Source organism: Corapipo altera, unplaced genomic scaffold (assembly GCF_003945725.1).
Source record: "Corapipo altera isolate COAL_440 unplaced genomic scaffold, ASM394572v1 22, whole genome shotgun sequence".
NCBI classification, from domain to species: domain Eukaryota; kingdom Metazoa; phylum Chordata; class Aves; order Passeriformes; family Pipridae; genus Corapipo; species Corapipo altera.
In genome coordinates, this window is record NW_020884886.1 from 1,622,692 (window position 1) to 1,766,756 (window position 144,065).

Consider the following 144,065-nt stretch of genomic DNA (forward strand, 5'->3'; position numbering starts at 1 on the left):
TCCACTTTAGAGTTTATATGCAATTCTGCATGTCCTCTAATTTAGCTAATCACTTCAAGCAGTCTAAATGCTTTACGAACTCCTCAAAAGCACAGATTTACAATATACTTAGTATACGTACACCTTAACCACTAGTTTAGAAAATGAAGACACTTAACTAGCCTAGCATAGACAAAGCTGGGCACAGCCAATCATCATTCTGTCCCATCATTCTGTTTGCCAAAGAGTTTTGCAGTTTGCCTTGTCACACACCCTCACGTCAGTAGATGTGTAGAGAGACAGCAAATGGTTGGATTTTTATTCTTTTGCTCCTGACTTTGCACTATGGCTTCTCAATCTCAGCACAGAGAATTTAAGGAGCATGTTGTGCTTTAATGATCTGTTCCTCTACAGGTGCAAATTACGGCCCTCTGAAGAGGTGATTTCTTTTGCATCCAGCTGTTCTCATGCCCACCTCAGGCACATCCAGGTTCCCACGCACCCTTCAACTACCTCTCACACTGTGTTGTCTTGCTAGGTAATGGGGTTCAAGCATGACTCACACCCTAATGGAGTAATTCTAACTTCAAGAAAACCCTGAGGTGTTTGGGGGTGTAGTGAATTTATCACTAGGCAAACCAAAGTAGCACTCCAGCTGCCAAGTCCACCTCTTCAACTGCTGACAATCACACAAACATACACTTTTTGGTGCCTTCTGAAGTCTTAGTACATGCACCAGGGTGTACAAGATGTTATTCAACACCTCGTGAAAAACTCAAGATCTGTTTTAAAATAAACTTTTCCCTAAAGACGCAAAAAGAGAACAGTTAATTAGTAGACAATTTTTCTTTTATGTTGTTAACCATAGTAGCCTGAAAGAATGTTTTATAGACATATAAGGCTTATAGTGCAATTAATTAAGTATTTTCCAAACAATAGATAACATCAATCACGTCCTAAGCACTGTTTGAACTTGAGCATAGGACTCAGAGTTTATTTCTCCAAATGACTTAGGACTTTTATTCAATTATTGCACTTTTTCTACTCAGAAATAGAGCAGCTTTGTAAATTGTTTAGGCTAATAGAGCCAGTATTCTTTTGTTACTTGTTAAACTGTTAAAAAAAAGGATCTGCTCCAGATGCTGCGCATTCAATATTAGCTCCAAGTATAGCTGGAACATTAGCTGCATAAATAATTATATTATTTATTGCTCAAAAGGATATACAGAATTGATTCACGATTCAAAATTTTGTAGACAGTACAAAGTCTGCTAAATTAGAGTCACAACAATTATCTTATATCTTTATTTGTGACTTGAAGAGTATAATATTGCTATTCCCAGACAATGCAAAAAAACCAGTCATGCTCTATGGACATATGGATTAAAGCCTTCGTCAGTCAAAGCCATTATCATGTCATTAAATGTGTTGTTAAATAAGAGATGAAAGTTACTTTCCAGCTGGAACTGGTACAAACAAAATACCTGCATGTCTTTCTCAGACTTTATCACTGCTTTCAGGAGTGATTTTTGCATGGTTTGTCAGCTTCTATATGCGGAGGTTTTGGAGACTGCTTTAAGTTTAAAGTTCCCGTTAATGGAAATGAGCATACAAGTACTGATTTAATAAAGTGGTGGAAATTATGTTAGTTAATTTTCAGCAAAATAGATTAAGGCACAAAAGTGTAGCAATTCAGTACTTAAAATAGAAAGAAAGAATTGAATCCTATAGCAAAGAAAAAACTTATGTGTCACGTCATCCTTCTTCTTGAAGGCTCTTTCCTGACTCCTTGACTTTCTTCTAAAATAGTAGCTGTCAGGACATCATCACTTGAAGAGGATTCTTGTTAATCAGACAGCCACTGTAACCTACTCACATTCTAGAGCTGTTCAGTTTACTGTGCCAGGTTATATTTCATTGAATTCCTATATGCTAGATCATAACAACAAGTTCCTCCAAATGGCTTTGTATGCTTCTAATTTTTCACAGTGTTGGTAGTCTTTTGGCACAGGCTAATTAAAAACAATAAATACAACCTAAAAATTCATATGACCCTATTACTGACCCAAGGCAGAAAAATCTTGAAGCCGACAAGTCAACCTGATCAGAAAACTGACAACCATATAGACCAACCCATGTAGTTTTGTGGTAATTAAAGAAATAAGTAATTCCTAGGGCTAAACATTAATTGCTTTTAAAGTGTTTTAGAAGCCAATAACACATTCATCAACTCATTAAATATGGGATTTTCTAACTGTTCTTTCAGAACTGTCTTATAATAGGACACTACAAATCTTGTAACTAAGCCTGAGCACTTTGATATTGCTAGATCAATATCAAAGCCTCTGTCAGTCTGAGTCCAAAAAATAAAGAAATTATTTTGTTCTAGCGATATGAAACAGTCAAGGGATTTTATAATGGATTTCACTACAAGCAATTGAAATGTGATTTAATACTGGACTTACATGTAAATTCAGTTTTTAGCAACTGCAAAAACTCATTTCTGCTATTTGGTTGTAACCCATTAACTCAGTCAATTATCTGACTTCCCACAGTTTTTCTGGGCCATCACTGCTGAGACAGAAGTGCAACCAGAAGGGATTTTCTCCAGACCATTTGGCATATTTGGGAGCGGCAGAAGATGGGGCTGGAGACAAGGCTACAACATAAGTCTACATCCTTCCTGGAGATAGGACCAGAAGGACTAAAAAACAGGAGGACTAAAGGACTAAAGACAGATACACCTACAGCACAACTCAGGTCAGGGCCGAGTCTAAGCCTAAATGAGGTTCTTGGACCCATGGTCAGGGGGTGAGGAGAGGTCCTAGGTGAGGCTGGTCAGGGCTATTAAGACCCATTCATGCTCTTGGGCTATTAGCAGTGAAAAACCAAAGAATGAGGATGCAAACTGACTGCAGAGCTCAGGGGTTTATGAAGAATTTTTTGTCTGGATTGTAAACCTAGGGACAAAAGATCAGTCATGCCACATGATCCCAAATGAGAAAGTAGGACTAGAATCAGATAGTAGGGATGTCAAAATCCATCAAAGAAATAAGAGATTTTGCAATGTAATTCAAAAGTGGGGTTTAAAAAGAAAAAAAAAAAAACACAAACAACAGTACACATAAAAAATAAATGGAGTGTGATATGCAAACTGTCCCCAAGGAGGGAAGTAGGACTAATGGTGCAATGCAGAGGTAAGACTGAAACACTCAACAGAAGCTCAGACTTGAGTAAGTCTGGGCTGTGAAGCCATGTTCTCTCTCAAAGTCTGCAGGCTTCTTATCTCTTTTCACTTCATTATTGGGATTCTAGTAGTGTGTTGTATTCTCTCGCCAGAGATGGTCCCAAATAAACTACCAAATCACCACTCTGAAGTGACAGAGAACAAAATAATAATTTTATAGACTGCAATTTGTGATGACTGAGATGAAGGTCAACTTAACTTTGTATTTTTAAATGTTCACATGTTAATTTTTTTTTTTTTTTAAGAACAAAAAACAGCCCCCGTCAAAATAGAATGATGCAAAGTATTCAAAGACTATGAAATTCCAACACTTAATTTGCTGTGGCACTTATTCTGGTTATCTTCATCCCATGAGTTCATTCCTTATGATATATAGATAATTAACATGAGGATACAAATCTTCTTTTTACCCACATCATGCTCCGCTACGCACATAGATGGGCAGTTTCTGCTGACTCCTCTGTATTACTCTGCCAATTTGTTAGATGAGAGGTGTATGGTGAAAAACAAGAGAGGGAAGTTATTCTTTTGACCAAAATGCAACTAAGGTTAAGCCAGGAAAGCAAACTCGTCCACTGAAGTTTTTTTTATATATGCTGAGGAAGTCAATTACACCTTTATTTGCCTTAGGTTTGCCTTTATATTTTGGGCCTAAGCTCTCTATCAGTAAAATGGGAAATAAGAGGATGATGTTACTGCAGGAGATGTACAAGTAAATAATGAGGGGGGTTTTTTTGTTTTCAAAATGCTTCTTTTACTTCCCAATGCAATTTAGTCACTAATAATGAGGAAAAGTTGAAGCTTACTGACTGAGTACTGTCTTCTGTCCAGACTGAAGCAGGAATCTGGGGGGAAAACATCTTTATATATTATACCTGACTAAAGCTCATAAAAGAAAACCTATTCACCAAGAATGCACAGACAATTTTGTTCTAAGCATTTTCTACTGCTGAGTGTTTGACTCCACTACTTACATAATGTTCCTTTGACCATTTCTTAGAGCATATGATGTACCAAATGTGCTCTCTTGAAGCTTGTAACAGGATTAATGTAACTTCAGCTGTGGCTGGTGACTCGTTCTAGTATACTTATTAAGGTTAACAAGATGGCTTATTTGAATTAAAGTTTTATGAACAAGGGAATGCTGTTTAGACCTCACATTACATAATAGTTACTTTCTTGGAAATACTTTTAGAAATTTATCTAACTGTGGAACATTTTTAGAGTATCTTGCTGCTTCTAAGAACATTAAGAAGTTTCTAAGGTTTATAAATGTAGTTTGAGTTCAACAAACCTTTTAAAAACATCTTAAAACATTCAGTAAGAAATATAAGTCTACACGATTGAGAACTAGATTTTTGTCTAGCAAAGGCTTCCCATTGACTTCTGATGAGTCTGAGTAATCTGTCAAATTAATATACACATCCCATGTGGACTTCATCAATCTGCATAGAATATGTCATCCATCAATATTAAAAGGACCTTTACAAGGAGAGGGGGCAGAAACCAAGGGGTTGTGTCTCATCAATTACTGTGCAGCAGGTCAATATCAATAAATGATCGTGGCAAGGAACAGACCATTTGTGCTGTGAGGCTGTTCCTAAACCCGTCAGTTTAGGGGCTAAGAGTAAAATGCAATTTTTATATTACTTATCCTTATCTTTACTTGGTTTAATTTTACCTTCCTCTCTCCATCTATTTTCCTCTGCTCTCCTCAGCAGTTGTCATTTCTGTCTGGGAAATCATATCTGCAGGTGATTCAGCTTTTGTCATTCTCCTCTCTCTTTCTTTCCTCCCTTTTCTTTTTCCTTCACAATACCTTTTAGCTTCCCTTTGTAATACATTTCAGCTTTCCTTTTTCTTTGATTTTTAACTCTCCTTTCCAGCTTCCTCCCTCCCTTATGTATTTTTGTCCTCTCAGGCTCAATTTCTGATGAAATAACCACTTTAATAAAATACAGATTATTTTATTATTTTTTGAAAGACCTAACTGATGTATAATTTTGATTTAGTTTTTAGGTTGTAGTAAATCAACAAAATTTTTGATCAGGTTAGAACTCTTTACTTTTTTTGCTGGATTTATCTAGATCTGTCCATAAAAAAATAAACTAGATTTTAGTACAAATTTTACGTTCTTTGGCCAATGTCACTCTTGGCTTAACATTTGCAGAAGGATAAAGATTTTTCTCATTGCATAGTGAGTAACAGCAGAGATGACATTGTCCCAGCCCCTGGTATCCTGGAATGGAAATGGAACATGATAAACTTTGCATCAAAAGCAGTTTGTAAAAAGAATTTTTGTGAAGTCACAAAGACTTAGAAAGGGGAGGGAAAAGTGACAGCATGTTACAGTCACCTGAATACTAATTCATCAGATTTAATTAAAAGTAACTTCTTTAGTCCTGAGAGCTGTCATCAGAAGGGAAAGAAAAAAGGAACCCCATAGGTATTCTCACTTTTTCTGTTTAGTAATTGCCCTGAAACTTTCTCAGGGCAAAACTGAGCTTCCTGAAACCAAATAATAAAGGCACCCACCCAGTTAGTGAATATGGCAGGGGAGGAGCGTGATTGATGCCTGGCTGGATTAAAAATGTTTGAGATAAAAAAAGAGGAGGGGAAGTGGGAAGGAAAGTAAGGTTTCTAAGGACAGGCTGCTAATAATAATTCAAATTTTTTATTCTTTTTACAATGAGGTTTTCTTCCTGCTATCCAAATGGGGAAGGTAAGGGCTGGCTCTCCTAGCAAACCAGCAACCAAGTTGTCCAACAGGCGATACTTTTGAAAAACAAGCATTTTCACTGTGTTTATTTCACTTTATTTCTGGCACAAAAGAGAATCTATTGGGGGGGTGGGAGGGGGGTTGAGTCCACAGGTTGTACATATATATTTGCAGTGCATCTATACCTGAAAAATACACTCCAAAGAGCTTCAGCTCTAAGCAAACTGCAGCAGCAAACTATAGCATTACTGCATATCCATATATGTGGGAGGCGACGTGGTGGTAGCTGTGGTTTACTAGAAGATATGGGGTGTGTTCTTCAACTCAATACAAAAATCCTCCCAAGATACGTATCATTACTTAGAACTAGCAATTTTTCATTTTTAGTTGACGTTACCAAAGTTAGACTCTACTGATGCTGCTGCATGAGATCCATGAAGCTTTTTGTGTATCCCATTACATCAGGGTCACAAAAATGCCGTGAAGACCCTACATGTATGGTGATTTCTCCAAGAAAGTGAAGGTAACACACTTGACTCAATCTCAGACAAGTCTGTGATACACATAGACACCCACTGAAGTAACTTGCACCAGCCCAACCCCTGAGGCTCAGATAAGCCAGGCTTTTGGCAGCCAGTTCGCAGTTCATACTGCAGGTGAGCTGCACTGGCTTCTAGGTGGTTATTGCATCTGCATCAGACATTTCCATTTGTGCAATGGCTGTGTTTCAGGCTTTCCCCAAACGCTGTGGAAACACACCAGCTGATCCCAGAAAAAGTCTTCTGTGTGTGAAGTTTTGAAAAAAGATTGTCAGAAATCTAAAAGGAAAAAAAAAGAAAAGTAAGGCTGAGGAATCTGGGAGGTGGGAGATCTCTCTCTAACTGGTCTTTATTAATGAGAGTTTCATGCTTGGTTAGTTGTATACATTTATTGAGCACAGCAGTGCTATTTTCCTTGTTCTGGTTTAGTCTTAGAAAACCATTAAACACTGGTGTGAAGCAATTGACCTAAAGGCAAGGTGGCTTAATAATGCTTATGGTTTATCTTTAACAGAGAGGTTTAGAATAAGCATTTTTGTTTTGTAGCAACTTTCAGTTTTCCTTTTACACCTTTCCTTTGCCACTGTAGCAGTATTAATTGCTCATGTACTCTGTACCTGTCATATGAACATACAGCTCCACAGAGGGATAAGGAATTCTGCTCAAAAAAAGTCAATGTATTTGAGAAACTCAGCAAAATACCTGTGAGCCTGTTTTTTAAGGCTGATTTATGCCAACAGGGAGATCCTCATACAGTGTGGAGCAGCACTGTGCTGATTTCAACATAGCTGCTTTGTTGTGTGGGGGCTAAAAATCTGCTCCCAAGTGTGTCATTCTCTCCTCATGCTGATGCATTATCAGCACTGTGTCTGAGGAAGGTTTTGCCTCTGTCTCCTACTGTCCTCTCTGTACAGCCCAACAACCCTGCAACACGCTGTTTGTCTCTTTGCTTGCACTGAAAGTTGTCCATGCTGATATGCAAGCTGGATTTATGGCTGGATGTCCCTAGTCTTGTGAGCTCTGATGCCACAGGCTTGGTGGCAGCGAGAGCCCTGAAGTTGCTGCAGGCTTATCACCTGCACCAGAGCCCCTGGCCTCACCTGCTTTGTCCAGCTCAGCCCACGCTGCCATTTCAGGTACTGCTGGCACCTAGGCTGGGTTTGTCTCTGTATACCAAGAGTTTGCTTTCCTCACTGCAGCACGGCACGCTGAGGAGGTGGGAGTTGCTCTGAGCTGTGTTTCCCTGCCAGCAGTGGCTCATCATACTCTATTGGTCTGACTTGCTTCTTCCACAGGGCAGTGGGAAACTCATCCCTGTGGTGCTGCTGCTCAGTTTATCATTTTAAATGCATGGTCCATTTGACTAGCATTCCATCTGTGTTTGTAGGTTAGACACAGCTCCCTCTGGGTCAGCTTTACATCTTCAGCTCTAAATGTAGGTCAGCTGGCTGCCACGCAGTGTGTTTCTTATCCTTTAGAGCATGGGGCTTCATGTGCAACATCACAGTGCACTGAATTTGCCCATCTTTCTAGAAAGCTCATTTTGCTCGAGTAGCAAGTGGTTCAGCTGTTTGTGATATTAACAGTCCTACCAGCGCTATAGCAAAAAATTCTTCACTCTAAGTATTGCACACTCATAATGAGGGTGTTTTCAACTGTTTCACTTGAGGGTTTTCCTGACAATGTTTTGTTAAGGAGATTCTTATCTCAGCCCTATCAGTGAAATTCATTATCAGGGGTGACAGCTGATGTCCATAAGCCAAAACAAGGCCCTCAGCTTTTCTGCTGTGCTCAGAGACTGTCTTTTCTGATGCTAAACCTAAGATTTGTTCATTCTTTCATCCTCAAGAGCCCACCATCAGAGGTTTGAAGTCTACTTATGAAAGGAATTCAGACAAACTTGCACAAGCCAGTTTGGTTCAGCTGAAGGACCTGCTCTTTCCTTTATCATATAAGTTTGCTACATTGCTCAAATAAGGTAGAGAGCGGTTTACATATACATACTTGCATAATATAATCTTAGACACGATGTTTAATATGCAGTGAATTTTTTTTCACCAAGTCTTAAGAAATTGAAGCTTATGCAATCCTAATGTAAAAGTCCCAAAAGATTTTCCAAAAAGGACAACATGAATCAGCCAATGGGATCACAAATCAGAAAATTTATTTTAAGAAAAATTTTGCACAGAGAAGATGAGTCGTGTGGGGTGCACTTTGTACAAGGCTGCAGGGATCCTCCAGCTGCCTGTAGGATCATGGCATGGCAGAGAGAAGGCAGATGCTGCAGAGCTCTTTTTCACCAAGTCTGTGTGTTTTTCTGTAGTCCTTAGGTAAAGGTCCATGTAGGAAGTCATGACACTGACCTAGTGGAAGGAAACAGGACTGCATTGGGATCTCCTTTTATTCTGGTCAAGAGCTGAGGGGGAAATAAACAGAAGAATCAACTAAAGCAGCATCCAACCTCATGAAGCCACAGGCAGCCCCTGCCTCCCTGCACAGAGCTCCTTCAGAATCACACCAAGGCTGCCTGTCCCTCATATTCCTGACAACCAGTCTCCTGGAACAACCATGTCAACAACCCAGCTGTGGTTTGGGAACCAACAGTGCTCTGCCTGCTATGACATGGCCTGTTCATTGCCAAGGTTGTTGACAGGATCTTGTGTGGCATCCAGGGAAACAGGGTGTAGAGCTCCCTTCTTCCAGTGTTCTCAAAGGACCATCCATCTACAAGTTAGAAATGATAGCATAGGCTGAATCTCTTATCTGCCCTACAGTGCATTGGCAGCTGTCCATTTGAGTGGTCAAGGAGGGAGGGGACAGGTGTGTGCCATAATTTGGTAACGTCCCTGTCAGTATCCAGCTGTAACAGGAGAATTAACAAAAAAAGTAGCCTTCCCTCTCATCCATGAGTTGTCCCTGCCTCTCTGCATGGATTGTGAGTCTCCAGGCTCACCCTAGGGCTGTCCATGTCTCATCTCCCTCGTATCCAGGAGACACTCACCCTGGGCTAACCTTGTCACCAGCCCCACTGTGGCTTGGGCCATCCCCAGAAAGATTTGAAATATCACTCTGCAATATTCCTTCAGGATGGTAGAAAATGAAAACCATTAGACTGACTGGAGTATTGGTCTGGTCTAACGTCAGGATTTACTCATCATAAGGAATAAGTTGTACCTTTTTTGGTTACTCTTTATTTTTCTCTTCTTTCTTCCTATAGACTTTAATCCATTAGGAACTATTTGAACTGGAGAAGAAAGCAGTCCGATGACTTATACTGAGTGATAACTTTGTGAAATCCATACTTGATCTAGAAGCTGGAGAATAGGTTTTAGAAAAAGACAATTATTAAGTTATAGAAAGAGACAAATCCTTAGGCAATTTTCTTCAAAGTTTAAATGTTATCCTGATTAAAGACGAATACATTATTTCTAGTCTGAAAGTATTTCTCTTCAGCTAGATTTCGCTGTCAGATATTCTTATAACTTCTCTTCAAAAATAGAAAGTCTTATTGTATCAGGAATATTTCTTTCTCTCTGGAAAGTTCTAGGCTGTGATCCTATTACTTTCCCCTTGCTAAACTGTTGCCTAAGCTCTTGTAGTCTCTCATTGAAGGTAAATGAGACTAACTCCTCAAACACTTGTACAGAGCTACCCTGGAATATTTACAACAGCTTTACAGATGAAAAAGTATTTATAAAGAGCATTTTGGATTTTTTTTTTTCTTCCTTTTAGAGGTTTTTTTTCTCCCTCTCACTATCCACAGGTCCAACTACTGTATCTTGGTTGCCCAGGCAACCTCTGCTGGCTGAGCCCTGGGTGCAGTGCTGGGTTTTCAGTTCTCCACTATAGAAGGAGGAGGAAAGATGGAGGAACAGTTTAAGAGGGTTAGGAAAGCCCAATAGGTGACTGATGGCAGTAATGGGAGCTTTATTTAAAGTACTATTGAATGCATTTATGCAGACAATTAAAAAAATCCAATTACTTGCAGGAAATAGTAGGGGGAGATTTTACATCAGTGCATTTCTAATATCAGCTGAAGTGTAATAGCTAAAAGTAACACAAAGACATGACTGACATTTGATAAGCATGTTACTGAGTCTGAAACTGATACAGCTCATGCTTTCCTTACATTTGGAAAGTATGAGCAGAAAATATCACCTAAGCAAAATAAGAGCATTAAAAATGTTCAGAAAGTGCCTCATATAGAGACTTGACTTTTAAATGTAAGCATCACTAGCAATATCTACCAAATCACTTATAATAGAGGTTCATTTGCTACACTGAACTTGTGTTTCTCATTAACAATCAGTAGATGTGTTGCTTTACAGCTACAGACACATTTGCTTGCTTTTAAAAAGATAGCTGGCCAGGCCAGACTACTCACTCACTCCAACACAGGGAAAGTTCAAACATCTCAAAAGCCCTAAAAAGATGTTTTCACACTAAAACTTTCTTCTAATGTGGATTTAAGTGTTTTTTTAAGCAGGCAGCTTTCTTGTGGCCTAACAGAGTTGAATTACATGTAAACAGCTCATTTCCAAGTAGTTAGACTTGGCTCTGGATCCAAATGAGGATTTCTATCACTGTGTCACAGTCTTGAGGCTGGTGGCAATGTCTGTGAGCTTCTAGGTGTTCTAGGTCTTGGTATGTTGGTAGAGTGTAGTGTTTGAATTTTAAGGTTCAGAAGCTTTTACACTTTCAAAAGCTTTTGACATTTTGCACCTCCCACTGACAGAGGTGGGCATGGTACTTCAAAGATCACTTGGCTCATCATTTGCTAGTAGAACAGGGGACTTACTCTTACATGGCAGAAAAAAAATTTCAAAGTTAAAATAATTTTAAAATCATAAAAAAAATAATAGAATAGAAAAAAATCAAATTCTGAAAGAAAAATATACTGGAGATCGTTGTATAATGTTAAAAAAATACTACCATAGCTCAAAGCAGAGAAAAAGGGAATCTGCACAAGACCTTATTACAACTTGAATTAAAATATTCCTCCTACAAATAGTTCTCTTTTCTTAGTAGTTAATAATCAAGGCTGCTTCCAGTTGTTTTGAAGGCGCTCACAGACTCAGGAGGTTTTCAGGGATAGAGCATTAGCAAGATTCTAGCTAATATTCAGGAAAGTAAGTCTTCAGGCAGCTGGGTTTTTGTTTAGAGCTGAATCTCTGAAGTCTCTGACCACTGAAATGGTGCTATGGAAATGTTACTCTACTGCTACAGGTACCCCTGCCAAATCATACAGCACTAAGGATTTCTGCCATAATGAATGATACAGACCGAGAGCTATAAGCAGGAATTATCAGAGGAAATGTTGAAGAGGAAAATAAGATGCTCACAGAGCAAGTGAAAAAGGCAGATGCTTTTGAAATAAGACCAACATTGTCAGCCTTAAGGGTATGTGCACTAGGAGAGATTCAGATCAAAAATAGTCTCTCCTCTCAGCCAAATAATGAGTAGATGCTAAGCCCACGACAAAGACAAAGCAGCTGTGGCAACAAAAAGGCAACAAAAAGGCAGCAAAAGAGAGTTTTCAGTGAATACTTTTATTTCAGCCATCCCAGGCTTAAAGCACAGACAGCTTCAGCCTTTCTTCAAAAAGAGAGAGGGGAAGGTGCTGTTGTGACCAAGGCTGAATTAGGGACCACTCTTGGGAGACCCCACCCCACTTCCTACTCCCCCAGATTCTCTCCCAGTTGTCCTGCCCCAGCCTCAGTGCTCAGCAAACCTCCCAGAGTGACATGTCTCCAAAGGACAGATCTGAGAGTCACTGAAGACACTCTCAAAGTTTAACCTCTGCCAGGAAAGGCTGTTCAGGCTCCTGAGGCTCCCACTGTATAGGGAATTGTTTGCTGTTCCCAGGACCACAGAGATACCCTCTTCTGCCCACAGATATTGAGTCCTGGCTCTGTTCGTATTTGTCCACCCCTTTGCCTTGCACCCTGCACTCAGGGTGATGCAGCCAACCCAGGGCAGACTGTCTCTCCTATTTCCACAGCATTTGTGTTTGATACCACATCTGGAAGAATTATGATGGTGCATCTTTTGAGAACCTTTTCCTAAAGACTTTTATCCCATAGGATTGCTCTTTAGGAAAACAAGGAGCGATTCAACATGATGAGGGAACTGGTGGAAGAGTCTATCAAGCTGCTCTCCATCATTTATCACCAGTCCTGGCTAATGGGGGAGGTTCCAGATGACTGGAAGTTAGACAATGTGACACCCATCTATAAGAATGGCTGGTAGCAGGATCCAGGAAACTACAGGCCTATCAGCCTGTCCTTGGTGCTGGGCAAAGTTCTGGAACAGATCTTCTTGAGTGGCATCACATGGCACCTACAGGACAGCCAGGGGATCGGACACAGCCAGCATGGATTGAGGAGGGGCAGGTCATGTCTGACCAACCTGATCTCCTTTCATGACGAGTTGACCCAACTGGTGGATGAGGGGAAGGCTGTGGATGTAGTCTACCTGGACTTCAGGTAGTGGATGTAGTCTACCCGGACTACCAGGATTTTGACACCATATTCCATAGTATTCTCCTGGAAAAGGTGGCAACCCACGGCTTGGACAGGGGCACTCTGTGCTGGGTTAAGAACTGGCTGGAGGGCCGAGCCCAGAGAGTGGTGGTGAACAGGGCTGCATCCCGTTGGCAGCCAGGCCAAGTGGTGTCCCCCATGGATCAGTGTTGGGCCCAGTCCTGTTTATATCTTTATTGATGATCTGGATGAGAAGATTAAGTGTACCATTAGCAAATTTGCAGATGACACCAAGCTGGGGAGCAGTGTTGATCTGCTGGAGGGCAGGAGGACTCTGCAGAGGGACCTGGACAGGTTGGATAGATGGGCCAAAACCAATGGTATGAGGTTCAACAAGGCCAAGTGCCGGGTCCTGCACTTTGGCCACAACAACCCCATTCAGCACCACAGTCTGAAGACAGAGTGACTGGAGAGCAGCCAGGCAGAAAGGGACCTGTGGTTATTGATTGACAGGAATCTGAACATGAGCCAGCAGTGTGCCCAGGTAGCCAAGAAGGCCAATGGCATCCTGGCCTGGATCAGGAATAGCGTAGCCAGCAGGCCCAAGGAAGTGATTCCTTCCCTTGTACTTGGCACTGGTGAGGCCACACCTCAAATACTGTGTCCAGTTCTGGGCCCCTCAGTTCAGGAAGGATATTGAGGTGCTGGAGCAGGTCCAGAGAAGAGCAACGAGGCTGGTGAAGAGACTCGAGCACAAGTCCTACGAGGAGAGGCTGAGGGAGCTGGGACTGTTCAGCCTGGAGAAGAGGAGGCTCAGGGGAGACCTCATCACTCTCTACAACTCCCTGACAGGAGGTTGGAGCCAGGTGGGCATCAATCTCTTCTCTCAGGCAACCAGCAGTAGGACAAGATGGCAGAGGAGGTTTAGGTTGGACATTAGGAAGAAGCTCTTTACAGAGAGTGTGACTGGGCATTGGAATGGGCTGCCCAGGGTGGCAGTGGAGGTGTTTAAGAAGAGACTGGATGTGGCACTTAGTGCCATGGTCTAGTTGACAAGGTGGTATTGGGTCATGGGTTGGACTCAGTGATCTCAGAGGTCTTTTCCAACCTAATTGATTCTGTGATTCTGTGAAGATCAGTCTTTCACTGCTAGATTTGGTTAAAATTTCTTTGTGATAAAAATGCTTTTACTGTAGCTCCCAGAAGAGAGAAAAATTTCATACTGTCCTGGCTTCCATGAGGAAATGAAAGACTGAGCATCTGGAAGTTTCAATGAAAACTAATTAAAAAAAAAAATGAAGCCAAAATTAAATTAGAAATGGTCATTAATGTGTGACTTCTGAAGTTGATCTGTTATATGGATTCCTGTGTTACTTAAACATGCTGAAAAAAAAAAAGTTCATTGAATTGTTTACACCTTTGTGCTAAAACTGTTTAGCATAATAACTGTAGAGAAGTCACAAGTTTAAATGAAGTTAATGAATGAATAAAAAAAGCCCCATATTTTTCATAGTTTCTGATCAATAACATTTTAGTCCTGAATTTGGAGGCTGCAGAGATGAAAACTTTTTCTTTCCACTCTGCTGTTTCTCTTTCAACTATCTTCATAGGGAAATTTAAAAGGTTAGTCAGAGAAGGAACAGGGAAAAACAAAATGTAAAACAAAATCTGAAAACTTAATTATTCTGCAATTTGGTCTTAATTTTACTTTTCAGTGAAAACTCATTTTCACTGAAAAGAGTTGCATCATTCCTAAAGCATTTTAAACATTCTGAATAAAATTTTAATCCATTTCTCTCCAATTAACAAGTGTTAAACATATGGTTTGGATGTGTTATTTACTTAATCTTTAGTTGCCAATTGCCCCTTTCTAAATTTTCAATGCTTGTTTGATGATGACAGTTTCCTAAGACTTCAGAATGTTGATTACTTTATTGATTGATTGGTTGATTAAAAGGGAATTCTACAATATTTCCTTTAAAAATTCTTTAATTACACTGTGAAATTACTCAGACCATAAGCAAGGCATGCATTTTCCAAAACCTGTTCTTATTAACGAGGTTTCCAAACTTTCTGATCTGCTACTCCTCTATACTTTCAGTATAGATTAAAGGGGGTCCCTCTGTGTTTGAGTTCTTTGGTATTTAAGCACTTTCCAACAAGTTTTGAACTAGTTTTTCTTTCAATGAATACATTTATACCATAAAGAGTCAAATAATCAAGACTACCATTCAACACAGTTTTTACGAGTGTGACTGTTGTTTCTCTGCTAACTTGGACTAGTGCGAAAATAGGCTACTAAAAAGTTCAGGAATAGAGAGAGCCAGTCACATGAAATGAGACCACAGAGATGTGTTTGTTCACTCTCTGAAACACGAAAGGTGAAAAGGGGATGTGACCATCCTTTAATAGAAATAGCTCTTCTCCTCCTATATTTCTAAAGGCTAATACTTACAGAAGAATAAACATAAATAGATACTATAAATAGATTTTGAACACCTTTGCACAGGAAATAAGAGGAAATTTCTTAAGTGTTAGAGCACATAGTGTCTGGTCTGATCCATGCAAAATAAAAAAGATCCAAATTAATTTTAGGACAGAATAGAAGCAGAATAATCTCTTGATATATCAGAATTATGTAACTGTAGCACAATATACACAAAAATGGTGAAGAGTGATTATATGATATGACTGTGGGAATGGAGTCGGTGATTTGACTCCCTGGTTCTGTTGCAATTTCAGAGCCATAAGAACAGGCAACTTCAGAAGCACCTTACCCACATATCTGACTTAGGGACTGCTTTAAAGTATTATCCACACCAACAAGAAAAATTTTTCTTTTAGAAATGGTGGGACCTTATGACGCTTCCCTCATCATAAGCAAGTACTTCTCCTGTTACTCCCTAATTGCTGAACTTTATTTTTGGGGGTTACAGAAGTTCTCTCTACAAGGCAACCAATCCCTCGGTTTCCCACATAGGTTCTACTCTCTACTTCCAAGCTTTGTCTAGTAAGAAAAGGAAGATGTCAGCAGGCCTCTCAGGTATCTGGAGGTCCAGTGGGAGAAGTCCCTCTGCTGCTGCAGGATAGTGCATGCCTGGAGATCCTCAAGGAATGGCCTAGGTCATGGGGCTCGTGTTCACTGCATGTTGTTAGCCCAGAAAGAAGTGTTCCTAAAAAGCCAGTCAGAAATGTGAGCCTGAAAGCTCTGAAATTGCTCAAGTGGGAGGAGAGGAAACCAGTTATGCAGTGGGGAAAGGATAGGAAAAAAAAAAAAACAACAAAATATAAAGACAACTTCTATTTATGTTTCCACTTTAGGGCTTCTGGAAAGTTTTTGAAGTGATTTAAAATCCTAGAAGAAATTTTAATTCATATGCAGAGTGTGGGGGATGGGGTCAAGCTTCAAGACAGAACTATTACACAGCTGCCTGGAGCACATGGTAAATATTTATGGATGTGCCAGTCTAGAAGCAGTGGCGTTTCCAGGTAAAAAAATGCAATGAGCATATTCTTATCGAACAGCTCCAGTAATAACCTTTCCCAGCCACTATTATGCTCATGACTGTTTTTTCTTTCATGAATTTTTATATGACTTTCAATGTTTTGTCCTGTGGTTCGTAAAGGAAAATTGACAGCTATACAATTATAAAATAGGGAAAGTAGCTCTAAATTTTCAACTTAAAAAGATAAAGGATAATCTAGAAACACCTCAAGGCATGTTCCCATGGGAATGTTACTTAAACACACATTTTTCTTGTCCTCTTGTCTCAAGATAGAACATCTCCTATACAGAGTTAAAACATACCAGATACATTTACAATAACTCTTGATCGGGATTAACGAAAATAGTGAAACCCTGTGTTAATTTGGAATCTTTCCCTTCCCCTTTATAATAGCATATTTTTTCTTCTATTTTCAATAAATATTCTCTTTTCCCTTCCGGCAGCCAAAACAGTAGCACATTCCCCAGACAAAGTGTGTAGGTGTGTTGCCAAGGACAACAGCTTCAGACATAAATTACTTTTGAACCACAAACCCTTCTACTGCTCTTTATTGAAGGCCATCTGTATGTTGTTATGTTAATTAAAGGTTTTCTACTAACCCTTCTGAATACAGAGGTTGGTTGTGTTAGCAACTGCCCATCTTACAGCTGCTTTCAGGAGGTAGTGACATTAAGTTCCAGACTGCAAACAGGTATGTCCCAGCACAAGTTAAGGTTTAAAACAAATTTTATAAAGTAGAGGAAAACCATTCTTGAAATAATAGCTCCTTAAATGCAACTAAAAGGTAATTTAAAGCAAGCTGGCAAAAAAATTCACAACTAATGATTTCACTTTATTGATTAAATATATACAAGAGTAATAAAGCACAGTGCATTACCCAAGATTGCCCAATTTCCAAATTGCAATTTCTCAGTGATTGCCTAGACTCAGTCTTTCATCACTATCAGTTTGAGCTTTACTTTTTCCTAATGAAGGTGGTGGAGCTTAACCGAGTTTCATATTTGCTGAAATGCAGACTAATATTTTACCAAAAAAAATTTACCTAACAGCATGAAAATTTTAGTCAATTAGAATTAAAAGTTTTCAAGACATAAAGTTATTTTTGCTTTGCTATCAGCTTTGTTCCTTGACATTGACTGAAGGTAAAAGTGAGTCAGGTTCTCAGGGAAAGAGTGTAATTGATGATTTTATGAAATTGCACTGACTTATGCCAGCCGAAGACCTGGCTGTTACTCTTTGTTTTGTTTTTTTAATAGTCCACAGGTGTACTCTGTGTCTGGCTGGATCCAATTATATACTTTCAGGTACATAAACCCCTTGGCTTTTGCTCCCCCTATGTTGCCAAAGACACTGTCGATGCTCAATCAATTATAAACATTATAACATTAGTGGTTTAATTGCAGGATGCTGCAGAGTTTCAAACACCAACTTCTGAAAGAGGTTAATTAAATCATTTCATTCCCTCCATCTATTCAGTCCTCAGACCTTCTGAGATACTATTTTTTCAGGGAAAAAAAGGCTGAATGGCTGATAGCAACACTATACATATAGAAATATTTAATATCCATATGAGAACAGCCCTCTAAAAGAAACAGAGAAGGGATGGTGAAATGCACAATTTTTGCATCAGACACATCATTTTATGTTTTATGTGAACTTAATGTAGTTGATTTGGACCTTTGATATCCCTGTTCGCTTAAACACCTGTGGAAATTCACACCAAGATCCAGGCTGGTCTACCATCAGCTGATAGCCCATAACAAAGAGATACTGCAGTTCTCACTGGCTATGTGGATCAGAGCAGTGCCTGAACACAGATATGCCACATATTGCTGATGGCAGCCCATTTCACAAAGAACCCAACTCCCTGGAAGTGAGAACTAGCCCAGAGAAGCAGACTCTCTCTGAAAGTGACCCCATCTGTTTTTTTCCTTATATTTTCCATGATCCTGAGAAAGCTATAAGGTTGGCCTTCCAGTCTCTTTTTGAGGTGAGACTTGAGTACAAGCTCTGCTAAAGAACATTGCTGGGTTTCTGTTGTGACACTTAGAGACAGCTTGTTCTCAACAAATATTTTACAATATTCCTCTTTTGTTGTTGTCAAAACTGAGCAATGGAACCAGGTAAAATATATCCTAAAGGTATCTAAATATTTCTAGAGAAGTGTTGCATGTCTGAGAGCAATAAATAACAGGACAAGGGCTCTTTGCTCACCTTGCAGAACTGTTCCAGATCAGGGTGTATATATGCCCCTGCTGATCTCTCTCCTTCCCACAGCCTTTGGATGTTGAGCCCCAGAGCTCCTGAACCCGTAAGTGTAATGGGCGGTGTTACGAGAGCCCCATGCTTTCCCTCACTCTTCATGAAGTTAGTTACCTGTTACTACAGGGCCGTGTGCTCTGCCATGTGGGGCACTGAGGCTCCCAAAACCTTCATTTTTCAGCCTGAGCGATAACTATGTCCCTGGTGGGTTGAGTTTCTGGCCAGAATTTAGGTCTGCTTTAACAAAAATTCGAACCCATCTGTCTAAAGATCTCATTTAGGGCTCTGGTTCTGGGTTCTTTATTGATGTCTCTGTCTCTCCACTTTCTTAGAGCAAAAGTCAGGGAATCTCAGTGATCAAATATCCAATCCCCACCTTCCCACCAGGATACAGACTACCACAGGTAATAGAAGTTAATAAAAGATAAGCTAAATAGAAATACCTCATACTTAGTAGATAAGGGAAAATGACTGCAACAAATAGGATGGAAAATAAGGAAAGGAAAATATCACACCATAACAATAGTATTTCTAGTATCAGCAATAAAAAGAGATGCTGATAGGTTGTCAGGAGTGTGTGTTCATCCAAGTGTCTGTGGAAGTCAGTTTATATACCAAAAGCTGGATGAGAACATAAGGGAGAGAAAAGGCAATGTCTGAAAGTGTTAGAAAGATAAAATATGTGTATTGATATAGAGTTCAAAATTGCAGAACATATCTCTGCTTGATAACATGATTATTAGGGAAAGACTTGTAGAATTATCATTTGGAAAGTGCTTATAAGGAGTAAAAAAGTACAAAAAAAGATATGCAAAGTTACTTTGTGTTTCAGGAGTATCTTGGCTAAGCTCTTAGAAAAAATGCAATTACAGGAAAAATGCCTTGTGTAACTTTTCATGTGGGTACTGTCTGGACAGATTATACCTTTCATATGCACACAGAGAAATACTGTATTTCAAATTATTTTTCAAATGAGCTGTTTGAAAAGGAATTTTGAAATATTAAGAAAGAAAAATGTTAGCATTTAACTTGGCAGAGACAAAACCTGAGGGATTTGAGGGATTTCCCTAATTCACACCACTGAAAAGGATCACCTGCCGACCCATGCTTAACTCCATCTGATAAAGCAGAACTCTCCAAATAAATGGCTCTGCAAAGCTGGATAGACTTAAACTATTTAAACAAAGGAGATGAATCATGGATGATACAACGATAAGTAACAGAAGAAAGGCAACACAGAGATTACTTTTGAGAAAAAAGTCATGGCGACATGGGGATTAGTCAGTCTGTCAGTCTCCCAAAGGAAGCAAAAGAATATTCAGTAAAAATTAGACTGTAAAATACAATAAATATTCTGAAAGTGAAATAGAGCATTTCAGCATTGGCAAGGAGCACAGCAGAGAAGCAATCTCTTTTCCAGCTCTGGTGCTGTTGTTCTTATGCTTCACTTGCCAGTTTTCTTCAGCAAACTGATCACACTCAACAGCTAACACACATCTTGCATGTCCTCTTCAGTTGTACTAGAAACATGTCTTTTTTTTTTCTGTGAAAATCCATATTTTCTTTTGTCCTCCCAAGTCTTGTATTTCCATAGTGCTTATTACAATAAAATTTAAACCCTCCTAAAGTGAATTAGATCTGTATCACATGAACTTTTTTAATATTTCCAAGTAAAACAAAATAAATCACTTTTCTTAAATATCCGATTCTCTTTTTCAGCCATCCCCAGGTTTTGAATAAAAGTGAGAAGCTTAGAAATAATTGATTTCTGGGATTGTTACCTAAACAAAAACAAACTAAAAAAAACCTTAAAATAAGTGATTTTTTTTTTTCAGTAAAACAACTATAAATACTTTGCCCATCGATTAAAATATCTAATGGAAAATAAAACAATATTTTCCTCTTGTTTACTTGGGGCTTACTTTTAATTTATTTAGGAAAATACAAAACCAAATGTCATTTGGAAATATATGGACTTACTCTAAGTTTCAATTTAATTTTTTCCTTCACCCTACCTCTGCCTAGTCAAAGGAATGGGAATTTTAACTAAGCCTATTTTCCTATTTTATGACTCCACTTTTACAACATAGAGCAAATAACCCAAATTTTCCTCCAGGAAAGGAAGCACAGACTCCCACATAAAATTTTCCCCAGTTTCTTATCCTGGCCCAATGTCAGACTTCACCTCATGAGTCAGAATTTCTTCATACATTGGAAAAGAGACCATATAACCCAGTCAGAACTGTAGAAGAAGCCCCAGTGACAGCAGGAACAAAAGTCCTTTCTTGAACCCTCTGCCAGGAGAGTTGTGATTGATATCCCTTGTAGCTGCTATGTTGCATTTTGGGAATTTCTAACTAGTGCTGAACCTAAACTTTTTACATGACAAAAACTTTGTCTATCTAAAAGAACGGCTGGCAGCTGGCCCTCATTTTGGACAATTTAGGGTCCCACGGGGTACAGACTTGGAGGGAAGATGGGTCCAAGTGTTTTGGTTTGTGCTGCCATTCAAAGGGACCTCAACGGGCTAAAAAATGTGCCAAAAGGAATCTCATTAAATTTAATAAAGAGAAATAAAAAAATCTTCTACCTGGGGAGAAATAAGCCCATGCACCAATGTGAGCTTGAAGCCAGCCAGCAGGAAAAGCTGTGCAGAAAAGGACCTGAGCAGGGGGGGCTGGTGGGCACCAAGTTGACCGCAAGCCAGCAATGCCTCCAGCCTCAGACATTCTGTAATTTATTTATGTTGACATGTTTGCACTTCTTCATGAAACTTTTCATAACATATTTTCCTCTGATTTAGCAAAAATTTATCAAGTGCCACTCCTCTCGGCTGGCTGAGGCCACAGCCTAAGCACCAGGGGGGACTTTACCTATCCTCTTTCACTTGTTTGTAACTTGAGTTGAATCTCTGATGCTTCCACGCTGGTTAGTCCGTAATGCAGATCCTAAGCACCATGGGCACAGGAATTAGAACATTTGTAAGTACAATAAGCTTGGTAGAGAAGTTATAATGATGTGGACTGATCAAAAGATGCCTTTCATTGTGCAGCTGAGAATGCTGCAATTCAAGAGAAATTAAAGTCTTCAAAGTTGTGGCTGTGCAACTTAACAGATGGGCTTCCTCAGAGATTCATTATTAACCTAACAGAAACTATAAATACCAGAGTGTGAAATGAACAACCAAAACACACACCTGCCAGTTTAAATCTATCAGGAATATGGTCAGATCTTTGCAGCAAGGGCAATGGGAAAAAAAAAAATCAAACTCCCCGTTGGCTAAAGAAAGTAATATTAAGCACCTTGTCTTGATAGGTGAGACACAAGGGTTGTTTTCAACATATAAATGATTAGAGCAAACGGGGTGTAATTCAAATTCATGACATTTTTAGAAAAAGAAAACCACCACTGAAAACATATTTTTATACAGAGGTTGTCATTGTGGGGAACAAGGAATCTTTAAAACCCATGGTTATCCTATAGGAGAAAATTTCAGACACTTTTCAATACTGTTCTTCATCATCCCTTCCCTACATAACTCCTGTCTCTGCTTCTGGTGCTCAGATTACTTTTAAGATGAGACCCACCAGAAAATAGCTGGTGGTTTTAGGACTGAAAAATGCAAAGCAGCAAAGAGAAACATACAGAAAAACTGTGTAACGACACAACAACTCCAGATATACCAAGGGTAGACAGATGTCAGCTGAAAGGAAACATGAATATAATAGGCTTCTTCAAAATCACTTCCTACATTGGGTGTAGAAGAGCCCATGCTGACAGCCATGCTGCTGTGGTTGCACAGCTGTCAATACCCTCACCACCTAAATTAGCACTAGCTGCAGCCTTTACATGTGTTGAAATCTCACCATCAATTATTGTTAACCCCCAAAATAAACTCTTACTTAGGAGGACGAGGAGTAAAAGCAGAAGAACAGCCATGTAGAATATTTATATTGCACCTTCCTGTGGATGAGCATGGCATAGATGGGACTGCTCTGACAGCAGGGAACAGCGACATTAACTCCCTGTTGGGCTCTTTGCCACTTCTCTGGACAACTAAGTGAAGTCTATTCTTCATCCTGAAGAACAATGTACCTTTGGCAGACACGGCTGCTGACTGAGAAAGCTGGTTTTTAAAATTACTCCACTTCATGTCTCTTGCAGTCTGCAGTTACTTCCACAAAAGATGTGGCCCTTTTTGCTTGGTTGCCTACATGCAGCAATAATCTCCATCATGTGCAGCAAATTCAGAGGAAAATCACTTTTACTTCTGCTCAGCTCTTACCCCACATCTGGTTTTGACTGCTGCACTAAATCCTTTCATTTCGTAGAGTTCTGTGCAGTGATCTGTTGCGCTTCATCCCTTGGTAGCATGTTGGAGCTTATACTTAAATACTTTAGCTGAGGTTTGGTTCGTTTGTTTTCTCCTCACTACTGTTTATCTTCTTCAGTTCTTCCTTTCCTTACTAAGACATTGCTGTATTATTGAGTGTTAAGCCTCACTCTCCTTTGAAACCAAAAGGGAATTTGCCTAGAAAAAATGATGGCTGTCCTTGCTCAGCATGGGTCATTTCTTACTCCTAAAAAAATAATCTGCAAAATATAGGTTTTTGTCTCCCTCTCAGAGTTGCGTGTTTTGCCAAGTCCAGCATCAGTGCCTTGGCTATACAGCACAGCAGCTCTGAGAGTTTCCTGGTGGGACTGGGTTCTGTTGTGTTTGCAGAGCACAGAATAAGACTGTTCCAGCCTGCCCTACCTTGTCACCTGGGACAAGAAGCCCCTTGGCTTTGACCGTCCCTTTGTATAATAAAAATAAATTGCCTTCTTATGTTTTGGGGGTCTTGTAAGGATTGTCACATTGAAGATTTTTATACACTCAATTACTATGGTAATATAACTATAGCTAATCAAAAATCACGTTTATTAATATTGGTAAAATTGCATTTAAATGCTGTCAAGCCTGACTGAGCTGCAGACATTGACAATTCAGAGCCTTATATTTGATTTTTTAGTTGGCCAAGAATCAGCTGTCTCTAAATCCTGAGACAGGAACCCCAGCCATGGTAGGAGTGCTGTGCATTCACCCTCCCATCTCTAGCATAATGGTACCCATTAATGTTCACATATGGTACAACTCAGGCTTTTGCATGAATCCTAGAGGAAAACAGAGGCTGCCGTTGGACAGGGAAGAAAAGGATAGTAAATTTTTGGGTAAAATATATTTCCGGCTTGATATCTCACATCCTGGTCCCCATCTCCATGATGCACTTTCTCTGGCTGACACCATCATTCTACTCCATTACAGGAAGGAAGTTTGCAATAAATAAACGTTAGTCAGACTTTTTTAGCTGGGGTTTTAATTAATTTCTCATTGGAGCAGCTTTGTCACAGTTGCCTATACTCATGCAGGGTTAAGATAGACACAAGTGTGGAGGGAAAAAAGAAGTTTTATGCAAACAGTCTAGGTGAGTAGAGCAAATGAAATTGGCTATTTGAGCTCAAAGCTGCTTGTTCACTTTGGAGGAGAAAAAAAATAAAGGCACAGGAAAGAAAAGCATAGAAATTCCCAAAGAATGCTCCATACATGCATCCTCCAGAGTCCCCTCCAGCACGTGGTCATATTTGGAACGTGAACACACATTGCTTACACCGGAAAGACAACATGTTGCATGAATAAATTAGCAATCAAATGAAGAATTGTATTTACAGAAAAAGAAATATATATTCCTTTGCTTCATATAAAGATAGACCAGTGAACCTGAAGAGATCTAGTCTTCTATCTAAACTGTTTGAGTCTTGGTATGTCAAAAACCACCACTGTGACACGTTTCAGGAAGTGTTATCCTAGCAGTGCACTACTGTAAAGTATATTTTTTACATTTTCTTTGTCTATTGGATTTTTCACTCAATTTATACAGCTTCTGGTAAACAATGCAGATATAATTTTTAAGACAAGCTTAAATAAATGGTGCTTTCTTCCTACTGTATTTTAGCTTTTCTATTTAATAAAACAGTTGTGTTTTTTTTAAGGGCACTGACAATATCATTCTCCAAACAAGAAGGAGAAAAAAATCTGCTTTCTTCAGGAAGATGTACATATCAGAAGGATTTCCTGTTAATTTTTGTTTGAGAAATGGAGAAGGTTTGTTGACAAGAAAAAGAGTCTTCATTGGCTATTGAAAATGTGCAGGTACATCCCAAGCATAACCAGTAATCTTTGGAGGTCACCCTCCATCAGCAATACTTGTCTGAATACAGTGCACGCTGTTTGCTGAACAGGGTAGAGGGACCACTTTATTTTCAGTATCCCCGGAGAACCTATAAAATCTCATCTAAAGTTCATCCTTCCTCAGGCTCCATGTGCTTCACAATATTCAGCAACTGTATATCCTATAAATCAGTAAGTCTTGATGTGATTTGAAAAGCTCTGGGTAGAAATTTTAAGAGAGCCGGCTGTGGTTTTTTGGCTCTCATCCTTGTTCCAGATGGTAACACATGTTTAAAGACATTACATACATTTCCACCCAAAACATAAACAAATAAACAAAACCTGCACTAAATTTTTTAATTTTTTTACGAAATCAAGGCCCACAGGTTAAGAAATGTGAGTAGTCAAAGTCACAATACAGTCTCATCACCAGCCCCACAGCAGCACTTCTCCACAAGGGAGTTCCAGCCTCTTCCCAGCTCCCCAGCCCGTTTGCCACCCCTTTCTTTGGCAGATACCCGAGTCCACCTCAGTGCTAGTTTTGCCCATAGTTTTGCTTCACCTGCACAAAGCCAGCCCAGGTCAACTCTAAGCATCAAATGCTCAAGGGGCTTCTTTCCACTAAGCTGATACCACCTGTTGCCTTCTTTCCATAGGGCAATTCTTTGCCATTCTGATATTACTTATATATATTGACTTATACCTATTCTGTCCTCCTGCAGCCATACTCAGAGAAGACTCAGGCCAGGTCTGGACAGATTGAGTACATATGTTTGCAGAACCAGTTTCTTTCATAATACCTCACTTTTTGACATCTGGGCTAATTTGCAACATACACATATAAACTTTTGCTTCCTGGAATCCTTATACAGAAACATCCTCCCCTATTATATAGTTTAGCTTTTGTTTATGATGCTGAACACAAATTTCCATAATGGCATTGATATATCACTGTCTACAAGTCATTCCCATGACTGAGTTATTTATGTCCCTAAATGTTTACGTATTCCGTTTCAACCACAAACTATTTATCAAATAAAGGCAATCACTGTGGAACAAAGTCAGCCTTTTGCTTGTGAAGAATGATCCAAATATAAGCACTCTTTTCCTTCTGACTACACATTAATCTTCTATGAAACAAAATGTCTGTCCCTTCTTCCAAGCCAGGAGCAGCAAAATTATTTCAGGCTGAATTTTTGAGGTACTCTGCAGAAAATTAGTCTTTTGAGAAATCCTGGTCAGCATGTTTAGTTCCATATGCATATTCCATAGTATAATAGATCAGTATTAAATGTATGTAAGAGCAGCATGAAAGATCAGTAGTCATTTATTTGGTAACAATTTGCCTCCAAAGAATTATTTATAATTAGTTATGACTTCACATGCAAAACTTATCTTACTCCTATTTTATTGGTCCAGTTGATTTTCGTTTTCTTAAGAAGAGATGAAATGTTCATAAACAGCTTTGCAAAGGCCTTGAAAATAGGGCTGAATTCACTGGAGCAGGGCCCAGTTTTTGTTCTGGCTGAATAGTCTTCAGTCATCCTGCAGATCCTAAGCCAAACTGGACCCTCTGGGCTGATTTTACTACTAATAATTTCAATATGGTTTGCTTGGACCATCACCTCCAGGCTGTCCATCATTTGAACTGTTGTATACAAATCTACTCTCTGAAAAGGGACTCCCAGAAAACAGAGTCTACTAATTCCATCTGTCTGTGCTAAGGCCTGATCATGCATACTTAAATCATTCCCTACAGGCTTTTATCTCACCAGTTTTTAAAAAAATCTCAGTAATAGAAGTACCATCAACCATAACACCAGTAACAACACACCTCTCTCATTATTAAGTGCAGTGTCAAACATTGCATTCATACTAGGAGCTTAAGTAATTTTGATAGAAGCTAAGCTTTTAATACTTCAAATCACATAAAACTTAAATGAGGTACATTATTTTAGACTTAGTTTAAAAAGCAATCTTGGCACGTGAATGTTCCCTTAGCAATTGATAGTATTCAAGCATACTTTTCTAGCAACTGTTAGATTGCTCCTGTTCACAAAACTAACACTTATCCCTCCATGAAAAGAATGCGAGGCACCTCTCTCTGTAGCAGATATCACAAGAATTGAGGATATAAAACATGCAAATGGTCCTGCACTATAAAGTTCATGGTCAGATTATTCTCTGAGTGGTAGTTTATCCACATAAAATACTCTTTTACTGATTTGCATATGAGCTACATACACATTTCTGTATTTTATTATCATATGTTTACTGGCAACTAGGAGACATGAAAGCACTAAATTCAATGAATAAATTATTTGCTGTCAACAGTTCACCAAACACTCATTTTTTGCTAAAACTAGAATGCCACTGGTTAGCTTCAAAGGAATTCTTTTTGTCTATTTTTTTTCTTTTGAATGGATCAAATTTCTAGACTAAATCAGCTAAAGGAAACAAAAAAAAGGCCATAAAAATAATTGTCATGTGGTTTCTTGGGTGAAACAATATGTGTCAGCCTAAAAGTAGCCATGTCTGGCAATGCTCCTCTGCCAGATCCTGCTACGGGCCAGCACTCCAGCTCACAGCAGGCTCCCTGATGCAGACCCCTGCTAAATTGCCCAGCAGACCCAGTGAAGCACGGGTTCCCCACACTGACATTTCATATAGAAAATCAAAAATAAGGTGGCCTTTCCTGTGACAACTCACATCAGTCCCTGGAGAGCTTCAGAAGTATAAAGCGGCAAATAAAATGAAAACAAGAAGTCAATGGTCTTTGAAATCCTGGGAGCTGCTTGCCTCGTAAACAAGGGATGATATGTGTTCGTGGTGGGAAGTCACGGGGTGTGATACAGAGCTGTAAGAAATGCTGCCTCCAATGACACACGAGCACCAGTGTATTATTAGAGAGAGTGTTTTGTCCAGCTCTGTATAAGCCTGTCATCCCCTATAGACACAAGTTCTAAGCAACAGATTGTAACTTCCACCACCCCAGCAAGAAGGTACAACAAGCTAGAATTTTTGTCCAAGGTGCCCTTAGAAAGGCAAGAACCCAGCAGGCAGCAGTGGATAAGTATGGATGGGACACGACAAGAAATTACATTTTCCCGTTGTCCAGCAGCAATACTAATGTCTCTACCAGATCCAGAAAGCCACATCACCATCAAAGCATCTTAGGGCTCAGCTACTTAAGCTAAGATGTGCTAGCTAGTTTTTGAGGCACAGCCACACAGTCATAGTCAAGTGTACTTTTAATTACAATCCAAAGCTATTAATGGATCCTTTAATTGTTACTCATCTCCTGTAGTGCACAGGGAGCTGAGCTAATCCAAACCATTTCAGGGCTATTCTAGCTGGGTTGTCTTTGCATGTAGGTGAGGAAAAAAATACATAGTCCCTCTGTGTGGCTCAGCCTTGAGACAGTTACCTCCAGAATGTAGCAGCTAAGGACAGTTTTCCTTAAAACTGTTCACGCTACTTCTGTAAGAGGACCTGGATTAGCAGATGGATTTAAAACATCTGAACATTTGAAAATTTAGATGATGTGGATGCTGCTTGTTAACTATTTTTTCCTAAATTTGGCTGGAAAAGGAAGATTTGGGAAGCTATCCAGGCAACAGACCAGGACAGACAATCTGGAACCAAACCATGGAATCGTGTTTTGCCGATGCCAAATCCAAAGGTCTTCATCAGACTCCTTGGCTCAGAGGGATTAATTAGCAGTTGCTGCTAATGAAGAGCTGTATAATAGCACAGTACAGGTCTTGTAGTAATGTGTGCTTATTGCAGAGATTCCTACTCTGGTTTATATCTTCTTTTCAGGAACTAAAAGATATACATTCTTCCTCAAACTCACAAAGCAATTTTGTTTGTTCTGGTAAAACAGCAAGGATGAAGCAGGCTTATCTGTAAACAATTTCTTTTTCTTTTATCAGTTCCACATTTTCCACAAATTGCTTGTCCCAATATCAGAAAGGCACCACGTAAAAAAAAAAAAAAAAAGAAAAGAGGAGTCTGACTCAGGTATTGGACTGCTGAGATAACACTGCAGAATTGGGTTCAGGGGAAAGTAAAAGCAAGATAATATATCAGAAATTCAACTTGCTAGGGGTGCAGCTGGTATTAATTTGTGGTCTGAAAATACCTCAAACTTTAGATACCTTACTATTAAAAATAGTTCCCAAAAAGCCAACCAGAGCGTAATATTGGAGAAAAAAGAGCATGCTAGCAGCGCATCCCAGAGGGTGAGCACAGGGACTCTGGTTATCTGTTTTTCCTTATTTCTTCAGCAACTAAATCCCAAACTGTCAGTACAGTTCTCTAAAGCATGCATGTCACTGTACACGTGTAAGTGAAATGCTTTTAACAATTTGTCAGAGCAGAAACACTAATTTAGCCCCGGCTCAGCTCTACTGTGACACATTCAGTGTGAACCAACAGCCCTGCACTGTGTGAGCTGTGAGGGCTGGGGCTGCCCGGGCTGTCCCTGCCCGTGACAGCACCAGACAGGCACTGGCTCACGTGGCAGAAGCAGGGCAGGTGTGCCCTAAATGCAGATAATTAGCCAGGCTGGGAAATCTAACACGTGCCTCTTGCAGTGCCAGACAGAGCTGGTTTCCCTGACTTCTCATGTACCCATCAAACATGCACTTTACCAGGATTTGAAAAACATGGCTCAGTTGTACACTGTCCTGGCAGTCATGGCCTGTTACCACTGTTCATAAAAACAACATGAGACTCCCACTGTTGCAAAGGTTGGGCAACAAGCAGAGAAAGTTTCCTGGCTTTATTGGTTAGACATGGTAAATTACAGGTGACTCAAATGATGGCTCTACTCATGTTTAATGGAAATGCATTTGAATGTGTATTTTACATTGTCAATGTAACTATAAAAGTTGTTCAAGAATGCCATGACATATTTTACAAACATTAATGGGACAGCATCTTCCATTTAGTGCAATTTTTGTCACATGGCTTTTCCAGGTAGCATCGAGAATGTTTGCAATCAAAATAGGAAACCAATTTTTTTTTAATCTAATAAATACTTCTGAAATTTACTTCTCACTTCTTGCTCCTTGTTGAGATAACATATATCACCTATTATTGGGAGAGCTTTCTCTAAAACATGAGGAAAAATATTACTTAAAGGATGATCTAAAATTTTTAATTCAAAGAGGCTCATGCTGACACTTTAACGTAATTATGATGAAAGAATAAATAAAAGTTCACTTCTTGAAGGCTAATGCTAATGATTTGAAGCAATCATCTCAGTAATACATGTATGGAATTAATTTTCTGACATAAAATTAATAAATAATTTTAAAACATTAAATTAAAAAGTAGAATATGTTTAAACTATGTTATACAGTTTAGTTATACAGTACATAGTATATAGTTACATAGTATATATAGTATACTATATATTATATATTATATACTATATAATATACAGTATTTAGTTATATAGTATATGTATAGTATATGTTATACATAGATATATTAGTATATTATATAGTGTATTTGTATTTTAAAATACTGAGGTATTGACATTTAAAAACCTGAGAACTGAAGAAAGTATGTTCCCATCCTCATAAATTCATGCTGAATTTAGGTTTCAACATGGTTCAATGGGTTCAAAAGCAATAAATCAGCACTAGAAAAATGGGAGAACATCTCAAAAGAAGAGACTATATGAACACAATTCTTGCTCTTCAGATTCCTTTCTGACTGAATTTTGATATTTATTGCTCTCAGTCCACCTGAGTGGATGACAGAGACCGCAGTTTAACCCTTGCTGTGCTATGGCTTCTTCAAAAGCAGCAAAACAACCACTGACAAAGAGAAATGTTCCCTGTCTGCAGAGCTTCCAGCGCTGACAAGTGGTGCTGAGTGGGGCAGGAGCACCCAGGAGCTAAATGAAGTAAAATGCAGAGAGAAGAGGATTCTGCCTGGAAACCTGCCCAGCGCTTGTTTAGAGATGCTGAAAAAGAAAAATTTTTTCAGTCATTCTCAGAGACATACTGGTACAAAAATCTTTGTTCTGTAAAATTCCCACTCATTTTCAAATTTCACTATGCTGAAATTTTAGCTTTAAATAGTAAATCTGTATTTTCTCAACCTATCTTGTTCCCAGCTATCTGTCCAAGATAAATATCTATGCATTTTTATTTCAGCTGAAGGATCTGGTTACACCCTGCCCTGAATGAAGCTCAGCTGGGTGAAAAGGTTACTTCCCCCAGTTCAGCAGTAGCTTCTCACCACCACCTCCTTGGGAAAAACTGGCACCCTTTGAAATCACTTGCTTCAAATTGCTCAGCTGATGGCTCCCTAACCTGATTCAGTCAAACTCATCAGGTTCAGTTAAACCAAAAGCTTCCAACCAGGCCAGGAAATTATCAGCCCTAACCCCTTTCATTGCTCTCACTCTACCTTCCTACCAGAAGTCGGCACCTCCTCAGAGCTCCCATTTCAATTGCTGGTGTTTGGGGTGTTTTTAATACCAATAATGGCAGAGGTCACCCAGGATGACACTGTGTAGAGGAATGTGGCACAATGTGATCTGAGTGGGATCCAGATGAGATGCAGAGCAGAACAAGTGGGACATGACAATGGAATGAGCACAGGCCAGCCCTGGACATTGCAGGGCATGAGCTGCCCATGTTGGTCTGTTGAAGGCAGGAAGGATTGGGAACTATGCAAAAAGTGTTTCAGTTATAACTAAACAAAGAGTAAGTAACCAGCACTGCACAGTACTAAACATAATGGATACTGACTACAACATGAAATTGCAGCCAGTGAAGGCACCAAAAAGGGATTAAGCATGGTAGAAGATTTATAAACCTGTTCTTATAAATATTCTACACAGGCTCTGGAGTGAAGTAGAACTAATTGGCAACATTGTGCTCCTGGTAGCAAAGCGAAGGAAGAAATCCCCACTACCAGTGTCTCACTGTCCCCAGAAATGACCTGGGACATGATAACTGAGCACAGCATCACCATCTCCTGGGACTGGAGCCATCAACCTCAGACCCAGAGAAAGTACAGGGCCGAGTGCAACAGTAGAGAAGGGGTAGAAACTGAGAACTATAACAATTTAACCTGTGTTAGAACTAGACTTTTTCTGTAGTAATATTAATCTCTTTATTTTCTCACTCAACCTATAGCAATTCATGGCAAGGAGGTTGGAACTAGATGATCTTTAAGATCCCTTCCAACCTGATTCATCCTATGGTTCTATGATAATTAGATCTGGGCTAGTACTAACTCTTTGATTAGACTGTTCAGATTTCAAGAACACCAGCAATACATTCTTTCCATATAAGATTTTTTTTTTCTCTTCACCCATAAAAAAGGAATTTAAGTCTAATACTGAAGATGCAGTGACTATTTATAAGACAACCAGGTCAAAACTATAACAGCTATTTCTGTCTATAAGGCAACTGGTATGTTGAGACGGCAAAGGAAGGGAATATAGTTACTGTGCAATCCCAGAGGAAAGAGATTAGGGGAAGGGAATGAATTATCTCCCTGAAATTCAAGCACAAAATAAGATATCCCTAAATCTTTAAAGGTGAAAGCTATTTAAGAAGAGTTATGACTTCGTACTTTTCCCTGTATTTGGGGTCCCTGTCAATAGTTATATTTAATTAATAAAACATATTTTTTAATTTGCATTTTGTGCATTTGCAGACTGATCTGATGTTGCATTCCCATTAAAAAAAAGCCCAGCACAACCAAAGGCAGTGTCCAACAGCTGTTCTCCTTCTACTATTTAACAAATTTGTTCAATCTGAGTTATTTTCTCTGTAAGTTACAGATTCACTTTTACTCCTCAATATTGTCAGGCTAGGCTGTATTTATTTAGCTGCTTGCCCCAGAAAAGAGGAATCAGACTAAAATCTTTATTGTAGGTTTCCTTGCAATTTATACCAGAATACCAAAGGGGCATGCTTTTCTAATTAAGGCACAAATTTTACACGGCAAACATGTGATTCTCTGCTCTACACTGTAAAATAGCTATAAAAAATAGCAAATGCTTAGCTGTGTGAACCATGTTCTGTGGATGATAGCCAAGAAGGAATGGCTCTCATACTTGCCATTCCACTACTGAGATATTTTGTTATTGCTAACTTTTGTAGTACTTTTGTCTTACGCTGAAAACTTGATATAGCAGAGCAAAAAAATCAAGCAATGCTGCCAACACCAAGCAGGCAGAGTACATTCCACTGAAAAAAAAATCCTGAAAAATATAGTTTAAGCAAGAAATATTTCCAAAGTTTGATCTGCATGAAAAAAATACATGGAGGTGTTTCACTAGAGGATCTGATTCTCTGAATAGCTATCCTGGAACAACCCCTAGTGCAGACACCACGGCTTCATCTACACAGTGTAGGAAAAGCAGGCGTTCAGTCAGATTCACAAGCTGTCACAAGCACACAAACTCCAGTCTGCTCTCAGTTTCCAAAATATGTCTTGATGTACTGAGGCAGTTTCCAGCTAGTTTAAAACTCCATCCTCCTCCAGTCTTAATTCCAGTGTTAAATGTTTACCATTAAATTAATTCATTCGCTCTCCCAGCTGTATTACAGTCCCAACTCCACTCCATGGAGTTTTCCAGACTTTGATTATTTATTTTCAGTTTCTTTGTTATACCTCAGGTGACAACAGTTTTATTCTTGCCTAACTTTTGTTCCAGACAGAACCTAAAAACAACCAGGTTCAGGCTTACAAAGTCAACACAGCTACATGGGGCTGCACTGAAGACTGCCCCCAGCTTCAAATCACTCCTAGAGCAGTAATCTCAGCACAGTAGAGATGGCATGAAACATCCTTTTAGGTTTTTAATTTATCCAAATGAGAAGGGACCCCACTACCTCTATGCATATTAAGAAATTGCAAACATACACACAACTGAGCCTGCAGAAACTATGATTTTGTAATGTAAAGGAACATCACTAGGGAGTGAAAATCAAAGTGACTCTTGTGGAAACTTATAAGGACTGCAGACTGGTTCTTACATAATTTAATAACTCTTTGTACAAAACAGAGTTAAAATGTCGGGTAAAGTGAGATGGTTGTCAAGGGTTCCAGCAAAGGAGCAGCAGCTCAGAGTATTGTTTCTTTTTAACTAAGTCACTCAAAACAGTTCTTGAGAATAAGCTGGAGGATGTCTCCTTTTTTCTGAGCCAATGAATCCATCAGGAGCCAAAAATTTGGGCAGGACTGCGTAGTTTTGCTGAAATTAGTTTCTGAGGCCTGAAGATACGTGAACTTGAAAGCAGCAGGCAGGTTTTTGAAGTTTGTGTGGGTAGGTAACACCGAGAAGTCCTCTCAGCGTTGGGTTTCTAGAAGCTGTGGCTGCATGAAATGAAAGCAAATAGTGCTGCAAAAGGTTATGCTGTTTCTTTTGACATGGTTATTATTTTGCATCATCTTTCCATCAGTGCCTGTGTTATTCTCTAGTGTGCTAGAAAGATATTCCTTGACCTACCAGTAGATTAAAACCAAGCTAGTTAAAGTCTATGGACTGTTTTCCATTATGGGGAAAACACATTTTCTTCAGAAAGTAGAAAATTTTAGGAAAAAAAAAAAAAAAAACATTTAAAACAAACTTTACACGTGGTTCTGTTATGAATACTGCTCAGCCCTGGGTCTCACTGCAGCATCAAAATCTGCACTTGCATTTAGAGATCCCACAGATACAGTCCCTTTTTTTATTGAGAGCTTGGTTTTACTTCCAGGCAGCAGAAGACATTCCAGAGATTTCCTTCCCCTGAATCAGTAAAAACCATTTCAGAATCACTAAAAAGAGCAGCTAGAAAACTGCTACAATAGCTGAAAATGTAATAAATCACACAGCTAAGCCAAGACAAAAACATTTGCTTCCTCTTGCAAGACGTGACAAATGGGAAAACATGATACTCTCAGGAAAGTAGGCTTTGTCCATCCTCACTTTGGCATTCATCTCCCTTCTCTGCTGCTGAAAAGATGTGTCTATGCCACATAAATGGGGATTTTTAAGCTTCTGAAACAAACTGGTCCTGCAGCCCTTGCTGTTTGTTGTAATAATAAAAGAATTCCTGAGAAAAGTACAAGCTAAATCTTTAAAAGGAAAAGGAAATGTCCCCTTTGTTGTAGGAAAACGTCAGCCTGACGTGGGACTGAAAGAGTCAAGGCTAACAACGCTTATTGCCAAGCCACAAGAAATGACTGAAATTGTGTTTTCTAGTTACTGTCTCCACAGATGTTTACTTTAGTTTTAGAATAAATGAAAAATTAAGGCAAAAGCTATAGTTCTCCAATACTAAATAAAATATTTCATTGGTGTGTCTAACGCATTAAGGTTCTGTTTAATGTAAATAAATGTATCAAAATTTGGCTGCTGCAAATAGAAGCAACAACATATGAAGGGAAAGCTCATACTCCCTGTCACTTTACCAAGTCACTTTGCTGCTGCACTAGAATTACTGCTAATTAACAGAGGCATGACTGAGAAGAAAATTATGTCTCATCTCCAACTTGGACCTAAACATATTGCTGGCACTTAACATATAAGATAAGTGTAGTTAAGAGAAATGAATTTTCTTCCTCTATACAACCACTCTTACTAAATACATCCTTCTAAATGTCAGGCTCCCTGATGAAGTAAACAGAGTGTGAGTCATAAGCTTCTTTAAATGCAATGCCACCATACTGAAAAAACTGGAAATTACTTTTAATTTTCTCTTTAATGACACTAACGAGTGTATATCTGTGAGATGACCGAGTCTGACACAAGAGGCAGAAGCACAGATGCAGCTTCTTATTGTCTGAAAATCAGGACCCATTCACTACTTCTTATTCTACTATCCTGCCTTAGTTTTTTTCTTCTCAGAATTCAATAAATCATATCATGAGATTTAATCATAGCTTTCTGTATGAGTTATGAAATAATCATTGTCTGCTACATTATTTCTCCTTGATAACTTTGTTGCACAGTGAAACTCCAGACAATGTCCTTTGCTTCAAATAGCTAATTCTTTATTAACAGAGAAACAACAGCAGCAGCCCATAATAATCCTTTTCATTATGCTCTAACACCCCAGAAAGTCCTTGGTGTTTCTTGCATTGTGAGACTCAGATATAGAAGATGGAGATCTCTCATGAGACTGTCAAGAAAAGAAAAAAGAGGGAGGTGGGAGACAGAAAACAATTATTACTGGAGTTTAAACCTGAAATTTAGTATCATGCAGTAGAAAAACTATTGCCTTCTTGAGATTGATTCCTAGAGCTGACCTGAAGCACAGTAGACTTCATATCTGAACAATAAAACTATTACCCCAGTGCTACTTGTTCACCTTTGTCTTCCTCAAGGACAAAGAGTGTTTTCAGAGATTTCACCTCTCCCTGGGTGCAGTGTCACCACCTCCAAAACAGCCCAGACTCCTCAAAACAAGATCTGTGGAATGAAGATGGTTGAGTTCAACCACACTACGAACATGTCAACTGAAGAGAATAAAACAGTGGAGAAGTTAGTTCTAGTGCTTTCTGGTTCCTTGCATGTGCAGTCCCAGTGATGGATAGTGCAACGACCCAAGCAGCTGCAAAACTTTGGACTTTTATTTTGCATAGGATGTCTATGCATCATGCTAGACAAATACACTCACTGGTAGAGACAAGGCATTATTCAGTGTATCTAGTGGAAGTTTTGCCTAAAGAAAGAAAGACAAGAACAGACCACTACAACTTATTTACGCACACTCCTGAAATTCATCTCAATTTTCAAGCCATTTACAATTTTACTAATGTCTTATCGGTCTCTCCAGCTTTGTTTCTTGGATGTTTCAGCTCCTTTCTGTTTCCTTATGTTCCTGTTGTTCCTTTAACTACTTGCATAATGCTGGCTCATTCTACTTTTATCATTGCTGTTGCCACTTTTTTTTCTGTCAACTTTCCGATATTCTGTGTATTTTTGACCAGTTGCCAGTGAATAACTACTACCGTGCAACTCAGGTGTTTTGTAACATAAGAATATTCTAAGAAATAGTTGTGTTTGTTTCTCCAGATATACCTGGGAAGCTAAAACTATACACAGTCCCTTCTGTTCCAGAGTAAAAGATGGGAAGCTTGAAACATCAAAGGACTATTTAAGGAAACACTAAAATCAGCTGTTTCATGGAAACAGTCTTCAGTTATGGATGGGCAAGACAACTGGATGGGTTACTGTCTTTCTCTATTGCATCTCTCAAACAAAACACGAGGTATACATTTTGGACTCCACCACCACCATTTTCAAATTATTTCCTGCTACTGAAACTTCACTACCTTTATTTAAGGTAGTATTGATTTATCCCACATAGGAGTGGAGAAACTAGAATAAAATGGTGTCTAGTTTTAGCAGAAGACATTGCCATTGATCTCGTTTTGCAGTGACATCAAAAAACAGTTGTGGCTACTCCTTGCATACCATCATGGAGTTAAAATACTTTGATGTTTGATAACAAAAGACATATCTTAAACAGATGCTCTTTCAAAAATCTGTTTACTAAAGAGACTTGTAAGGTTTTCCTGCACTGACTGAAGAACCTTGAAAGAATCAGGTGCCTGCTCATTTCACAGCTACCACGACACATATGGGGACTCAAACAAAAAGTGACCATGGTATAGCAACATGAAGTTCCAGAACTAAAATAAGGACCTGTGGAGTGCTTATATTTCAAAATACAATTTTTTTCAGTCTTGCTAAAGAAATTAATATTTTCAAACAGAATTTTCATGGCTGTGCCACCCTTACATCAAATTTGCTAGAGCAGCATTTTATCTGAGTATACTTTATTTTGGAAACAGATGGGGCTTTTGCTATGCTAAAAAGAGGAGCTGGTAGTTCACTGCCACTAGCCAGTAGAGCTGGGTGCCAGCTGCACTGCTCTATTTTGGGACTGCTTCTGTCCAAGTTCAGCGCCCAAGCAATTCAAGGCTCCCTCAGTGACAGTGCAGACAGAAGTCTGAATGCAGAAATTCAGGGGGAGCTGTGTTCTCCTGGGACAGCCTGTCCATTTCAGCCAGTATCTGACTGACAATTGCTTGTTAGGGGAAATAACCGAAAGGAAGTATTTGAAATAACATTTTCTTGCAAAGAAAACAAACAAATTAACAGACAATGAGAGCGATAAGATTGAAACTCATCTTTTCGGGAGCAGTGAAGAAAGTCAACCTAAATCATTGAAGGCTCTCAACACGCAGGTGAGGTACAAGGGGTAAGATGCTGTGAATTTAAAGCTGAACTTTAACAATTCTTGTATCTGTGTTGGTGCATCTTTCCACAACCAAGAAAATGGAAGATAATTTACCCCTCTTACCTCTTAGGGTACGGACACAGGCAGTTGCCTCTGGTTAGCTCTGCATTTCTAATTCTGTTTAACTCACAGAGCAGTAACTGGTGCAGCCGTCCATGTGCTGGATGCAGCGCACAACTACGGCAGGAAACTATCGCACATTAAACTCCTGTGGCAGGAAATCTGTATTTTAATTGGGATTAAAATGTTATCCCAATCTAGCATAATTAACATTCATGGCAAGCTGACCAAAGGCCACTTCAATTCCAAATTTGTGTTCGCAGAAGGACTAAATGCTTTTTAATTAAATCGGTATTAAGTGCCAGTGGAGGCTGGGGGTCTGCTGCAGACAAGCCCTCAGAAATCATCACATGCAAGTACTCAGAAGAACATACAAGCTACTCGTGCTACCTTGGCTCCCTCATGTTATCTGCTAAATTATGGTATCTTATTAAAACATATCACCTTGTTTGACAGTTAACAAAGTTATGTAAGAACCAGATTTGAGGATTTCTGCTTAAGTATTTAAGTGTAAACTAGCTCTGAAGCTCTGGACTTCAGGATAAATAAAGGTTAAAGAAAGAAAAGTAAATATCAAATGAAAATTAAATGCAATAAAGGTTATTTTTATTCAGTGTGGTATTCTCCCGGGTTAAGCTTTTATGAATCTTGTAAATGGCATCATCTGTTAACTGCTTAAGCCAGATAGCAATCTCTACAAAATATCCCAATTTTACCAGAAGAACTATGAAAAATTAAGTGATACTAAAATGAAATGGAATTGTTCTCCCACATGGGAGTAAATGCATCCCTTCCTTATCTGCATGCAGCCAGAGAAATGGACTTAGGTGGAGGTCACCAGCATAGCTGGCATTTTTGGAAGCACATAGGTACTCTAGAAGCAATAGCATAATCAAAAACAGTTTCCCTGGTGTTTTCTCAGACCATATAAATACTACTGAAGAGTCCATCCTCCAGAAAGATAGTCTCAGCTCCTCAAATCAAAGGCATCTGGAAAGCCATCTGCTCAGCACAGGTTTTCACTGTGTATAATCAGACACCAAGATGTAGAAGCCTTTATGAAATCTCAATTTCCCCATAGGGTGACTTGCAAAGCCCGTGCCAGGGCACCCACTCCTTGGTGAAACCACCAGCTGCTCAGGAGAAGATTGCTAAGGCACGGCACAGAAGACACCCTTAGTAAGTAATTCAGTGTGTGCTGTCATTACTGTCACTGCCTGGGGATTTTCTAACAAAACAGTTTTGGCTTGGAAGAAGTCTGCTTGTCAACAGCCAAGCTACCTCTGAAACATAAACCTCACTTAAACAGAAATGGCATTACTAAGAGACATTTCCATTGCTCTAGAATGGCTCATGAACAGGATGGAGACCCATCCTGATGACATGGAGACCCATCTCAGGTCTGAATAGACAAACTTTTTCTCTAATCTTCTGAGTTGCTGCCTTGATTTGCATCATGGTCCTCACTAACAGGTGGTAGAAATGAGTTTTCTCCTTGGTCTGCCCTGCTACTCCAGGAAGATTCCTGCTCACCTTTGCCAGCTGAGCCTCTATGATGGGGTGACTCAAAACTAACTGCTATTAAAATAATTTTCTTCTCTTTCATTAAAATTTAAAAGACAGCAACTCCACCAATATCTTGGGCAAGAGACTTCAGGTACCATCTTCAAGGATGCAAGCCCAGCCACCCAGCTGCTCTGCATGAGTTTTTTTTCTAAGTCTTTTTACAGGAAATGTTGTAATTAATAGGTACAGTCATCAACCCTTGTTCCCTCTCCTTCACACCAATCGAAAGACTTTTTCTATATGACAATATATTTTCTGGCTAAATTAATATTTATTTATATAACATTAAGAGACACAGCTCAAAAAGTGGAAACAAAGGACCAGCAAATCTAGAATTTAGTAATCATTGTCGCGATTTCTAGTTTTTCTATTTCTATTTCTAGGTCTTATAAATGTATTTTTTAACCTTTCCAGCTTAAAGCATGATCTGCAGCCTCAGTCAATTACCTTGAGTTTCTGTAACCCAAGTAGGTACTAATTATGTAGGCAAATGCACCATTTTATGGTTACTATCCATTAATCCATTTGATTGCTCCATCGCTATTCTGCCTTAATGCTCATCTCCCTCTTTCCTCCCCCAAAGCAACAGAGCTGATCTATCAAAGCCTTTCAGCTCCTATCTGTAGCATACAAAATCCTTTAAAAAGCTAATCTCAGGTTTTGTTTCATTTGACACTAACACATTAAGCCTCCAAGAACTCTCTGTATTGTGCTGTCAGTTTGCATTTCTCAGTGCTATAGGACTGAAAAGATGAAAATTAAATGGCAAGCCAGGGCTCCCTCCATCAGTGCCAGTAGATAACTGGTTCAATCTCACCTCTTCAGTGCATTTTTGAAGGCGGCTGAACAGATTTTCTCCCTACATGCACACAGCTTCCATTTTCTCTGTAGCTGTAACACATCCCTGCTCTGAGGTCCCACCAGCATTGCATGTAACCTGCAGGAACTTCCCAGGCTCTTCAGTTCAGGCTGCGGGTACCAGCTCACATCAATACCAGCCACATCCTTCCCATGCTGAGAGAAACAGCAATTCTTAATGTTTCTGTCGGGCTGGAGTGTTGTTTGCTCCCAGCCAGACACAGATGTCAGGCGAATTTGCTTTTGTCACTCATGACAACAGCCTGCAGCTGATAAAAGATCGTATTTTCAGCTGGGTTTCTTCTGCTCAGACTGCTTCCACAGCACGAACGTGGTGTTCCCAGCTTCTGCCTGTGCACAGGGCTCTATTATGTGAGGCAGGAGGTGGTTCACACTGCCCAGGTACATTCTGGAGTCTGATGGTTCCTGGCCTGACATCACATGCCAGTGAAACAGAGCAAACACGTGCCAAGCCCTTCTGCTGCAGAAGAGAGAATTTTACAGAAGCTTTGTGCTTGTGTGAACTCACTGTAAGAGGTGCAGAGTACAATATGCTCAAACTCTTTGTGTTTCGTGTTTTCTTGCCAGAGTGGTGGAAGGGAAGAAAGGACTACTGTTTCATTTCAATATTCATATTTGGTTTCTCCATGCCTCAGCAAAACCCCGAAAGTGCTCCCTGTTCAGCCCACACACAACCTCCACACTGCTTGTGGCAGAACAACCCCACTGCAGAAATGCTGCAGCTTTCCAAATAGCTTTACTTCAGGTGCAGCAGGTAATGCGGGGGCTGTTAATAACTTGACTTTGTTCCTGGACAGCTATCATAGTCTAATACTGGTCAATCTTTAGTCTGCTAAAAAGACAACTGATGAGCAATACAGCAAATTCCTTGCACTCTGCTTAGCACAAATAAAATGCTGAAATCGAGTTAATTTCATTCATTTCATTTGGGTGCTCACAACTCTGCCTTGAAAAGCTGATTACAGAAACCTGGACTAGTATGCAAAAAATAGCCCAAGCAGAGAAAATAGATAAATGTATTTCATAATGTACATACATTTGTATACATAATGCATACAGGAAATGTATTCAAATAAAGAATTTTATGATGGGTTGTCCTGTGATTGTTTGAAAGTCAGCCAGTAGCTACAAGGAAGTTAAAAATAAACAATTTACAAAGCATTTCTGAGTAAACTACCTATTCACACGCATATATATAAAAAACCAAGAAAATGATACATTAGAAGCAGCCTGTGTAACAAACTAACCTGTTTTCAGATACTAACCAGAAAAAAAATCACACAGAGATAATAATCAGTAAGGGCATAATACCTGTATTATATTCCTTTGAGACCTTTCTTTGTAGGATTTTGAGATGTATAAACACTGATTTATTGATCAGTATTTATAATGAGCAGGGAACAAAACTTTCTGCAAACATTTATGGTATTGAAAGGAAAAAATTAAGCACTTCTCACAAACTTGATTTTTCCTTAGAGTGCTTTGCATTGCTTATGGGGAAAAGGATATTCAAAAATGATATTCAAAAAGCCAGTCTCCTGCTGCATGGAGAAATACAGGTATCTCCTGAAAATGGATCCCAGTATTATCTCCCAATCCAAAATGAATTCTGGTCTAGTCACAGATCCCATCAGTGGGTAGCTTTAACTGGCAAAACTTAGCAATCCTTTCTCTACTGAGTCTCATGATGAAATGCTTAATCTATGCAGCAATAAATCATGTAACAGTGGGTTTGAAAATGTATTTTAATAAAAAAAGTGTTTGGATTCTAAAACTGCCGCAACTTTTATAGCATTCATATCAAGAAGAAAACAGCACCAAGACCAATTTTTTGTTAGATTCAGATTTTTTTGTTTACACAGCTTAACCTGAATAGATGTACTCGGGGCATTAGTGAGCCTGTAGAGAATTTTGCAAGCATTTTCATTGCATGAGAATGTCACTCTCTTGTCCTAAGTGATTTTTAGCTTTTTCCTATTCCTTTAGTGTGCCTACAGGGAGGAAATTTATATTAGTTGTTTCTCCAAAGTAGCTATAGGGACAGTGTCTGCTATCCCCTGTGATAGGGACAGCTACATCTGAGCCAGGTACAATACTGTTCATTCACAGTTAATGGAGAAAATCAGGCACTTCTGGCATACATTTCCTTTCATCCCATAGCAGACATCTTAACCAGATTGCAGAACCCCCACTTAAAGTGTTTACTGCTCTCCATTCATTACAAAAGGAATTTAGGGGAGCAAGCTCATATGTTAATCATCACAAACAACAATTAACCGTGGTGATTCCCTAGCACTTCTGTCCAATTTAATGAACCTGGTTACCAATTTTCATTTCCATTTTGCAAAGCAATAAAAAAACCTACTCTTAGCAAGCTACTCTAAGCTGGTTTTCAGCATCTTGGTAGTGAGTAGAACCAAGAAGGAACCAGCACCATCAGGGCAACCAGCTTGCCACTGAGCTTCATCATGTGCTCCACAGGATGTGCTTAGAGAGCCACTGTTACATAACATGACATCTACAATATTTTCATTGCCTTAGTGCCTGGGGATGACTCCAACAGAAAAGATGCACAAAAGGCCTTTTTACAAGCACACAGATGAGGGTTGCTCTGGCAGACCTTGTGAAAACAGTTTGGATAAGAGTCTGAGTCGGGAGGAAAAGGCAAAGAAGCACTGAAAGCCACTGATCTACAACAGTGAACAGATCTAAGGCTAGCTCTGGCTCATACCTGGCCAACAAATTATTAGCATAAGGCATGTTTATTTCTGGTATACATATTCTTGATGTGATAAATATTTTGTTTCTGGTACAGCCAGATCTCAAACTGCACAAAAGCCATTTATTGCTGTTCTTTAACGTTCCTTAATAAATGCTGCATGTCTAATAGTGCCAGTGATTTCAAATATTATGATTGCTTGTGACATTTTCACAGTGCTCTCCTGCTAAGAAACACTGCCTGGAAGTAGTTAGAGAGCAGCCACCATGTCCTGTCCAGTCAAGCCAGCATAAGCCCAGGGGAAGGGGAATCAACTTGTACCTTTGTGCTAGGTTTGTATCAATATTTTGAAAGGAGGTTTATCCTGACATGAACTTCCTTTAAAATGTAGAGCTTCTGATCCCATGTGAATTGGCTTTGACATTTAATCAAATTCAATTTTTAGGAGAGTTTATACAAGTCTTGAGTAGACAAATAAAAATATTTTTCCCTTCATATATCCTTATTCACACACGCCAAAAATTTATTTCATTTGGCTACAGAGCTGTATTTAACTTCACTGAAGTACATCAGGCAAAGAGCTAGGACAGGAAGAGCACCTTCCCTTATTTTAGATATATGGCTTCAGCTTGGACTGAAGTTTTGTTTTTGAGGGCAGAGATTTACGTGGCTGCATCTGCATGCACTCGAGCATATTCACTTTGTTGAACCTGAAGTACGCGAGAAGTTTCAGAATGGACAGGCACAAGCTGTACCCAAGTCTTGAAGTGCTGTACCATAGATAATTTTATTTTTTCTGGCCTTGGAATTGCCAATTTACACAATCTGCAATACAAATTCCCTCTCAAGTTTTCGTTCCATCACACATCAGCACTTAGGGTATGGGGATGCTCTGCACCTGGATAATCCAGTCCCAGAAGATTCACTGTCATAGTCCTATCACCTCATCACCACCACAGTCAGTACATGTTGTGATAAGGCTTCACGCATCTGTCTGTTAGGGGTGATATTCAAATTCAACCTGATCTGGGACGTGATTCAGTGAATTTCTTCCTGGCAGAAGGAAGCAGGAAGATCTAAGCCAAGGCCTTTCCCATCACTTTACCTGCATATCTAATGAGCAAGGCGGCAGGGACTGAGAGATTGAAGCAAGAAAACAAAATAGAGTATCTTTCCTTGAAGGAAGAGAAATGGAAACTAAGATTGTGTTGTTTTTTGCTCTCAATCCACACAAAGGCGTTTGTAATCTCCATAAACTCTGAATCCACTATAGTTAGTGGATAAATCTACTAAGTGTTAAAAATCCATGGCTTTGGGACAGATTAGCATGTGTGCAAGACACAAGGTAGAACAGGGAAATACCTGTCTTTTTTATTGCTCTCCTTCCCCAAGCATCCACTAGAAACACAGTCTGAGCTAGACAGTTCTTTAGTCTGATAGTTTGTCACTCTTAAATTCTAATCGAAAGATCTACCAATTAATTAATACTGTTATGTTTTCAGACTTATATCTTCAGCAGATACTTAGATACTGGAAATCACCAATAAGCAAGGCTGAGCATTTTTTCCCCAAGTGAATCCCATCCTAACTGCAGCTCTGACTGAGATATTTTGAATATTTAATAATTTAGAGACTAGACTTTATGGTTTAATCTTCCAGGTACATGTCCCTTTAAATCCCATGTTAATTAACATGTAGTGCTTGAATATGCTAATAAAAAATTACTGCTCCTTCTTGATTCCACTGAGGTAAATAGATTTTTTTTTTTTGTAGGCTCAGAACCAAGCCCCATGACTCTTTTATAGCTGAACAGAAGAATCTACAAGACAGAGGTCATGCTGACTACAACTCTGAGAACAACACTATTTCCTATTGATTTCTTTCGTCCTCTAAAAAAAAGAAAAATTCTAGTCCACTAGCCAAATGTTTGATCTTGGCCAGAATAACACTACGGTAGTTGAATAAATGAACCATAAATTTTCAGTAATTTACACTCGTTTTATGTTTAAAAGCTCTGATATAAAATTTCATTACCCCATAACTTTTCTGCAGTATGTCAGTTAACACAAGGAGAGCTCTAGCCAAGTAAAATACAGTTATGTGGATTTTATTATTCCCCTTCAGATAACCAGGCACAACTTTCAGCCCTGATATAAGCGGGCATATCTTAATCGCAGTCGTTAGGGTCTGTCTTTAACTCTTGATGTTGAAAGCTAGAAAGATGAAACCTGTTAGATGAAAGAGAATGTCAGTGCTTGATGTATAACCCTCCTTCTCTTTCCCATTCCTTGATCATAAAATTTATATCTGTGGAAAATCAGAACATTTTTCTAGCACTATTATCAAGCTTTTATTTCCCAAACTTTCACATAAGAAATGATGAGGTTAATTTATATTTACTCTAAATCAATATGTTAATTACTCTCCAGTCTTCTTGTGTCTAACAGAATTAATGAGAAAAAGAAAATACATCTCTCAACCTCTTTATTTTCTCTACCTAAATGTCTACAGAAGTTGTTTAAATGAAATAAAAGACAGATTCTTTTTAGAAATATTGGTTAACGTGCAGACGCCTGAAGTCAGAAAATCAATTCCATGATTATTTATATATAGCATAAATATATAATTCTCTGGATGAGAATTCAGATAAATGTTCACAGTGACCCAGAAAAATAAACTCCTGATCACAAGTCACCAGTATCAGTAGAACACAGCTTCAAAAATGGTCCCATTTCCCACATCCATTTCTACTGAAGAAGAGACAAACTTTCATGTTGACAATCAGGTACACAGTCACCTAGTTGTAAGCTGTCAAAGTCACACCTTTTAGGATCATACTCCAGATGGAGGTGCATAAATCAGCTTTATTATTGATTTTCTGTGTATCACAAATGACTACAAGCATAGACAGGACTGGTCATCATGTTTCAGTTGCAGATCCAACCAAGCAGGCTCACCACCCTGTTTCCAAATACTGTCTGTTGTCTTATTTTCTCACCTTCTCTGAGTCAGTAGATAATTGTTTAATACAAAGAAGACTGGCTCCAAAGCATGATCTTCAGACAAAGAATTCTTCATCTCCTTCCTCCAAATTGGAAGCAGATGTGTTTTCAAATTAGTCAGTCCAGGAAGAAACTGTACCCAGCCTTACTATCCTTCTGTGAATTTCCACAAGGAGGGAGTTAATAGCTATTCTAAGAGGCCTTTCCTTTTCTCCTTATGAAAGGAGAAACAAGACTTAAGCAGAAGAACTCAAGCAGGACTCTAGCCAAGTTAAAATGTGAATGAATATGTTGGTTTCTATCCATACATCTTAAGTGGTTTTAAACCACATTCCATCTGGTCTAAGTTAAATCAGTTGGGTTTGAGGCTACACCTATAATAACAAAAGAAGACAGACCAAGGTTGCCATGATTGTTCATATTGCCAAACCTTTGGCTTCTCTAGTACAGTTTTGTCCTATCCTAACTACTAATCTCTCAGAAAATATCCAGGCTGGGAAATAGAGGAGGCCACTCTGGGGAGGGGAAAAAGCTGGATGCAAACAGTGCCATGTCATTTGCCATCAAAGTCACAATCTAGGCCCTTACAACTTTGTTTACCAGAACACGCATAGCCAGCCTATCTTATTTTGGGTATTTAACACTGTACCAGTGCCTCTTTACTAGGCAAGAGGTGATATAGAAGGTCAGATCTGTGACAAACCAATCTTTACTTTCTCTGTGTCTTCCCTCTTTCTATATACAATGGGATAAACTTTAGTTCATTTTCCCTTTATTCAAATAAATAAGCAGACCGCGCTCTGTGATGCATACCCATCATCTGGCAATAGCCCACTTATGCAGAAAAACATCTGAAAAATTAATCTCAGGATTCTGGGAATACATTTGAGGTCTTGGAAAGACAGGAGACGTGACCTACACCTACCATATTTCCTAGATACAAAGAAAAATTCCTGAGTATTTATTTACACACAAGAACAAACTGGTCAAATAATGTATTCTTTTATGCCGGTCTTTTGAGGAACTGCATATAAAAATATGTTTGATAGAAAAAACAAGTACTATTGAACACAAGAGAAAAAGAAACAAGCCCTTTACATGCAATAATATTTGCCAACTGTGTTACCTTGGTTTAGAAAAGAGAATATTCACATATGGGGAAAACAGGTTCACTGGGAACATGCCAACAAGACAAAATTAAAACAGCAAGAATAGGCAGCTTTCAACAAATCACAAAGTGAGAAAAGGCAGCACCTTCTCATCTGCGAGGCTGCCATCTGGTGAAAATTTTTATCCCATTCCTTTGCCTTTCTTTAAAGCAACAAAAGATTTTGAAATGCTGACTGATATGGCAAACAGACCATAATCATCATCCCTGCACAACAGCCTTTGCTCAGGACTCTCCTTGCTGAGACAGGCTCCCAGAGGTGAGGGACCAGCTTCTGGGGAGGAAAGAGATTCTGTGGGGCTGCTCTGGGCCGTCTCTAGGACAGTACAGTTTCTGTTCCTGATCAGTCCCTGGGGCACAAGGCTGTCCTTGTTTCCCAAGTTTTTCTCCATATCACCATGAGGCATTGTGATAGTCTAGTCCTAAACCATAAGCTGAAGTTCAGCTCAACACTCTTGGAAAGGGGAGGGAGCAAGGGAGAGCATGGTATGTCAGTTATAGTAGTGGATCCTGTTCTCTGCAGTGACAAAAAGGTCCAGGCAAGAAAGTGGGAATGAACGTAATGAATATTAATCAGCAGTGAGGTCAACCCTTTTTTTTTTTTAAAGTTTTAAACACTTTTTTGTGAGCTTTCTTACAAGTAGACCTGAAATAGAGCAAATCAAATTTAGTTCTTGTGGAGGAAAAAAGAACAGCAGATGATTTCCTTTCTAATTCCTCAGAGGTAAAATGGTATTGAAAAGTAACTGTACATTTTTAACACAAAGTTGAAAAATGCCAAGAAGAAAGACTGAGAGAAAGAATACCTGTAGGAAGATGACTCAGATGCCCCACTTCCTGAACAAAGCAGATTTCGATTCAAGTTTCTGCTCCAAACTGGGCATATCAGGTCAGGTCACACCCATGAACCCAAAAAGTGATCTAGCCAGAAAGCCACTGTCTCCTCCACGGGTAAATGGCTTTTCCTGCTAACTTTGCAGCAGAAATCTTGCCTACCTTGAAGTCAGTGGTAATCCTTCTGCTGAAACTGAATAACAATAGCAATAGAGTGTTATTTGGTGTTATTTGACAAATATAAACTAACGTTACATTAGGCTTACGGATAGGAAATGCTGGGTGTTTAGCAATTTGAAATGCATGTTTAATTTAGGTGCTAAGTATCACAAAATGTCCTTAGCATAAATATTTTTCATTTCTTCTGCTAATTCCAGACTTTTTGGTTTTGCTTTTGTTACTGAAAAACAGTCTGCCTATTTTTGATATTGTGATGTCCAAAACTGAAAACTGAAGTTTTCTGGTCCCAAAAAGTCACAAAAAAAACATGAATATCTTCTCAGTCCAAGGTTAAATATCCTCATGTTTTACTACTGGAGACATGAAAAGATCTTTCCTCCCATAATTCACTGTACAGTCCATTTATATTTTTTTGTAGAGAGTCTGAACAGTTTTATGGTTAAAATTCATATCAGAACTAAGTAACACAACTTCTTTTCCTGATGTGCCAGAAAGGACCTCTCTGTGCTTCAGTCTGGAGGAACTGCCATGGCTTCACTTGATAAATGCCTCTTGGAACACCTTGTCTGGTTTAAGCCAGAAAATTGCTTCTCTTGAGAACGCCCTGCTCTCTGAAGAATACATCTACATGTGCCAGCTTCTCAGCTGTAAAATCTATAAAATAATGACATAGTGCTATAAAACAATGTGTTTTGTTATAAATGTGAGGATAATTTCTCTAATGTTTTCACGTTCCATGAGTACTGATATGAAAATCATTACAGAAATCTAATCATAAAATAACTAAAATTGTTATAAACACTGCCATTCAGTGTTTAGTATAAAATTTCTGCCTACCACTGAGTTTTCTATTGTTTGGTCTATTTATTTTTTCTCTTGCATTTGACCATATGGAATCAACTCTTGTCTGTTTTCTGCAGGTATTCTGTATTTTTTTCATTTTCCTGTTTGACTATTTCTCTGTCTGTTTCAAATTTCATGTTATCTGTAAGTGCCATTAATTTTGAAGGTCTCCTTTTTTATTTTTAAAAAATGCAGGATATAAGTACAAGTCTTTGAAGAGGAACACATAAAATAATAACTTCCAGCAAAAAAAATTAAATTTACAATATATCCATGACTCAAAGTATTTGTGGAACTGCATAGGAATACTGGACATACACAAACTGCTTACAGGAACACCAGAATTGGGTAGATAACACAGATCCATTTCTTCCTTGTAAAATCTGATTCAGCAGATGTAAGCCAAGGATTAACCTAGTCTAGCACATCTTGCTGATATCCACTGAAGTTCTGGGGTTATACATTAACCATCTGTTGAAATGATTTCATGACATAAGAATATCCAAAGCTTCTCAGAAGTAACACATTAAATTTATCAGCACACATGTTCAAAGAATTTAAGGACAGAAATTTTGTAAATATTGAAAGCATATTTACTTAGTGAATTGTTGAAGCTGGGTCTTCTATCAAAGCCTATGACTCTTAAATACCAAAATAAGCAAAGATATTATTTTGAAATAGACTTTGAAGGGCCTGTCTTGCGTCCCAAATTGGTAAGACAGAATTAAGAGCACGAAACTAGTTTTGTATGTTTGTATGAAACTTCACATATGACCTTAAAATATTATTTTAGATTTCTGATTCATGAAATTTATTGTTCACGTATAATTTGTGTAGTCATTTGAATTCACAATGCAAGTTGAAAACATAAGGAAACAAAATCAATTTTGGCTCAAAGTAAATTAAAGACAAAGATGATTTTGCTTGTTTTTCCACGGAACTACCTTAGCTGCACAAGTATATTGCCTAGTGCTGATTTTTTGTCTCCTGCTGCTGACTGGGTAAACATAATACAGCAATTGGCCTTATTTTGCAATGAAGTAATAGTACAAAAATGTAAACTAGTGTCTGCTCACAGAGCTGTACTGATCTTCGTAGATTGTGTGTTTGACCTTTCTAAATATTTGTGACATCCTATCATCTCCCTCTACACAATTAACACTGAGGACGTTTTAGATACAATATCGTATGATGGTAATTAAATAAAATCAAACATTCAGAAAAGAATAGTGCACATGGATACCATGATAACCCTTAGAGCATGTTAAGCAGTGCAGAGAAAATATAGCAAGATTCTGAGAAAAAAAATACCTTGTTCTGACTCAGATACTGCTGCTCATGCCCTCTGCTTGATGCCCTTTCTTTTTCAAGTACTGGGCTATCAAGGCTTCAGGTTAAAAAAAAAATACTTTAATTATTTTACAGTTATTTCAATTATGATCAAACAAGATAGAAGCAAATTTAATTGCTTTAATGCCTCAAGTTTTAGAATATTCACCCTTGAATCGTCTAAATGCACATCCTTCCCTGTTTTCCCCTTGCTCCCTGTGAAGAAGGAACTATCTGCTAACCCAACCCAGCAATAAATTAAGGTACCCCCCCTACTGTCACAACAGTTCCAAAGATTGCTTCTTCACCACGCTGCTCCAGAAAGAGAGCAAGCAGGTGCATATATAACCTTCAGTTAAGTGTATTATACCTGTGGAGATTGGGAGTGATGTTCAGCACTCAGCACAATTCCTGAGTTCAGACAGGACTGCCTATAGTCTTAGAGGGGCAAGGTTGATCAATAAGTGAGCTTACCCACCTTTAGGATTTTTTCTTCTTTTCCACATTGGTAAGAAAGTTAAGAATCCACACATTTTCTCCAACTAATCACCTGAAATCTCTTTTGAGACATTCAGAATATTTCGCATTTGTTCTATCCAAAACACTGTCATAGATGTCAAAGATGACCAAGGTGAAATGAATCATTCTTTTGCAAAAGAGTGAAATAAAACAAGGAGTTGATTTCAGAAATCAAGTGAGTTAAACAGGGTATTTTGATAAATCATAAAAAGGTGTATATATTTTGCAAGCTGGGAAAGGTGGCTTTTGAACGATCACAGTTGTGACAACTGGCACTTTACAAGGGGAAAAGAAGTTCAAAGAACATTTACAGGTGTGCCTGGTAGTAAGACCTTATCCAACATTTCCCTGCACAAGCATACAATCTAGGTAACTATTTCTGATTCTCGTGCTCTGTTTAAAACCAAACTTTGGTTGCCAAAATTTCTCCTATCACTTCAGAACCAAAAGCTACATTAATTCCTAAATTGGGCATTGGTGGAAAGTATAATTGATAGCACAGTGTGGCAAGGGTCTCCATTTCAGTTTGGTTATGCAGCCCCAACTTCACACTGTCCCTAAATAAAATGGCAATTCTCCAGAGAAGTACCATATCTTAATCGTCACTTTTCTCCTGAACTGCGATAAATATAGAGTAATGTAATTAATGCAGCAGCAAGAAAAGTGCTGCTCCTTGAGGAGAAGAATTCTTAAGTTGCCTCATGTTGTCCTAGCAACTTTGTAGAGTTGACATAGATTCTTTTCTTCAAAGGAGGAGTAGGTACATGTCAGTACAAAACAGTGGTGTTATCTGTCATCAGTTACCTTAAGCACTGAAAAGAATGAAATGCTGTTTTTATGATTTGCCTTTTTAATAACAACCATGAATGCTAAAACTGATAAAATAGATTATCAAGGAGATGAACTTAGGCCCAGTTCACAGTTTGCTGAAGTAAACAGAAACAGGCTTCAAAAACTTTTAGCTGAAAGCAGAGACTTCTAAAGGTATCTAGACAGCAAAATCCCTTCTTAAGCCCCTCAATTTACTAGGGAATTAAGCAACAACATACTTCAAAAACCTTGGTCCTGCACCACTAGTGAGAAAATAATCATAATGACTGGCATACAGAAAAATATGTCTTCTTGCTCCTGGAACACAGAGCAATACAGAAAATAAAGTGTACAGTGATATTACACAGCACTGACCTTGATCATTCCTCCTTTTCTCTCCTGTGGGTTCTTCTTAGGATTGGGCTGCTGTGGCTGTCTGTCTTGGAGAACACCATTTCCTGATGCCAGCATGACAATTACAGACACATGTCCACATCCTGGCATTCAAAGTACACAACCTACCACCGTCAGAGCTTTCTCCTTGTTCTCCTGCGGACACATGTCACCCAACTGTGGTGGGTTCTCCTCCTGATTGAAAGCCTCCATCAGGAGTTTTAGCCAGATAATTTTGTGTTACCATAAAACGAAGCCCGTGGTTTCATACTCTACCCATGGGGTCATTTTTCCTTTTCAGATCTGCAAGAGCTCTGGGTTCATTCTGCCAACGTGTGCCTCTGCCATGCTCTTCCTTTGCCTTTTCTAGTATTTGTTTAAGGATTTCCCTTATCTCTTGGCTTAGATAATTCCTTTTCCACCTGTGTGACAGCTGCAGCTCCAATCTGGCCATCTCTGAAATGGGCAGTCCATTTCCCCTCAGTTCCAGGCTGCCTCTCACCCGCCTCTGACGATGCCTCAGAAGGGCTCATATTTTATCTTCTCCCTGCTGTCTCTAGTTCTCAGCCATAAGCTGTTGAATTTCACTGCCCCTTTCCGGTTAAAGTAGATTCAGCTTTATTTTCTGCCAATACAAAGACTGAGGTTGCTCCTCTTACCAGATGCTCAATCTGTCCTTGAACCAAGGACACATGCTCTGAATTTCAATTGTATGCAGGTTGATTTGACTTCCAAGGGGCATGAAAATGTTGACAAAACCAATAATTATATCATTCTCCTGTTCTATGTTTTGTCCTCTTTCCTTAACCAGTAACTTGGTGTAAACTTTATTTGATTTTCTTTATTTACACAAGACAAAGGATTTCATTTAGAGGAAGAGGGGCTTTGGTTAAGCTCATATTAAGCAACATGTTAACTATTAATTAATAGTATTTTTTTTATTTTTTTTCTTCCATTGAAAACAGTATTTAAGTAAAAAAGGTCTCGTGACAAAAATAATTTCTTCAGATTAGACTTTTTCAGCTACAAAACATTTTGACAACATGCTCAAAAGTTTTCTTACATGCCAGTGATGGGCTACAGCTACCTGATGAGATAACTGCCTCTGCTGAATATTTTTAAAAAATTCAGAAGATTGCTAATCACTGCCCATACTTTCAAGGAAGGCAGGTAAACAGTCAGTATGACTACAAGCCAATTAATCTAACATGGGCAAATTGTCAGTTAAATCCTGTATCAGTTTATCAATTAAAATATTAGTGCTGGAATATAATTACAGCCAGTGATTATGATTATACGGAAAGCAGATCTTATTGACCAAATCTTATTTAATATCTGATGAGGCAAAAATTTTCTTTAAAAAAAGATATCTATGAGGATATATTTAGACTTTTATAAGGCATTTGACTTATGCATAAGCATATGATCATCTGATCTAAAAATTAACACTATACATTATTAATAAAGAACATATTAAGGGAATTAAGAAATGGCCCACAAACCTCTAGAAATAGTCACAAAAGGGAAAACACCATGGAACCCAAGTAATTTGAATATGGTCCCTCAGGATTGGCACTGGATTCTGGAATACATCAAATTTTCATAAATGATTTTGAAATAAGGTTAATGCAATCTTAGAACAATTACAGCTGACAAAAACAGGCAGGATGATAAAGAGCAAAGATGGAAAAGATATATAGAATGATCTGAAGTAATTCAGCATATGAAACAATTAAGCCCACAAAGTATTTTAATAAAATCACATTCACATCATACATCTAGAAGAAAAGTGCAAATCATGCCTACAGAGTGGAGGGTGTATTGGCAAAGCAGTGACTTAAAATGAATCTAGAGTTAAAATGGACAAAAAAATGATAAACAGAATTATCTATTATTAGTCTCAGCGAAAGGTTAGCGTGTTCCTTCAGTATATGAACCTGGGAAAAGTAATATCTGTCTTCAGTGCATTTTTTGATAGCACTGAAATGGAAATGCTGCTTCCAATTCTGGTGTCCGCATTTGGAAAGTCATGGCACAAAACTGAAGAAGCAAACATGAAAGAATTAAAGTTATATTGCCTACCTTTTCAAAAGGAGACTTACAAGGATGTAGAGTCAGAGCAGGAAAACCAAGAAGCAGTGGTAGACAGGTTGAGTTGAACAAATTCAAATTGGAAATACGACTAATTTTCAGCTGCAAGAGTGATTAAGAACCAAGACCTTCAAATCAAGACAGAATACATCTTTGGAAGAAAGTCACAGACCTTTTACAGCCCTTAGTTCTATCAATTTATTATAGCTTAATGAACAAGCTATCAAAAGTAATAGGAAACCAGCTTGAAGCTCATTGTGATATGAAGACTTTTGCTATTGAGCTAAGGTCCACAAAAAGAAAACTGTGACATTTACAAAGTTTTTAAACCTTTAAAGTAACACTTGAAATTGAAACAGAAAATTCTCTTTCTTCAGCTCAGCTCATTCTTTTCCCTGGTTTGGGGCATTTATTTGCAAAGAGCTTTAAGTAAAGACAACAGTCAGACCACAGCATAAGCGACATAGCCTCTACACTTGTGTATAACAAAAACAGAGAGATGAGGCCAGATCCTCTATTAACATAAATCATTGGGGTCACATTGTTTCAGCTTAGCCTCTTAGGAAAAGAGGAAATTCCCAAAAGCAGGTTTTTGACAGACATGATTTTCACACAAACTACATGAAGCATGAACATACTGCTCAAATAGTTGCAAGATGATGCAAAAATATTTTGTGATGCTCTTCAGGTGTCTCAGAAAGTCTTTCCAGGCAAAAAAGTTGGAAAGAAACTACAAGAAGTTTTAAAATGTGTGTAGGATCTATTAATTCAACCAGATAATCCAATTCAGTTTACGGCTTCTCGAGGTAAGAAGAAACTGGAACTGAGCCTTCCATAAGGCTCAGATTACACCAGAAACACCCCATATCTGATGTTTAACTCACACATGAAAAAGTGCAGGAGTAAAATCTCAGCATCCCATTTTGGGTTATTCAATTCCCAGAGTAATTTGCTAATTCCAAGTAAGGATGCAAGGAGGATCACTGTAAAAAGATCTCCCTTCAAAAGATAACAATTCCTAGACTTATGAAATGTTAGGAGAAATAAACTGAAGCTCACATATCTCATCACTAGAACACAGCTCCAACAGCATTAGGCTATTAGACATGAGTCACCAACAATTCCAAAGAGCAATATGTAGGCTTGGGGGAAGAAAAGAACCACAAAAATTTAATCATGGTATTAAATCAGCTCAGTTGAGAATCCACACAAGCAGACTAGCACAAAACCTTGCTGAGAAAGCCATCCATTAGGAATGCAGGGTGGCAGTACCCAGTCTTGCTTCCCTGACTGTCACGAGTTTTGCTAAATGACAGACAGCAGCCTCATAGTCACCACACCAGCACCCTCAGGTGAATTCCAGCCACCTTCCCAGATTTCAAGACAATCAGCCTTTCTGAGTAGTCTATAACCTGTTTCTCCCCCCTGTTAGTTGTCATCTCCTTCCCAAACTGTGGCAGTACATGGAGAACCCTGGAAGCAAGCTTGTCTGTGAATACTGAGAAAAAAAATATCTTGAGAATTTCAGTGTTCTCCCCACTGTCTATCACTAGGCTCTTGTTTACCAACACTACTTTTCCTAAATTTCCTTTGGTAGCTGGCATATTTTTGAAATACATTCTTATCATCATTAATAGTCCCTCACAGTTTTAACTGGAGCTGGACTTTGAAATTTATAATTTATAATTAGGTTTGGGTCCCTAAGCACCCAAACAATGCTTTTACATTCTTCCTTTGTTGCTTTTCTTCATTGCTGTCCACCTTTTCCTGATCAAACCTTGGAGAAACCTTTCTTCAACTCACCAATCCAGCCTCCAGTGAAAATTAAGCACATAGGTACATAAAGGATGTTGAAACAACAAATCATGTTCAGCACACAGACAGGAATACACAGACAGAAAATGAAGCTTGCCTTTGCTGTTTTTCTCGATAGCCCTTCCAAGTCACCTTTACAAGGTTTAGTTGCAGGAGAACAGAATTCAAATCAGGAAAAAACAGGATTGCCAGACTCATTGAAAGCTGAGTCCATCTGCTTCTATATCCCCCATCTGATGAGGGGTAACAGGAGATATTTCAAAGACAGACAAGTCCACTAAGGGCAACATGCTCTTTGAGAAACAAGCTTCCCCCATCCAGATATATGAAGGCTGTCTTATGTCCTGATGTGTGTAGCTTTTCATCCTTTTTTTTTTCCCCCTGAAGTCTTTTTTATTTTAATGTCCTCTGATACATCAGGAGATTTTCTCATTATCTATTACCCTTTTTTGATCCTATTAAGCTTCTGGCAGCAATGATATCAAGGGACAGTAGAGTTCAGAGGTTAATTGTGCCCTGTATTTAAAAAGTACTTCCTTTTTCCCATTTTATCTGTGTTCATTTTTAAACAATGCTAAAATAGAAACTGAAAAAAATCTACAGTACAGTTTAAAATAAAAATTAAATAAGAGAGAGAGAGAGAGTTAAATTATGACACTCAAATAATTCTTTCCTGTAAGCCCTGGGGAAAAACTTGATGTCAATGAGAAGTTAATGTAAATTGCCACCATTAAGGTTAGATTAGAAAGAAAATTTAAAAAATAAGTCATTTAATCAACTCCTCAGCTGGTGTGAATCAGATTAGTTCTTCAGGAGTTATTGAGCCTGAAGTGATTTATATCACCTGAAGATCATGCCCTTTGATCTTTAAATATCTAATAATTTTTATGGATCTCCTGCAGCCTTCTTTTTTAAATCATGGTGTACAGAACCAGACCTTCTACTTCACCTGCAGTCTCACCTCCTATTTCCCATGCATCATCTTTGTGTTCATAAATCCCAGAATTAAATTTATCCCTCTTTTGCAAATCTCTCTTAGGTTTGTGATCTTCACCCAGTCAGTAGCTCTTCATGTTACATTACTAATGCTCCCTCCTTGCCTACAACCACACATCTCCCTGATGCACCTGAATTTACTAAATTTCATCTCACTGATTTCAAATCACTTATGCAACTAATCAAGACAATTTTGAATTAAAATCGTGTCTCTTCCTTTCATTCTTTCTCCAGGAACTGCCTCCTACCAGCCAGAAACTGTCCTTTTTAGCTCCAAGCTCAGTTCTGGATCAAAATAATTTCACTCAAGGAATGCAACGAGTAGCACAACACTGGCATACTGCTGGCTATACAGCCACCTTAGGACACACTGTACCAAAAGCTCAGACCCAAAGATTTTAAAATTTAGTTTCCTCTTTCATAATATACATAACACTGCATTGTGTATTATAAGTCTATTACATAATATGTTTTAGTATTGAACATGGTTGGAATCAATGATCTTTAACATCTTTTCCAACTTATGTTTCTGTGTACTAATCCTGCTTTTGTCCTGAGTATTCATACACACAGTGATTTCAACCATCTCATGAAAAAGCACACATTTAATTAGTCATTCACCCATTTTTGCTCATCCCTACTGATCATTATTCATTCTTGTTATTAATACAGTTGTCAAAAGTGACATTAAAAGTCCTTACCTTCTCCATTTTAAGCACTTATTTACCAACATCCACACCAAAATACTCACGGTATCTTCCATGTGGCATAGTCTGAAAATGTAATAAGCATAACCTTTATTCCATCATCCACATTTTATAAAAAATTACAGATTAGGATTCTAAAATCAGCACCTTGTGAATAAGGAATCTCAATGTATCCTTCAGGCTTAATCTGTCTCTAGAAGTTGCATTTTAACCAGCTAGGAACAAACTTCATGCTATTTTCATCTATATGGTCTTAATTCATTAGTCTAAGCATAAGTATCTTTGGTCAATTGAGATAACCAAGGATAGGTGATACAATCACATAAGAAATGAAAAAGGACCTAATGGAGGCCCTATAGTCCCCTGGGCCAGAATTTGGAGACCTGGTGAGATACCAGGAGTTGAGACAATGATATCTCAAATGGCATTTCACATTGAACTGAGTTGTTCTCTATATATTTCTCTATCTTATTATAAATATGTCATGTAATGTGACAGTGCTTGCTTATGTATAAGCCTGGATTCACGTGAAGGATGCTTTCACATGGAGGAAGATTATAGTACAGCTATACATCTCTTTTCTGAAAGAAACAGTTTTATGTCTCCCATCTACATTGCCCTTTGAGTTAATGAGTCAAAGGAGAATTGTTCAAAGCTGCTTGACTTATGCTAAAAAAAATCTTAAAAAGAACTGAGCACACACGGATCTCATATCTGCCTAAACACCTTCCACTTGTTCGGGGCAAATGCAGAAATGGTTGGCATACTCAGTAACAAAAGGTGCAGTCTGTTTTCAGTGTCAGCCAGCCAGCAAACAGAACTACTCCTGTGGACATACACTGTGCAACGTAGGCAGTAATTCTTTCAGAAAGATCCAAGGAATACAAGTGCAATCCTGCTTTTCATTCTCTTTAAAAACCTTTTGCTGTGCTCAACTACTGGGATTTATCTTACCTCCCTTTCTCTTCCACACCCACTTGGAGAAGGAAATGCAACCTATAGGTTTCTCTGTCAAGAATGTACAGCTGATTCCCCATTTGACTCTCCACAGATGTAGACACTGCTATCTGTAAAATGTTACAGTGCTTGGCAGAAATTAGTTCCTGAGAGTAAACTTCTCCTGACTCTACAGAAGGTCTGACAATGATCCAGAGAAGAAAGTACTTCAAAGAAGTAGTGGGGGCATAACCTGTTTCTTTCACCAGAAACATCAGTCCCCTATTCACCAGAACGGTGTGAAGCTGCCAGATTCTCTTCCACCACTGATTAAATTTTTACAATCACCATTTGTGGAGGAAACACACATAAAAATCAATTTCCCATTAAGTGCACACATTTGAGAACAGTATTTGCAGCCAAAGCTGATTGCCTGTTGACAAAATTACAAAATTCATCTGGATTTTCCAAAATTAAGCCCATAATCTACTGAAGTACAGAGGTGGATGCAGTGCTGCGACAGATGAGTAATGGCAGCAAAGGTGTTCAAAGGAACCTGAACCTGCAACAAGGCTTGATCCTTTATCTCAAAGAAGTTAACAGAAAAAAACCTCATGGCTTTTGTCTTAATACAGGCTCTCTTTTGTTTGTTTTTTTTGTGGTTGGTTGGTTTTTTGTTTGTTTTTTGGTTGCTTTTTTTTTGAACAAGAAGAGAAAAGAGAAAAGATTTTCCCTTTTTCTATAAAACCAGAATCTGTTTGTAAAGAAATGAGGGATGGGAGTGGTGGGGCTTCTTGTCCAGCTGCAGAGGTACCTTTGCCCTATGGTCACAGTGATGACTGAGGGGCAGATTCCAACCGAGATGCACTGGACTTGCCTCCAGGTTGACAGTGACGTGATAAATCAGCACTGAAACTTTCTTTCATGACCTCTAAGTGCCATTTACACTGGCTTAAAGTATTTCTTCCTATTATTAAAGTTAGAATCTCTCTACCCAAAAGTCTCTTGCTAAACTGCTGTCCATATAAGTTCCTTCTCCAGTTGCCCAGGGGAGGGGCTGTTTCTTCTTGGTTGGCTGTTCTTATGGTAGCCAACACCAACACCACCTATTTTCTTTCACTTTCACCATCACACTAATGCTTCTTAATTCTCTCTGTGGACCTTTCCAAAGGCTTAGAAGCATTATAATATGACACAGCATTGTCAAAGAAATAAACAGACTATGGTAGTACAAACTGAAGGACCTCCCTACATAAATCCAAATAATAAATATTTTCTGAGGAAAGCATCAGTGTTTAAACAGAGGGAGTGTTTCAGTGACTGAGACACTACGCCAATCAGCTTTGCAAGCTCTTTGTCAGATGTAAATTGATGTTAAATATCTGGTGGTAAAGAGCAAGAAAGATGACAAGACCTTTCATCCAGCGATTACATGCCTGAGACACTCTTTAGGAAGGTAACTGGCTGTGCTCAGCCAACGTTTTGCTGATCACCCTTTCTTGCTAAACATCCCTAAGCAAACTGGCACATCTGTTATTTGTACTGAGACACTTGGAGTTAGTTACTCATTTAGTTTCATACTACTCTTCTGATGGCATGAAGTTCATAAATATCTTTAAAACACCTTTTCCTATCATAATGGTGATTTTACCTCCAAAACTTGACAGAGCAAGAAAAAAAAAAAGAGCTCAGAAAGGCACTTAACTGCACCATAAACACACTTCTCCACATAGGGACCCCTGGGAATACTAATTTGTACCACTGTGCAGCATTTTCCTGATTTGTTGTTTTGGCCACTACAGGTACAGAGATTCCAAGCAGCCTTTGAAAATAAAGACTGTGACAGCACTCTATTTATCAGGAGGCATCAGGTCAATTAAGGACCTACGAACTTACCAAAAGAGGAAAGTTGGCAAAAAGTGCCATTGTCTTCCCATCTACTGTAAGACCTAGAACACCACAGGCATTTTTAAAAAATAAAGCAATGTTTCAGAGGGAAAAAAAAAAAAGATGCAACATTAAATACCCAGCTTTTTATTAATAACTTGCATTTCAGCTTGCCAAGAAATGGTTTGAAATAATCTAGTCTCTTTCATCTAATCAGGGCAATTATAAAAATAACACCACTTACTTGTAGTGTACTTCAGTTACTTTACTTAGTAATATACTTCAGTTACTCATGATGATACAGAAGGAAGATCCTAGAAAGAAATAAATGCAGCTTATCTTTTAAAGGGAAAAATTCAGGAATACCCTGGAAGAAAGATGCAAGAACTAATGGTCTACAACATCTGATGGAACGGAACGCAGCCAACCAGCCTCGATTCCCCAGCTGGAGAGACAGCCCGGGGACCCGCTGAACTCACGGATTCGCAGCTACTGCTGCAGTTGTCTCTCTGCTGCCTTGTCCCTTTCCCCACCTGCTGGCCATGCTGAAAAGCAGCACAGCACCGACATATCCTGTAATAGGAAAATATCCAACTGAAGTGATTCTGCCCTCACGCCGGGGTACTTCCACGGGCCATTAATAAATTTGTTCTGCAGTTTTGTTACTTGTAGAAGTGAGGTCTGATAAGGCATTCCAGTAAAAAAAAAAAATAAATAATTAAAACAATGCAAAATACCTGACCATTAAAGCTTTTCAGAAAAGAGAAGATTTCCCTCTCTTGAAAGCATTCCCTATCTGCTTAGATTCCAAACACAAGAAAGAATATGACTGCCAGGCTAAACTCATATTTATGTTCACAGCACTATCAAATCGTTGCTAACAAGTGATGTGTTCACTATGGGATTTAAAGTCTCCGAAATAAGCTGCCAAAACAAGCATTAAATAAAATAGAGGACAAAAAAAAATCATGTCTATACCGTTCCACAGCATAACAGAGATAAGGGATAAGGATAGCAATGCACTGGATGGATTTCCTCATGATGCACCAAAGGCCAGTGAAAATACACCATGGTGCTGCTGCAGAGTAAAAGCAATGGCCCTAGGAAGGCTACACATTCAAAGGAAATGAAAAAAGAGAAATGTACTGGAAAAAGACAGGCAACTTGAAAAACCTCCAATCTCTCCATATTCTGTACCCAAGAAAACGGCAAGCAATTTTCCCTTCCTCTCCCAGTTCCATGTTTTTTCACTGGATTAAAAACTACTAACACAAAACAAAAAGACAAAGCAAAGCAAAAGGCTCTAATTTCACACCAGTTGTATCTCTGTATACATCCCCCTCATGGTATCAATTAGCAGTGTGGGCGGTTTCCTGATTGCTACCCGAGAGAACCAAATACCTAAGTATTCAAAATTCAGGGCAGGCTTTCTAGGAGAAGGCTGTTTGGATTTTATGTACAGCGTCTGGCTTGCTGTCAGACAGCAAGACTGACTGGCAGCCTGAAGGAGGGTGTTCTCATAGCGTGGCAGGTGCACTCAGCTTCAGCAGTCAGTGCCTGCCCCCTGGGCATCCATCCACAGCACCACATACCTGGGAAAGGCTGGATACACAGCTGTGAGTGAAGCACAGGCTGGCTCCCCGAGAAACTGATGCAGATGGATCCACTGATCTCTGAACAAAAATTTGCCATGACGCTCCTGCCACAAAGGAATCCGAGGCTACACTCACCTACTTAGACCTGTTATAACCTCTTATAACAAAATTGCAGAGGGAAGAAAGGAGCTGGGTTGCAATTGTTAAGCAGCTTTCATCCAGCAGTATTGTTTGTAGCAGCACCTGGTTAGAAGTGGCTTAAAGCAGTGTTTATGAGGTGGTAAATGAGCACTAACACATACACTCAGAAGGTCCAAATAACAGTGTTCACTAAAATCTGCCCTCAGCAGACAAAGATCAGCCATGAAACCATTGCCACGTATATACAGTGCTGCCACACTGGACTTCCACAAGAGGAATGTGCCAACACCTTGGAGAAAAATCATGAGATGCTACTCACAGGTCCAGCACAATAGAACAGCAGCAGATGTTGATTGTGAAAGGTATTCCTTGCGGTAAAATGTTGGCTTTACGCTCTGTGGGAATTCCCAATAAATTGCAATTTTTGTATGAAAATAACACTTTCAAGGATATAAACAGAAGTTACTAGCAATAACAAAACATAATGTCTGACTTCAGTTGCTGTTAAACATTTAGACACTTCAGTGTACACCTGTCTCAGTATTTGTTTTAGCTGTCACTCGGTAGGACTTTTACACATTTTATATTTCACTGCTGTTGATTGTGAAATATTTGCCATTATGGTGTCCTAAGCAAAGCTATTGATTGCTCACTCTTGGCTAATTTGTATAAATAAAGCTAGATTCCAGCTCATAAAAACACGGTAAGCTCTCCAAAGATAAAGAGGGGGAAGGTACTTTACTAGGCTTGAGATGTGGCTTGTGCAAACGCCAAGAAGTTCAACAAGCATAAACTATTCTTTAATTATCATCTAAAACTTAAAATCTGAGCAAACAAGCCCCAAAACCCACAAGAAAAAGCCTAGTTTTATTACAAAACATACCTAGAAACCTGTATTTACTGTCAGCAAGCTGTAAGACTTCCTCTAGAAATTGCTCTGAATCTAGGCTAGTAATTGAAGTACTGACAGTAGTATGGTAAACAGACAATCCAAATGACACCCACTGAGAAAATTTTCTGGTTAGAAATGTATCAAAAAAAATCAACTGTTCTGAGCCTATACAGAGATACTCCATAAGTAACAATATAGCCCTGCGATTTGTTTTCAGCTTTAGGGATCATACGAGCAAATAAACTCAGTCCTTTACTGAGGTTTAAAGGAGAAGGTAAACACAGATTTCTTTGTTATTTAATTCAGAATATTTCTATAGCCTGAATGAAACTGTAGCTCACCTACAGATGGAAAGACAAAATCTTTAGTCTCCAGCATTTCTGATCTGACATCTAATTTCTCTTTATATTCTCACTCTTGTGAGATATCTACACAAGTATTTACCCTCTGTAAAATAGTTTTAAAATAAAACTGAATTAACTCATGGATAGTGATAACAAAAAACTAAGGAGCAAAATGACAGCATCAACTGAACAATTGAGACCTTATTCTTGAATTCCTTGTGGATCAAGAGCTTTTTCATCAAGAGCTAAAGTTATTCTTACTCCATATAGTATTTCTTCCATTGCCAAAACTGAATTATTTTATTAATGCCATTTTAAGGCATTCAGTTTCTGTGGATCGCACAGAAAGCAACAAGATAGAGAATTTAGATAAAATAGAGCTATTTTATATCTTCAGCAGTTACCTTCACATTTAAATGTGGAATTATATAAGGTTGGCATTTGGATGCAAAAATGTTCTCTTACCACTTCTCCAGACAACAGGGAGGTTTCTGTAATCACTTGAGATTTTCTGGTTGGCTTGCCACCTGCAGTGATGCCAGACATGAAGGGGAACAGCCAGCACACATCTGTGACAGAGCTGCATGCTGGTGAGTTCAGAAACAATGGCTATAGAGAGGACACAGTGTGCTACAGTAACAGTAGCTATGCTAGTTATCACAGCATTGCAGAAATAATAAAAAAGGTAGTTTTATAACTAATTCACTAATCTTATAATTTGTATATTTGCAACTTCAGTGAGTCAAGCACATATTTTATTCCTCTTTATTGGAAAGAAGGAGGGCAAAAAAACCCCAAGCCAGCTTCTTAACCCTGAATTCCCCCAAGACCATTTGAGAAGCTAAACAGGTGAACTCAGGAAATCACCCATTCCAAATTAAACACATCCTACCCTAAGGTGAATTATCAGGGAAGACACCAATGACTGAAAAAGAACTGAAAGTCTGTTTTTCCCCTTTGCACCATCTGGAAACAATTTCCATCTGGAGATAGCATGAATTTAATTTTACAGGGGCCTCCTCCTCATCAAACATATCAGTATGTTTACCACAATAAATAAGCATCCTGAGGAATTCTTCTTACTCCGCTTGTAGCCAAACAAAGACTAACACAGGCAACATCATCACTTGATTACATTCAAGTTTAAACAATTTCATGTCTTTCCTCAACTCTTGTCCTCTCAATAAGCAAAATGTTTCTCTGATTCTTACAACAGTAACTACACTATCAGCTGTGTCCCCTTACCGTGCTGCCCTGCTTCGCAAGAGTTGCAATTTACCTGGCTTACACCACTCTTTCCCTTAGTCCAACAACCTTCACTGAACTCCATTCAACTTGTCCCTTAGGATGTAATTCACCTTAGGGTATGTGTTTTTGTTTTTTTTTTTGAAATGTGCGAATCCTGTACTGTTTGTAACACAGCATTGATTAGGGCTAAACTCAGGACTTGATTTACAACACTGTGGACCAGAGCCAGGGGGGAATGCTCAGAGCCCACCACAGAACTGGTGTTAGAGGGAGGCCAGGTAGCTGCACTACATGGCACATGGGATAACATTGTATATGATCCATGAGCAAGGCTGCAATTATCAGGGTCAAGGTGATCCAGCAAGAGCTGCTTCTTCCAGGATCAGAACAGAAATGTAAAGGCAGAAGGGAGAACATACAAAACTTCAGTCAGTTCTTTGCTCCCACACTATCAGTAGATTTAGACAGCTTCTTCTGCATCCAGTGGACTGCAACCTGTTGGCTCAAAGTCAGGGTGTGAAAAAAGTAGCTTTGGAACTGTTTTGAAACGTGGTTCCAGTGTCATCTTTAATTTTTCATCGGCTTTGTCTTCAACTATTTCCTTCCTTTCTTTTTCAGACTTCCTGAGCTCTCATAGAGTTCTCACATGGCTTATTCACTCTTACCCCTACACCTCTCTGTCCTGACACTTTCTGTGTCTTCGCTCTCATTTCCATATTTCTTCTTTAGTAACTTCTCATTTTTATCTTGCCCTTTCTTTAGTAGGCTTTGAAATTAAAGTTTGTCTCAGTAAATCAGAGCAGAGTTCCCACACTATCAGTATTCAAACTGGGCCAGAGCCAATATGATTCCTTGTTCCAGAGTTTGTACCGCAGATATGAACTTTACAAGTACCTAGCACTTGACAGATATGCACTATTATCCCAGTTTAATGACTGTCACTGAGTAATAATTAGGTTCAATGATAAGTTCACAGAATCATAGAATTACGTTGGAAAAGACCTTTAAGATCATCAAGTCCATCCATTAACCCAGAACTGCCAAGTTCACCACCAAACTAAGTCCCTAAGTGCATCATCTACACATCTTTTAAATATCTCAGGCACGGTGGAATGACTCCACCCTTTCCCTGTGCAGCCTGTTCCAATGTTTGACAAGCCTTTTGCTGAAGAAATTTTTCCTAATATCCAATCTAAACCTCCCATGGTGCAACTTGAGGCCAGTTTCTTTTATCCTATCACTTGTTACTTGGGAGAAGAGACCAATACCTACCTGTCTAAAACCTCCTTTCAGGTGCTTGTAGAGAGTAATAAGGTCCCCCTGTGTCTTCTTTTCTCCAGGCTAAAAAACCCCAGTTCCCTCAGCTGCTCCTCATTGGACTTTTTCTCTAGACCCTTCACCAGCTTCATTATCTTCCTCTGGATATGCATTTAACTTCAAAAATTTAACCTTTTAAAGAAAATAATAGCCTACCAAAGAAAATCATAACCTGCTCAGGGTGCCATGACATTCCTTTGTTATTTGATAAACAGAAACCTCACCATTCCAATATTATTAAATACATTTTCTACTGTTAGAGCAAAAGGCCAGGTTGGATGGGGCTTTGAGCAATTTGGTCTAGTGGAAGATGTTCCTGCCCACAGCAGGGGGGTTTGGAACTAGATGGTATTAAAATTTCTTTCTTACACAAACCATTCTGTGAATCTATGACAGTGTGGCCTATAAAGCCCTAAAAACCTACACCAACATCTGAAGTCTTCCACAATAGCTTCCCAGAAAGTTGTTCTTTAAACGAACAAGCACTTTGAATCAATATAAAAAGCAAGGAAAGGACTAGGGTCTGACCAAGAAAGCAAGCATATTATATGGTATTGCTGCATGGTAACATGGAAAGGAAGCTGGCAAGTCAGGAAAGAGTGAAATCTCCCTAATTTCTGACTCCCAAGGGCCACTGAGTCATAAGAAACTCTAAATCCTCCTGTTAAGGAATACACTCAGTGCAGGTAGCTCCCTTTGCAGCTGCAGTACAGGCTGCAGGTTGAGCTCTGGGTGGCAGGAGCTCCAAGGCAAAAGGCCATGAACTGCCAACCCTTGGCATGACCAAGGGCACAGGGAGCTGTGGCACCAGCCAGGGGACCAGACACTCACAGACACGGCAGGAGTCAATGAGACACGGCAGGACACTTTCGTAGCTCAGACTGTGAGGTTATAAAAGCCTTGGGTTTCCTTTGTTCAGGGTCCCTCCTTGGAGGCAGGAGCTTGAGCAGTTATTTTGTTACTGCATCAAGATTAAACTCCTTCAAGGATTGCAAGGTCTGAGACTCTGCTCTGGGAAACCTGAGGTAGAGCCAGTGAGGAAACCTGGTCTGATTGTGTGAGTGTGGGGTGTGTAGGGAGGTAAGGTGGCTTTGGTCCCAGCTCAGGTGATGTGGGTGTGACTGTCAGAGTGGCTCCTGGATAGTCAGAGAGAAAAGTTTCCTTAACGCTCCTTAAAAACATGGAACAAGCTAGCTAATTTTCAGGGTTTAAAAACACTGCATCATGTGCTTTTGATCTGACTGAGGATCACAAAGAGTTTCCTAGGAAATTAAGCTTTTAAATTTTATCCTTATACAAGCACGTACTAGACAAGCCATGACAAATCCAAACGTAGAGACATTCTTTACTATACCTTTTCCATAAAAAAATAAAGATTTAGAAATATGGGAGAATTTTTAAACCAACTGCAAAATAAGATGCATAGGCATGTGGAAAACCCCTTCATATTGTACAGATCTTCACGCACTACGCAGTCCCAAAGTCAATCCTAGATTCAGTGGTGTACACAAGCTTGAACGTTAAGTGGCAACATTTTATTACTGTATATGTTTTTTCTTTTTAATTATCTGAGACTGCCTTAGCTCCTCAGTTCCATGAGCATATGGGCAAGATTCAGAAGGCAAAGAACAACCATCAGGATGATGAATGAAAAACCAACAGAGACGTGTTTTAAATGCTTCAGCTGAAAGGCGACGTTTTGCTTCAGGTTTAGTTTTACTTGATGGTTTCTCTTTTCTCCAGTCACGAATGTGAACTCTCCCATTCAGGACTAAGATTTAAAAACAAACAAAAATGCAGCTGTTAATAGACAGCCATGGGAATTAAACTGGAAAATACTGCAGTGACATTCTGTGAATAAAATACACATGTATTCTAAAAATTTGCCTATAGGTAGGCAAAACCAAATGAGCCATTTGTACAGAAACAGAAATAAGTGCACAACAAACCAAGATAATATAGACACAGTATAAGGAACGACTGATGGTTTTACCTGAGAGATGTTTTACTGTGATGCTGAATAGTTTGAGGCATCTTTGTACTGTCTTTGTAAAAGTTTGTTTGTTCATTTTAAATACAGCAGAATCATTTAGACTAAAATCCTCTGAATTCAGATTACAAGCCCTGACGAAGTTTCAACTTCAAGAACTGTAATTCTTCTGGTGTTCAGAACTTTACAACTCTACATTAAAAATGTGACTATCAGCAAGTCTTCTACTAATTTCACTATACAGTTCATTGACCCAAAAACACGCTGCACCAAAGAGAAGACAAGTCTAATCCTTCAAAGGAATCAACAGCACATTATCATTTGTTAATAAAGATTCAGTACTTCAGGGTTTTTTTTAAAATCATTTGCTGTGTTAGGACCATAAACTGCACACACATACACACACACACACACACACTTGGGAACCTCTGTCAAGTCCTTAAATGTGTAAACAAAAGGGAATAAAAGTAAGTTAGGAAGGCAGGAACAAAAAACAGATGAAAGGAGGAGGTAAGGACGGATGAAAAACAACAGCAAAAATGAGGAGGGGAGAATGTGCCACTTCTAAGTTGCCATGCTCTATTTTCATATCCTGCTTCAATCACACCTTCTGTATCACACCCTTGTAGCTTGGAACAGTTAATCAATGTCATTCTGCAGTCTGATAATTGCTATTCAAAAGGTAACAAGTCCAGTCAGTGAAAGTTGAGTATCACACATTCAGGCCTGGACGAATTCATCCCTCCAGGTTTCCCTGTGATACACAGGCAGACGTGAACCCACACAAAGCCAATCGAGAAGCGGACAAGCTTTAAAACCTCTCTCAACGAAAGAAAAAAAATGAGCAGATATAGTGCTGTATATGATCAAGCATAATTTTTCCCAAGAAAATCAATCCTGTATTGGACAAGATGCCTGATCAAAAGAAACCGTCACAGATCAATTACTCGCAAGTCCCTTTTTTGCGTGTCTGTGCATGTGCGTGTGTGTGCATCTGTCTTTCATGTTTTAAAAGAAAAACAATTCAGTAAAGATGACAAAAGAACTGTAGCCATGTTCTTCTTTGTCCTCCTGGGCATGAGCAATATCGTTCCAGACCACCTGCTGATAAAAGCCTCTTGCTATGGTGACATGCACCTGAGGGAAAGAATCAAATGGTCTCTACTGAAGCCCTGGGGGGTATCCATGTGATGTAAACTACTGAGAAAGATCTGGCCTTAATCCTAGTCTCTCTTCAGAGATAATATGCAAAAAGCATCCATGCAAATTTAAATGCTTATTCCATGTAACAGGTTGTAAATCTATTTCACCCATTCCTAATGATAGGAATCAAATTCAAACACGTAATGAACACAGTGTGATCAACTCTTTTTAACAGATGGTAATTCAAAAGTATTTCAGTATGGATTCACATTTTATAATTGCCAAGTGTACAGAACTCCTTAGTGGATACTAAACTTAGCAAAGTTAGCCACTGGCAGCAACTAGATTGCATACTCAAGATTACTTGCCACGGATTAGTTGATCAATATTTTACAGCTGAGCTAGAACTGTTGGGACTTAATGCATTTTGAAATTTGAAGCAGCTTTAATACTGACAAAGACCTTGAAAGCAAAGCTACACCTTTACTTCTGCAAAACTTCACACTAACAAAAAAACCCAAACAACAAAACAACCGCACAAAACACACCACCATCATATTACAGCAGGGGGGAAAAAAACCCCAAAAAACAAAAAAAACCTGCTATGAGCAAACCCAGTCAACCAGACGCCACTGAGTTCTTTCTGCCACGCTACCATAGGCTACATGAACACATTAAGCTCACAGTTACAGGTTCTCATGGAGGTTAGTTTTATTTCATGTCACCAGCTGGCAGTCAGTCACTAGTGGTGTTCCCCAGGGGTCTGTGTTGGGTCCAGTCCTGTTTAACATCTTTATTGATGATTTAGATGAGGGGATTGAGTCCATCATCAGCAAATTTGCTGATGACACCAAATTGGGAGGGAGTGTCGACCTGCTGGAAGGCAGGAGGGCTCTGCAGAGGGATCTGGATAGACTTGAGAGATGGGCTGATTCCAGTGGGATGAAGTTCAATAAAGCCAAGTGCTGGGTCCTGCACTTTGGCCACAACAACCCCATGCAGCGCTACAGGCTGGGCACAGAGTGGCTGGAGAGCAGCCAGGTAGAAAGGGACCTGGGGGTACTAATTGACAGGAAGCTCAACATGAGCCAACAGTGTGCCCAGGTGGCCAAGAAGGCCAATGGGATCTTGTCCTGTATCAAAAATAGCGTGGCCAGCAGGAGCAGGGAAGTGATCCTTCCCCTGTACTCTGCATTGGTGAGGCCACACCTTGAGTATTGTGTTCAGTTCTGGGCCCCTCAGTTCAGAAAGGATATTGAGGTGCTCGAGCGGGTCCAGAGAAGAGCAACAAGGCTGGTGAAGGGACTGGAGCATAAGTCCTATGGGGAGAGGCTGAGGGAGCTGGGGTTGTTTAACCTGGAGAAGAGGAGGCTCAGAGGTGACCTCATCACTGTCTATAACTACCTGAAGGGAAGTTCTAGCCAGGTGGGGGTTGGTCTCTTCTCTCAGGCACTCAGCAATAGGACAGGGGGGCACAGGCTTAAGCTCCGCCAGGGGAAATTTAAGTTGGATATCAGGAGAAAATTCTTTACAGAGAGAGTAATCAGGCATTGGAATGGGCTGCCAGAGAGGTGGTGGATTCACCATCCCTGGAGATTTTTAAACGCAGATTGGACGTGGCACTGAGTGCCATGATCTAGTAAATGGACTGGATTTGGACCAAGGGTTGGACTTGATGATCTCAGAGGTCTTTTCCAACCCAATCAATTCTATGATTCTATTTACACTGTGGGGCTTAGTAAGGTCAGTCTGTCTGAGTTAAATGCTTCAGTGAACATGCTGTGTATTTGACAGCCCCAAAATCATCAATATTTCATAGGAAAAATAAAAATGCTCCAAGTCAAAGAATAGCATCAAATTAGCCACTTTAACAAAAGGGCTGTCTTTTCAGATCCAGTCGGTCTAGAAGATTTTGTTGATAGATGGGCACATAAAGAATATTCGGTTTTCCACAGAGGTACAAAAAGCAGTTAAAAAGCCACCACCATAGTAATTTTTCAGTTAAGTTTAGTTGCATAAAGAGGAGATAAAATAAATGATTACAGAAAAACAAAACCCAAAACTTCTTTACCTTCAAATACTTGATGATTGTTCTTCAGTAGTGTCTGCAGGCCTCCATATTCACTCTTTAGCCTTTTTAATGTCTCTTTACTTAAGTGTTCTGCCACTTCTTTCAAAGAAAGGCTTTCTGCAATAAAAATGGTGTAAACATTAAAAATTTACATATATATAACCTTAAGAAAATTTAACTTATATATTGGGTAATGATTATGAGCAGAAAGTAAGAATTATCTACCAGTACTGCAGCAACTTTGTTCTTGCAATATCGGGTATGACATATATTTTACATGTATATTGTCTGTAAAATAGCAGCTTTCATTCTACAGAACTCAAGACAGAATTTCCACAGTAAGACACTTCTAATTTGTCCTGCTTTTTTTACAGTAGCATGTAGCCCTCATCGCCATAAGCACTGTTTATAGGCATGTAGTTAGAAGAGAGAATAACTCAAAGGATCTTTAGCAACTTTAACATGATAAACTACAGAAAGGAAATAATAAAAACAGGAAAATGGAAGATGATAAGAGTATGAACTAACTGACTGGTCATAAAATTAACAGCAACTTCTTTTTGTTTGTAAGACTAAACTAAGAATTCCTAATCATTGTAACCAAATGGCATTTCAAAGCACTTCTTACATAATTCTTACAGAATTACAGCTAATTATCATGTGAACATTCAAAAACTTAATATTCTCCCCAGACAGATGCAGTGTTTTGTTCTGGAAAATGGGAAGAGTTCTGGGGTTTACTTTGGTGTGTTTCAATAAAAATGGATTCTCTAACACTATTTAAGTGTAAACCAGAATAAAAGCCTCACACCAATTTCCAAATATTCTTCTATGTGCAATAAAACACAGTAGAAAAAAGCACCTTTGATTGCTACTGTACCTGTTTTGGTATTTCCTAAAATCTATTTCACTTACTGAATTTACAAATATATGAATTCATTGGAAAAGACATGTTCCACCAGCAAAAGATAGTGTAAAGGAAGACAACCTCACCTCCTCGATTCCAGGAATTCATATTTCCACCCTGCATATTTGAACATGATTTTTGGGGGGTTGCATTTAACAGCAAGTTTGCCACATTGAGAACCACTTCATCTACAAACTCCCGAGGGAGGGAAGCACAGTTTCTGATTTGTTCCACTTTTTCTCTGGGTTGAAATCCAGGCATCCAAGTGGTACCAACTGTCTCAGTCTCATCTGCAGGAAGTTTTGAGCCTGCTTCTTCACACACACCATCACAGTGGTCCTTATGATTAAACCCAACTCTTCTGTCACACGTGATCCCAGTACAGGTCCGATGATCGTTAATAAACTGTGTTATCTGCTTGTCAATCAGAGCAGATTCTGTAGGTGGATAGGTCCTATTTTTTCCAATCAGGCTTACCTATTTTAGTAGAAAAAGGCAAATCACTACACAGAGTCTCAAACTTACACACAGCCCCCCAACCTTTTCATGTTTCTGCAGGTTTCTCACTGCCTACAGGAGATTCCAATGCAAACACAATGCTCATTAACATCTGAGGCACTTTTAATTCTAGTTTTTGAATACTGGTGCCACGGAAAAAAATACAGTAAACAAATCAATCATGCTATACAATCACAGAGCAAAAGTAATTTTCCTGACCCTCAGATTATTTACAAAGTTAAAGCTGGACACCTCTTCCTATCTGAGAACATTTCACTTTGAATTTCGCTGGATATGAAAAACTGCAAAATTAAGTACAAATTAAGTACAAATAAACAAGACAGGCAGGTTTTTTAAGTTTTCCATCCACATAGTGGCATAAGAAAAAAATCATGAAACCTTCCATTCCTTCCTGTTTTTAGGTTTGTACCTATGACATTAAGAGCAGAATACCCAAGAAAACAGGGAGCATTTTCAGTCTCTCTTCAGAGCATATTGTATCAAGTAATGCAGCTGACTATGGTCTGATCGTACAATAACAATGAACAAACATCCACATGCTTCAAACAGCCAGCAGATTTAAAAAAAAAAAAAAAAAGAAAAAAAAAAGGCAAAGCTCTACAGAGTCCAAAATTACCCTTTTTGTTGATGGAATTCTAAGGCAATCTTCTTCTACATGAAAGCCGCATACAAATCCCACTTGGGCAACAAAATCTAGATATTCTCTGTACTGAGTTTTCTTGCTTTGTCTTCGGCTGTATTTTCCATGGAAATCAAAGAAACAACACGGCAGCACAAAGTAGCAACAGGAATAGGAAGACCTACAAGGAGGATAAAAAGCTGCTGATGTTATTTCAGAAAACACAAAAATTTAACAAATAAACTATCAGATAAAAGTAGTAATGAAAATTTTTATTAAGTGACAGAGCTTCATGCAATAATACTTATAACTTCCTCTTTCAGTAGATCTATTAGTTTAATCAAAAATACTATTTCATAACATATTTGCTGTAGCAAATTACTGTGCCAACCTGGTTAGCAGAATTAAATTTCTAGACAGTAAACTACTGCTGCTGGTTGTAAAGAGAGGAACAGTTCAAGGGAAGGCAGAATCATAAGCTCTTATTTACAGAAAAAAAACACAAAACCAACAAAAACCAACAAAAGATTCACATATATGAAGGTTTTGAACAAAATGCTGCACTGAATTCTATTGCTTCTCCATGGGAAGAGAAACACTTTGTAAAAATTGTCATCAAAAGAAGTGAGTCTTGCAAGGCGTGGCAGCAAAAGTGACAGTTTTTACCAAGCCCACATAGGTAATTATGAGGGGGTTGTTTGTTTCCTTTTGCTTGTTTGGGTTTTTTAAATTCCTTCCCTCTCACTCCCCTTCCTCCACAAATACCTAGCTGCAATTACGGGTATCCATGGTGTTAATTCATCTGAATGGTTTCCTATCAGCCAGTCAGTGTCTGGAAAGAGATGACTGTCACCTGGCATGATTGTAGATTCCTAAAACACAAAACAACACATTAAGTGAATTCTATTACAAGTTTCTTTAAAGCATTTTATTTGTTAGTAAAGCATTATGCAACCAATATAAAATATTAGCTGCCAAATACAAGGTGAATGAGAATCACAGACACCAAAGTTTTTCTCAATATGAATTTTTGCTAGGTAGTAATTTTTTATAGCTACACAGTAATTTAGCAACAAATACCCACAAAACATTGGTCAGAAAAGGAGTGGAATAACAACTATGATTAAGATATGTGGCACCCTAAATGTCTATAAACAAATATCATACACTGGATTACGATTTCTTACCAATCTCCTTCTGTTACATGTATGTCTGGACTCAATTTTTCAGGAAGTCACTTAATTTGCTATGTTTTACAGTCCCGAGGACTCACACAGCAATTAATGAGAACACAGCTGCACTGTTATCTTCTCTTTCACAGATGCTTCCCAAATCAAACCCTAACATACAAAACAACACTCTTCACATGCTTCCACATACAATAAACCTAATCCAGCCTAACATTTTCTCCTCTTGTCTATGTTACCATTCCACTCCCTTCCAAGTTGTGTCAAGATCACCTTATGATACATGTTAAACCAGGAGCAAAATTAGGAAACAATAGGTTACAAAAAGAATGCTTCCTTGGTGACCTTTGGAATAGTATTTTGCCTAATGGAAATTCGATATATATGAACTGAGAAGACAACAGCAAAGAAGTCTTCCTGCCACAATACTGACCCACAGAATAAACTCAAGAATATCCTATCCTGACATTCTTAAACAAAACCCGAACAAAAGCCAAAAACCCCACAAACAATAACAAACAAACAAACCCCCCACAATAAAACAAACAGGATGAATTCTTTATACAGGTTAAATTTCAAAAGTTCTAGAGTGCCTTTAATGTTTGTGCCTCACAAACATGTTTTCTCACCATAAACTAACTTCGGCAAAGAAAGTACTTAAAGTTATCAATACCATGGAAGTACACACTCTTTCCTGAAAACATGTATGAATCTTAATTATTGGGCAGATTTGAAACAAGTTTTAGATTTGAATTTCCACAGACCTTCAGGAAAAGTTCTGAAAATTATGCTTATTCTCTTTTTTTATATAGAAAATATATGCTTTACAAGCTTAAAATTCACAGGTATATTTAAAGTAGTACCTGCAAAGGAATTTTAAAAACAAAACCAAACAAAAAACAAACCCAAACCTCTTATTAAGGAATTTCAGACATTTCAGGCTATCTCTGGTTACATTTCAATTCCTCCTTAAGGATCAATATGGTGATTATTGTTCACTTTAAAAACTACATCTCTGATCATTTTTAGTTATGTATATACATTTCTAGATAATTAATGTAAAAAATTTCTCTCTGGCAGGTTACTAGAAGTTAAACCAAGTCTTGGGTAAGTGTTTTCTTAAGGTTGATTGAACAAATTACTCATACTTTACATTTCAGTTTTGATCACTCAATTTAGGCACAGCATGAATTATCAGTGCCATACTCCACATTTTGACAGTCACACATAATCAAATTTGTATTCACCCTATCTGACAGCAGTTTGGCAATACAGAGTGACACCTGTTACACTCCTTTATATTGCTAGTTCTGTACTAAATGTTACAGATGGCAATATCCATCCTGCAACTCATGCTTTAAGTAAAGATCAAAACAAAATACGCTTCAAGGTAACAACCGGCTGTGAGCAGGTGCTTTCTCCTTCTGTGACTCCTATGGCTACAGGAGCCTTGCAAAATCATTCTACCCTTCCTGCTCATTGTATAACACCTTCCAGCATAAACCTGCACTTTCCTCATATGCATATTTTGTTACATTTTTACAGTTTCTTTGTTTCTGTCTGGGCAAGAAAAGGAACATGTAACACACAGGAAAAGAGAAGATGTTGTTTGGCATTGCCAGATGTGACTCAATGTAGTATAACAGGTACGAAGGAGCTCCACAGCTTGATGTTTTGGATTGTTTCTTGAGGCACTTCAGTAAGATCTGTTTGCAGACTGCAGCAAAAGAACATGGTAGTTTTGGCAACCACTACCCAAAATGGTGGGGTGGCAAAGAGAAGGCAACACAACATCGTGCACTGCAAAAGCTTCACCTCCCATCTGTGTAAACTGCTGCTCTTTTGTTGATTTAGTGTAAGTTTTTAGCATCCAAAGTTATATCAAATTTAACTTTAAACAAAACTATTAGAGAATAACTGCAGGTGGGGAATTATTTTACTGTATTGGAAGCTGACAATTTTTGAGAGAACACAGTGAGAAATTTTAGAGTCTAGAGAACAAAAAAATCAGAAACACCTCACTTCCAAAGGGAAACTGTTCATTGGCACCACACTTTAATGAGTGTCAGACCAAGAACGCCTGGAGTCACAGTGAATGTTCCTGTGCTCAAATTGTTCCTGTTCTCATAAAAATGCTAATATGGAACTTGAAATATAATCCCTCTTTCAGACTCATTTTCCTGTTCATTTTTGAAGGCTTTTATATTGGTTCCTTTGAGGTTCGACAACAATTTTGTCACCAAAACAGCACACAACACTGGAAGGTCATCACTTTCAAGAAAAAGACACTCATAATTTTCGATATTTTTATCTTTTATGAGGTACAGTGGTGCAAATAAAGCTGCTTAATATTGATCTGTCAGCAAAATCAAAGCTTGTTTCATAGTGTGCATGTCTGTACATGCAGTAAGAAATCATGTTAGTCTTCCCAGCTGAAAATAAGCAAGTTGCAAATATGCAAGGGTATGACACCATACTGCTCTCATAATTCCCTTTACAACTTACTTCACAGCCCCTCTGTATATGGATGGCATCATACCAAACCATTGGGTCACTTTAGACAACTGCCTGTAACCCAATATGCTTCATTATATTTGCATCAATACAACCTGAAGCAATGAACAAAAGAATAAATTTACAAAACAGTAAGACTGACATACATTTGCATAATACCTCTAAGTGAGTTTCTGGTCCGTACATGTCCCATATTTTTCTTCTCCTCACATCAATTCCTCTACCTGAATGCTGAAATATTTGAACAACAAAAAGTGTCATTTCAAGTACTACTTTTAACAGAAATTGTCAAACAGGCTCACTAAATGTACATATTAACAGTGATTATTTCATTCATGATAAAATTTAAGACACATAATGAAATGCCACTTCATCATTTCAAGCAGAAGCTGAATACTTTTAATCTCTTCTTTCCCTTCAAAATATAAAGGAAATTACTTGGAAACCTTAAGAATATATCTGGTTAAAAATTTTACCAGAGCACACCTACTGAGACTGCTCTTGAAAATCTGGATCTCTACAAATGTAGAAGCAGAGGTATCATTTTTTGTTTGTTTTTAAAATATCAAAACCTTTTATAAGGTGAGTACTACTGTAGCTCCCACAGGGCTCAGAGAAGAGTGCTACTCTAAGCAGTCCTTAGTGGAGAACCACCTTTCAACTATCAAAGTCCGAACACATTTTTTCCTGTGTGAATTGAAGAGAAGAGGAAATAGACTGGAAACTAAAGCAAGAAATGAAGAATGTGTAAGTATTTGAACTTCAAGAACCTTGTGCAGAACTAACCAAAATCAATTACTAAAAAAGTCTCATAAAACTCTCATACACAACTTTTTTGACAGTCAATGTTTGTCAGCACTCCAGCAGTGATGAACTGATAATGAATGTAAAGAAACATCTACAGGGAAAATAGCACCTTGCAATGGACACAATTTTTCTGACCACACAATAGAAAGCTTGTGTTGGGAGAACTCAGGCCAATTTTTCCCACCAATGAAATTTATTGATCTAATAGGAGATATTAATTTCCTTTACAAAGTGGAAAATGCAATTCCCTGAAACACACAGACCCAACTTCACTCGGTTTTGTTTAGTCTCACTGACCTATTTTTGTTGTTGTGTCAGAAACTACACATCAAGAAACTATGGTATTGCCACACTTTCATTCCCAAAAGCACAGCATGTTGTTAGGTATTTTCAATTAACAGACGTCAGGATTGTTTTTAAAGATATAGAAAAACATCTTCAGGACACTGCAAGTAGAATTCAATTCAAAAATAAGTTCATGAACACCCTGTTGTGAGAGAGAATCTCCATGTCAAGATTCCACATTACTCCTCGCTTTTTTCTATAGCAAAACTAAATTAGACCATTATTTTTAATTTCCCCCCCTTAGTTTCTTACCTCAGAAAAAACAGCCTTGAACTGACACAAAATGTACTAATAAAAACAGATAATAAACAAAAGGTTTCTAAAGCTCTGCTAGGATTTTCTCTTGGTAACTGGAGTGACAAAATCCTGTTTTAGTGAGATAAATTAACTGTATTTTGGCTATTTGCATGCCAGATAAAAGAAAAGCATAATAAGAATATTGACTATCTCTACAGTTTTTAATCATTATTTAGAAAAGCAGTCTATTTACCCCTTCATTGTTTAGAATGTGAACCAGTAGACCATTTCCACATCCAAGATCTACAAATGACTGTTTCTTAGTCAACCCTTTTTCCTTTCTCTCTTCTTCCCAAAGAATCTAAGGCAAGAAAACAAAATATTTTAGATTTCTACTCTCAACTTTCCCTGAAAGAAGAAGCAAAAGGTTATTGGAAATTAAAGGAGAAAGCTGGGAAGGCAGATGTGACAGAAAACATTCCCTGTACTCACAGCTAAAATAACTTTAGAGAAAAAAAAAAAGAAAACAAAAACAACAGAAAAACATTGAAACTGCTTATGGAGAGGGGCAAGAATTATGTTGCAAAATATCAGTTTCTAAGTGCTAAGCACATCCTCCACTCCCTCCTGAGTCACTAGAAGCTGAAATTAATCAGGGCTATACAACTCTGGGCTAGAATGAGCATAAATGTAAAGTTGCTAAAACAACAGGTGCAAGAGAAGAACAGTGGAAAGCAAGGGAAGGATCAAGTAAACTTCAACAATGTCTCTGCAGGTAAGACCCGGAGGCGTTTTTATCCACTGTATTTGTGGTGGCAGAGCTGAAAATAACCAAAATGTTCTTTGTAATCAGTTGGTGATATATCAGCAAATGTAACCTCCTTTTCTATTGAACAAAGCAACAGTGTTACCAAGCAAGTCAGCTGCCCCAAATTCTGCATCAGCTACAGGGACCCCAAAGCTTTCACCCAAATTCTAGTCCCTGCTCCATACATTAGTAGTTACTTTTACATAAGTATGTAATTCATAATTAACAACTGGATATTTCTCTGCAGAACACGAATTAATCTCTCTCACTGTCAAACTTTTTCCTTCAATGAGAAGTTACAGAGCACACACTCATCAACTCTGCTCTCTCATTATTCACTATGACTAACAAAAATCTTCAAGAATATTTAACTATGAAAATTAATATTTGTAACATTGTCTCTTGTGAATATATCAGTTTTGCTAGAGGGAAAAAAGATGAAGATAATCCATGAGATTATCAGGCTATGTTTATGTTTTTAAATTTACCAATCATTGCATTTTAGCACTTTAGGCAGTATCCCAGAAACCCCTAATCATCTCCTACGTACATTATACCTATCCTCCAATTCCTCCAGAGTTTTTCCCAATACAAATTGAACAGCTACTGCTTTGGTCATGCCCCTAGACACAGGTGATTGCAGAGTAAAATGAGGTCACATGTAGACACCATAAATCCATAACAACTTGACACTGGACCTACTTTCAACCAACTACTCCCAACCACTTGTTTAATGTACTTCTAAATAATGAGTTATTCTATAACATCATATAAATACCTGAACATTTAGTAAGGAGGTTAGGTTATTAATATCATAGTCTAAGTTTTCATTTATATAAACTGTATGTTGGATGAATTTAATAACTTTTTAAAAACCACTACTACATCAGCTAACATACGTTATCACTGTAAACCAACATTCAAGTGCATAAAAATGCTATCACTACAGAATTTTCTTGTGGCTACAATCCCTAATTTACAACATCTAATATTAACACAGTGGTAAAAATGGTAAAGATGAGTCTATTACACAGCTCTTTCCACAAGCCAGTGTCTAAGCCTCTAAGGGGTTAAACAGTCAATTATCAAAACTAATTAGCCTTTAGAAAATTCTGTAAATGATCTAACTTACTTACAAATACTGATTTAAATAGACTCCAGAGGTAGAGTTCAAGGTAGACATGCTCTTACCACATTCTGGATGGCAGTAAAAAATATTTATGTGCCTATATAGTGACCCATTTTGATGCTTTTTATAAAACTGAAGTTTCTAGTGACTGCAGGTAGCAGAATTTTCACAGAATCTAGTATGTAGGTGTCTTAGAAAACTGCACCAAGCATTCCCAGCATCTACAGTTGGCCTTATTACATTTGAAGATGGGATTTGAGCTGAAATTTTATCAGGGAGAGGCATAGCAGTGAAAAACCTTTAGCATAAAATTAACTAGTTATGGAAAAACATATAAAACAATCACTCCTCATCTCCAGCTGGTCCAACCAACCACTTCTACATCAGTTCTTTTTGCTTTATCACTTAGAAATAAATACATCTTGTCTGTGTAGATCATCAATTTTCTGCGACAGAAGACTGCAAATCTTTACCATATCTTTACAAAGAATCTCTTGTTTCCTTCTAAACTGATTTTCTTTAGAGAGGTTCTACTATTAGGAAATAGAACCTTATAGAACATTATTAGGCAAAGCGATTCCCTACCAGCAAGTAAGTGGCAATGGCAACATCTTCATAAACAAATTTCTCAGGATCTGTCACTTCAGGCCACACCTTCAGGAAAAAAAAATAGAGAAAAAAATGGAGAAAATTTATTTTCTGCATCATCTGAAATAACTAAAAAAAGTTACAGCAATCTGGATACTCATGCACTCATCCACTTCAATAGGTTTCTGCACCTCACGAATTTTGTATTTTAACCTCATTAAAAATATACACAAAGAATGTAAATAAAGACTCTCTGATTTTGTGAGTCACACGAAAGAATGATGGTGTAAAGAATGTTCTCATCCAAACAATAAAGTTTCCAGGAACATTATGGCTCCATATGTGCAGGTCACGAGTAAACTGCTGCATCTGTTCTGTAATAGATCGTGTATGTTCTGCTTAACTCTCTCAGGAGAAAAATGCTTATATTTTTCCTGTGCAGCACTGTTAACATGAATATTTATAGATTTCTTTTCACAAGGTAACAGACATAGAATTACCCCGGCACAACAGGACACAACGAATCAAAATCTGAAGTAGGAAGTCAGAAAGCTGAAGTATTTATCCCCAAGTATTATTTTCTAAACAAGGAATTGAAACAAAGACTAAAATGCTCAACTCTGCACTAATTCTACCGCAGACCTAAAGCCTGAACCACTGACTTACCTAAAAGACCAATTCTCCTCTCAAGTATACCTTTCTGTTAGTACAGAAATATCAACAGCAAAACCTTTCAACATTTTCACAATATGTTTTACCAAAGACATATATAACACACACTAAGATATCATACAAACTTCAGAAGAGGAATAGGAAACTTAACCTACTTGCTAACCAATGCTGTTTACAGAGTCTTTCAGGTTTTGGAGAAGCAAGTGCTTTATTTATGCCTTCTAATGTGGGTGACTTAGTATTTATTCCACTGACTACTGCTTACTTTTTAAAATAAGAGATACATTCTCAAAAATGTCTAAGTCCTCCAAATATATGTTGTGAATTTGTCTCTAAATCTTGCTTTTCAAGTTCTTCCAAATACTGAATTTATTTAGTGACAGAAGCAGCTTCACTACACAAACAATGAAAAAAGTTATGAGAAGATATTACTGTATGTATTGCTAAATTTACCTTTACCATTTCTTTGTATTTTTCTTTGAGGTCTTGATACACTTTGCTGTACTTTGCTACAGAAATGAGTGAGAGTGTACTTTTAAACTCACTGGGCTTTTGCTCCACAGACCATTTAGCCAGTTTGGACAAAAGCTCATTTCCAAGCCATGCCAGTTTGGGGTATGCAATTCCATCTGAAAACCAATCCTCTGGAAATGGAGCTACAACAGACACAGACCTTCAAAAAAACAAATAAAAAATTTAGAATAAATACAGTATATTTCATTATTTCAGCTACCTCAAAGAGGGAGAAAAAAATGATTAAGTGGAGAAATCAGCAAATCAAACAGATATAAAATTAGACAGAAGAATAAGGAAATACATAATACACAAAACCAAAAGGAAAATAAAACAATGAAGTTACTGAATAACAGGTTAACAGTCTCCCCTGAATTTTGTTAGCTCATTATCTGTCAATTCAAACACTGTACATGAGAGTCCATGCTGCATTTAACACAATGAATGAGGACTCACATATGATGACCAACCAGATTTAACAAGATAGCCAAACACTAAGTAGCAAAAGTCGGTTTATGAAATTCATGAGAAAAATAAAATTTAGAAGAAAAATACATCCATTGGCACAATCCATTATTTCATCTTCTCTAACTTTATTCAGGTTTCATTAGAGCTACATCCTCAGATGCTCAGGACCAAGCTGCAATGGCACCTTTCAGTGACTGAAGCTCAGTGGGTTCACAGCAACTCCAATTTGACCTCAGCCCTAATAACACCCCCAGAACCTGACCCTTTTCACAGGCATAGTTAGTTCCTCGTGATCAGAATAGGCATATTTTTTTCTAGACCACACAAAGCTACAGTCAATGTATACATTCAAAGTTGAAACAACTTTGTGTTACTTTGGGTATTGTAGATGTTTCTTTTTACAGAACACTATGCACTCAGATCACAACACTACTGTAATTTACCAATCAAGCAGGAAATTACATAAACCAAATTGCCTATGTACCAATACTAAGCCATTGTGTAACTCTTGCAATAACTCACTGTTTGCTTTCCCTCTCAGTCCCAGCACTTACCATTCCTCATCTTTTATGTGTCTAAGTTGAATTTGATAAATATTGCACTTCTTAATCAGGCATTTTCCTTCACTGTTTTCCTCCAAAGGCAGAAAGGTCACAGTTCCATTGTAAACATCTGAAAAGATACACAAACAGTGGTATATTATTCCACCCTAGTTCACACCAAGATGAACTTTTGTCTCCTTACTATGTTAAATGCAAATAGTGAGATCTAGGACAACACAGGTAAAACCACAATACTAAGAATAAATCCATTTCTCAGTGTGCCTGACATCCAAAAACTTGATGGTTTGAATTCTCAACATTTAGTATTCTGTTTCATGATATTTTCAAAATACCTAAGGCTGTCCAGTAAGAGTATTCATTTTATTTTAACCCAACTATTTTAATAAAGTAAAAGCTAGCCAATGAAACTTTTCTAGCACAAAACTGCTGCTTTCCCATATCCCACAGTAAATCCAAAATCCTGGAAAGCAATTCCAATTAAACAGAGACTTACATATCACTGCAGTGTTAGAGAAACAATTGGTGCAATATTAAAAACTAATCAACAATATTAAAAATATCTATCAATTTTGCCATGTGCAAACACAGGATCTATTGCATTATTATAATTAAGCATAGCTGTGTTTCCCTTTTGGTATCATGCAGCTTTCCCAATTTGAGTTCCTAGACTAAGCACTGTGAAAAACACATTTATCCCTAAATTAGTAACTCATAACTCTGAAGGAAGATTGCCTGGGAAGACCTGTTTTTAGGTTAAGGTACATGTATGATATTACTACACTGAGTGATGTTCAGCAACCACACTACTGATGGATTCCAAACACGAGAGATTTTGAAAAAGTGAATCTAAAAGCATTCATTATATTCCATATATCTTGCAGTGTGTATGCACTATTGCTTTATAAACTAGTTGCAAAAATCTTTTTAGCTATTGTTTATGCAGGGCGATTTCCTCTGAACAACTTAATAAGTTCTCAGTTTTGCAAATGGTTTTTCAATTACTATTAAAACAAACATTCTGGCAACTACAAATGCTATATTGGCTACACAACCAATTTTCAATGGGCTCCAAAATTTTCTGAGTGCGACAAGAAAGAATAATTAGCAATAGAGGAAACATTAAGTCTTGCTGTCTTGTCCCATCTTTAGCAATCCCATCCCTGACATTTTTTCATTTTAAACATATTAATGTAAAAAAAAATCTTACAGATATGCTCTCTAGACATAGCTCAGGAACACCTTCTTTTAACATCAAAAGAAAAATTAAAACTGCAACAGACTTTTTTAAAAATTTCCCTATTTTTTTAAGACAGCAAGAAACAGGCCACAAGAGCATCCAAAACCAGCTGTCACCCATATATGACTGTAGGTCTTTCTAAATGGTAAATTAAATTTTTTCTGGAATTCTGATTCTTTTCAAAACATTACTACTAGAATTTAATCCATATCAACAGGTTTTTCCAAAATTTATCTTAAAGGAGATGTCAACCTCTATCTTTTAAAACTGTGTTTACATTAGTAGGATTTACTGCAGCATAGTACTGTCATACAGTGTCAGAACAAAACAAAGGGAAAAAAAACACAAACAAGACAAGTCCAGTTTCATTTTTAAGCAACAGTAAACAACAAGAAAGTTGATACAAATAGTTAAACTTGGCCAGGCAGGTGACACAGCTGCTTTTTCTATTCAGTAACTAATGAGGTTGGTGAAGGGACTTGAGCACAAGTTCTATGGGGAGAGGCTGAGGGAGCTGGGGTTGTTTAGCCTGGAGGAGGCTCACGGGAGACCTCATCACTCTCTACAACTCCCTCAAAGGAGGCTGGAGCCAGGTGGGCATCGGTCTCTTCTCCCAGGCAACCAGCAGTAGGACAAGAGAGCATGGTCTTAAGCTGTGCCAGGGTAAGTTTAGGTTGGATACTAGGAAGAAATTTTTTACAGAGGGAATAATCAGACATTGGAATGGGCTGCCCAGGGAAGTAGTGGATTCACTGTCCCTGGAGGTTTTCAAGATGAGACTGGATGTGGCACTTAGTGCCATGGTAGGGTTGGATCAAGGGTTGGACTTGATGATCTCAGAGGTCTTTTCCAACCCAGTTGATTCTATGATTCCATGATTCATTTTCCAACACTATCATCAGTCCTTACAAGCCTGTAATTAGGTTTGCACTACAAGCAGCGTTTGTGTGTGGGCAGCTTTCTCATGACGGGAGCTCGAGAGTCCTGCAGGTGTTCGACCCCTGTTAATTTGCGTTTCAAACTGCTGCCTCTTCCCAGCATAACAACAAAAGATAAAAATAGAAGATAAAGGGGGGGGGGGGGGGGGCAGTGGTATTTATCCCATCTGCCAGACAATCTCTGACGGGACAGGTCTGCGGCAGCCGCAGCCCCTCACCCACCATCCCGCCCCCTCTGCGCCGGGCTCCGCTCACCTTGGACCACCAGCTCCCGGGCCGGCGGGGCGGGCGGGCGCCCCCGGGGCAGCAGCGTCCTCAGCAGGGCTCGGAGCTCGCCCGGGCCGCCCCAGGGCCTGAGGGGCGGCGGCAGACACAGCTGGCCCCGCACCTCCCTCCACAGCCGGCCCAGCTCCGCGGCCCCCGCTCGCCCCTCCTGCCCACCGCCCACGGCGGCGAGGGATAGAGGTGCCTCCCCGCCCTCCCCGAGCGCCACCGTCCCTTCCCCCTCCACGGCGGCCCCGCACAGCCGCCTGTTGGCCACCTGCGGCTTCTCCAGCCACACGCGCACGGCCGCCCAGAAGCCGCGGGGCAGCGCGGCCCCGCCGGGGTCCCGCACGGCCGCCGTCCCCACCGGGCCCATCCACCGCCCGCTGCCGCCGCCGCGCCGCGGGAGGAGGAGGCGGAGCGCGTCGCAGGCTGCTCCCGTCAGTTCCCGAGGCGGGGACGGCAGCGGTTCCAGGTACGTAGCTCTCCCCGGCTGTGGCTTTGGGGCGCCGAGCGCCGTGAAGGGCGAGAGGAGAGACCCCCGCTGCGGCTGGAAACACGGGGAGCCCTGAGCTCCCGGCAGCGAGTGAGGCTGCAGGGTCGTCACTCCATTTGTAGCACTGTTTGGGGAAGGTCTGTGTCGCTGTCACAGCCTTCTTGAGAGCGGACTCCAGACCGGGAACTCTGACAGTCCCAGCTGTCCGTCTCTTCAAGGAAACGTCTCGATACATTTTGTGTACATTTCGTACACAAAACGTAGTCTCTTTCTGCTTCCTCTGAGCAGAAGCGAGGCCCTGCCGTGAATTCAGGCAGTTCAAGTAGCGGCTGTGCAGTGAACCCTCAAAGGGCTCCCGCAGAAGTGGTTCGTGCCCTGCCTTTACCCTCCCCGGGGTTGTCCTTCTCTGGGCGACTGCCCTCAGCAGCTCGCTCGGAAATGCAGAGCCGCTATAAAATAAAATAAAACAAACACTGCTGCTGTAATCTCACAGAATAAGGGTACAGCATCATTATTCTTGACACTACCAAGTGTCTGAACTGTGTCGTTGTTACACAAGATAATCGACGATAGCGCCCTGCAAACGACGTTTCCCCTCGTTATTTGTGACCCGCTGTTGTCCGGTCCTGAATTTGAATTACCAGCAGGAGCACTTTCCGCAGAAAAAGGTTGCCAACTCAGCATTTCGCGGTGAAACTGCTGCCGCTCTTGGCAAATTGAAAATAACGTGGTTTTTACTGCCAACTGCACACGCATTTCGGCATATCAGGACAAGGCTGAACTTAACACCGAGGGTGTTCTTTAGGGCAGTCTTTTGTTACTTTCCTATTGTAACCGCCTGTTTTGGTTTCCTAGTTAGTTTTGAACTGTTTGCTTGGGGCCAGATTATACTAAAACATCGTGTAAAGTCGGATTTAAGTACAGGATCCTTTTTTTATTATTTTATTTATTATTTTTTCTCATGTGGGCAATCTCACTGATTTGCAATGTCAATAAAGTTAGATGCAGTACCTGCAATATTTCAACATAATCTTTTTCTCTGTTATGAGTCAGAAGCCTTGAACTTCTGCCTGATTTACCTGTTTTCCAGTTAAAAGTGGTATACCTATTTATTTGGCTGCAGGTTGAAACACTTTCTCATTGCCTTTTTTTCCCCCCACGTCTCATTTCTTTCCAAACCTATTGTTCAGTACTGGAGCTGCAACTTCTTAAAGCTGATTTGGAAGTCACATGCAGAAATACTATCCTGCAGTCCTGTTCTGCTATGTTTGTACTGTCCACAACTAGGGGATGTCCTCCATGAAAGGATAAGGTTGAAGCTGTAGCAAAGAGATATATCAAGATGATGAGGGAAAAAAATGTGATGGAAAAAGCATATGACTGAACTAGTGGTTTCTGTACTTTATTATGTTCAAAGTCCATATGGACTTGGACAGCCCTGCACCTGGATGTCCTACCTGTACCTTTGAATTGCTTTCCAGCCAGTTTCCTTGTTAGAACATGGCCAGATTCTGCTCCCCTGTCCGATGATTTTTGCACTTTACAAGTATGAGAGAGATCTCTGCTGCCTGCCTGGTGGCAGGAATTGCTTGGTGTACCATGAGCAGCAGAGGGCCCTCTGACACCAGCTTCTGTAAGCAGCAGAGCTATCAGCCTTTACTCCTTTAGGCCAGGTTCTAAGGAAAACGGAGGTGTTCCTTCTCTCCTAAACCAGTGCGATTGTACTTACTGGTAAAGAAATCCCACAGCACCTGTGCAGTTTTGCAGTGCTCTTGCATGACCCATAGATGCACACAGCAAGGTGCCAGCAGACTTTGTGGGGCCTTACTGCTTTTGTTATTTAAGACATGGTATTTTCTTACCTGGGTCTTTTATTGACCCCTTTCTTACTACACAATATTAACCAATAGTGTCCCTGTTTCATATTTAGCTCATGTTTTAGTAACAATGTCATTCATTTACATTTGATCAAAGGCATTTTTTTCTTACTTTGTATCAAGTCAGTTGAATCAGAAAAAGGGAAGGACAAACTTTTAGTTGGCTCTGCTCTGCTGTACTCATACATTTAAAGAAGTCTATGGATTTAATTAACAACCCTTTTGATTTCTTTTTATTATTAAAAATCAACTTCAGTTCATGATTTATCTTTTCTCATTTGATTGCAGTTTAGCCAACAATGGCATCCACACCGAATCAGAAAGAAGCCACTGGCAACCAAAATTTGTGGGACAGTTTGCTCCCAGATTTACCTAAAGGGCCACTTTGCAGATACCGTAAGAAAGCTTCCTTCAACTGGAAAGAGATGGCAGTGTTACTAGATGGAGAAGATATCATCCAACTAAAGGTAAACTTTGCAAGAACTGTAAACATGTTTTACTTCTGGAGATATTAGTAGAAGCAAGTATGTGATTTTCAAAGGAAGAGTAGTTAATAATGCTCAGTAAACAGGGAACATGAAGAAATTGGGCTTCCTTATCCAGTTTTCAGAACAGAAATGAACTTTTAAGCAACCTACTTTGCTGTCTCATAAGGCTCATTTAATTACTAAACATCAGTATAGGAGAGACCAGCAGGTGGTACATTACAGAACTTTAGTGTTCATTTCAAACTGAGAAAGAACTGTATTCTACCATATTTCTTTACTGTTTGCATTAAGTCATTTATCCCGTGGTTTTGCAAGGCACTTAAGTGGAGCTAAGTTCAAGCCACTGTCAAACATAGTATTTCTGTCTGTCTTTCACCTGACATAATTTCCTACAACCTTCTGTGCTTGCATTAATGCTTATGTGATGTTGCAGTTGGGCAGATTAGCATGTCTACCTCGCTGAAAGCTAACCCTACCGAAAAAAAGAGATTAACTGCAGCACAAAAGATGGTGTGGAAATGCATGACTTGGAGATGTAAGAGGAGAAAGAGCTAGCTTTTTTGAAGGTGGTGTAAAGTTATGTGGATTTAAGCTAATTTTGAATGTTCACCATAATTATTAAAATCCTAGCAGGTAGATCAGAGAAATCAAAAGGCCTTTTTCTGACTGGTATGTGTAGGAGCATAAAAAGAACACAAGTGCTCTGTGTCTGAGGGAGTTTCAAAGCTGTGTAGGCATATAGTGCTGTGCATCCAGGGAGAAGGAATGACCCTGCTTTTCAAAGGAAAGTATGAGGAGTCTGGTTTTCTTCCTTCTTATTGTGTCATTCTCTTCAGAGAGAAGGAAAGGACTTCAAAAACATTTTAAAAGATTTTGCCTAAGGCACTGCAGTTTTTTTTTTTTCTAAATTACGTGAAAGACAATTAAGATGTGGATATCTCGAAGACACAGATCTGAGGTAAAAAAGTGCCATAGTCTAATGGAAAAAAAGATCCAAATTAAAACATTAAAGGTTGCACATCCCTGTATTGAGTGGCTGCATATGATGGTTCCATTAAATGGAGTACATTTCTGCTTTCATCTGGGAACAGAGCGGTTGTCGTAGCTTAATGGCTTTACCATCATGGCATATTTCTAACTGAACGTAACCCCTGGAGTTTTACCTTTGTCCTCACATTGAGGGATGTTGCCCTTTAGATCCTGCCAGCAGCTTCATATATTGAAATAACAAAGCTGTTATAAAAAGCAAGTAAATTTTACCATACTGTTCTCTTACATTCAGAGCGAATCAGTGAATCATTATTACTTCATGATGAAGGAACTTTCATAAAATTTAGCTTCGTGAGCTTTCGTATATAATGACAGACCATTTAAATATATTTTTTAATCCTCTGGAGTTTTTGCTTTATAAATTTACACCTTTTATCAAGTTATTGTAGTTTGAGGCCCCGTATTATCCTAGAAGAATCAACTAGTTTTTTTAATGCTTTTAAATTAACATTCTCATGTCATTTTTTTTGCCCTCAAGAACAGAATCTTCTCTGCTCTGGAAAGTGATCCTCTCTTTGCACGTCAGCCTGGAGAAGATTTGTGCCGTGAGAAATATCAAGAGCTGACATTTCTGCGCTGTAAAAGGCTCTTTGAGTATGATTTTATTCCTCAGCAAGAGATCATAGAGAACCCATTAAAGTTCTTTAATATGGTGCTCTGTGTAGGAATGTATGATTGGTCTCCATGTCTCCAATTTGTCATACATAGCGGTGTAAGTACAAGTCAAGGGGTATAGAGGTGTATATTTGAATTTCAGTAACTTCTAATATTGTAGGCTTTATGCCTATTTTATTAAAGTTATATCTTTCCCTAGTCCTTTATTTTCAATAATGAATTAAACAGCTGTTTAGAAGTATCAGGTATCAGAAACTCCCTTGCCTAAACCCCAGTGTCTTGATTAAGGTCAGAATCCAGAAGGAATGGAAACCAGTGTAAAGTTTCTCACTGACATCAGTGGCTGGATTCTGTTAATCAGTTGCTTCCCAGATGAGTCTCTCAGGATACTCAACATAGCTGGTCAAATAATATCAGTTGAATTAATTAATTATTACTATTCAGGTGGAAGAGGGGAATCCAGGAATTATATTTTGTTATGTGAATATCCATCTAGGAAAACAGTTCCTAATGCATTTGCAGGAAAATGAACTGGAATAGTCTTTAGGTTTTGCTTTAGTCAAGGGGCCATCATTAAGGACAGGTAGAAAGCATTTTTAAGCATTTGCAATGGAGGCTTGAACAGGTTAGAGCTGTGATAAGTTTAGTCTTCTGTAAAGGGGCCTTGACAAGAGGAAATCCTACCTTACCTCTCCCAGCTATAATCTAAGTGTAGTTTACTGTACAGCCCACTTTCCCTGGTCTCTTTACTGTCCATCACTATTACAAATCATGTGCAATTTGTGCTTTCCATCACGGGCCACTGATTTGATTCATAATTCTCTGTTTTTACAGATATTTCCAGGTGCAATCATGAGTGCTTATAAGAGGTTTGCACACATTTTGAAACAAGCTTATAGAATGGAGGTAATTTTTTAAAATAACTTATGAGAAGTGGGCACCTTCAGAACCGTGTCACCACTTGCAGCTTTTTGTTATTTCTATCTTTGTACATACCTAAGTACTTCTAAATAGCAAAAGAAAAGACCGTGGGGCAGATTCAAGCACTGAACTCTGACCATCCTCACTACTGGCTGCTAAACCACTTCCTGGATCTCTTTTAGACTGTCCAAGTTAACATGCAGACAAAGTCTGGGGCCTTCTTCCAGAAGGCAGTACAAATGACACTACACCAGCTTAGTCTCTCTCCAGTCATTTGAGAGTATCCTACCAGGATGTCCATACCCTTACCATGATGCCATAAAAATTCCATTCTGATGCTCTAAAATGGAAAATAATAATGTTTTAATGCCAGAGAAACACCATATGGAGTCCAGTGGAGACTCAGGACTGAGTATCCTGCAGAATAAGTGCAGCCTGTCTGATACAGGAGGTTCCAGTCCTACACTGGAGTTTCTCCAGTCTAGACCATGCGTTCATTGTCTGACCAGACCCTCTTTGATATTGCAAGATAAATATACTGAGTGCACCCAAACTGAGCTTCTTTTGTTACTCTTTATTGCAATCATTTGAAAGTCTTGCAGTTTTAACTACTGTAATAAGGTGGTCTTGAACTGTACCTCGTATCTCCTTGTGTAGATTTTTGGATGTTTTGCTCTGACTGAGCTCAGCCATGGAACTAACACCAAAGCCATCCGAACTACTGCCACATTTGATCGGAACACTCAGGTTAGTCCTTAATGCACACGAGTACTGTTTGACAATGTTAAGCTCTATTATTCACTAACAGAACAGAGTGATTCAGGGATTTCTTCTGATTAACAAGAAAGAATCAAGTTCAAATTTAAAAAACGTTGTGATACATTTACGTTATTATAAATTCTTAAACCCATTGTTTATTGTTAAACAATAACAATTCCTGTTTTCTTGCTTTCTCTTCTCTTTGTGATATGAAATAAGGATAGAAGCCTTTTCCTTTGTTGTGTCTCTTAAGAAATAGTTGAATGTGCAGATTAAATTGCCTTTTGTCTTTAAATATTAAGGCCTTTTATAAAAAGATAAGGATTATTTCCTAGGATGAGAAAGACAAAAAAAGATATAAGAAGACTGTCAAACAGACCCAAAGAAGAAAAGAATAAACTGCTTTTTCCATTAGAATAGTGCTTACTATCAACACTACTGCAGAAATAAATTCATTGTCCTAGGATTTTCTTGATAAATGATTAGAATTCATCACAGTTTTACATTAAGAGAGAAGAAAATAGAAGTTGAAAGAAGGCTTTTACAACTTTTTCTCACTCTGTCATCTACATGCTTGGTTCATGACACGTAGAATTTAAAGTGTATTATTTGTCCCAAGAAGGTATTCTCATCTCCCCCAAAGACTGTGGCATTATTGCACTGTAATATACAGAACTGAGCACTATTGCTGCAAACAAACAATGGCATATCATGAAGTGGATTCAGTAATGAGAAATGAGAATCATAGATTTGAAATGTGAGATTTTATATTCTGCAGTAGGACAACATTTCAGTCTGTATTTTTTCACATACAAGCAGTTCAGTTAGCATTTATGCAACATGGACGATTAGATCTCTTTCCAGAAAAAAAAACCACAAACAAACCAAACTTGTGAGACCAGCAGCATGAGAAGTTCCATTTAAATAAATTGAGTTTTAAGCTGGTGATGAGTGCACTGCAGTAAAAGTGACTGAAATGACTAATTATTTGATCAGATCATGAAACTCCCGAGTTCAGGTTTCTTTTACATCCAGAAAGCATGCGATGTCTAGATTTCAGGATGCAAGTATTCTTCAGAGTTCTGACGACTTGTGGTCCCCCATTTGTCCAAACTGGGAAGTGTGCTGCCTTTCACACTGTTAGCCAGGCTTTCATTCTGTACCAAACTGTGTAAGGAGGAGGTGGTCCCTGCATAGGCTTCAGTCCTCACAGCTGGAACAACCCTCACAGTCCCTCGCTTGAGCTCACAGCTCAGTTTAAGCCAAGGTGTAGGAAATGCTTCTGAGTCCGTCAGTCTGCTTTATTTTTTTTAGGTGCTTAAATGAGCAAGTGAAAAGGGTGAATTTCAGGCTTTACGGTGAGGTAATGAACTTTATAAACTGTAATTTTTGTCCTAACTCTCCAAAGTTGAATACAGTAAGAGACGTTTCTTGTTGGAGTGCATTACAGAATAAAATCCTGGCAGTTAATGAAGGTTTTCAAAGCATTACCAGGATAATGAAAAAAAACCCAACCCAAAATACCTGTGTGCTGAATTTTATGATGTATATAATTTTTTTTTTTTTCTTTCCTGGCTACAGGAATTTATCATCAATACACCTGACTTTGAAGCTGCAAAGTTCTGGGTTGGTAATATGGGAAAACATGCCACTCACGCAGTTTTGTACGCCCAGCTCTATACTCCTGATGGACAGTGCCAAGGATTGCATTCTTTTCTCGTACAGGTAGGGTAGAAATATTGCCAGTCCTTTTTTCTTTTGTGGATTCAAATTAAAGACTTTCTGTTGTGCTTTATTTCTATCTGACCTGCAGATTGTTTATTTCATGCCATCACAGTTTACTGCAATTGTAACAAGTTTTTAAGTGTTCGCTGATTTTGCGATGGTTGTACAGCCAGTTTTAGACTGTCGGTTTTCTGCAAAGAATTCTGAAAAATACCAAAGAGCTGAAAAGTGTCCAGATGATCATGGTACTTATATAGTTACAACTCACCTATGTTATATGAAGTCCTGAAAGTCTTGCATGAGGCTTAGGGTGATTTATGTTTGCCAGTGCTACGGGCTGATTTGTATGAAATGTGCAAGCTTCTGCCACAGAAATCAGTTTCTAGGGTTAAAGGCATCAGAAAATATGGCAGTGCAGTAGAAAACTTGTACATAGTAAAATGGACTAGTTTCAGACTGAACAGAATTTATCACAGAATTGGGGAATATTTCAAAGATGATTGTTACATAAAAGTTTCATTGATTCCTACTGTGTCAGTGTATACCTGAAGAAAATTTCAGTGCTAGTCTGATGACAGCAGCCATTAGTGTTAAGGCATATTTAACACAGTTGTGTAATTAGTCTCATTGCCAAAGTAATTTTCATTAAAAGATCTATATCCTGGTTAAGTACAAGCTATATCCAGGATTACGTGCTTGGAAGAAACAGAGCTTTCTTTAGCATTAATAAGAGAGTACAAGTTGAAAATATTTTCATTGTTTGAAAAGTTCAGGCAATAACTCTCATTGTTCCACAACTGAAATAATGTTTTGTTTCGCTTCTATACAGATTCGAGATACAAAAACTCTCCTACCAATGCCAGGTGTGATGGTAGGGGACATAGGAAAGAAAATTGGGCAGAATGGGTTGGATAATGGGTAAGTCAATCCATTTGAAGGAGGAAACATTCTCAGTTATATCACAATGTAGTGGTGCAAATGTCTGCCTGTCTTCACTTCTTAGATATTGGCAAGTGGTTTTAAACTGTTGGTATTTCTCAAAAAAATTAAAACAAGACCCAGACTGAAAAATGTTGAATTTCAGTATTTTCTATCTAAATATACATAGTTTTTCAGCTTCTCTAACCTTTTAAAATGTGAATTGTCCCTAGTATTCTGTGAATATCCCGAAGCAGTCTTTCAGTCACACACTCTGCAACAGTAATAATTAAAAAAACCCAACAAATTCGTTCCAATAAGTTCTGAGTAAAGAACTTTATCAAACTCTGCACCCATCTGGGTGTAAGCCCTTAATTATTTTCTCTGTTGATCTCCAGCTGGCAAGAAGGCTAATTGTTTTCCTCAATATTGTTAGTAAAGATGTAAGATTAATAAGGCCCAGTAGAGAAACTCTGTATCTTTTTTAAACAGTGAGATTTCTGGACTAATCCTGGTCACTGTGGAAGAGAAGGAGAAGGCTTGTTTTATTTTTTTTTTTCTGTATTCTCTGTGTGAAATAAAAAATACCTGAGCTCCATTTTTTAGTCATGGGCTTCAATGGCCTTACCATGTCTCTGCTTTACTAACCAAAGGAGTCTGATGGGGAGGAGAGACAGTGAGGAAATAGAAGTAGATTTCTGCATTAAAACGGTCAATATGTAAAAATTACTATTTAAACTCCTGTATTAGTTATTTAGCTCTGTGTAAAGACAGAAACTTAAAATAACAAGGAAGGGTGTCACTGCTTTATGCCTTAAATTTACCTCTTTCTGTAGATTAATTTCGTTACAAATGTATTGTCCTTCATAACATACCATTGCAGTAAAGGATAGACATCCTAAAGACAGCCTTTGGCTGTCTTTCCAGAAGGTCACAGGGCTTCCTTCTGTAGTTTGTTGCCTGTAGCAGCCTCTTCCTTTTATCCCAGATATGCTGTAGTGGCAAAAATAGCACTGAAATTTGTGTTTATGTACCTCAATCTCATTGATTCTCTGTTTCCTGAAGACACAGAAGAAATAAATACAAAAAAATTAAAAAAAGAAAATTATGTTTTATAGAGGAAAAATGTGAGAAAAAGCCTGGAAAAGAGGGATGTTTGGGTTTGGGGGCATATTTTTGCCTACTTCTGCATTATGAACTAGTAGCCACCAGATGGCACAGTAACATGGGCCTGAGCAATCTAAATGTACTTCAACTACATATTTCTGTAGAAATGTTCAAATACTGCAGTTCATTCTTAATATGCAGCATAGTTTTATGTGCAGCACAAGGAAGAACTGTGTGCTTTTTACATTAATTCAAAATTTATATAGTTTTGAATCCTTTTTTCCCTTTGATCTACTGGGAAAAATAGAGCATTTCTTAAAATATTGATAACTGAATAATCTAAAATTATAATCCACATAATAAAATGTAAATAAGAGATATCAATGACCTTCTATCTTAATGTCAGGTGGAGTCTCTTATCTTAGTTATGACATCATATGTCATTTAAAGCAGTCATATTTCCTAATCATTCTAATCTTCTTGTTTCCTTTGCCTGTATTTCTTTAAAAAATAATATTTTCTTCAAACAGCAGTGCCTAAAGAGCCCCAGTCATGGATCTGTGTCTCTTAAGTATGCATTAAGACAGTCCCTGCATTAGAAAGCTTAAGACAACTCCTGCAGATTAAGACAGAAGAACAAGAGAGCCCAAGGTTACCAATAGATACCCTTTATTCAGCTAACAACTTCAGGAGCCTGTGTTCCTGAACTACCTCAGCTATTTGGAGAGCTCTGAGGCAAGAAGCCAGAATTGTTCACAAGAACTAGAGAACTAATTTTTGTTTTGTGACCTTCCTGCTCACAATGAACTGTCAAAAATGTCAGGACTTTTAGACATTGCTTCTCAGAGGCACACGAAGGTCTGAATGGGGACTGAATGGAGAGGGAGCTGCTTCAGAGTTCTGCATTTGTTTGTAGGTGCTGTGCCACCCCAGAAAATGGACTGTTGGTTGCATGATCTGCAAAATACCAGATGTACAGAGAGACATTTCACCAGACACGGCCTTGTCAAGGTGTTCTCCTTAGCTGTTTAGTAATCTTATATCCTAGCTTATCCCAGAGAAAGCACAGCCTGCAGTGTAGAAACCTGTTGTACGTGGGGATGAGAAAACATTCCTCTATGCCTTGACTACAGGTGTTAGTCTCTACTGCATGCACTGCCAGGTTTTTTGAATGTATATTTGAAGCCTGGGTCAACTACCATAAACAGTCAATCAGGTCTATTTTCATGTAGTTACACTCAGGATATGTGGTCAGAGTGAAGATCAGAGTCTGCCATCTCTGTCAGAGATATTTGGTTTTGTTCCTGTGCTTCAAGAAATTTATGCAAATTATTTTCAATATGAATACAGAGAGTTAAATTCTTGAACACTAATGAAGGTCACAGGGAAGAAATGCCAGAGCCTCCTTGGAAAATGCCATTGATTTATGCTATGTAAGAGAACAGGGTAGGAGATTGTAGTTGTCTCTTCTGGCTTTGGAAAACAATTAATCTCTTGGGTTGTTTGACTGAAAACTGGTTTCCTGCTAATGCAGAGTGTAGTGTTTCTAGTAACAGAAAGAATTTCATAAGTAATGTGGAATTTTCATAGTGTAAGTCCATTTCTCAGTCTGTCTTTCCAAATAATTCTCATAGTTTCATAATTCAAATGTCCAAAAATCACATGGGGTTTACAGTTCTTTGTAACTTCACTATCCTGACAAAAAAAAGACAAAATCACTGTAAAATATTTTAAAATATTTTTCTTTCTCTTGGAAATTTGCAACAATTCATGTAATCAATGCATAAATGGGCAAAAATAGAAATCCAGGTTTTCTTATGGAGAGTTTAGACTGGTTTTGTGTTTTGTTACCAAAATTAAATCAAGACTGCCACCAGGGGTTGCAAGTGCTTCAGTCTTTATTTTATGATAATATGTCCACCTGTTGCTAGTGCTCTGGCACTAGTCTTTGAAATATGCTGTTCACTGCAAACCCAAAACGGAAGTAGCTGAGGGGAAAAAAACAACCACTGAAAAAATCCCTGGGTATTTGGGATTTCAGGGGCTTTGCAATAAAAGGTATAAGTGAAGTGTGTGTGACACACACATATTGGGTAAGTGCTGATGTGCATTTCTGTTTCTTTCCTGTATTGTGGGGGTTTTGGTTTTGGGTTTTTTCCTGTCTCCCTTGGCTAATGTAACATTACCAAAAGTACCCATTACTGCAGTGTGCATCAGTAATTGATTGATACTGGGCTGGTGGTGAACCAATTTCATGTCCATTTGTACTAGCAGCAAATTGCTTCTTACCCTTCTCCAGAGATGGAAATGATGCCCATCTGAATCTACCTGGGGAAAGTGAAAGTCAGCTATAATTGTGTTTCTGAAGTGGTGCTTTCTATGCTTCTCTTTATAAAATGTGTTCTGAACTCGTGCAGATCTATCCACTGATACCATGTATACAGTTTGATGAGCAGACAAAACTTATGATAAAGGAAGAACTAGTAAAATGAAGCTGTCATGTTAGCTGAATTTTTTGTAGGGGAGAAAACAATTTTTCTGGGAGAAGAAGAATTGTTAACTGGATCTCATTATAATAATACACTTTGGAAAACTGGTGGTTTTTATTAGCTGTTTAACAAACTTTCATGTACAGTTATGTCTAGCTGCAGTTATACAACATGCTAAGATGTTCAGCATATTCTCTAGCAATCAGTGAGGCCAGATTTAGTTTTCTGGATGCTGAAAACAAAACAAAATATCCAAGAGAAAATGGGTAGAGGGGATTTATTGGGTAGAAATGCAGTAAATGGTGTAAAAGAACCCCTTCTAGAAAGAATTAGCAGGCTCTGAAAGCCCTCAGTACAATTCCTTGTATATTGACAAAGATGGCATACATCACATAACCTCCAAACCTTTACAGACGATTTTAAATGGTTAATTCATATTTTTTTCTTTGTTACTACTTCAGTATGACTTCCAATAATACATTATGATTCTGCTAGTGCTAGTTTAAGGGCAGAACAAATGAAAATCTAGTCCTTCAAAAGGTCTTTGTCTCCTGGTGTTTATCCTCTTAACTCTCATTTAGATTTTGCAATGGTTGCAGTTATTTCACTAGGGAAATAGGAGCTGTAATGCATGGTTGAAGTCTAAATAGTCTTTGGAGCTTCATCTTTCAATCTGAAGCAGTAGTTTGGTGAAGATAATATCTGTAATCAACTTTTTTGGTTGTTTGCTTCTGCTCCCATACTGCCTTTTTCTTTGTGCTGGGATGAACTTTTACGTAGCTTTGTAGGGGACTCAGCTAGGGAACTGGAACTGCCTGAAAAAAAACACCAGACAATTTTAGCTGTCTTCAACCAGATCATTTGTCACGTGTGGTTCACTGCAAGGCCTCAGGAGTGGCTGTTTCAGTACAGGGAAAGGGACACTATAGAAATATGAATAAGAAATCAAGTGTAGAAATCAGTCTTCCTTCCCAAATAAACAAGTTTGGGCTTGTTTAACATTTTTATTGACTTACAGCCTCTGACCTAAGTCACAGACAATTGCAAAAATGATGAAATGGCTGTAAAAGAAAAATAAATGTTAAAAATGCCTGTGCCTGTATTTACGTTATCTGAATATAGCATCAATACTTCAATCCTTGTGAAAAGTGCTACTTTCGTAGTTAAAACCAAGTAGTTTGCAAACACATCTTACATGTTTTCAGTTTAAGTCAAAACAGTGATATTTGTTGTAGTCAAGGTTAGACACTATATGGGTACCTACAGTGCTGTGCAGGCTACTAAGATGTAGTCACATAGCTGGAGAGTGCTGCCGTATCCCCTCATCTTTGTCATGTTCATGTGCCTCACAGTTCTACAGCCATCTCTGATTCACACCGAAAGGCACTTGGTGGTGCTAATGGGGAAAGGTAGATTCAGATCTGGTCACATATTTGTTTTATCATGCACAGAAATACAGCCTCGCATCTGCAGCGACCTTCAAACAACCTTTTTTCTTCCTTAGCAGAACTCTCTCAGCTCTCCACAGTTGCAGGAGTCTGCACATCCAGAGCTCCTTGCAAGACTGGCACTTAATCTATAAGAACTTTAGAATGAGTTTATGTTCATGAAGTCTATTAAGGTAGGATTAGGAGCCCTATAAAATGCTATGTTGTTTTATCAATGGTATTCAGCGTTACTGTACAGAGCTACATTCTTAGATTAGAGACTTCATTGTGGAAACTAGAGCTAAAATACTGCCTTGCAGTTTTCCCCAGTTTCTCTGTAACTCTTTTCAACTCTAACCCTTCTGTGAATTTCAGTCTGGAATATCTGGCTATTTTCTTTCCTTCTGAAAGTTTTTCACCAAACCTCTGAAATGTTATTCTTCCCAAGGTTCGTTGTGTCTCATAAACAGCCGTGAGATCACTTAACTCACAGCCTTCCAATACCATTCACCTGTTTTCTGTTTCTGGCTGAAAGTCTGACTGGTGTCCTTGCACCATCTCTAACGTAGTCAGTAACAAAAGCTGAAAGGCAGAAAAGGCATTTTAGTGAGTCTAAAATTCACCAAAGCATGTTTGAGTGATTTGTACTATAGTAACAGCTTATTAATTTAGTACTGGCAAAAGGAGCTCGTAGCTTTTCCAGCTGCTCCTCTTTTATCAGCATTGCTGCACACCAGCTGAATTACTATTGCATGATTTAAAGTCAGTAAGATTAACTTAGTTTGAAATGTTCCCTAAGCTACTGGCCAAAGAACCCAAACAAGAATGCTACTATTGGAATAGCAGTTCACTCTGCTCAGCTAGTCAAGGTAGAAATCTGTGTGATACAGTTTTTACCTGTGCTAAAATATGTGATTCAAGTGACAGCTGTCCGTCTGTCTGGCTGAGAGGTCTTAATCTCAGTCATGCTGTTTGCTATACTGAAGAGGCCCTAAGTAGGGCAGCTTTCAAACCTCTGGTCTTGTCATCACTGTGTGAAATTTAGCCATTTTCCAAACTTGCTGGTACATGATATCCCCATGACTGTGTATACAGTTCCATTATTGTAAGATATTCCTTCAATTCTTTAAGGAGATTTTTCCCCTAAACACGTTGACAGATGTGGGCCAAGTCTATGCTTTCTAGGTTAATAACCATTAGAAACGTGATCATTGACTTCAATAAATCTTACTATTTATTTTTAATATGTTCCAATATCAAGTTCAAATTGGCCAGTATGTCTAACAACTCCCAACAGCAAAGTTCTTGGAGGAGCATAGCAGCAGTTGGCAGCGATCTCACAAGGTCGCCTAAACGCCTAGTCCTGTAAGGTTCTGCATTTATTTTCAACACTGGTGCTTATAGGCAAAATATCTTATTTCTTTACACATGGGAATTTTCTGTGTGATTTTTAATTGCTAGTTCTGCCACTCTCTTTTGCTTCTTAAAGTCTTTGCCATCTTATATGTGTATCTGTATATCTTATAGCAACTTGCAGGAAAAGAAGTAAATAATGTATCTGTAATGGATAATATCAAGGGAAAAAAATCTAAACTTTCAAAACCTGTTATTTGAATTCATTTTGATTTTAAGAAAATAGGTTATATAACAATAGGAAAATCAGTATTCTGGTTCACTACCTGTGAGAAAAATTATTTAAGAAGGGTATACATGTAGTTTTTAATCATAATAATTCTTTTATAATTGTTTTCTCCCCTTCAAAAAATTCAGCTAACATGACAGCTTCATTTTAATAGTTCTTCCTTTATCATAAGTTTTGTCTGCTCATCAAACTGTATACGTGGTATCAGTGGATATAATTCCAGTTTTTATCACCCATGTGGTAGCTTTTTAAAATAATACTGCTTTTTTCCATGCATCTTTTCCTACCTGGGAGGGATCGTTTATAAACATCCAAGAGACACCCTTACTTTTATCACTGATTCCTTCTTAAAATTCTCATTTGCTCTAATGACTTGTAAAAAAAATGCCATTGAATAGCTGCCAGTGTGCTGTGACTGGCAGGTATCCTGTCAAGAAGGTATTCTTCAGTAGTTAGTGTCAGCTAAACTGCTTGTTTGAACATATTTGTAGCTTCCTGCCCTATGCTTGGATCGTAAGGTCCTAGGAGGAAACACCTTCTTGGAATTCTATGAATGTACAGCAACTATAAAAAGAAAGCGCTAAACCAGGGACCTAAACCTTGCCATGCACACTCTCCTGTAATTAAAGCAATGAGTAGTAATAATTTAAAAGCTCAAATTCTGTCTAAGGTGCATGCTATTGCTTAAAAATACTGCTGGTTATACAGTTTTAATTGTTGTTCTGTTTGGGATATAGGGAGCAGAGAATGTGAATTTACCCAAAAGATCTTTCTTGAATGAGATTTTTTATTTTCAGTGATATGAGAAAATATTAACAAAGATGAAAATCAGCTTTCTGGAAGTTCTGAATTTTTTTTGGTTATGAAGTAGTGTTGTCTCAGAGAAACTGGCACTTAACAAAGCACTTATTAAGACTGTTAAGGCCAGTAAGCAGCTGGTCCTTGGTTAGGATAGCACGCCTTTCTCTGTGTCTAAGTCCGAAAATACTGTGTATCTCTAAGGCTGAATAAATTCCGTATGCAGATACGTTTCCTTGGAAACAACTCATAATTTAACAGCACATGCAGCAATGCAGCCCTTATGTAATTTATTAATGTGAAAGACCTGGCTCTCGTGAGCCTTATTAAATAGATCAACCTGTATTGGCAGGGAAAGGGAATTTTCTTTGATTACAAATACAGCTTTTCAAGTGCTATTAGATAGTGACATATTTGTGAGTGGAGTTGATACTACTGCTATTGTGCCAAGTTCTACTGCCCATTTGGGTGAAACAGTTCAGACACTTTCTTTCTGACCAATATGAATACTCAGGACATTCTTCCTATTCTCACAACTTCCCTCTTTATTGTTGCTAGGGTGCCACAATTTAGAAAATGTTGTCCCGGTCTTCCTTTTTAAGACGCCACATTCCAGGGAACAGAATTCCTAATCTGAGTTTAAACAAAGGAAAAATTTCCATTTGGTTCCTCCTCAGAGCACTATTGCAGCTATGTCCTCATTTGTTTTGCAATAGCATGAATGATCCTCCCAGATCTATATTTTAGACTCATAAAAATATATAGTGTCTCTATTCCAAAGCAATCTCCAGACTGGACTAAACAACAAGTATATGCTTCAGTAAAGCAGATACTTCAGCAGAATTCTTAGTGGCAGGGAATTATTAGGAGTCAGAATGGTCCTGTCAGCTTCTAGGCAGGAGAAGGAAGTTGTTCATCTTCTGAAATTTTTTGACAGCTGAGATATCAAGCTAAGTAACTTACCTAGGCTCATGCAGACTGAGAATTCAGTTCAAGTGTCTGAGGTGTCGTTGAAAGTACCTGTCAAAGTGCTTGTGTATAAGTTCTCTAATAAGTGACTTTTCTTGTCCCTTCCTTCAGATAGAATACATTGGTCATCCATTACTTTTTTACTAATTTACTTCTGAAGCTGCTGAAATGGTCTCCTAGAGTCAATGAAGTGTGTGTTTTGGTTTTGTAGGCATCATCTTTCTAAAGCAAACCCAAAAAAAACAGATTAATTACAACAACTAACCTCCCTTCATGAATTTCTTGTGCTGCTCTTGAGTTTGAAAGCCTTTCTGGGCATACTCTCCTAAAATAATTTACCTGGCTTGATGGGCACAGTTTTCAGTTCACTGACATGCCTGAGATCATTGTGCAATCCTGTCTTTGTGACATTTTTCTGTAATGCAAACACCTCGGACAATGTAGGTTTTACACTGTGTATTTGTTTAAACAGATTTGCCATGTTCCACAATGTCAGGATACCTAAAGAAAACATACTGAATATAGCTGGAGATGTCACAGCTGAGGGGAAGTACTCAAGTTCAGTCAAGGTATGAAACAAGGTTTTGTTTCATTTATACAGTTTATTAAATATACAAAATATAAGTAGATTAAGAGACAGAGCATGGGCCTCTTATGTTGGGAGGTACTGGGGACCTAAACCTAAATAAGGCTGTTGACAATTTCACATGAGATATGAATACCATTTTTGTAATTCTGTTTCAGAGGTGTCTCATCTGACTAATTTTACTAAACTTAGTGCTCTTTGAGCTACCCCACTGATCTCAAAGAGTTTAGAGATTGACCATGTTCAGGCAAGACTACTCTGAGTCTTGCCTGAAAACCTTTTCTGAATAAGTCAAAAAACAAAACTGGCCAATCCTCTGTGCTTCTAATCACGCTACAAAAGTTGCATCTTCATGGGGGCTGTAAATGAAATGTTAGCCTCACCATTCCATCTGTGCCTTCTATTCATTCAGGATGTTAAAGAGCGTTTTAGTGCAGCTCTGGGAACCTTGTCCAGTGGCAGGATTATGATCACAGCAATGTCCACGACCAATTTAAAGCTTGCCTTGGCAATAGCCATTCGCTTCTCAGCAGCTCGCCGCCAGTTTGGACCAACTGAGGATGAAGAAATACCTGTTCTTGAATACCAAACACAAGTAAATACTTTGGAATTCACATCTATGGACTTTTATATAATGAAATGCAGATTCAGAACTACTGTAGATCACCACAGTAACACTGCAGTTAGCAAAATTAAAGTTGTCTGTATCATGTGAAACATCATTCTAGTGCAGTTGTGGGGGTTCATTCCCAACTCAAGACCTTCTCCTGGCACGATCAGGCTTTTGACATAAGTTCTTGGAATAGCAAAACCAAAAATATTCATGTTTCTGAAGTACCTAGAAAATTTTGTCTTCTAAATAGTAACCTTTTCAGAAAGACAGTCCCATATGAATATATGAAAGTACTGCACATGTAGGAACTAGTATTTCTTTGAATATTTCAGTGCTTCTTTTGCTGTTACTCTAATTTTTTCTTTTTAGTCTTTATGCTTTAAAATTATAAAAATCAATTACATCCATTGTGGAGAAGTCTCAAGATAGTACTGATTTGGAGGGGAGTATAATTAATGTTTGTCTGCAGTTTATGCAGATGAAAACAACTTTTTGCTCTAAAAAAATAGAACAAGAGTATGTGGAGTAACTGGGAAACAGAGAAAACTCAGATCTGTTGAATGTTAATATATAAGAAAGTTAATATATAAGAAGTGCTGATAACAAACCTACCCAGTTTGTCCTTGCAATGTGGGTGCTTTTTTCCAGGTTTGCACTTAGTCTTGCAATGTTGAAAGAGTTCATGGGTTTCCACAAACTAGTGAAAGCTGCCTTCTTTCCACCACTTCTGAATAAGCCGGGATCTGCTTCCCATTATTCTTTGAGTCTCTCAATTTTTCTCTGTTTTGACCTGTTCTGTGGGTTCTTGCTGAAAATTTCGTTCCCTTCTTCCTTTAGCACAAAAGCTTTCTAAACTTTTCCTTCACAAGCCCCGAGTTGCACGGAGCAGCAAAGATACTTTTTTCTCTGCTTCTCAGCCCTTGTTTGTTTGTTTTTTTTCACAGAATGTAACCAGCACTAATATACATTCAGCAACAAACAATCAAGTGAAATGGTTACAACCTCTGTCATGTTATTACTGAAGAAACATATGAATCATGACTGACCCTGGCATACCAGACATTTTATAAACACAGGGTAAAAAATATACCATTGGTCCCCAAAGCTTCAGTGAACTTTTGCACTAGTTTAACAGAATGTTTATCACAAAGTCATGAAATGCAAGAACTAGAATAACATAACTGTAACTTGTATGTAGTTACAATTAGTTATGTTAATAGACAGTTTTTGTTAAGTTCTCCATTAAACAGTTTCCAATTTGAACCCAGTAAAAATTAATGGGTTAGTTCAATACAATAAGTATTAAAAACATATATCAATTTGTGATCAAATCAGTTTAATTTTTTTTCTAGCAATGGCGTCTTTTTCCTTACCTGGCTGCTGCATATGCCTTGGATTATTTCTCCAAGTCCCTGTTTGAGAACTACGTGGAGTTTTCTGCAGGTGTGTTGACACAGCAAAGGAATCAGAGACAGGTGAGATATTTACACATTTCTTTTTCACTGAGCTCTAACTATAATAAACTGGAAACTTAAATGAAAGACCTACTTAGAAGTCTTAGGCTATGTTGCAATCAAGAATGATGGAGCAATGTCTCAGAAATATGAGGCTACAAAGTACTGATTAAAGTTGCATTTAGAAAAGCATTAAAATTAGTTTTGATAATGTGATTAAAGTTTTATTGATTCCTGTGGGATTAAAAGTTATGTTTTCTTGCAGAATTTTTTATCATGAATATGTTATGAGGGTGCAAATTTAGCTTAGAACTGTTGTAAATGATTCTGTAGAGAACATATATCAAGACTTTCTGAAATGTTACTATTCTTAATTCCTGCACAAGCCTTGAGTCTGGCTTGACTTTGCAGTTCAAATCCTTGCGTTGGGATGAATATTTTTAGAGAAAAAAGTTAAGACTTGAGTCAATGCTGAATTGCTCATCCACAATCAGCCCATTTGAAAGTCACCCCTTTACAGAGGAAATAGTTTAATCTATCATCTCTGTGCAAGGACTGATTCTTAATCAAAATAACAGCAGTATGATGTTTTTATAGCATTTAAATTTTATTTATTTTTACAAATATTGACAATACAAATTGTTAGGACCTATACACTGGCTGTGAATTGCTCAGATCTTACTTAAACACTCAGGCTTTTTTCAGCTAAAATGAAGCTCGTGAAAGATTTTTGTACTCATCTCTGGGTATTCTAATTTTTCCTCTTTGCATAGACCACAGAAAAATCTGTTTCATTTTTTTATCTGTACTTCATCTCTGGAGGTCTGCAGTGCAGTCACTAATCTTAGGCAAAACAGTGACTCTCAGGAAAAAAAACATGATAGGAATAAACATCATTGTTTGTTGAAAATGTTAAGCATGTAATCCTTTTGAATTCCTTTTGTTTGACAGGAGATCTTAAATAAACAAACAAACAAAAAAAAGCAACCAGGGAGTCGCTCTTAAACAAGCCTTGGTTGTATCAAGCCACTGTCTCCAGAAAGTGGAGTTCCAAACATGTTGTCAAAGGAGGGTCAACAGAGTTAGTGTAAATGCAGACTACTCTGCTTCTCTGGAAACCAAGGATGTACATTTAAGTTTTCCTATTCCTTACAAAACAGGTGCTTAAAAGATCAGTGAAAACTGTACAAGGCAATAAATTTTATAAATATCCCCTTGCTGACCAGGGAGAGAGGTAGTGCTCGTGTCACAGAGGGAATGAAGCTCTCTCTGGATGGTCCACCTTCAGACCACCTGCCTCTCCATTTTTGGGAGGAAAAGATTGACAAGCAGTTCAATGCCATGCCAGCTGGCACAGCTGAGCTGAGATGTACCCATGTACCCATTACCTGGCACAAATTATTCCAGTCTCATGTAAGAAAGTTGGTTGTGAAAGTTCTTCAGTTGTGTCAGGATTTTTCTGTGGTACCAAAAAATATGCTTACACAGATCTCAGAAAATTTTATGCATGTATTGCCAGTTACTGTTCATTATAAAGCAGTACACATATATATGGCTTTAACCCGTCACAAACTTACTTTGTGTAAAAGTTATTACTCACTTATAACTTGTTTTTCACAAAGGCTGATTTGGGACGTGAGATTCATGCTTTATCTGCTGCCAGCAAACCACTGGCATCTTGGACTGCTCAGCAGGCAGCTCAGGAGTGCCGAGAAGCTTGTGGAGGACATGGTTACCTTGCCAGTAAGTTACAGTCTACTGCATACACTGATCAGACAGACAACAGTTATGTTGATGTTTTCTTCAACTGCTATTCTATTATGATGTCTGCATTTTAGCAATATGTTTAGAAAGTATTTTTTCCTTATATCCATATTTTTAAAGTTTATGTCATTCCAGTTACCACAAAAAAAAACCCTAAACCTGTACAGGTTCTGCACAAGCATTTGGACAGACTATACAAGCAATTCAGTCTCAGTTTCAAAAACAAAGATGCAGACTTTATAGATGAAAATTCCCCTTGTAAGATGACTGCCACACTTTTTTAAAATCTTTACAGTATGTTCACTTTCACAAACTAAACAGTGAACTTTCAAGCTCCTCTGTTCATCACAGTAGTTTTACATACAGGAACAGAAAACTCTCTTGTGTTTTGTCACAAAATAATTATTTAATCTCTCTTAACTTCCACTAGTACGTTGCAATATATTAAATTATGCATTTGTTCTTATTAAGTGAATCGTCTGGGTGAAATCCGAAATGACAATGATCCAAACTGCACATATGAGGGAGATAACAACGTCCTCCTTCAGCAAACCAGCAACTACTTAATGAGCTGGATGAACTGCATAAGAGGTAAGTTTTCAGTGTGGAATCTTATGCTGGACCCAACAGTGTGTAGCTAATGGAATTAGGAGGTAATTTCATACTGAAAGAATTTGACAGTCATGTAGTCATTCTGTGGAGCATAAATAATGTGCTACAGACTCTGTCATATGGTATATTCATAATACACAGATATTTGCTGCAAGAAATATTCTTTCTCCTAAATCTTGCAGAAACCAGATAGATGTTTTGCCATCCCTAATCAGGTTAAGTCGTATCTTACTCCCTGAGAAGTGCAATTTAGTTCAATGGAATTACCTCAGTACTGCATCCAGTTCTGGGGTCCTAAGAACAAGAAGGATTTGGACCTGTTAGAGAGGGTCCAGAGGAGGCCACCAAGATGCTCAAGAGGACTGAAGCACCTCTGCTATGAAGAGAGGCTGAGAGAGTTGGCTTTGTTTAGCCCAGAGAAGGGAAGGCTCCAGGGAGACCTCATTGTGGACTTCCAGTACTTATAAAAAAGAGGGAGAGCTACTTTTTACATGGGCAGATAGTTATATGACAAAGGGGAATGTTTTTAAACTAAAAGATGAGAGATGTAGATTAGGTGTTAGGAAGAAATTCTTCCCTGCAAGGGTGGTGAGACACTGGAACATGTTGTGCAGAGGAGTTGTGCATGCCCCATCCCTGGAAGTGTTCGAGGCCAGGTTGGATGGGGCTCTGAGCACATTGGTCCAGTGGAAGGTGTCCCTGTCCAGGATGGGAGGGTTGGAACTAGATGATCTTTAAGGTCCCTTCCAACCACCCCATTCTATGATTCTGTGATTCTGTATTGGTTAAGTCATCATAAGTCATCATATTGTACTTAAACCAGCTCATATCGCCTAACTTGGTAGCAATATCCATCACTACATTTTGTAGTTCTCTAGATTTTGTTTCAGTTTTCCAGCAGTGAGTTTCACTAGCATCTTACAGAGCTGGAAAACTCAGCAATTGGAATTGAATCTTATGGGGCATAATTACAGGCAGTGATGTCAGGTTTTTCCACACTTGTCCACCAGTCCTCTTTTGGCTGAACTAGGCCATAATAAAATAAATATTATGGTCTAATTTCATCTGGCCTGTCGAGTGTATGGATGACTTTGTAATAGGCTTTTAGTTCCAAAAAGTCTGATTTCTTTTCTTATATATCATTTTTATTTCTTTTGGTGTTTCAGATAAAGCTCCTTTTGAATCCCCTTTGGGAACAATAAACGTTTTGCAAGACTACCATCATATCCTTGGCTGGAAATTCACAGCCATTACTGTTGAAGATTGCATGGACTCCTCAGGTAGCCTTCTGTTGTTGTTAAACTGATTCTAGAATCTTAAATTCCTTTCCAAAGGAGACAATCCAGAGATTTGAGATTTGGCCTCTGCTATTTGATATTTGTCATATTTGCTGACTTTCTTTGTATTACATGCATTTCAATTTACTAAGAACATAGTTTGCATTTCAAAGTAGGTTCTATTGTCCCCAGCCTCAGTTCTGGAATGGAGGATAGCATCAGATATTTTTCTTCCATTTCTGTGTCTCTAAGGTAATATCTATGATTTAGGGGGTTTGCCACTGTGTTGCTGTTTTCCAGTTTTAAGGCCATTGATTGCCACTACCTTCTATCGCTAAAACATCTTCTTTTAGAAAACCACACAAGTGATTTAGAAATATGTTGAAAAGGCATTAATTTTCTCTGGCTTTGACAGTTGCTTATGGTTGTATAGAGAAAAACGAGTAATGGTAAAGAGAAAATTCCCCGCAGTTTTCCTGGTTTAGTCTGGTGTAATCAAATCAAATATGACATTAGAAGCCACTCCCATTTGTGTATCACTGTGAGCTCAGATTGGCCCTTGGAGGCAAAAATTATAAAGAAGTGAGCAGATAATGAGAGAGCAAAAGGACACAGAGCTTAAGTGAATCTGTATAACTGAGAACATAATGGGGGAAGAAACTCCAGCCTTGATATATAAGGAGCAATCAAGTTGATTCCTATAATTCAATAACCACTTCAGTGCTCAAATAATTACAGAAAAGCTGAACTTCAGATAGTGATGCACAGTACCAAGTAAGATAGTATCATAACAGCTGCAGGGCGAAATCTAAATAATTTCAAAACATAAAGGCTTATAAGAAAAAGACTAGTTTGAAACAACTGCTTGCTTTCTTGTTTCCTGTACGTCTCCAAGATGCACAAACTGATATGTAAGCACGTGTTCTCTCCTCTCTTTTAATACCTACTGAAACAGACTATAGTTTTTAAAAAAAAGTCTCCATCTGTTTATTGATCCATTCTGTTAGAAACTGGACTGTTAATTTAGTTGCCAAAATTTAGGCAGCATGTAAACACTCCCAATTGCCTAAATCATAGTCTACACTAAATCTTAAGCTAAGAAACAAGCAAGCAGGATTCAGGCAAGGACTTTATGCTGAATTACTTTTTACCTTAATAGTTCTTAAAATATGACACAATTATGTACAAAACTATTCATTTAAATGTGATTACATTCAACCATCTTTGCAATGTTGCAAGTCAAGCTTCCATTAAATGTGGACTGTCTTGTCTTCTTGTATGCTCAGACGAGACTGTGTACCTTGCAGACCTAAGTCTTAATATGAGAAAAATTAGCAAGCTAAAAAATTTATTCAAGCCAAAAGTCTAAACTGAGCTGTAGGTATACCTTGTCTTCTAGCTTTGGGTCAGTATGAACTAGTGTATGGTCAGGTGTGGTGTGTCTTCACTGTACAGTTACAATTTGACTGTGGTCCCCAGATATTTATTGTATCTACAGTAATGGACAAAGTGTCACGTCAATTAACTTGTCAGTTAATTAACACTTTCACTTTTCATCTCAAGTAACAAAAACTAGGACTGCAGTAGAATTGGCATGTGACTTCTTGCATTATAAATGTGAATGTTAAGAATTTTGCTTCTCTCTTTTTCACAGTTCCTTTAGCAGCTTATAAATGGCTGGTTTGCTACCTGCTCCGAGAAAGTGACCTAAAACTGAGTAAGGAAAAGCAGGCTGGGCTAAGTGATTTTGAGGCAAAAAACAACTGTCAGGTAATACTTATTAATCATTCTTATTTTATTTATTTGTTTTCATGCAAGTTTTTCAGTTCCTGTTAGCTTTATCTGTTTGTGTCATGAAGTACAATTTCCTCAACCATAAAGCACCAAGTCAAATAACTAATAAAACTTAATAACGGTCCATGTTCTTGGCATAGAACATGATAGCAGGACAGTTACTGTCAGCAGAAGTCTTTCAGGATATATTTCCCTTCAGAAAAGTTGCAGGCATGTGCTGCGTGCTGTCTGTAATTTTGATAGCAAAACTTCTGAAGACTAAATCTACCAGTATTAAATCTACTGCAGCATCTGATTATTACTTCTCCATCTGCTCTTGTGGCCAAATACATACTGTAGGAAAGAATCTTGCTCTGGCAGGTAGGTAAACTGGATGACCTAATAGCTCTTTTTCATCTCCAATTCCTATAGGGCAAAGTACTCATGAAGGATACCAGACTGACAGCACTGGAACCTGAAAAGGAAACACTGACAATTTACATACAGCAGATCCACTCTCTCACCAGAGGGTTTTAACAGCTAGGAATGGCTTAACTCCAAATTTCAGTGCATATCCCCAAGTTCACCAGATTCCTCTGTTACCTCCATGAGAAAAACTGGCTCATACCCAAAGAAAGAGCACTTGTCATTTGTCACTTAGAAAGATCAGTTCCCTGAAAATGGTCAGTGTCGTTCACCTTATCTGCAAAGCTCGTTAGAAACCATTGAGAAGGAGTATTCAACTCTACAGCTAAAAAGAGCCAGCCTAGCTTCAACAGGGGATGATCTGTGTGAAACAACTGGTAGAGTGGAGAAAATCTTTCCTGTTTTTTACCCTAGAAGCAGCTTATTAGAGAAAGTCTTCAGGGTCAAACTCAGAATGGGAATTGCCAGAAATTCAAGTCTGATTTCCTGTCAGTTGACCAGGACTTGGGGAGGCTGATGCTGGGGCCTGTGCATTAGAGAGAGTGGTTTGCTCAGAAGTGTGAAGGTTCTTTTCTCTTTTATGTTCAGATGTGCTAAAATCCAAAGATACTCAGGCACACAATTTCTTTTGAGATAGGCATTGATATACTTCATGTCATTAGTTTTATTATCTCCCTACAATTCCTCCTCAGGACAGCAGAATTTTTTATTTTAAATGGCATACCTCAAAAACATCTGAAAATGATTTACAAGCTGTGCTTTGAAGACATGTACGTATTTGATTTAAAACTTTCTGGGCATGAAGAAACAGTTTTCTGTCAGCCCAGTGGCTGACTAATACATAATATTTGTCCATGCTATAGGGGATCTGGAAGAGATTCCTGGCATATCCCTTGGTTATTTTGTTTTGGAGGTAGCTTTATAGAAACAATACAGTAGTGCAAGCAAAGGTGAAGAGGGAAATAGAATTATAGAGGAGAATAACAGGGAAATAATTTTTAATGTTTCATTTGTGATGTTAAGACTTACTTCATTCTGAGTAGGGAATTGACATTCATATATAAAAAAGACCTTGTAGTAAGGGGGAAGTCCTCCCTAATCCTACAGAGAATAGATGTGTGGTTTGCCATTTATACTTGTATCTGAGCTTGGACATAAGTATACCACTGGACAGCTGTTGATGGAGATGGTTATCTTTGGAATATATGATATATTTTTAAATGTTGCAGTGGATTTAGATGCAAGGATATTGCAAGTATGTAAAAGAAAAAAAAGCAGCTAATCAACTAATTCTAAATTAAAAAAAAAAAGAAGAAGAAAAACCTCAACCCTTAACAAATGGGCTAAAACCAAACACGTGTTAACAGCATTGCAACAAATCAGCCAGAATAGCAATGGTTTCATATTCCCTTCCTGTTCACTAGCTACAATGTTTTCAGTCAGCTGTGTATTTCATTACAGGATATATGCCACAATATAGCAAAGGTGAAGTATATAAATATAGACAAATATTCCTTATACTCTGCATTAACAGTAACTGGTGACTTGTCTTTCTCATGGGACAGTCGACAAGGATTAGTTGAAAACCATAGAATCGTAGAATCAACCATATTGGAAAAGACCTCCAAGATTATCAAGTCCAACCCTTGATCCAACACTACCATGGTTACTAGACCATGACACTAAGTGCCACCTCCAGTCTCATCTTAAAAACCTCCAGGGACAGTGAATCCACCACCTCCCTGGGCAGCCCATTCCAATGTCAGATTATTGTCTCCATAAAAAATTTCTTCCTAAAATCCAACCTAAATCTCCCCTGGCAGAGCTTAAGATTGTGCCTTCTTGTCCTACTGCTGATTGCCTGGGAGTAGAGACTGATGCCCACCTGGCTCCAACCTCCTTTCAGGTGGTTGTAGAGAGTGATGAGGTCTCCCCTGAGCCTCCTCTTCTCCAGGCTAAACAGCCCCAGCTCCCTCAGCCTCTCCCCATAGAACTTGTGCTGGAGTCCCTTCACCAGCCTCGTTGCTCTTCTCTGGACCTGCTCCAGCACCTCAATATCCTTCCTGAACTGAGGGGCCCAGAACTGGACACAGCACTCCAGGTGTGGCCTCACCAGTACTGAGTCCAGGGGAAGAATCACTTCCCTGGTCCTGCTGGCCACACTGTTCCTGATCCAGGCCAGGATGTCATTGGCCTTCTTGGCCACCTGGGCACACTGCTGGCTCATGTTCAGCTTCCTGTCAATCAGCACTCCCAGGTCCCTTTCTGCCTGGCTGCTCTCCAGCCACTCTGTGCCCAGCTTGTAGCACTGCAGGGGGTTGTTGTGGCCAAAGTGCAGGGCCTGGCACTTGGCCTTGCTGAACCTCGTCTTGCTGGAATCAGACCATCTCTCCAGCTTGTCCAGGTCCCTCTGCAGAGCCCTCCTGCCTTCCAGCAGATCAACACTCTCCCCCAGCATGGTGTCATCTGCAAATTTGCTAATGGTACACTCAATCCCCTCATCCAGATCATCAGTAAAGATATTAAATAGAACTGGGCCCAACACTGATCCCTGGGGGACACCACTAGTGCCTGGCTGCCAACTGGATGCAGCACCGTTCACCACCACCAGCTATCCAGCCAGTTCTTAACTGCAGAGAGTGCCCCTGTCCAAGCCGTGGGCTGCCAGCTTTTCCAGGAGAATGCTGTGAGAGACGGTGTCAAAGGCTTTGCTGAAGTCCAGATAGAAAACGTCCACAGCCTTCCCCTCACCCACCATGCAGGTCACCTGATCATAAAAGAAGATCAGGTTGGTCAGACAGGACCTGCCCTTCCTAAACTCATGCTGGCTGGTTCCAATCCCTTGTCCACCCTGTAGCTGTTGTGTGATTGCAACTTATGTTGCAATCTGTTCCCATCCATAAACAGAATCCACTCAAGCTGACATGATTAGATTTTTATTTGTTATTTGAAGAGACTGTAATATGATTTCAATAGGAAGATTTTATCCTCTTTATAAAACTCTGCATAATATTAAATAAATATAAATATTCTTGAACATTCTATGTGTTTATTAATGATCCTAAAATCAGCAAACCTGATCTTGCATTGTCTTCTCTTTGATGTAGCTACTTGATCCTATAAAGTCTGTGTGCAGTGGCCAAATTACGCTGGTAATAGGCATACAATCTTATTTCTAAGAGGTATTTCATGAGATATCTCATGACTAACCTTTACATAGATGTTGTAGAAAGTGTCTTCTCCTCACTTTTCTTCTTAGAATTTCTTTAAGCTCACACTAAATCATCAGATCTAAATCAACAGAACTCTACTAACCTGATCAGAGCAATGCCATTCTGCACCAGCTGAGGATTAGTTCTTTGTATTTTGATACTCAGTGTCCTTCTTTTCTGTTTCCTAAGGTGTACTACTGTCGATCCTTAGCCATTGCCTTCATTGAACAAACAGTCTTACAGCGGTATCATGACTACACTCATGACCCCAGCATTCCACCTGCACTGCAGCCAGTGCTGAAGAATCTCTGTGCTCTCTATGGACTCTGGTCTTTAAGTAAACATCTGACTGTGCTCTACCAAGGTGAGATCAGCTCCTGAATATACTGTGCATGTCCTTTCATAAAAGTCCTAACTTGGCAGGGGGAGGGAATCCTAACTAGGATTTATATTAGAGCATTTTCTTACTGCTTGTCTAACACAAAACAATTGCTCTCGACCAAATTCTCATGAGCAGGAATCTGGAATGACAAATAACCCAAAAGGCTCCCTGTTAGCTCAGAGGTGATGGAGGGATCACAAGTTTTGCTGTGATCCAGTGCTTGGGGGAGAGGATAGGGGATAGACAACAAGATGCTGTAGTGTAGCTTGTTACTGCAAAAGACTCTACATATCTTAGAATAAAAGTTTTGCAACCAGCTCATTAATGAAAGACTTTCAATTCAGTTACATAGGTGAATCTATTTAGTCATTTTTGTAAGAAGTTTGTATCAGTGTAGTCTTAACAGGTATCAGCTTCTCTGTGAATGTGTTTGCAGGTGGCTATGCTTCAGGTCAACAACCTGGTAGACTTATTCAGAATGCTATTCTGGAGCTCTGCTACAGGGTAAGCCTGTTTGTTGTGATTAAATAATATAATATACAAATACTAAAAAGGAGATATATCACTTATTCTGTACTTCAAGGGGTAAATGAGCACAATACTACATTAATAATTTCTGAATAATTTTCTGTAAAGTTTAGCAACTCATCGACCCTGAATCTAGTCCTAATTTATTTACCAATAAACAGAAAACAATATATCCTACAAAATAACACCACAGCATTTGTGGCCTTGCAATCTTCATTGGAAAGCCAGTGAAATATGTCAGTCCAGTTCTACTTATTTCATTATAATGTTAGCTTGTGAATTTTTTTTTCTTAGCACAAAAGCTTTCCAAACTGGAATATATTCTTTGCAGGTCAGCAAAATTTCAAAGAAGAAGATGGACATTACATTTTTAAAGTTCAAAAATATATGTGTTTATGTGTGCAAACAGCACCATATTTGTTAAAATGTGTTTTAAACCCACTCCATAAGTAAAGGAGGAAAACATTTAAGATACAGTCTCCTTTGACAGTACCCTGGGAGTGAAAAAAGGCAAAATAAAACTAGGCTACTTATTATGGATTTCTCTTAAATTATCAATAGCTGATACATTATGAAAATATTCTTGATGCTGCTCTGTAGTTCACAGGTAGCCATAGACAACTACAGAAGTTGCCAAGTGTTATATCTTTTATTTTTAAACAGTTGAAAGATGATGCCATTGCCCTGGTTGATGTCTTCGCTCCTCCCGACTTCATTCTCAATTCTCCCATTGGTAAAGCTAGTGGAGAGGTAAGAAAACCCATTGTTAAATTTGTAAGTTTAATGATTAAGAGGATTATTGCCTGTAAATAGCCTTAACATATTCAAGACACTTCACAGGTACAAAAGAAAAGAAAATCACTTTTTCAGTGGAAAATCCTAGCAGAGTTGAATTGATGTCAGCAGAAAATGACATTTTGCATTTGCTGGAGATAAGCTTGAGAGGTATTGTTCTAGCTTGCTCTTGTAGGCACCTGTGCACTGAACACAAAAAAAAAAAAGGCTGAGAGAAATTTTTTATACAGTTACACAAAGCAAGAGTTAAGAGCATGAGAATGGCCACACTGGATTCAGTTCACAGAATACTCTGTAACTGACAGAGAAGGGTGGCCAAGCAGAACATTGTACGAGACAGATGAAACATTGTCTTTCCCTGGTGTCTGAACTGCTGGCAGGTGGTGGTTTAAGAGATATCTCATACTGTAGGTTGTATTTGTATCAGTGTTTCATAGCCACAGATGTGTCTATCCTCCATTTTTTCCATCCATTTTCAAATTCAGCTGTCTTTTGGTTTCCGTCAGACAATAATTTCTGCAGCTTAATTATGAGTATTGCGAAAAAATGCTTCCTAGTCCCAGTCCATATACAGTTGCTATCTATGGGAGCCTTTTCATTCCTCTGACAGACCTTGTTTTCCTTCTCTGTGTATTTTCTGCTTCTGCCATATCCTTTCTGAGGCGTCATAACCAGACCTACAAGCAGGACTTGGGATGTGGATGCGCCATGGAGTTGGTGTACGAGGTCGTGGTCCCTCTCTGCCTTTTTTTTTCTTGACACATTTCAAGATCCATATTTCATTCCAAAGTCTCAGCAAACCAGAATTCTTGCTTACTGGCCAAACCTACTCAGCAGGGCCAAGCTGTGGGATAACTATTTTGTAGAGACTGGTGTCACAGTTACAGTAGTTTGGTTTAGTGTGGATAGATACTGTAGACAATCGCTAGCCTGGGGACACTGCCAGGATGTTTGTCAGGATTGCTGAGTCAAGTACTTGATGCTTTCCAATATTCTTTTCCAATATAAAGTTGTCCATCGTTTCCATGGTGATCAAGGAATACAGAAGACAGCCCAGATGTTTCCAACCAGAGGCTGACCTAACACAATGATTACTTTGTTAACACAGTCTTTACAAATACAGGAGGAAAGACTTTCTCTACCTATCCAGCCATCTCAACTGAGGGCTGTAATCATCACTGGAAACCTTGTTTCCATTTCTGTTGGTTTTCGGGATGGAAGCTCCAAAGGTATCTCTTTAGAGAAGGAACATAATTTGTAAGAAAGTTAAGACTATGTGTATTGGCCAAAAGCCCATTTTCAGGCATTATTCTGTCTCTAACAGAAGCTGTGAACAGATGCTATAGGCAGAAATATAAAATATGGTGCAAATACTGTCATCCATTCTTAGAATACTATCCCCTTTCTAACAGTCAGAGGGAGATTTCTTAGCTGATCAAGCTGTCATATGATGGATTTGGCTAGCTCTTAGCTCATACAAATGCAGAAGGCACAGAGACTTATTTATATTAGCGATTAATATTATGAGTATAATATATTAATTATGCACACGGGACTCTAAACACTACTGGCTTCCTTGTGTGTTATTTTTTTATAAATTCATTGAACTATATTGAGAAAATAATTTCAGTCAGTGGTATTCAACCCATGCTCTATGGAATCCAGGAAGGTTTTCTGAATTGCCTTTAAGTCTGTGGTTTTCAACTTATGTAAATATTTTCAACTGAAATCTGAAGAAGGCTGCCAATCCCTCACTGAGAGAAAATACTCAATAAAGCTCCTTGTCTCCTGGCTGTCTATATTTAATTCCCTGTTCACTGTTATCTTTGCAGCTTCTAAAAACCAATACAAACATTTTAGTAAAAATTACAATATGGTAAAGAATAGATTATCCAAGTATAACAGGAAAATGAATTTAAGTTGAGGTGAGCTATCCTGTGTTGCAGTGGAGTGCCTTGCACCATGAGCCTCAGATCTGCTCGTCAGAGCAGAAGAAAAGTTTCAAGATTTGTTATGGGCAGCTTTAAGCACGAAAGAAGAATTCAGATTCTCTTTAAAAGGAACTTTCATGGTGTGGACATCATTTCTATGTAGAAGTTTTGACAATCGCCACTTAAATATGTGAAGTTATTGCCACATTTAATTCAACATTAATTAAAAATTGTTGGACAATATTAACTCACATAAAATGGAATAAAAAGTTAACACTGGCCCATGTAATCAAGGTAAAATATATTAAATATGTTTCATTACTAATTAAATCATCACAAATGTCTAGGACCAACCTATCTTTCAATGTAGAAGAAAGACTTTTCACTTTACCTCCCTGACTGCTTTTACACTATGTTAATATTTTATTGTACTGTACTCTATCTTGCTGCTGAAAATATGGCCTTCCTTTCCTCATCTTTCTGGAATGTTATTTAAAGTTTTAAGCTTCAGTCAATTATGAAATAAGAAGTATTGCTAAAATTACACTTTTGCAAAATTTACTTCCCATAGACTTTTTTTTAACTCTTCCACATAAAATTGCAAATTGATAATAAATTAGCAATATGCTTCTGAGAGAAGATTTTCTTATGCTTAAATTGGACAAGTTCACATCTAGAAGAGAAGTTCTAGAACTCTCCAGAAATGTGTTGAAACTAAGGTAACAACAGACATGCATGAGTGTTTTCAGATACAGACTTCTGGTATCAGGTTTCGACAGAACAAAAATTAGCTTAATATAACTTTTTTTCTGAATTTCTACCTTTGGTAATATAACTCGTCAAATTGAAAACAAGAACTAGTAAAGATTACTGGTTTCCTCTTCTTATGCCAAGGATGGTCTAAATGATTTACAGAGAAATCTGATGTTTACAGTACTTTGAAATTTTGTGCTTTATCTTTGTGTTTATTCTTGCCTCTACGTAATTATTCACATTTGTTGTCTAAAAACTCAATCACAATCTCATTTCAACCAATAAGTTAGATAATTTATCTTGCAGAAGCTTTGTTTGTTTCTTCTGTATGCATTAATCATTTTATTATTACTATTATTTTACAGTTATATAAAAATATGTGGGGAGAGATCCTTCAAGGCAACAAAGTTCTGAACAGACCTTCATGGTGGGCAGAATTATGTATTAATAAACCTGTTACAGGCAGGCTGAAGTCAAGATTGTAAACCAAACAACTTGTAAGAGTCTGGATGGGTCTGAGATGGATACTTCATTTCAAACATCAAGAGGAATAGAGATCATATGTCAAACACTGGAAATGGAAGAGATTTTCATTGAGAAGTGCCAAGTTTTAAAGTAACTTTGAAATCAAGTCCAACTTGGTCTCAGGGACTGTTAACATAGTAATGACAGGAGCAAGAGCAACAAATCTCCACACTATACATATTTACTCAATTAAATGCAAAAAAATGAAGACTCATTATGATTGCTGCTTTGCAAAGTTTATATTAAAGAAATTTTCCAATCAATCTCTTGTCATTACTTACCTTACAGAAGGTAAATAATTAAAAAACATTTCCCATCAGGGATTATGAATAAACTGACAAAAGCGAAAAAAAATATTTAGGACAGGTCAGACAGAAGCTGTATTAACTATGAATATAGTAAGAGAACATTCAGAGAGCATCTTCCCCTCTGCTCCCCTGTTCTCAGATTGCAGAGAACCAACCTATGTACTGTTTCAGAAAAAAGAAAGGAAGAGGTAAGGAAAAGCAATCATTTCAATGTTAAAACCAGCTATCCATCCCTGGAGGCATGGGAATCCTTAGAGAGCTTGCTAACTACCACAATTCTAAGGAGTCAAACAGTAAATAACAGCAATATGAAAAAATGGCTCTGACTAGTGACACACCTTTTTTATCTTAGCTCAGACTTGGGAAGTTGGAAACAATCACAGATTTAGCTTTTAGCTGAAAGGATGTTCTTTTAGTAAAGATAGCTTCTAAGCCAGACCTCTCAATCTTAGATATTAATAATTTTACCACTACAAGTTCAAGGTCAATTAAAAATGATCACCATCAACACACTTCAGTTAAAAAAAAAATCAAACAAAAAACCAAAATTCTGCGACTGTCATTTATAGACCCATTGGAAAAAACAGGTAAAAAATATCTTGTTAAACCTTACCTGTATTTTTTTTTCTGGACTTCTTTTTCCTTTCCAGAGATAGTCAGTGTTGTCTGTATTTTTTCTGCTTCTATTCCTTCTTCTCTTTTAATGAGGTACCATAATTCAGGATGTCCCAATAGAAGCTCTTTTTCTTGCTATTGAACTGTAGGAAAGTATAACCTTTGCTGAAAAATCGGCCCAGTATAAAGTATTTATTTTCTTTGAGCTGTTTTGCCTCTCTTAATAACATCCAATAGGTGGCATCATCCCATGAAAAAAAATAGATCAATACAGCTAAACACGTGTCATTAGATATTATGGAATCACAGTGTCATGATTATCTTTAGCAATTTTCTATTTCAATAGGGAATCCAGCGTCTCCTACTTGCGTTGGTGCAGAGCTGAAGGAAACAGGCAGAGCACATTACACCCAATATCCAATATAAACACCAGGATCTGTGACAGTGAAAAAGGAAAATGGGGAAGAGAAGCCCTGCTACATTAAATGTAGTAGCAGTGATCTGTCACTCCGCATTCTGTACTATCAATGCTGATCATCAGCATTATTTCACTGTCTCACTTGTGTGTGATTTCACCATCACCTCTGAGTTCTTCATAAGTGACATGGTCTTTTCCTGCCTCCTTCCTCACAGCTGGGAGACAGAGGTTTATGTGAATCTTGCATATAAACTGTAAGTCTATTTATGAGGCCTTGGTAACCCAGAAGAAACACAAAAGTGCTTGACATATAGCTTAAGCCACCTTCATCCCCAAAATAACCCCAAAACAAAACTGTGTCACAGTACCACAGAACTGAAGACCTGGTGAGGCCAGAACACACAACGGGATAAACAGACACCCTGTAAAAATGTACCCCTAAGTTGTTCCCACAAATCTTATTTATTCTGACTATTTTGTCAACAGCCAAACTCCCTGATAAAAGCTGAGCTCCTCCATACTGATAAGGACTGTACAAACTGGCAGGAGAAGTGCTGTTTGTTCTGAAAAGCTTCTAAGTTCAACTAGGGCAAGCACTGCAGAGACTACATCAACAAGAACATGATTATGGGCTGAGAAAATAGGATACTCAGTTAAATAGCATGATTATGAACCCTAAATATGAACTGTCACACAGCTTGCAGTAAGCTTAGAGCTTCACATGGTCCTTGGATACCCACACAGTTAATGGCAGGAGTTGGAGACCTGCACTCCAAAGCTGAAGTAAGTAGAAGCAGAGCAGGGGTACTGTGAGGCCTTAGGGATTTACTCTTTAAAACACCATACATCTCTCACCAAGACTGTTTGCAAGCTCAGTGCAGGTGTTCAGCAGCTGTCATGTTTACGTGCTGCCAGCAGAGGCTGTCACCATTTACTCCCACACCCACTACAAAGCCATGGTGCAGCATAAGCAGGTTCCTCCTGCTTATGGATGTGGAGAGCCACTCTGCACTCAACATTATCAAAACTAGTATTTTCTGTATGAGTAGCTGGATAACCATTCTGTCATCAGTTATGACTATGAATTTCTGAACTGTATGTTTCACCAGACATTTGTAATCAAATGATCAAAATATCCTTTTCCTCTGAAGTCAACAATAAGCCAAAGGTTCCAGAGGTCTTCTACATCCAGCTTCTCAGAGCAACAGAAATTGTGAGTCTGAATTTGCAGAGTTTCAGCACAGAGGGAGAGAGACGTCATGAAATTTGGCATCCAATTATCTACTAAATCATAGGGCAATAATTCAACAACTACCACAAGATGTCATTATTATATGCAGTTTCTTCCTCTTTGTAGAACATTAAATAAGAGAGGCTTCCCGCAGAACAGAAAAGCCATTTCCCTTCCACTTCAAATGCCAAATAAAGTTGGATGTGTCATTTTAACTTGTCTGGGGAGCTGGGTCAAAGGCTGTCAAATAGCTTCAGTCCAAAGCAATTTGGCCACAGGAATCTGTCCTTTTAAGCTGCCACATGAAGGCACCAGAAAGTTGAATCCAAGCAGGCCTGAAAGAGCCCTAATATTCTGCTTCCCCGGTGCCCTGTGCCGTGCTTCTCTCCTGGACAGTGAATTACTGCCAAGGGTATTTCAAACTGGTTTCTTCTGTGATGAGCTATTTCTGCTGATGTGACTCAAAGCAAAAAGGTTCTAGCAAAAAACATTAATTTGTCATGTGCATTAGGACACTGAATGCTTGCTAATGTGGCAAGGTAAATACATGAATATTTCACATCACCTCTGTAGGAGTAATGGTGTCAGGAGAAATGCTTGGGGAGTCAGGTGGAAGCTCTGCCATCTTTACAGATGCAGTTCTGTGGATGCAGGTTTCCCAGAGGTACCTGTTTCCTGCAAAGATAAGTAGGCTAATACACTACTATTTCTGTCTAAAAACCTCTTTCCCACTGTATTAAATGATTTATCACACATTCTGCAGGGTTACAAGTTCCTCTTCTGTTTGCCTTTATTCATATATTTTCTTTACTGACTTAATGTGTTTTCAAAGCAGAGAGGTGACTTCATACAAGCACATGCTACCAGCATGACCAGTCTCCCTCTCAGATGCAACCATATGGACATCACAGAGGCCTGTGTGTCCTCTTGTAGCACTGTACCTTCATGGGCCTCAACTGTGTTTTGTTATTCCCAATTCTCATTAGCCTGAGATCAGAGTAAGGCTCCAGATCATTTTAGCTCGGTTCACTGGCCTAAGGAGCACCATGAGCAGAGGGGAGCTCACTGCATGAGACACCCATGTGATAGTATAATCTGAGACAGGAGATTCAGCCAAGTGAAGGTCAGCTGTGATCACAGCGGGCTGCCCCCAACACTGTCAGTGGGAACAGAAGCAGAAAGCTTCGTTTGTCTCTGAGCAAGTCAAATCACAGATTTATCAAATGCAAGCAGAGCATTTCAGAGGCAGAGGGAGAGGTGAACACAGCTTTGCTGAGAACAACAGTTCTGCTGACTACCTTGCCTTGGTGTTTTTCTCAAACGTTTGCAGCCTGGTTGCATTTGTTCAGCATTCCCACAGCATGAATCTCTCTTGAATAAATGCCCATCAGGAATTTCTTCTCTGTGTTTGTCAAAGAATAGACCAGTAAGTGTGTGGCTAGAATAATTCCCAGTGGATTTCCTGAAGAAAATTTAAGCATTTTTTACATTTTTTGTTTGGGAACTACAGTCCACTTTAGTATCCAGCATGTACTGAGATTTGCAGCAGTCTCCAAAGACTGTCAAAATTGTCATTGGGCAATAGCTGCCTTCACCTGCCCATGTTCTTCCATCCTTCTCCAGAGAACCCTCCCCAACTGGTTTCACTTGTGATCTTGTCTATACTCATAGCTTTGCTAAGTACTCATTTTTGCCAAATCATAAAATGTCCATGGTTATTCCTCCTTTTAAGCAAAGAATATATTTGAATTACATATTCTTTGCTAGAAAAAAATGCCTCAATTCATAATGTCAATTTTGTTTAGAAGGGCAGTTGCCTGCTGCATATTTGCCATGGAGAGATAACCAGGAGTTGGAAAACAACCCACGAAAGGACCAACATGGAGCTGGAGTTTGTCCAGACCCATGACTATGATAGGGATGTGACTCCTGGGCCAGGTCACCTTCTAAGGCATCCAGAGAAAAGCAACTATCCTGCCAGTGTGCTGTACAGCATATACTACATTGGCCTTATCACCTGTTTTTTGGGGGCAGCCTGTCCATAAGCAATGGGCAAACAAAGATTGCCTGAGAAGGAAACCTCTTTTAACAGTGTGATATGTTGTTTTTGTAAAATGTAAGAATCAAAACAAGAGTCTATAGAGAGACATCATTTCCTATGGCAAAAACATGAGCTGTGATGACAAAATTGTTTATAATGAGGCAAAAGAAGTACTCAAGAAATGGTTCTGCACTATATTTACATGCTTTTATCACTGGGATGTGAGGAAATACTTTTCAGTCCCTTAGTAACCCAGGCGGGTGTTGAGCAACACGTACTGTGGTAAACACTTTAAAATCAGCAGACCCATATAACAAAAGATGGTGAAGACTTTACTAGGAAGACTTGACTGGTCTAATCATACTAATTTCTGTTATATTCTGTATCAAAGAAATTCCACTAGATTAGAGTTTGCCAGATAGTATACCAATATTTTTAAAGGACAAAAAAGTGGTGAACTTGACTCTATCAGAAGCAAAATAATGGAAAAACTAAAGGGGGCTTCAACTAATAAAATAATTAGCATACAGTAATACAAAAAATATCAGTCAGAAATTTTACAGAAAATACATTTTATCAGACAAACCTGATTTCATCCGAGATATTCTCAAACTCTGTTTTTTGAATGTATGTGTCATGCAGCATAGACATTTTCCTCTAACACACCTTATTTAGAGTCACATGACATCAAGAATAAAAAAATCAACATTGTATGGGCAAACACACTTGACTTGGGTTAGGAACTTTCTGACTGACAAGATCTCAGGAAGCCATCAGTAGAGAAATCATTATATGTGTTTTAAGAATGTTATTAAAGATAATCCTAGACCTGCCACTGTTTATTCTTTTCCTCAGCAAGATGGAAATAATTATAAAGTCTCTTTTATTAAAATGTGCAGAATTGGTGGACTGGCAAATAAAGGCAAGAAAAAAGATAATCTGAAATGCTTAATAAGTTTAAACTAGGCTGGTACTGCTGAATCAAGTATGCAACAGCACCTTCAAAAATATAGGGATAAAGAGAGATTTTTGTCATCTGAGGTCAGACAGAGCACAGAGAAGATGAATGCTCTGCACTGGCTGGTTGCTCTCATCAACACCTGACCTTCATTTATGTATTTAGAAGAGAACTGCAATTTTCCTAAATGCTACAGGAGTGTCACAGGAAGAGTAAGAAAATGCAAGATCCTCATAACCTTGTTATGATCAGAGAATTGTCCAGTCCTGTTGCTAAAAAGCCATATGCAAAATGCCAGCCTGCCTGGAAAATAGAAACAGTGTCACGAAAAAAGAGAATTTCTGTGAGTACTTACCTGTGCTCAGAGAAACCAGATGCCAGGCTCCTGCTTCCTTACAGGTACAAACCTGCAAAAAGGAGGACAATATTGACTTCAAAGCCGGAGAAAAATGTGTCACAAGAGGAAACTGAACAAACTCAATGTTTAGCATGTCAAAGGGGAACTTAAAATATGATGCAATTACAGTTTTACCGGCTTGTCCAAAGTGGAACAAAATGTTGTACGTCAAAACAAATATAATTTTTATCCCATCACTGAGGAGAGATTTAAAGAGATGGTTTACTTTGAAGGAAAGTTTGTGCATATAAACAGTATTTGGGATGACCAAACTAAAGTCTATGGTTTTGTTACATACTGTACCAAAATCCTTTAAATCAGAACAGCTGGTGCCATATGAACTGCCCTCCAAAAGCGTACTTCTCTGAGCGTCATTAAATAGTGCATTTTTTTAAGCCCACACAAACACTTGGCTTTTTCCATCTCGTTTATCAATGATGAGTGTTTGCAAAGTCCAGGACTGAGCACTGGCTGTATTTCACTGGTGTGAGGGAGAAGCCAGGAAAAACATATCTCCTGGGGAGTATTCCCTGTTGTAAATTTATTTTTGACACATATAGGGTGGAATTGGGTTTCTGTGCTTGTTTTGATCTCTTTACAAATTCTTATTAAAGGGATGTCTTCCAGCTCCACAGAACAGCATATCCTGTTCCAGTCCTGAATCTGTGGGTGAGTTCCACAGCCAGAAGTGTGGGGCAGTGGGAGAAACACACAAGTGCCTCAGATACTCAGCAAGCAGCAGCCCAGTTCTTTGCTCAATACGTAAATATTTGCATGGTTGAGCTGTGCTCCACGGCAGATGAAAACCATGTATTTTTTTTCATGGCACTCAGTCGCACTGAGCGTTGTTCATCCAAGACACAACCCATTGGCACAGACCCAGTCAGAGCCACTCTTTGCTTTCACTGGTGGGCTCTGTTCCAGGGTGGCCCCACGACCATCACCAGGTGATACTTTGGAGGTGGTGCAGTGTTGTCCTGCTGCGCTTTACTTGAGCAGAAAAACACGTTCTGAACCTGCACTGTCCATCCTGGCTACATGTGTTCAAGGAATTTCCCTCTATGTTTTTGGCTCGCTCTTTGTTTTGGTTTTCATTTGGGTTCTTTTGGTGGGGAGGGAGAATTAAAGAAAATTTTACCTTTCTAACTACCCAGTTGTCTGTTTTGACAAGCAAGGCAACAGGTACAGCATTACTTAACTATGTTATGGTTCTCCTCGGTGTCCAAATTTCTAGTGTCTTTGCGCTGTCCTTCAGCTGTGAGGCCAGTTCAACAACAGAAGTTGGAGCATTTGCAGTTTTATTTCTGTTGCCAAGCTCCCTGTTCATTGTGGGAGGATTCCATGTGCAACCAGATATGATTTTCCTCTTTGTTAAGAAATAGTCCTGGCAATAAACTGTTTGAGTCATGTTTCTGTTTGCTTGACTTCTCCCGTAATAATATTATCCAAAACCTGATTCACCAGATAATCTCACAAGACAGGATTTTATATGTCTAAAGAAAAAAAAATATTTTCTTGTTTTTTTTAATTTTGACCTAAGAAAGCTCAGAATTGAAAGACTAATGCTGTATTTTGCTTCAGTTGAGGGTAGAGAGCAAAAAACTTCTACAAAAAGGTACATTCCTTAGAAGTTCAATCTGCAACATGACAGATCACAGCTTGTTTTACTTGGGAGGAATATGGTAGCATCATTATTAGTAGTGAGGTGTGTCTCACCATTTCTCAGAACCATCGTGTTACCTCTGAATGACCAGAATGATTCTCTCATGTGTATTCAAATTCACATTCAGGAATGTAACCAAGAAAAACAATTAAGAGGTCCTATACAGACTCTTTCAGATGTGTCCCACATCATATGAGTTGAGATGACTCAAGATGTCATCTAGTCAAATGCTGTTCTTCAAGACAAGATTAACTGTAACTGTATTAGTTCTTACATCTCAAATTTTCTTCAATACAGGTTAAGTTGTGATTAACATACTGGAAAAGGTAGGTATAACTGCTATTTTAGAAATCGAGTATATTTTCATCATGTTTTTGTAGACTCTTGGTGGAGAGAGGGAGAGGGCTTGTAATGTGTGACAGATGAAATCACAGCCTAGGGTCCCACCATCCTAAATGCTGTACTCAACTATACTCTCACAAATGGATTTCCAAACTGTTGCAATTTAAATAGAAGAAAGGAAATAATGCACTATGAACAAATCAATATGTCAGTACTGGATAGCATTATGTGCAGCAATCTCAATGTCCCATCTGCCATTTTTAGCCAAAATTTTCTGAGACCTTCCTAATTTGGAAAGGAAGCTTATGAGAAAAATGGCAGCCAGTACTTGGCATCCAGAATGGCATCATGGAGGCTGGAGTAAACATTGTATCAGTAAATGAGGGATTTCAAAATTAGGATTAGATTATGATGAATCTTGAGAGTGAAGACCGAGACTTTACCCTTAATCTAATACTGAAGACAGTGGAGAGACACAGAAAGCAAGGGACGATGCCAAGGTCCTGTGCTAAGAGAAAGCGCAAATAATCTCTTGTGTTTGGCATGGAAATTAGAAGGACTGAAGTGCATTTGCCAAAGATAGAGAAAAGGAAATAATGGGTACATACTTCTCTAAGTAAGTTTTACTGTATGAGAGGGAAGTCAATAGTTTTTACAGAAAACTGAAAGGAGTTTTAAAGTTTGGAGTTAATGACCAAACTGACTGATGATGAGTTTTCAGCCACAGTGGAAGTCTCTCCTTAAACCACTATTCAATTACATCTGTTGCAATTTTTGTTCAGTTATTTTTTGCTTCCATATGTATCTAGGCAACACCTAGAATAATATTATTCTGTAAAAAAACTTCTAAAATACAGTGGTTCATTGCAACATGTTGCAATGTTTCCATATACAGATTTCATACACACACAGATATAAACTTGTTTTTAAAACTCAAGCCATGCAGATGTGTGTTCAGATGCAAATTAAACAATTTTTAAGCAAATTTTTTTACTCAAATTATTCTTCTGGTTGCTACTTCTTTCAGTCAGAATTCATCCAGAAATAAGTGTGTAAATCTCGATGTGTGTGTATAATTTTTTTTAACACAGAGTCATAACATTATCACAGTAATCATCTCCTTATGAAAGCATTATGAATGGCAAAGAGATAATAAGAAGCTATTTGTGATATGGTATATTAGAATTATAGTAAAATTAATAAGACCATTATATCAAAAGTTACACTGTAAAGTGTGGGAGAGGGAATTCTCTTACTTAATTCAAGAAATACAGCAGAACTGTGAGCACAATTTACCTTTTAGGTTTATATTAAAAAATTTGGTTAATCTCATTTGTCTAATGAAGTTGCAGTTATATTTTTGAGTAATAAAGTCATGTAGGGGAATTGCTGCTATTTTAACAAATGCATCCTACAGAAGATATCACAATTTTAATTACCTCAAGATGTTTAGAAATATTTCCTTTTAATTAAAAATCAGAGGATCTAATGGCAGTGGTATGCCTAAAGAACCCAGGGAAATCATTTGTTGATCTGTGGTTGCTATGAGAATACTCAGAACTATTAGACTGTCTGTGAATTAACATATAGCTATGTAAACTATAAATGCTTTGAAAAGCTTTAAGTTTCATGCAAACTCTATTTTGATGCATACACCCTCTCTGATTACTGAAGTAATGTGTTTTAAATTATTGCATTGCACTGTTTCCAGACCTTGAAGGCAAACTCTGTCTAAACCCCTTCCTTATGAACTTCCCTACATGTACACCTATGCAAACTCTGCCCTGCCTCATGTAGGTTACACTGTGCATGTGTGTGGCACTGCAAGAAAGTCAGCATTTAAACCACACAAAAAAAGCCCAACACTGAATAGTCCATAGTAAGCAGTGGTCTCTGAGCCAAAGGTTTTCTGTTTATAAAGCTGAAAGAAGCAGTGGGCAGCCCCCCATCTGTAGGAAGCTGCCTCCACAGCACCAGGGGTCTGCACTGGCTGATGCTGTGCGTGCAGGAATCTAGGGGCAGAAGACTCAGGATAACAGCTCCTTAAAAGCCTCCTCTAGCTGAACCATAGCATAGGACAGGCCACATTCATGCATCTTCTGCTGGACTAACTGTTTGGGAAATGTCTTTTTAATTTGTCTTCAGACTTCATGAGGTTTGTGAGTGATGGGGTGTAAAGCTGGTTAAATCTGGCAGAGATCACAAGTATGGGTTAAATCTGAGCAACAGAGGTGTGCATTTTGTAAGAGTCACAAGGGGAGTACTAAAAAGACAAGCTGTGGTCTTCCTCCTGGTAGAAGCATCTGGATCTCTTTCCCCCATGGCGTGGGGTGGCCCAGTTCTAGTTCCATTTCCATCTGAGGAACCATTTCCAACGACTTGAGTGGATGGGGGGGGAAGACTCCAGCGCCAGGGGTTTCTTCAGGTCCTGAGCCTGGAGGGGAGAGGTGCTCTCCCCTCTCTCCACCCACGTGGCTCCATGGCAGGTACAGAGACAGCACACCAGCGTGGAGAGGAGGCAAGAGAGAGTTTATTGTTGGGGGGGGTTACATTTATAGGGTTAGGAGGATTCACAGAGTAACCAATTACAGGTCGCAGGAAGGGGTTAACAACCTATAGGAAGGGGTTAAAAGGGGCCAATGAGAACACCTCAGGATGTCTTCTCAGGACATTCTTGCATGGGATAACACTTGTCGTGGGGGGTCTTGGGAAGAAGAAAGCATGAGTTAGCAAAGAGACTACAAAAAGCCATTTTGAAACATGTTTAAACCACAGTTTTGTCATATACTGCAGATTTCCTGCCACAGAAGCATAAAGCCTAAGGCATGGCCTGAACCCCACGACCCCAGCCACAGGGTTTGACAGCACCTGCCCATCCCCAGCAGTCCAGAGAAGTAGAGCATCTGCAGAGGCTCAGGCTGAAACATCTGCATGTCAGCCAACAAACACAGCTTACCATGTGTTACCAACTTACCAAAACAGCCTGAGATTCAAGAGAAGGGCTTCTGATGAAAGCAGAGGAACAGTGTATGCAAAAACCTTCTTATTTGTAGCACAGTATGACCAGAAGCAGATTTATAATTGCATTAAATTGTTTACACAGCAAAGTAACAACTGGCGCAGCTGTTTCCTCCTCCCACTTGTCAAATTCTATTTTTTTTTTTTTTTACTATTTCAACATTTTGGTCATTTAATGGAATGCATTTTACCATATGGCTTTACTGCCTTCCTTGATTTGCCTCATGATTTAAAGATGCTGTGAATTTATTAAAGTCCTAAGTATGGATAAATTGGCATGTGTACCATTATGTCTTCCTCAGTAGTGAAAGAAACAGGGATTTATAGACAGAATTAATCCTTTTCAGAGAGTTCTGCAGAACACAGGAAGAAAACCCTGTTTAGAGCTGCCACTTTGCAAAACTCAATAATGCCCTCCAAGAGCATTACACCAGCAGTTCAGTATGATGAAGCAAAGTCCTGCCTTGCCTACCACCTCTCTTAAAAATATTCCTATCTCCAGGAAACAACATCTCAGAAAGCACCATCCATCTGCTGCCAGCTGGCATTTTTGTCTCGGTAGAAGAGCCAGAAGACAGATACAAAGGCTGAAAATCAAGATTTTTATTTGTCTGTAATTTTGGTCCAATTTGAACAATTACTGTGGGTTAGTTTCTTTTTCAATTTCCCACAAAGAATTTCTCATAAAATCAGCTGCAGAAACAGTGCTACATACCATTCCAGAAATCATGTTCCAGAATCTTCCTTCTTCTTTGGAACTGGCTTATTGTTGTGTTAAAGAATCTCAGAAGCTTTGGGTGAAATGTGGACATGACAGAAGGTTGTTCAGCCCCTTTCTTGTCTCTTCCCTCCGTCATTTGTATACTCCCTCCTTTCTGTAAGCTTACCTTCCTGTCCTACAGCAAGGTAAGAAGGTAGAGTCATATCCATCATTGTCAGTGGACCATACTAGTGGCCAACAGCTCATGCAGCTTGGCTCTAGTCTTTCTTTCAGTTGGGTTTCTTCTGCTGTAACCTTAATCCATCCTGTCACACCCCACTCCAACCCTCTAAATTCCCAACACGAGGCATCTGTACGCAAAGTCGTGTAATGAGGCGGCCCTGTGGGAACATTATGCCTCAGATTAGGTGACAAGCACACACCTGTAAGCCTGCCTGGGTGCAGAGGACCAAGACATTTTAGTTCATATGTTGGTGAAAGGAGTACTTGCACTGAGGTGGTCTGAAATGCACTCACCAGGACGTGTAGCTCCCTGAGTTAGTGTGTCAGCCTGGATTCCTGCACTGAACCTGTATTCCGTGTCGGGAGTTCTCATGTCTGATCTATATGAAACAGAAAAACAAGTAATTAAGTCACTATAGGGTTAACCAAACTACAGAGATGCCACAAAACCATTGGAGTCAGGGAGCCATGGCTCTTCAGCTACTAGCCCAGAGACTTGAGTATGCGACATCAAGAACAAGACACTTGACATCTTGTCTTGTTTTATTTTACATCCAAACAAATCCTCTTCAAGCTGATGCTCACAGCTCCCCTCTCATCCCACGGCACTCTACCTGTTTTCCCTATTTTCCTTTGCTCCACTATGTCCCCTATTCTCCTCCTCATAAACATTGATGTATGTATGACATTCGGTCTGCTCTTCTGCCACTCCAAATGCCACTGTACTTTTTGGCACGGTCAAATTAACACACTGAAAACCCTTCTTTGACTCAACTGCAGTTATAGTCAGAGGCTCCTTTTCTTCCTTTCCTGGCTCTGGGATTTTGCCAATGGAACAATTTGCATTGACACGGGAGTGCCATTGTCCCCTGGAGTCAGTAGGTATGAGGTGGCCTGTGCCCTTCTCAACTGCCTGGCATGTGAGGATTAATCTGTTTGTAGCTTAACTCTTCACTAGGCGCTGTGTTTGCTACAGTTTCCCCAAAGAGCCAGAGACAACAGTAGCATCATCCTGTACACATAAATAAATAATAAGTCAACCCATGAAGAAGCCGTTGCCATTTTTCTTTCTATTTCCACCCACTGTGAGTAGCTAGCTAAGGAAGGGCCTCCTAAATGTCCCTCTGCAAGTACAGAGCAACCCTCATCCTATTACAGATCTTCCTAATAGGAGGATTTCTACAGGGGCATTGAGCTAAATTATGTAACCACATTTGAAAAAATCTAAGCTCTCACAGGTTAGATGTCTGTACTGAATGGCAATGGAAGCGTAACCACCACAAGAGGGGTTTTTCAGCATCTTAAAGGAGCTGATGACTTGGGCTAAGAGTATATAAATTGATAGTTTCTATGGCAAGATGCTTTTTTATCCAAGATAAAGGTCAAGCACATCTGGAAGACATAATAGCTGTATCCTATAGAGACTACATCAACTATCTTGCTGCCAAAATCTACTATAAACAGGCACAAAGGGCCAATCTGCTGATTTTCCCAGCTGTCATTGGTTTATTTAAGGGGCTAAGTCAGTTCTCAATTATTGTTCTGTTAAGAAAAAATGAAATCTATTGTGTAAACTCTGTGCCAAATTACTATTGCTGCATGCTACAATTTCTTGAGTTCTGAAAAGCATAGTTTCTGTTCTACTTATCTCCTTGGACTATATATAATTATTAAATGGTCCCTAAAATCTTTTAACCATTTTGCACACCAAGACAAACACATTTGCTTTAAATAGTTACAGAAAGAAATCTGCTTTTAGTGGGATGAGCATTTGCTGTCCCAATCTAAACTGTCCAATGCACCTTTTAAACATACCAATATTCACTTGTACTTTATTTTTGAAGTGCTCAGCTAACTCACTGCAATCACATTACTCAAAACCGCTTGGCACAACTATGCGTGGAAAAAGTTTCATATGCAAAAGCACAAATACAAGCAGATGTATATGTTATGAACAAGAGAGGTGCAGGGCTTGATGATAGGAGCCAGCCTCCCGACAGACACATCCAAACCCTTGCTCCTCTCTCCATCCCTAATTCAGGATGGGAATGGACACCCAAGAGACTGCAGAGTCCAGAGTCCCCCTTTGTAGGTGAGGTTGAGCCTTTATACCCATGCTGCCGGCAAGGAGGTGACACTCTCCTGCACAGTACTGGCTCTGGAAAGGTGAAGACAGCATCCAGCTCCCTCTTAGCATGAGCAGTTTGAGATGCACTTCCCAGGCAAGAGTCTTCACTACTTATTTCTGAATAGCTTTGGAGTCCCTCCTGCTGAAACCAGACCTGCATGCACCCCAAGGGGTCAGAAGCAAAGCTCCAGCTCAAACAGTAGAAGTTTAGACTTGGTACGTGGATCCCCACCACTTCCATGCTTCTCAAACCCCCAGCTCAAAACCTGCCATGATTTCCTTGGCTGAAGTTGAGCAAGAGAGTGTGGTCAACTGCACAATTGCATCACATCTTCAGTGACCAGGGTCTCCTGCAGTTGCTGCAACCGAAAGTGCTATCAGTTTATATTCACCAGCCTGGATACTTTTTGTGTTTAAAAGAAAAGTTCTAACAGTCTCAGTCTGATATCGGTTTGCTACTTTCATTAATCACCTTTAAAGTAACACACTGCTTGAGAGCTTAAAAATTAGAAAAGTAGTACTAAATGCAGAGAAGTGTTAAAAAGACTGGACTTGCAGCAGCTGGTTTGATGGACAGGTAGCAGGTGAAGGACAGCATCAGAGCTTGATTTGTCTTTATTCCTGGAATCAGAGCAAGTGAGAAACTTCTTTTGCACAAGCAATTTTATTCTTTGGAGAAGTAAAGTAGAGAAATAGAAATAAAGAAGAATATGCAACAAAGAGTCAAATTAACTTTTACTTGTAATTTATGCCACTAGATAAATGAAGAGATAACATTTGGTCATAAAGCTGCACCACAGAAAGTTTGCTAGGGAATTTTGGTAGGGATTGTTGCTAGCAATTTACAGCACTTGGCTGTGCAGTAGCTGCCTTCAAACTTACTTGCTCATGGCCTCCCCTAAATTTTAGGCTGCTGTATCCTTAATTTAGGCTTTAATGGACTTTTCTTTACCCACAAAATTTAACTGCTTGACCAGCGTGTAGATACCCAGAATGCATGAATGCACTGCTATCTATATAAGGAACACACTGATACATATAAGTTTCTCTCTATATGTAAACTTTCTACTAAGTACTGATCAACATCTCTCTAGTCTTTGGCTACACTTTGCTAAAGCAGAACAAACTGGACATGGACAGTATGTTTATAAAAACCTTTTTCTGATCTTTTCCCTTTTTATAGACTAGGTCAAGTTAAATATTTGTGAAAAAGATGATTCAGTTCCTTTATTTACACAAAACCTCTGTAGATCACCAGAGGTGGAGGACAGTGAAGTGCCTGTCTTATGAGGTGATTCACAGAGGATGATTTGTTTTCCTGGGAACTCTATGCTATTAGATTTGATAAGATCTGGACTCAGTTCCAGGAGAAAGGGGAGGATGGCTCCAGCATGCAACAGGAGAGGCTCTGCTGAATCAGCACATCTGCGACAATATCAAACCCAGACCACAACCAGAATGTTGACTGGGACCTGTTTGAGCAGCAGGTGCATGTTAGTCAGCATCTACCAGGAATATTCAGAAATGCAGTCCCCAGTGTGCTTCTCTGGGCACAACCCCAACTCTTGAAAGATTTGGAAAATGCTGATTCCGTGGCTGGAACATGTAGGTCTTCCTCAAATACAAGTCAGGTAGGGTGGGAAAAAAACTTGGGCTCAGTTTGCGAGCTGGATATTGGCCAAAAGACAATACACTGGGGTGGGGAAGGACATGTAGGAGAAACAGATTTGATCACAGATTTTACTCTGTAAATAGTACCTGCATGAGGAAATCACAATCTGCAATACTTCATCAGGCTATGAGCTGAGCAGCCCTCCATCTAGACCTGCACTCAACACAGGGGGCTGGTGTCTGAACCAGCCTCATCTGACATTAGACATCGACTGACTGGTGCAGCTGAGGGGCTCATCTTGAATGCCTTTATATGAATAGAAACAGACACTTGCAGGGTACAATTCATAACAGTTATTTCAAAAGTGTGTGGTGGGGTGAGATGAACCCCATTTTCTGCAGACACTAACAAAATATTTGTTAGGGCAGATGCCCGTAAGTCTACGTTAACATATCCCCATATCTGCTGCCCTTGCACCCAAATGGCTCTGGTGAGATCCAGAAACAAGCCTGTGATTATTTACCTACAGCCTGTACCATTTCCAGCCATCATGGGGAGAAGGAAGTGTAGCCCATGATGGAGTGATGGTCCCTCCACCCGTGAAGCACCATTACTGAGAAAAAATATGATCATGAATCAGAGAGAGAGCAAGAAGATGGGACTAATAACAACATTACAGATTAGGTAATTTTTTTGTCTCAAGAAACGAAACTTTAGCCAAGAACTAAGATTTTTTGGATGGGGGGATATTTATTTATGTCCTACACTGCATATTAGACACATCAGTCAAATGACAAGTTCTGTAGGAAACATCCTGTTTATCCAGAGTCTAACACAAGAGAGATGAAGAAATACCATTCCTCCTTAAGTGGTGTAATAGGCAAGAGTGAAAAAGGAATCCAGTGTGTACCTGCCAGTGAAAGGTGCCTCAGCAGACTCCAAGGTTAAGCCTCTGCTGGTAAATCAAGTTCAGAAAGGCTGTCAGGCTCTCCAGCCAGCTGGTACAATTCAAGCCATATCTGGTAGTGACCTCGATGCTCCTCAGCTCTCCTGGACTCCTCGACAGGGCAGCAGCATGCAGACACCTCCCATGGGGAATGGCCTGGGAGCTGCAGTGGAGAGCTGGCTGTCCCTACCACCCCGGCCCAGCCACTGCTCCAGCAGCTCAGCCCCCCTCAGCCAGGAGCCGTGCCCGGCATTGCCTCATTATTTGTAGAATTTAACCTGCAGGTGAAAATATGCATTTAGGAAGAAAGAATCAAAATCAAAATCATACTTTGGCCTTTAGATAAAACAAAAAAAGATTTAAGCAACCAATTTCAAAAATTAAGCGACCCATGGCATACTGGCTTATTCTTTGAAAGTGGTGAAAAGGGAAACCTCTAATCTATAGGAATGCTCTTGAATTCATTCAGGTCATCAGAGACAGTAGAAAGTAAAGAGGATTGCCTTTAATAATGTGCAAACATGCCTCAGTTTCAGAGCTGGAAAAATATCCAGCACTTCAGATGGACAGCAAATTGAAAAACATTCTTTGTTTATATTTATTTTTTCGATTTCATGGTGTCCTTGGTTGGCCAGAGGAGCTACTGAGAGTAGTTTCTACTGTGTGGTGGTTAGAGTTAGGTTACATACACTTTCAGAAATTCAGCTGTCTGCCACTAATGAATTGTTCAGCATAGCTTGAGGGTAATGATGCAATTAGGAAAAGTAGGCCAAATCTGTCCCAGGTGAAACTCTACTGATGTCAGTGGCTTCATTTGGGATGATGTGCTTATTCCACTGTGTGTAGGGACAGTATACAGAAAAAAGAGTCTTGCAAAAGGGCTTACATGGATTTAATTTGTCTTTTCTGATACTAATCCTGCATTCCACTGAATAAAATGTCAAAAAGCAACATTAGCATTGACAGAGCAGTGCATTTCTGTGGGCCGACACACAGGTTCAGGGCATTAATTCAACAGCTTGACCCAGTGGGTGACATCCCTGCCCATGGCAAGGGGGTTGGAACTAGGTGATCTTCAAAGTCCCTCCCAAGCCAAACCATTCTATGATTCTATTATTCTGTGATTCTATGCTTAGTAGTTATTTTGTATTTTTAACGGTGTCTTTTACAATTCTACCCATAAGCATATAAAATAACAGTTGTTCCATCCCTTGACAACATGCTACTTCTTTGAACTTGCAAAAGTAAAATAAGTTCTTAAAGTCTTTGTTATCCCTGGCTGTTTCAGGAATGGAGTTTCTTCAGAGGAACCCACATTTAGTGCATGGCAGGCAAAAAGAAGGATGAATTTTGCCTTCCCTTCTGAATAGGGCACTGTGTAAAACAAAGAAATAGACTTTCCTTGGCCAAAAGGCTTTTAAAATCTGTTCCATGAATTATTTAAAGATATATTGTATTGCAGTGAAGTTACCAGGGCTTCATGACTGCTGTCCTAACAGCTAAGAAAGGAAATACAAACAAAACTGAAAACACAAATCAGCCATTTCACCCAGGTCACACAGGAAGTCTGTGTCAGAGCTTCCAAACCATTCTGATTCAGGGTTACTCAATTATTTGTTCCAGACTTTGCTGGAAAATTGTATTACTGTCCCCTTGGTAGAAAGAGAAGCCTTGATACAGGTCTCCCTGTCCAAAAAGTCTCTCCAAGCTGCATGAAGCATTGGCCTGCATTAGCAAGGAAGACATCAACGTCTGAAACCAACAAAATCCAAGTAAATCATGTTCCCGGTCAAGATTTTGTCCAGAAACAATCAGTCCTGGTTAGTGTCTTAAATAAAGAGTCACCCTTCCTCTTCTTGCTTTCTAAACGACAGTAATGAGGGCAAATTTGTGACTCACAGGATAGTCCACTTGAAACTAATGTAAAGAGTACAACCTACAGTCCTCAGTTTTATTATTCCTGAAAAAAAATATGCTTTTTTAATGGATCTTCTTAAGTGTGATCTCTCAAATGATCTCTGCTAGTGGCTTGTAGCAACAGTTCCCCAGCTGTGCTGTTATTCATAAGTAACCATAGAAATTACAGTGCTGCCAAGTATGTGCTCTTTGTTTTTTCGCAGGGCTGAAATATGATGTTGTGATGTCTTTGCCCCTCCTGACTTAATTCTGAACTCACCCCCTGGCAGACCTGATGGAGAGGTGAAGATGAGACTTGCTGTCATAGGGAAGCTCTGTCAACAGAGAGCTCATTCAACAATACCACTTCTGCCACTGGGCTGTTGGTGCATTTTTAGAAAGTCTGCAGCTAGAAATAGGATGTGGTAGAAAGTTATATCCTGTCACGCAGTAATTGCTCTTTTTAATGAAAAATATTTTCTTTGTTTGTTTATTTCTGTTGAGATTGAACTGAAGCAGTGTTGTTATTTTTAGCCAAATGATTTGTTTTGGAAACAAAAGGTTGTAAAAAATCTCTCCTAAAGGAACTCTTTCAAGATAATTATTGGGCAACGCTGATTTTTCAGTTTTTGTGTGTAATTCTATTCTTAAAATAGGATTCTTTGACTTTGAACTGGTACCCAGGATTTTTCAGTAGCCAGCAGAGGGGCACTCTTCTAATAGATAGTATTAATCATGTGTTATGGTGGGACAAATCCTCTTTCTCTCCAGTCCTAGAGGGAGACAATTAGCTGAGATCATACTCCTAACTTATAGGCAGCTACAGTTCAGTAACAGAACCATTCATGATGGCTTACTGCCCATTTACTGGGCAATTTAAAGACTAAGAAACCTTAGTGTTTTGCTTTTTATTACCCTGGTTGCTTTTCTGCCACACACTGTACTGCCCATAATAGCCAGGTATCCATGGGCAATGGCAACCCAAAGTGCTCTTACTTTTTGTTGACTGTGCTGCCCTACAGAAAAGGAGACTGCTTTCCATTTACCCAGAAGAATTTTGAGAACATCCACAATGTCTGGGGAAGTGCGCAGTGATTTCTGCAGGAGGGTTTCAAGGGGGAAACCACACAGGAGGACTTTCTAGCTTGGCATGGCAGCAATAAAATAGTGCACACCAGACTCAGGTGTATCTGAGCACTTCCAGCTTATGATTAGTGTAGAAGGAAGTAACTCATGTATCTCTGCAATCAGAGTGAAAGTAACACCACTCTGGTCTTTTTCATCAAAATTAAATAAAAACAATAGATTGCACAGAAATGTATTGCTTCCTGCTGTCACCCTTTGAGGGTTCACTAATGCCTAGTTTGACATCTTCACAGGAACCTTTTGTAAGGGGAAAAAAATCTGATTTTAAATTTTGACTTGTAATTACCAGATATTCTGATGTGTGCCAAAATATTGGATCACTGAAATGCTTGTATTCTAAAAAAAAAAAGAAGCACTTCATGTTGGTTCAAATAAGGAAATCATACAAATACCATAAAGACAAAACTGCCAACTCCAGATTCCAAATGAATTTAAAAGTCTATGTTTAGCTCCTACTATTTCTGTTTCAATTCTAAAATATTTCTTGTTAAATACACACCATCGTCCCAAATGCTCCACTCAACATAGTTACTTGGAGCTTCATAATTCATCTTTGTTTTTAGTTTGCTCACAGATAAAGCAGTGGCAAAGGACAGCAAGTAAATGATTCAGGCTGGTGTTTTTACAGGATCCTCACAGCTGCAGCACTAGGAATTGCTCTGGAAAAAATCCAAACTTGCCCAACTCCTGTTAAACAACTTCTCTTACAAAGACAAGTGTCAGATCTTAAGCAAGCTTTCCCTGATTTTTGGAACAGTAGAAGAGAAGGGGGTGAATCCTTAGTAGAGCAGAAGGAGTGGATTTTCTCAGTGGGCACATTGCATTAAATGTTGCTTTGTGGCCATGAAGGGGAGAGTGAAAAGGATCACACCTTGAAAGAGAGAGATGTTTAACTTAAATGCCAGGCCTGGATGTTACTAGGGGTATTAGGCTGTTGGATGTTTTTATCCTGACTATTTGGATTTTCAGGACAGATTTGCAATTCCCTAATTGCACATTAGAAACAGAAGTGTTTCCATCTTCTAATAAATTCTAAACTTTTTTCCAGAATCCTTTCAAAACGTTCAGCATATGTGCCCTGCCACAGAGCATTTCAAATTTACCTGTAGCCTGGATTGCGGAAGTGAAACAGGGAGGGGAAATGAAGAAATATGATTCAGTCCCACTTGTGGTAAAGAACAGTGGTCTGAAAAACAGAGGGGTTTAGTTTTATTTTGTTTTAAATAGAAAAACCAGCATTTTTAGCAGCTTGTAGAAAAAGAAATCAAACTGATGGAAAATCTGTCTGGACAGTGGCGATATGGGCCCAGACCGTCCATTTTTCCTCAGGCTCATGCCAAGGTGTGAAGGTGTCAGAAAAACCACTCAACACTAGCAGAGGAATGTCTTTGCTTTACCACTCTGTCACGTGCATGGTGCTTTTCGAAGCTGAAGGGAAGTTAGATTTATCAAACCTGAACTTAGCCAGCACCAATTTGGCTGAACGAGAATTGGTTCCTTGCCTGGTATAATTAAACAGGCTCTCATAGGGTGAAGTTAGGAAAAAGGAAAATTTAAACTGGAATACTATTTCTACCCCTAAAATGAGGTAGGATGTGAAGCAGTCCCATAAGGAAAGAAGCTGTTTCTTGTGTCCAAAGTCTTTCAGAACTGGACCACACAAAATCCTAAGTACTTCTCCCAGGAGAAGTCACCTACTGGTGGGAAGATGGAAGGGATGAGGTAATATAAAATAGATATTAAACCCCTCTTTGAGGTACAAGGAGGGAGGTATATATCCTCAGTAGAGAGAAAAAGTCAGACACAGGGGCTAGAGTCAGCTATAACTGGCTAGTAATCTAAGTTCTTAAATGTTATGTGGAAATCTCTCATTCAGCTGCTGTTAATCCTGGAAACAGCTAACTTTTACTGGTAGCTTGCTTTCTCTGTAAAGCCTCCCACATGCACACCTATTCTTGCCTCAACACAACAGTGTGAGGCAAAGCCCAGCCAGGAGCCCTCTAAAGGTTGCAGGACTAATTGAAAACCCTCACACAAATTAAAAAAAAAAAAAGAAAATCAGCCCACTTTTCTCATTTCCAAGCACAATTTGTAGTCATCAGGATACGAGCTAAGAGGTCGGTGTTGGCTTAACCTCCTCTCCCTCCAACTGTTCTTTAAAAGTCATCTCTGAGTTGAGCCTTTGAAAAGCAAGTGTCTGTGCTCAGGACACAGGTCCAGATGATGCCCCTGAACAGGATGACAGCGAATTCCAGTGGCCGTGGTGCAGCTCCCAAGAAAGGCTGTGTGTAAGGACTTCAGTACTCAGTGGTTCCTGGTACCTGGCTGTGGCACTGGGTATATGTCACCCTCCACAAGCCCCGCTCTGTGGTGCCAGCCCAGCACACACCATCTGCAACCCTGTCCTGGACACAAGAGCCTTTAACCAACACAGTGATGCCTGCACAGTCACAGACCCCAGAGGCTGGACCCCAGTCCCTAAAAGGCAGGCAATGCCGCACTGCTCTCCTTGCTATGGCCAAAGTTTTGTAAACTCAATAGGAAGTTTGAAAATTCAGCCTCAGTTTAGCTACTCTGTTAAATACAGACTTGAATCTATCAGAGCTACAGACAGGAGCAGACACAGCATTGTCATATATCCAAACTCAGTCCTAAACATTAAACCACTTACTGTGTTGGAGCATGTTTACACAAGCTGACTAGGAGGTAGAAGATAAATGTTAATGTCTTAGTGTTTACATGAGAGTAACCTCAGTTCCTTCATGCATGTAAAATAATTTGAAACTTACAATACTGAATAAAAATTAACACAAGTGTGGAGATTTTTTAAATTAAATATTTATATCAGAAGGTTATCCCATTTGATTAGAAGGACTTTGGAAGGTAGAATTGGCTGCATATCAAACAACTACTCTCTCAAACTAAAATAATGAATAAAATATAAAGCCCTATATAGCCCTATGTCACATACATATGGTTCAATATGAAGCATAATGGGAATTGTTCAGTTCTTCAGTGCTAGAGAATATTTAAATATATAACTATTTTTAAAACATTGAAAATGAAGAGAAGTTTGACACTGCAGGAGATGGCTTGGTAGAGCAATATTTTTGCAGCAGCATACCTCTTAAAATAGCAAGAAAAAGAGAAGAGTCTTCTAGGAAACATCAAAGATCCTTTTAGTAAAAGCAATTCAGAAGAAAAAAAAGGAACAAGGGAAAACAAAACTCACAACTTTCTTGTGACCACAAGCTTTTACTGACTGCTGACTTTGCACTTGCAAAGACATTTGTTTAGCAAAGTATAAAATTTATTCTGGCCTGTTCTGAACTGCCTGTGCCTTGTTTTATCAGCACTCAAATAGCATCTGATATTGCTGATCCCTTGGAAAATATTTGTTTCACACACCCAGTGATGTCTAGTAGGCTCCTTCTCCTCCTAGGAGAGACTGAGTATTCATTTGTTGCAGCAAATTCCCAAAAACACAGAGTGAACTGGAAATCATCCTAGCTCAACTGTGTCTTCTCGGAATGACACGTACTGACTGGCTACAGTAGGATTAACTGAAAACACATAACCTCATTTTATGATAGGTTGTCCCTTGGAACAATTATCTAATGATTTTTATTCTCCTAAACTGATATCACACATCCATTCCATCTCAGTGTGACATCTGAGCAATATAATGAGTCATGGATGCTGAGGCACTGCATATACAAACTCACTTAGAGGATGGAGAAAGAGCCCATGAAAAACAATAGAGAAGCATCTACAGACTTCAACGAACTTCAGGTCATGCCTTCTCCAATGACCAAAAAAATTAAAAAGCAATTAGCTGGATATGCATCTAACTGATATTCACTTCTGGGCATAGAATTAAGATTATTTGCTATATTAAGAGTAAAATTTCCACTACTTTGGAAGACATATTTGTTCACCAGTAAATGCATTCACAGTCAAGTTCCCTTAACAATTAGTGGATCATATGATTTGCAAATACTGCCATGGATGGATAGGCAGCCAGCTTGATCAACAGATCATTCTGAAATATTTCTGTGTTGCATCTCTTCACTAATATCTTCACTAATATTCACTAACCTTTACCAATGTGGACACAAAGCTGTTGCTTCTAGTCCTAGATTAACTCCGTGTATTGGCACAGAAGTACTACTAGGTTTACAATGCTCTCTCATAGGGTGTTATTCACCACCAGCCCAGGTGTGAGTTAGCCAGTCCACATCCAGGTTGTAATCAGAGGGCTAAAGTACCTCCCTTATAAAGACAGGCTGGGAGAGTTGGAGAAAAGAAGGCTTCAGGTAGAGTTTATAGCAGCCTTCCGGTACCTAAAGGGGGTACAAGAGAGTTGGAGAGGGACCTTTGACAAGGGCATGTAGCAAAAGGACAAACGGGATGGCTTTAAACTGAAAGAGGGGATTGGATTGGATTGGATTGGATTGGATTGGATTGGATTGGATTGGATTGGAT

The 144,065-nt window shown here is 38.8% G+C and overlaps 2 protein-coding genes across 2 annotated transcripts; one reads left to right on the forward strand and one right to left on the reverse strand.

The window, feature by feature from the left end:
• Nucleotides 1–67,807: 67,807 nt before the first annotated feature.
• Nucleotides 67,808–86,397, reverse strand: TRMT44 (tRNA methyltransferase 44 homolog). Its single transcript, XM_027642830.1, has 11 exons — nucleotides 85,998–86,397; nucleotides 83,559–83,676; nucleotides 82,477–82,696; nucleotides 81,349–81,417; nucleotides 79,080–79,187; nucleotides 77,597–77,668; nucleotides 74,502–74,608; nucleotides 73,734–73,917; nucleotides 72,685–73,075; nucleotides 71,692–71,808; nucleotides 67,808–68,258 (listed from the first exon to the last, which is right to left on the reverse strand). Exons 1-11 carry the CDS (start codon nucleotides 86,380–86,382, stop codon nucleotides 68,026–68,028), a joined length of 2,004 nt encoding a protein of 667 aa, XP_027498631.1. The 5' UTR covers nucleotides 86,383–86,397; the 3' UTR covers nucleotides 67,808–68,025.
• ACOX3 (acyl-CoA oxidase 3, pristanoyl) lies at nucleotides 86,380–120,181 on the forward strand. The gene is made up of 18 exons (XM_027642829.1): nucleotides 86,380–86,481; nucleotides 88,668–88,846; nucleotides 90,396–90,629; nucleotides 91,367–91,438; nucleotides 92,111–92,200; nucleotides 93,794–93,937; nucleotides 94,767–94,855; nucleotides 103,760–103,856; nucleotides 104,286–104,468; nucleotides 105,839–105,961; nucleotides 107,563–107,683; nucleotides 108,176–108,295; nucleotides 109,483–109,596; nucleotides 111,248–111,363; nucleotides 115,194–115,368; nucleotides 115,823–115,890; nucleotides 116,578–116,664; nucleotides 119,759–120,181. The coding sequence occupies exons 2-18, from the start codon at nucleotides 88,679–88,681 to the stop codon at nucleotides 119,876–119,878; spliced, it is 2,121 nt and encodes a 706-aa protein (XP_027498630.1). The 5' UTR covers nucleotides 86,380–86,481; nucleotides 88,668–88,678; the 3' UTR covers nucleotides 119,879–120,181.
• The last annotated feature ends 23,884 nt before the right edge of the window (nucleotides 120,182–144,065 follow it).

Excerpts from the sequence above, each read along its gene's own strand:
- TRMT44 (XM_027642830.1), bottom strand. The coding sequence starts at position 86,382 with ATGGGCCCGGTGGGGACGGCGGCCGTGCGGGACCCCGGCGGGGCCGCG. Across the intron at positions 82,697-83,558 it reads CACATAAAAGATGAGGAATG|GTCTGTGTCTGTTGTAGCTC; the intron begins GTAAGTGCTGGG and ends GTTTTTTTGAAG. Across the intron at positions 74,609-77,596 it reads GACCAGAAACTCACTTAGAG|GAATCTACAATCATGCCAGG; the intron begins GTATTATGCAAA and ends TTTGTGTTTTAG.
- ACOX3 (XM_027642829.1), top strand. The coding sequence starts at position 88,679 with ATGGCATCCACACCGAATCAGAAAGAAGCCACTGGCAACCAAAATTTG. Across the intron at positions 93,938-94,766 it reads TGCATTCTTTTCTCGTACAG|ATTCGAGATACAAAAACTCT; the intron begins GTAGGGTAGAAA and ends GCTTCTATACAG. Across the intron at positions 115,369-115,822 it reads TCTGACTGTGCTCTACCAAG|GTGGCTATGCTTCAGGTCAA; the intron begins GTGAGATCAGCT and ends ATGTGTTTGCAG.